Genomic DNA, 144179 nt, shown 5'->3' with positions numbered 1-144179 from the left:
CCCATCCGTATGAAACATACATGGTTACTTTTGAGGAACAGTTTATACTTAAAAAAAATAAATAAATAAAAAATAAACACTCATTTAGTATCAAATCCAATTCCATAAAAACAAAAAGTACATTTTTTTTTCTTTTTTTCTTTTTACTGTACTGTCATTTGAACTTTAGTGTTTGTGGCATGACTGTAAGCCTGCTGAATACTATCCCCCATTGAACGATGCCGTCTATTTATTTCGCAAAGCAATTTAAGCTCAATAGCATTCTTTTTTAAGCAGTTCAAAAAATATATACAGGCAAACCCTTTTTAAAAACAAAAATAAAAAAAAAACTATTCTGCTGTTTACAAAACTGATGCCTTAGTTTAAGTCAGCCTTCATTTGTTCAAAACCTGCACACAAATAAACAAACCTCTTACTGTACTTTTTTTTTTTTTATTGTGGTTTATAAAAATCACTTATTTTAGACTGCGTCAAGCCCTTTTCAGTAAACAAATCGAACCGTTCCATCAAGCTCAGCCATTTGTTTTTATCCATTACAATGTCTCCAGTTGTCCTTCGATTAACAGTATGCCTCACTTAAGTGAGAAAACATTTGCAATGTCTTGCTTTGTTATTTTCAGATGCATACATGCAGATATTTATCTTTTGCTCTGGTGTTAAATGTAGGGTTGACTCGCCATTTTGTACTTTCTGATGACATTGGTATGAACGTTCAGTTAACAACGAATTAGGAAAGCGAGTCAAAGGTTAACTGTATAACTTTGTTGTTTTAATTGGCCATGATTATTTCGCTGGCGCTACAATGAGGGAAACTACAATGCTTATATTTGCGTTTGCTTGGCTGGGGAAGCTGGCGGATGGCGGACAGCAGGGTGGCAATATAACTGGTAAAAATAGCACTGTTTTTATATTGGTGACATTTGTTCAGAGAGAATAGCTGGCGGTATGCGAGGGTGGCATTATAAAGGGGGCGGTATAACACGGGACAACTGTATATACTTGTAGAATCTGAGAACAAAAAAATCACAGGCTGAAAAAAGGATCCTTGTCCTAACCCACCTGCAGGTAACAGCATTATTGATTTTAGCATTATAATAACACTTCCTTAATGGATTCTAATGAAGTCAATACCTGGTGAGGCATGGGCAAGAGGAAGAGAGACAAATGATACCTGCACTAAGAGTAATGAACTCCGAAACACTGTTTCGAATGAAAACCAGTAACCATGTCCCTAGACCCTGCAGTACATTTAGAGAAAGAGTCTGATAAACACTCTTAAACAATACCTGGTGTGTATTTAAAAGCACTTCGGTTATTAAAGGCATAATTTAGGACAGCTCAATGTGTTGTCCATGAGAACCGGTATTGAGCTATTTTTGCAGTGAATAGATGTCTTTGTGGTATGATACAGTAAGTGGCAAGGCATAATTGGACCCTGTTCTTGTAAGAGTGTTTTATGAAGTTTATTACAGAAAGTATTGAAGTATTATATTCCCTCCCCACTGCAGATTTCCTGAATAAGAACATGTAGAAAATCTATGAATGTGTTAATAGGGCAGTGTAAACTGGCAAATATGGTTGACAGGACAATTTTGAGATGGATCAGTCAAATTTTGCACAAGTAAAAGGATTCAATACTTAACTCCTGCTCATTTATATTCATAAAAAAAAAAAAACAGTCGGAACCCGTTGTTTGTTTTACGACCATGTTTTTTAAACAAATAAAGAGATTTTTTGATGAATATAAATGAGCAGGAGTTAAGTATTGAATCCTTCTGAAGAAGAAAAATGAAGAGAGTGCAACTATGAATGTCCCTACGGAAACTTTTTTTGGTAAGCCATTAAAACTGAATGTTTGGCTCAAAGATTTTTGAACTTTTGTATTACCGTAGAGACTCTACCTTCACTACATACAATTACCTTATACTGGTCAGCACCGCTTTAATATTAAGCATTGTAGTGCACAAATGACTCTCTTGTTACATATAATGTCTCTCTCTCTCTCTCTCTCTCTCTCTCTCTCTCTCTCTCTCTCTCTCTCTCTCTCTCTCTCTCTCTATATATATATATATATATATATATATATATATATATACTTAGTAAAGGGCACATAGAGTTACAATTGTATACAGTTTAACATTGTAAATACATTGTTCCCTCATATACTATAGTGCTCCCTCATGGTTAGGCCATATTATTATAAAGGGCTTTCGATAATGTACTGGCTTTTAATTATTTTGTTGATGTTTCTTGCTGTTTTTTCACTTTTACTTTGTTCTATAAGTCAGGACGATTCGCTTGTTATCAGCCTATTGAATGAAACATCCCGTTCGTATAAGCCAGTAGGTACTGTAAATACATGCATATGCTGTAGGTCGTTATGAATTGTGTGGATGGTCAGTACTGTAGAAAAGCTAATCACAGCTGTAATCTTTATACCTCCCATTTTATTTTACTTCATGATTCTCAACTCCCACTTCAGCTTCTCAATAAAAACGGCCACATCTAGAGTAACAATTTATTATATGGTGATAGATGCATCTTTCTTTGCCCTGTTACACATTCTCATACAATGTCTATGATTACTTGAAATATTTTTCAATTATATTATAAAATAGCTATAACACCGATTCTTGAGATATACTTTAATATAAAATGATTTTACTTTAGATATATTTCTTACATTTTGATGACACATACATTGTAATTTAATCAATCATCAACAACCTGGTTCAGACAACTGCCTGTTGCTGATGATCGCCAGGCTCTTATTCTCTCATAGTTGTCAGTTAGCCATCAGCAATTATTGTGTGGTTCGATTGCTTCTGATTGAGCAGAAAAACATTATATGAGAGAAGCGTTGCCCCCTTGTTTATGACTGTGTGAATTTATTATGCCAGTGTCATACTGATGTCAGATTTGTATCATTACATACATATTAATCAAACAGAAAGACATGCACATCGGTGCCAAATCAATACGTGCCAACCAGAGTGACACAGCAGCACTCCCTGCTCACAATTTGTGCAGTTGCTTAACTTTTACAATATTTGTTGGTGTTTTATTGTTACAAAATGTTCAAGTCATTAGTGGTTTAACTTTGTGGAAATATAAGTAAAACAAAGAGTTTTCCTTATTGAAAAGACTCAATTTGGCGTTACGCCTAACAGGAGAAGCGTTGCTTGGCAACCAGTTGAGCAGGTAGGCTCGCCCGGTGCTGAGCTGATCAGGAGGTCCGGATTGGCTGGGGACGTGCCCGGGAGTCTGTGCACAGCTCAAGAAGCGTCTGCACCACAGCTCAAGGTGACTGCACCGCCATGCTACACAAATGGCCTGGATAACTACTACGGAACCCTTCAACTGCAAGACGGTGCCTGTGAAGGCTCTGCCCAGCCAGGACTGTTGGAAAGACCCGGACTTTGAGAGCAACAGCAGCAGGTTAGTTTAGGGGATGTTGATCCCAACCAGTATAGAGAGGGTTTCGTAGTGTAGTAGTTTCCTAGAGTGGGACGTCTCATTTAGAGAGCCAAGCATTTGCCCTGTGTAGCAAACTTTTATTTTTAGCTTTGTTTTGTTTTCTTTAGGGCTACCCAAATTGCCTCCCAAATTTTAAAAAACTTACGAAAAGTTGCCTGCCCATCATTGCCGCCAGTGTCCCTCCACACCAGCACATCTGATCTACAACCCATTCACAAACTTGCTAAGTGTCAGCTGGCCCGTTCTGTCACAATTCAATTTAATTATGTCTAATCTCGTCCTGCGAAAAAATGGGTCGTTATCATAATGTATTATTGTTGCCATTCTTTTTACTGTGCACCTCGCAACACTAAAAGACGTACTGTATCATTGGTTAATGACAGGCAAACAGAGGGAGGGATGCTGTTAGACTGAGCTCAATATGATCGTGCTTCCAGAACTTTCAATCACACGTGTTCACTGGCAGTATCACTGTGATTTTCGAGTCTGTGAGCCCCGGGTAAGCAATAAGTGTGAATAGGGTTGTGAATTGCACACAAATTCAATGCTGAACAGCCTGCCAAACCAACTGGGCCAGTCGTACAATAAGTACAAATATTTATAGATGCTGCATTCCAATATGATATTGTAATGTCATGTTATACAACATTTTGTTACGCATGCTGTAAAATTGAGGGACAGCGCTTAAAGAAAGGGCCTTTATACCAGGAGCCCAGTTCAAATCTCGGTTTAGCCACTAACTCACTGTGTGTGACCCGGAGCAAGTCATTTAACCTCCTTGTGCTGCGTCCTTCGGATGAGACGTAAAACAAACAAAGTCCTATTGGAAGTGACTGCAGCAGCAGTTGTTGATGCATAGTTCACACACCCTATAATTCGATTTGGATAACAACGTCTGGAAAATTAGTCATTATTATTCTATTGAAACAAACCACAGCTCCTAAAGCTTTTTCAATTATATATTTTTTCTTCTTCTTCTTCTTCTTCTTCTTCTTCTTCTTCTTCTTCTTCTTCTTCTTCTTCTTCTTCTTTATTTGCTTAGCAGACACCCTTATCCAGGGCGACTTACAGAGGTGACAAGTTATTACAGTATATTTACAATGTCATTAAAAGCTAGTACAATTTAAGGCAGGTATATTAACAGTAAGATGAATAAAGCAACACATTGCTGTTGGATTTAAGAGCAAGTACAATTCAATACAAGTCAATTTACAGCCAGGCGCTGACAGTGATAACTTACTGTTGGATATAACACAATCTGAAACAAAAACACATTTTCAATGTGAAAAAATGCCAAGTTATCAAAAGGGACAAGTCATTTAAAGTGGAGATACCAAAAACACAAGCCAAGTTTCAAGAAACCATTGGGGCAACTTTGCCCAGCACAAAGCAAACAAGCCCCAATTGTTTCTACTAACTTGTCTTGTGTTTTCATGCATTTAATCCACTTTTATTGTGCCTGAAAAACACAAGACAAGTTAGTAGAAACAATTGGGGCAACCTTGTCCCCCACTACTTTGACAGTTGTGCCTATTTGCTTGGTGCTGGCCAAGGTTGCCCCAATTGTTTCTTCTAACTTGGTTTGTGTTTTTGATATCTCCACTTTAAATGGCTTGCCCCTTTTTGTAACTTTTTTTAAATTGAAAATGTGTTTTTGTTTCAGATACAATTACACCTTTTCACCTCCCATGTTTCTAGTTCCTCTATGAGTCATTGCCTAATTTCTACAATGATAATTTCATAATCCTAATAATAGCAGAAATAATTCACTCTCCTTAAATAGTAGACATTTGCATAATTAAATGCAATTATATGGCAATTCATAAATACCTTATAATTACTGGTAACTGTTTTCTGATGAGATGTGCAGTACTGTATAACAATGAACTACATGTATTTTATATACTGATCCTCTGGAAAAGAAAGAGGGGATTAAAAATTATTACTATTATTAACTATTAACACTATTATATTGATGGAGAAATGGGAGCGGTCACAACTGATTTAATAAATACCCTATCACTACTGCTCACTTAGACTTGTAAAATTAGAAAGTAAATGCTCCTAACTTTATCACCAATGCATTGACCCAACTAGTACCACAGTATATATTTCTTCAAAGCCTTAACAGGTCACTTGTGAACGTGTTGTAAAGTAAAAGCCTGGTAAAGTAAAACTCAAATGATGGCTATTGAGACATTAAAAAATTGACATGACCTTGAGGCTAAAGTAGTTAAGCATCTGAGTGATCTGAGCCCAGACAAGCTCATCATGAATACAGCTACATTAAAATTCTCCACAAAAAAAGGAATATCTGCATATACTGCAGATGGCTGTATTCTAATATGAAGATGTCCATATTCTCCAGTGTTCTTCTTGAAGCCCTGGTATAAATATTTTATACATTAATTATACATTTCAATTATTAACAGAGCTTAGATAGCAAATCTTTCAGTGAAAACCATCAGTGACTAATTGTTAATATTTGTTTATTCTGATTGATAGAAGAAACCCAATCAAGTTATGTAAAAAGGGATTAGTTTAGTTATAAAACACCAGTCCAATGTTTTTACCATCTGATGTTTTCTCAGTTTTGTGGCTAATCCTTGCACCTCGGCTATGCTGCTCAGAATGCTAAATTATTCAGTCATGAAAAAAATCAAATACTGTCTTCTCTTGTAGGTGTGAATATATTATATCACCTCTACTTAATTTATATAACTTTTTATATTGCTTTTATTTTCTATCTAGAAATATATATATATATATTTTTCTAAAAATGACATTCATGAATGTTTTGGTATTTTGTGTCAGTTCAATCTTTCAATGTACAGTTCCACCGCTTACTGTAAGGGTAGTTTAGCCAGAGAGATGTTGGGGTAACGAAGGCAAGAAGATATCAGCAGACAATGTTGTTTGAATAAAGAACAGTTCTTTTTATTTTTATTTTCTTTTTCTTATTTTTATTTTCTTGGCGCCACAGTTGCAAAAGTTAATCCTTTAGCATTAAACACATCCAAAACAGAGAACAGGTAGACTAGACTGGAATAAAACAACAAAATGAGAAACTATCAGAGCCTAACGCTGCACCCAGCTAGACTATAAATTAGCTGTACTATGAAGTAACCAATAGCTAGCACTTCAAACATTGGTCAGCTGAATTCCACTGGTTACCTGGAGTATAGATTACCTTCCAATCCTCTCCCCTGAATGAGCCCCTGAGGGGTATATGTAGCTGATCCAGTAGGAAGCCCCTCTGCCTGGAACAACCTAATATCATAAATAAATCTAAGTCAAATAAAAGGTCATTTTAATCACAATTACTATGCTTACACAAATCAACATTAAAATTCAACTAACCTTTTATTTTTCCCCATTTAATACTACCTGTAAAACCATAGAGCTCCTTTATTTACATATGGGTATAACCTCCCTATAGACTAACATTATAGGGTGGCCGTGAAGAGCTTTGGGGAAATTGTATCTCCTTGACAAACTCCTTTTTCAATCTTGATTTTGTTGCTGTTTTTTTCTTACTGTGGATGTTGCACTCTTGTATGTGGTGCTGATAAAGTCTCTGTACGTTTTCTCAATTCCTTGTTTTTTTCAGACAGCTTAATACAGATTTTGTGTAAACAGAGTCAAAGGCTTTTTCATAGTCGATGAATCCCAAGCAAAGTGGTAGTTTGTACTTGTTGCTGGTTTGAATCACTTGCCGTACAACTTGAAGATGCTCCATTGTGCTAAATCCACTCCTGAATCCTGCTTGCTCATTTGATTGTGCCAAGTCTGGGTGCCTTTCCTGTCATCATATGTTTGATAGCATGTTTCACTTTTTCCAGTAGAACATCTAGAACTTCTTCCTCGGGTTGTGTTTCTGTCTTCGTCATCTGCTACATTGGTCTTTTCATCTTGATATAATTTTCTGTAAAAGTCTTCGACTCTCTTCAAAATCAATTTGCGGTTCTTGATGACAGTCCCATCCTCTTGTTTGATTGCTAAAATCTGTTTTTTCCCTACGATTAGTCTTTGTTTTGCTTTCTTCATGCTTCGGTTGTTTTCAATAGTTTTCTTTACCAACCTACGGTTGAACGACCGTATATCCTCAGTAATGCGCTTTTTTACTGTCTTGCAGAGCTCAATGTATTCAATCTTTGACTTCAGAGTTGCTGTTTGTTTCATTTCCCTTCTTTTCTTCATGAGGTCTTTTGTCTCTTGTGTGATCTTCTGGTCGTATTTTATACTCTGTGTTCCAGCGATGTTTTTTGCTGTTTCTGCAATTACTTGCATCACTTCCTCATAGATGTTGTTTACCTCGATTACTTCATCTTTTTTGCAGATCTTGAAGAGCACTAAATCTATTCACTTTGTCCTGTTTACTTTTTATTTTCTGCTGCTTTCTGCTGAATGAATGCAATTACATGGTCATACAGATGCAATCACATGGTCATAAAAATATGGATAGAGCTCAGAATTTTCTCAAAGTACAATGGAAGCTTGCTTGGTGAAAATGAGGGGAACAAAAAGAATCTGGTGCTAGTTTAAAAAGCAAAAAAACAAAAAACAAACAAACAAAAAAAAAGTTTTTCATGAAAATGACATCCCATCAAGTAAAAAATAAATCATGATTATCAATTCAATCAACGCTATTTAGAACACATCTGTTGCAGTATTAATTATTATTATTATTATTATTATTATTATTATTATTATTATTATTATTATTATGTGGCAGTGATCCAATACGTTGGCAGTTTAGCATCATTATTACTTATCTCCTTTGAAAACTGGTCAAATCTGATTACATGCCATGCATTTTAATGAAGATTCTGCTGTCAGTACATTGAATCAGTCGCAGATGGCACTGGCATTCAGCAAGCAATGTATTTTGTTTATGACTCCTGGCCGAATTAAAAAACTGTATATTATGAGGCTGTGGTTTGTGTTTCCTACTAAATTGTTTAGGTCCCTCAACAAACATTATGAATTTCAGCACTGAACTTTTGGTGGGGGGGGGGGGGGGGGGGCGGGGGTGGAGTTGTTAAATGCAAACCCTCCAGATGAGAGCTATAACAGGATGTGAAATGTCTTTAAGGGCGAGATCTGTTCAAATGGTTCTTCCTTATCTTCAGAAATGATGCTGGAGGCTGAGGAACTGTCTCTGCCAAGGAATGGGCAACCAGAGATGTTCTTATGTTTATGCATGGGCTGGGAGTGCCTGCACTAATTTAATACCAGTCAATCCAGAATGAAAACAGAAATGTTTGAGATGAGAAGACACTTGCATCATTAGGCTGTGTAATTTCTTGTACTGTACACCTTCCTATATTGCCATAATTACATTGATAGAGAGAACTCTAGTCTGGTATTAATTTGTTTTCATATTAGTGAAGACATTTGATTTATCACTTAAAGGTTCTATAGGAGTTTGTCAGTATGGAGTGGGGGAAAAAAGTCTGATTTATTAGACACAAATGTACCATAACCACACTTCCAGTCTTTAGTATTTTCCTTCTTTTTTTGTTCCTGATTATTAATACTTTGGCTAAACATCTCTCATTGTTAATGGTTTGATTGGTAAAGTCAACTGTCAATTTGAAAGTGAACCGGTTACTACTTGAACCAATGAAAACAGTGTATAATGAAAGAGGCATAATCAACAGTTGAATAGGAATTCACTTTTTTTGCAAAATAAAATATTAATAATAAATACATTTAGTTTTATTTACGATGCTAGGTGGTAACATTGTGTCATGAATGTATTTAATTTTGTATTTTGCATTGCTCCAGCAGAACATTCCTGGTACAGTCAGTGGAACATTTAAAAATGTGTGATGACATGCTGATTACAAACTCTTACCAGTACTAAATATCAAAAAAGAAAATTACATTAGGATCAGATGATCATTCTAGTTATCAAACTTAAAACTATGATTACAAAGTAAAATGATAAATAGAAACACATGGGCATATATATAATAGGCCAAGATGCCCCACAGAAGAGGCTGGATTGCAATGTATTGTCTTGGGAATATTGTTTTTTTGGTTTGCAAGCTTGCTGGAGTGTTAATGCAAGTGAACGTGTTAAATAACATATGTTTGACAGCTCAAGTATCTATTGTGATTTCCATGTCTGGCTGGTGGGACCTAATTAAGCAAAGCCAAATGTATAGGCACCACCATCTCAACTAAAAATCACACAAACAGATGGGAGAGGTGCTTGAGAAGGTCTTGATAAAGGAAATGGGTTATGGAGTTCATTTTTTACATGTTCTTAAAATAAATTGAAAGCCAAGACCACCGGTTTGCTACTTGAATATAGTAAAAAACAAATATAGGCCATTAACTGTGATGACTTTGAAATTAAGCTGCTGTTACAATAAGACATATAGGACCACATTTAAGGGAAACAAAACTGGTAATATTACAAGATAAACAAGTTTGTCAGTAACATACTGTATATTTTAGATTAGAGCTATCAGTATTATGATACAGTTGATGACCATGACATATATCAACAGTAACCACAATTTGATAAGTGATTCCCAAGATATATGCAAAACTAAGTGGCACAAAGATGGATGTTCAGACAGACAGACTGATATTATACAGAAACTGATATTATACATAATTTAAGGTAAACAATGTCATAGCAATTGGACAAGCAGTTCTCCAGAAATATGCATAAATGCAAGTGTAACATACAGCACATACATACCCTTCCACGTTATCCACTTCACAGGGATTTTATCCCCTGCAGAACATAATCAGGGGAGAAGAATTTGGGTAAAATCAAATAATCCTCTTTAAAATGATATCAGCTGACATGTCTATTCCAATTTCAATTGCCTCAGAGCAGTTGTAAATTAATCTGAGTTCCTGCAATTTGTAGCATCAGGTTCTAGTCTTTCACTGCCTCGAATCAATTTCATTTCAGATAGTCGTCTCCATGTAACCTTTTTACCACATGGTTTCAGCTTCCACTGATGTTGTGATTTAAGTTCATCAGCTCAGTTGTCTTTAATTGATTTAAAATGCAATTTCCTTTGTCAAAATAAAATGGATTGTGATTGAGGCGTAGTTTCATCAATAGCATCAGGTTCAATTGATTAGCTGCATTTACTTCATGGAACTGCTCCCATTTGTTCCAAGGTGCCCCTAATTGATTGGCTTATCTTAGGCCATTAGCTAGGTTGCTTATGTACCACATCTAATATCTACTGTTAGAAGCTGTCTGAGAACTTGAACAAGGAGTCACTTAAGCATGATTTAAAATACACTTTGTCTGACAAGTTACAGTTTTACCGGTTATACTGCAAAGGTTCTGATGGAAACTCTCTGAACCGTATGGTTTAAAAATCAGTAGAAAAATGGAGGTTGGGTATAAATAGGTTAACCACAATCAGTTTATCAGATTGAAGCTTGTGTGGTTTCCTTACAAGTGTCAGGATTATTAATTTGGATGTGACATTGTTTTAATAAGATGTAGAGAAAAGCTAGGACTCTTTATGATCCCCAGATTCCCCTTCTATGTTTTCCATATGATCTGCTATATAAAATATTAGGTCTGAACCATTCTGTAGTGCAATAGCAAGGTGTATCATTTGTTTTTAAAAAATAAATAATATTGCTTTTCTTTTTAATGCCGGTGACCCCAATACACTTCCAATACTTCTATACCTTCCAGGAACATATTTCTATAACAAAATGATTCACAATTAAAAGAGCAGCAAGTGGATACTGTAGTTATTGTAGTTAATGTTAGTAATACAGCTGGACCATATTGCTTACATGATTTCCCTTTATTCTCTATTTTCAGATAAGGAATGACTACAAATCCTGCACAGTACATGTGGGCACCAGACAATATTTTTACATTTAAACAAGGCAGGACCCAAACAAGAGAATACAAAATGCATTAAATATAAGTACTAAAGTGTCACCATTTACCCCAGTACTAATGAAAATGGTAACAGGAACCACTGTATCTGAAAGTTCTTTGAAAACTTGGTTGTAATTCTGGAAGGAGAATCTGCCCACTAATCAACACATCATATCCAAGTGCCATAAAAACTGTGTGGCTTGCATTTATGTTGCTTTTTTTTGTTTGGCCTCTCAGTCACGTGCGGCAATGCCAAACAGGGAGACAGACATCTTTAGAGCCTGGAGGAAGGGCTACTCTCAGCCATGGATTCCCTTAGGTTTCCTCCTACCAGCGAGTAGGGTTTTTTTTCTTACCTGAGTGCCGAGCGGTTCTTATTTAGTTTCTGCAGGGTGCGTGGCAGGCTGGTTTTTCAGTTACTTTTTGTTCATCCTTTTCATATTTTTGGGGGTAGGTGGCATTGCGCCACTGCAGTTGTTGCGTTAACCATTTATCATCTTCTTTTTTCCAGTCATGGTTTGGCGGCTTTGTGTTTTGGGGAGGTGGCCCTACGAGCCAATTCCTATCCGTGACACTAGACTACACAATGCCATCGTGTTTTCGCTAGTTGGGCAACATTGTGGATAGCTGTCAGAACTCACGGAAAAGGTCTCCAGCCAAATTCATTATTCATCATTAATTAATTTGTTCAATTGCAATTGAAATCATCCACATTGTGGATTATCCATACTGAAAGAAAGGCAGATGAATTGCACTAGAAGATTAAAGAAGGAAAATTGAATTTGATTCACAAAATTTGATGGAACATAAAATTAGAGTACATTTTAGTTTCTGTACTTCAAACAATTGTTACAGTGATGTAGCTTTACCTTGGATTAAGCTGGGACATATGAATGCACCAAATGTGCATTTACTATGTCTTACATTTACTTAATTATGTGTAATATATGTATTTTTTAGACGTGTAGTTCAACTTTGTGTTTTGATAGACATGATACATGAGGTGCTCATTAGGTTTACACTCAGTAAAAATGAATATTTCAACAGGAACTTACTGCTTACCATGCAGAATGTATTAGGTTTCCACATATTAACAAAAAAAGCTGACAAAAAGGTATACATAATCCCTTTATTTTACAATAAATATTCTGTTACATTTGCATATTTGTAAAGGTTTTGAAAAAAGATGACACTTATATAAATATTTCATCATATCTATGTTTCAAGTTTTACCCACTTATTCGGATGTCCTTTTAGGAGTATATTGTACAATTAAACACCTTAAAAATGGTATTAACTGGTTGTTGGTAATTAATAAAATGTAACTTTAAAATCTACATTTTAAATTCCAACGTAAATGTAAGCAAGCACTGATGAAGGACAAATTCCTATTGACTTAACTTACTCAATACACTGTATATCTTTAAAATATTTCACTGACAAAATTAATTACATTACTGTTTTTTTTTTAAATGCATAAAATACACATTAGGAATGATACAATATGTAATGGTAATATAATTGTAGCATTTCTTGTTTTTTGACATTTTAAAGGAAGACTGCATTTTTTACAGAGCTATTCTGATGCTTGAGTATTTTGTTCTGTTTTATGGTTTCAGGTCTGGTTGACTATAAATATCCTATTAATAGAATACATTTTGAGATCCCCCAAATCCATCTTTAACTGGGATAAAGTGCCTAAAGTGATGAAGATTAAGTAACATGGACAGTTCTTATCTGACCTGTCTCTACTCACTGCTCACAGTCTGTGACACATTCCTGTGACTCGCTGGCATCTGGTTATACCACTTTAGCTCTCTTAGGTAGACAGAAAAGTCTACCTACAGAAAAGTCAAGCTTCCCAACAGAATGCCCGTCATAATGCTCAATAATGATTATTAAATATCTCGAACCATAAACTGTTTAATTGTAGTGTTTTAACACATTGGTGTGCAAAATTATATTAAATAAGTGAATGTCCTTCTGTTGGGAAGCTTGACTTTTCCAGTCTACCTAAGAGAGCTAAAGTGGTATAACCAGATGCCAGCGAATCACAGGAATGTGTCAGACTGTGAGCAGTGACTAGAGACAGGTCAGATAAGAACTGTCTGTGATACTTAATCTTCATCACTAGGCACTTTATCCCAGTAAAGGATTGAGTTGATATACCAGGAACACTGCGCAAGTGTCCTTTAAAACACACTAACTTCTACTGAACACCATCTGCTACATCAGCATTCTGTTTTCATTTTTCATGGTCTATCTGTTTGGCATCTCCAAGATGTAACTGCTAAATTAAGTGCCAATAGTCATGGATTATGGGAGTAGCTTTATGATGAGGTTTTCTGGCCTAAGCCCTGCACAGCTGTCAGATAAAGCTGATTTTGCTTGCTTTAGCTGAGACAGGTTCAAATCCAAACACCTTAGACTAGTAAAAAATCTTTTCAAAACACCCGTATAAATGAATTACCAACAGTCTGATGAAACTAAAACAAAAGTAAAACATCCTTATAAAAATACAAAACAAAATAGTTCTTGCAATCAGTAGTCTTCATAGAGGTAGAGGTAGAGTTCTTTCTCAAACTGGTTCCCTTTTCCTGGATCCTGCTATTATAAACTGGCTTTACTATGTAAAACATCTCATTCCTGGGATTTACCCTAAATTTAAACTGTCACATGTAGTGACATGTGTTAAAGCTTGCATCAGAATTTGACCAAATAAGGTGAAAGCTTACATACATTCCAATGCCGACAATTAGACAATAATAATAGGGTTATTATGTAGCTCCATTACATATGAATTCCAGAACTCACAAGAGAATTACATTCAGTTGATATCAAGTGTATTATTTTAAACTTGACTTCTTAAAGAAAAATTAAAATACAATTTAGATGACCTCTAGATTTATACATGCATTGTCGTTATATGTTGAATGTTACCACAAGTGAATTTTAATAAGACAGAAATTAAATATGCTGGGTTCACTGAGAGCATTCAATACACAGCAGGCTCTGTCTGTCATTAGTCTCTAGTGGTTACTGAGTTGAAGCTCTTGCCTCAAAGCAGGGCTTTAAAAGTATTTATCTCCTACTGGATAGGGTAAGCATCTGGGGTTATCATAACACTAGTTATTCCAGGTACAGTAGCTCAGGAAACACATGGGGGAAATAAAATAGAAAGCATAGGAAGGAACACATATAGTAAAATAAGGAAGGTGGGAAGGAGGTGATTGGTTGACAGAAGGGAAAGCATAGCCAGCTAAAGATGAACACACTGGGTGGACCTGGATATTCTTTGCTTCATTGTAGAACTGGTGTTGAACTTTAATGCTGTGGTATGGTTGGCACAGAGCTCATTAGTCATAATCAATCAAATTGTACCATGGGTGGGGTGTCTGGACTGAGAGTATTATGTGCCAATATAAAGGACATCTTTTATTTTCAATTTAAGTTAACAAACTGGCCCTCTCATAGCAGAAAAATGTGTAGTTTGTATTCAATTTACCACCACTTCAGGATAACAAGAAATTAGGCTTGTACTGTGTGGCACTTTCTGACACGCATCAGAGTTTAACCATTTGTTAAAAATAGGGTCTAAACAGACTTAAAGGGTCATGATAGCACTTACAGGTACAAGATCATATTAGCAGTCCGCATCTGTGAGAGGAAATCATTGCCATGTCCACACTATGCGCATTAGAAAATATAAACTGTGAGGACATCACATCAGTATTTGTGTTTTGTGTGCTTATCAATATACTGTAGACAAAGCCAATTTTATTAATGTAATTTGCTGTTAGATTCCTCCGCAAGGGAGCTTTATTTATAGATAGGAATATGACATTTGTAAATAAAAAAGGACTCCATATGTTGACTTTCCTTAATATTATTTTCAGAGAAGCATGCTGTAATTATTTATGTCATCTAAGAAATTGGAAACTAAATCAAAAACAGGCTGTAATATTATACCGCTTGAGATGTAGAATGTGGATTAACATTATACTTTGGTAATGATTTTAGTGTCAGAATTAGAGAAACATCAAAACTGATTAATATGGGATATACATGACTAGTTCGATGTGATTGTTTAACATTTTAAAAACAATGTTGTATAAATTCAATTAAAAGGCACATAACAACTTAATTACAGTAGACCCCAACAAGACCATTTAAGCTCCTCTGCACGTACATAAGTACATAAAAATATACTCAAATTCCTTGCCATAATTATGTCGTGATGGGGACCATATGACTGAGAAAAGTTCAGGTGGTCTAAATGTTTTATAGAGTGAAAGAAAAACAGCAAAACAAATGTAAGAAAAAAAAATGATGTCCAAACTAAGAAAACTGAGTGTTCTTTGCTTTTATAATACCTTAAATTATACAATATAACACACATACTTACATTACATATTTTGCATAATGTGCACTTTTTGTATAACACGGACCTATTGCATACTACCCTGTATAAAACCGCTATTATGTACTATATATATATATATATATATATATATATATATATATATATATATATATATATATATATATATATATATATATAATACCATTACCTGATTATACTGAGGCCCTTGTATATGATGCACAACCTATACGTTACACACAACAGTTCTTCTACAATTCGAGAAAGGGTGCTTGTTATAGATAGAAAATTAGGGTAATTTACATATTCTTCCTTTGAGGGATTCGACTCTGTTACAAATCAAACTTAAATTTTAACTTGTTTAAAAAATCATTAATTATTTACTTATTTACACAAGGACTTTCAAAAAATTCTGTAAGCAAAGAAAAATAACATGGATGAAATTAAATTTATCAACGAGTGTAGCTTTATTAGTTCGTTAGAAACACTCTTTAGGCAAATTTCACACAGAGTCCCGTGTAAGAACCATGTTAAGGATGATAGCTTTTTCTTTGCCCTCTGTGCAGCGTTGACAGCTTCTTAGGGGAGGCCTTAGCGTGAGGCAGCTCTAAAATAATGTTTGCTATGCAAGCTGTCAGCAGTGTTCGAAGCTGCCTGGAGTGCAGTGTGTTGGGGTACATTTATATACGCTGGAGCTCAACAGGCATTGGAATTGAAAGCTTTTCAGCTACAGTTGGAGTGTTTAATAGAGACTTGGGAAATATGAATTACCATTTTGGGAACTGCTGTCCTAGGTGAGCTATGTTACAAATGCCTTTTAAACTGACCTTGCCCTACTCATTCCAAGAAGCTGCAGGCTGTCTTCAAGAGAGACTTAATGATGGATTCAAGCAGTGGCTTTAAAGCTGATGCTTTACCCTAGCAATACTTTGACATACCTGTGTTGGGGCTATGCCCCCCAATGACTGTTTAGTTTAAGCGAATGTCACCACAGAACAGGCACATCTAACATAAGTCATAAACCCTTACAATTGGTGGGTTACTGATAACAAAATACTTTTCAAATTACTTTAGACATGAGTAAGAGTTCAAGCTCAGTGTGTTGTTTGTCTGCTGTCTTGTGTGTAAGTTGCTTCAACCACGTTAGATGTCTTGAATGGTTCAGTGGCTACAAAGTTAATAAAATGGTGAGATTCAAATGAAAACTGCAATGAACTCAGTTCCCTCTGCTGTGAGTCATTTTAAGTAGAACAGTCAAGCAAATGGGCACAACTGTAAAAGCGGTGGGGGTCAAGGTTGCCCCAATTGTTTCTACTAACTTGGCTTGTGTTTTCAGGCAAAATAAAAGTGGATTGAACTTGCATCAAAAACATTAGCCAAGTTAGTAGAAACAATTGGGGCACCTTGGCCCGCATCGGTTTTACAGTTGTGCATATTTGCTTTTTGCTGGGCAAGGTTGCCCCAATGGTTTCTTGAAAGTTGGCTTGTGTTTTTGATATGTCCACTTTAAATGGCTGAGCACTTTTGATAACTTGCCGTTTTTTCACATTTCCAATGTGTTTTTGTTTCAGATCTGAACTACAGATCAACATGTCAATCAAAAATAAATTATAGGCTCTGCTGCGTTTTAACCCAGCAGGTGGAGACAAAATACACAATATTACACTGCCTACTTTTGATACACATAGACATCATAAATAATGATAGCATAAAATAGCAACCTGTCACCAAATGACTGATTCAATTGAAGTCAAACTCACAGTGGAAAATTTTCCTTTCCTTTCCTTGTAAATTATTCTGATTGCTAGGTTGAAAGTTCAGGAACCAGATTATATGGAGCACAATTGTACCAGGGTTCAAAACCAGTACACTAATCTTTATTAAATATAATATGCTCTATAGTCTATAGTATTTATTGTGGAGTATTTATCCAGCTCCATACTAGTCACACAAAAGATGGAAAAACACAAACTTTCTTGTGGCTCCCTATTCCTTTTACTACTTCTTTTACCACATTTGCACTCTTAATGTGGTCATTTTCCAGTGATTGCTGTTGATTTCAGATACAATTCACCCATTTAGACCCTTTGGAGCCTTGTGGTAGAGAATAACATTTTGGATCTCTTTTGGTGATGTTCTTGTCCAGTTCATTAACTAAATTCCAACTAGACAGTGATCTATCACTGCCAGACTACTTTAGGTATGCAGATTTCTTTCTCAACCCTTAACAGCATGTCTTCAACACTACCAGAATCTTTTATACTGTACTTTAGCATCTGAGACTTTCTGATGGACTGCATCCACCACATTGTGCACTGTAAATCACTGTGACAGGTGTATCAATGTTTTGAATGCATGTCTGTTGAGCCAGTTATGAATAAACAATAAACATGAATTATTGTATTTATTTATTTATTCATATACATACACCAGATTCACAGATAAAAATTGCACTGTGGTCATCTCAATAGTGAGAGTTATGGAAGATAAGAGCTTAAAAGCACAGCAGTTTATTGGATTGGTCTGCATGAGGCTGTATAACATTTCTCAAAAAGTAATTCTGGTGATTTTAGAAGACTCCAACAGGTTTTAAACAAAGTGATCTGATGTGTTTAGGGCTGTATATATCAATCAATAGATCAATCAATCCGTTCCTTTTTTTAACTAGTCTAAAGGCTATAGAGAACATTCAGTTTTCTACAGCCAAATTGTTTGCTGTTACTAAGTAGAGAATAGAACATTTGCTTAAGTGAGATTTTATAAAAACATGCAAATACATCTTTATCTTTTTTTGTGTAGTTCTACTTGCTGAGCCTGTAGCATTTGTCAGTTCTGCATAGATCCCCTGTCCTCCTCCTTATTGAAATGATAATGTATCGTTGTGTGAGAGATACTTTATAGTGTCTGCCCATTCATTAACAGACTCTTATTAATTCAGAATTTGCTGGATAGGCATCCATTACTCTTTACAACAGGACCGTGCATCTGTATTTCCAACATCGAATTACACTGACATGCTCCAAAACCTGCTCTAGGATAGCTAATAGGTGATGTGACATTACAAGCTTAAATGTGTAATTAGATGGAGCGCCCATAGCAGAATGTCACTGAGCTTAGTCTGTCATGTCAATCTGAATGCCATTATCAATGTTCTTGAAAGTGTGCTGGAATTTTCCTGTGAAAGTTTTTGAAAGACGGTGCAAGGCCCTTCATCCTTCAAACTTTTGATTGTTCTTTATAAAGATATGTGCTATTAGGTCACAATCTTCAGATATTCTAGTCAAAATCTCCAATATTCAAAAAAAAAAATAAATAAATAAATAAATAAATAAAAATACATATTTTCCATAAAAAAATACTTATTTTTAATATAATTATTATTATGTATTGTATACCCATTGAAAACCATTTAATGCCACACTCTCCTTAATAGGGTCTTTGTGCTGGAGCTACTAAACTAATAATGAATACCTTCAAATCTGTAGTGACTGTGAGCCCTCAGTATTCAGTCTCTGCAATGGATAATCTGGTGCTTGCTAAATGAATAGATAGGGGTCAATAAAGTCAACTTTTCAGACAAGATTTCCATCGAATATAAACTTAATGAGAAGAGAGATGTCGTGACAGAGAGGCAACTAACCATCATAGAGTGCCTGTAATTGCTATGCCATAAGCAATGTGGTTTACTGAGTGCTTTAAAGGTGGGTAAAAGCCTCATATAAATGGTGCTGAAGCAAAAATGGCAGTGAAATACAAATATAATATGGATGGTGTTTAATCATTCAGCAACATTACTGGTCTGAATGGATGCTAAAATTCAGCAACACCGTTTTCACTTGCACTTGGGACATTCAGGCCTTACCAAGCTGGAGTAAAATTTCTTACATCAAGTTTTTTTAAGGGATTTTGGAAGGTGATAGGATGAGGTCTTCTCATAGAAAGAACATGACCCCAACCTTAGAGCAGAAAGAGCTGTGCAACTGGTAAGGAACACAATGATGTTGTGCTCATTCTATTTTGGTCACAAGTTCCTTTTTGTTACACATGGGTCCAATCTATCAGTCAGTCAATCAATCTTTATTTGATATAGCGCCCTTCTCAATAAATTGTCACAAGGCACTTCACAGGTACAACATAACAGAAATTATTAATACTATACAAGCAAATAGCAAACATTAAAACATTAAATACAAAAATCAATTAAAATGCAATACAATACAAGGTAAAAACATGACTTAATAGTATGATGTGAACAATAGATTATAAAAGTATGTCTTCAGTCGTGTTTTAAAAACTGCAGCAGTTGGTGCCTCTCCCTTACGGAAACAGGCAGCCAAGTCCATAATTTAGGGGCCCAAAAGCCAAATGCTCTACAACATGTGTTCTTCTTTTTTGAAACCTTAGGGACAATAAGCAATCCTGCATCCTGGGATTGCAGTGGTCATTTAGGTATATATGGTATTAAAATATCATTTAAATATGAAGGAGCCAAACCGTTTAATGCTTTGTAAGTAATAAGCATGACCTTAAAATCGACCCTAAACCTTACAGGAAGCCAATGTAGGGCTGCCAATACCGGCATAATGTGGTAATGTCTTCTACTTCTGGTTAAAACCCTGGCAGCAGCATTTTGCACAAGCTGCAGTCGGGATAACACATACAGTATCTAGGAATACCAGAAAACAGAGCACTGCAATAATCCAGCCTGGGTGTTATAAAAGCATGCATCAGTTTCTCTGCATCTTCCATGGAAAGGAATTGTCTTAGTTTAGCGATATTTCTTAAATGAAAAAAAGACACTTTGGTTATTTTTCTAATACGAGGTTTGAATGAGAGATCTGGGTCACAAATGACACCCAGATTTCTCATTTCCGACCTCAACTTAAATGGGAAGCTGTCAACTGCCAGAACATCTGAATTTGTATTGTTTAATTGATTTTTTTATCCCAATAGCATTAGCTGTTTTTACCTGAGTTTAACAATAAATAGTTTATTTGACATCCATTGCTTAATGTCGGCCAGACAGATAGTAAGGATATTTGCGATTGAGATGTCACCTGGTTTAAGGGATAAATATAATTGGGTATCATCTGCATAGCAATGAAAATTAACATGTCTACTGATAACATCACCCAAAGGCAGCATGTAGAGGGAGAACAAAATTGGCCCAAGAACAGAACCTTTTGGGACACGACATTTAACTTCTGATAAAGCAGAGGAATCTTCATCAGTCCTAACATACTGAAACCTATTTGAAAGATAGGATTCAAACCATGACAAAACACTACCTGACAGTCCAACAAGATTCTCAAGCCATCCAGTCAGAATTGAATGTATACTATGGGAAGAGCTCACAACTACTGAACTTTCAGAAGCTACCACACTGCACAGACACATTCTTCTGCATTACCTTCCATTACCAGTTTTTATTATGGGCCAACAATTGACTTTTGGTTACCCCCATCCTTAGTATTTATGAGTTCTTTGTTATACCAGGTTCTATTGTGTCGTAAAAGCAATGCATTGAGATGCAACAGATGTTGTCTGTCTTAATATTACTGATAGGGTCTGATTATAGGATGTGTTGTTCCCATAGGAATGACATTTTCAATATAAATTATTTTAAAATGACAATTGTTGTGTATTTATAGCACAATACTGTCTACAAAAAGAAACATACAATGTCTATATCCATATCACAGATGGGTAATACTGTCTATGCATCATAATATTTTGTATTTTGATGGATTCTTGTGCAGATAACTTTACCTTGTTTTAGAAGCAAAGGATGCTTTAACAAGGGGACTTTCGTGGTAATCTGCATCAGCATTCTCATCACGCTTCTGTGAGTAATCGACATATCAATGAAACTAATGATGCAACCAGCAAACTGAATCAGACAACTGTCAGGTCCCGGTCAAATGGCTAAACGCAACATGATAAACTGCTTAAAAAACATTTTGAAAAGGTGCAAGTGCATAAACACGCATAATAGGAATACTTTCAATTATATAACAAAAAATACAATTACCTGATAGGAATCTGTGTTACTATAGGGACTATATACTTCAGACATTTTAGTATTACTTCTTCATTTTAGTATTACATGGTAACTATCCAGTAATTAACAACCCTTTATTACCACTTTAAAGGGACTGAGCAAAAATAGTGATAACCGTTGACTTCAAAAGTTCATAACGTAGCAAAATAAGCTATTTTTCTTTCTACAAAAATAGGCCTGTTTTGCTGTACAGTGTTGCATTGTGTTAGTTAATTAATAGGTTCTACCTGAGATTGTTTAAACAATATCCTAATTGTATAATAATCTTGTCAGTCTCTTGTAGAATTTTAAAATGTGAAATATCAATAAAAAACTACATTTCATGTGGTACTTTTTAAAAGGTTTGCAAGAGTGTGAGGTAGGATATTGCAGTATATGATGTGGAATGCAGTTGCACATTTTTCACTAAAGTCCTATACTAATTACCTGCTGAGTTTTTCTGTTCTATTTTCAATTCTACACTGCAATAAACTAAACGACTTTGATAAAGCTTTCCCTTTGTGACTGGAATAACAAGTTAGTTATGAAATGCATGCTGACAGACAACCCGAAACTTAAACAGGCTCTTAACCTAGGGTTCTGCAAACATATTAGCTGTGGAGTCCAGATAAATGACAAATACTCCCATGGGTAAGATAATGACATACTTTCTTCAAACTCGCAAATAACCAGACATGTAGTCAGACCCTTCTATAGCCTGTTACTATCAAGGTTCAAATAGATTGCATCCAAATTAAATTGTAGTTATACCTGTAGTTACCAGTCAAAAAAATAGGTAGACACAAATATAGGTAACCCCTCATATAAAGTAAGTAGCCCTTCTTTGAACACAGTATTGGCATTTTATTTCAATCTAGCCCCTGAAAGGAAAGAGACATCTTTCTTTTAACTCCCTTGAAGTTCAGCTGCTGATTTGATATGCGAGGAATTAATCTAAGAAGAAAAACAAGCTGGACAAGATTATTTATCTTGTTTTGAGTCAAAAGCGCAACTATATAAACTATTTAAAATATATTTATTGAGAGTTCAGAAAAGGAGTTGCTCTCAAAGCTGTTTCAAACTATCACATTTGTTTTAATTGATAATAAACAGGTTTTACTGCATCTGACACTGGCTAGCATGATCAAACTTAACAACACTGGCTTAGAAATGATGTATCCCTACAGTGTAAGAGAGGAAGAATACAACACTTTGTAGACAGATTATTGAAAGAAAGAAAAAACCCAATAAAAACATTTGCTGACCAATAATATAAATGATGACTTCACAAATTAGATGACTCTGGACTGGCACATGGGGGTTAAAGCAACCAAGCTGTGTGACAGCATAACCAGCGACATCTCAAGTTCCTATGATCATATCCCACATTTTTTAAAGAACATTTAGTTTCAATACAAACATTTTCAAAAACGGCTATAGGGTAACTATACTATATATTTAAGAACAGTTAACTGAGCATTCACAGTTTTAACAGTAGTAAATAGATATTACAATCTAGTAAGTGTCAGTCCACATATAGCCAAAATTATTAAAGCCCAAAAATGTATTTAGAATAACATTTTGAAAACTACTGCTAGAGATTATTGCTAAACAACAGAAAACAAACTAATGTCAAGAAAACAAACATTGGCCTTTATCAGTGTTATCAGGCTGCAGTGAATATATGCTGTACTACCAGGCAAGGTGTTCTATTCTAAATACAGAAATACAGTACTTCATGGTACAACAATTTTATTATATTGTAAATAGTATGCGGTCATTTCATCATGTGTAGGAGTAAATGCATGTTAGATTTACAGCTGGGAAGTAACATGCCTTTTCTTTCCCTATGCTGCCATAGCAACCTTGCTCACCGGTAAACTTTCTCCCTGTATTACAGTAAATATGAATTGTCCTGCTTGCGTTTTATATTTTGTATTTGCTGCAGGGAAACTGAAATGGTTAAACATTTTTATGTTTTTGCTAAAAATTAGAAATAGAATGCTCCAAAATCTGTAAACCATTTAAAGCAATGGTTTCCAAGCAAATCTTATTGCACTGATATGTTATAGTTTAGATTAGTTTTATTAGTTTAGTCAGCATTGTTGGTATTAATTTAATTACGTGTGTTATCCTTAGTTAAATACAATGTAATAACTATTTAATATAAATATCAATCAATTACATTTTTACTGAATTGTTTTATTGATCTTCACTACATAACATTTTATTTTGGAAGAAAATATTTTATACCAATATTTAAACAACCAGTAAAAGGTTTGTACCATGTTTTCTTCTTCAAAAGTCCAACATAATAAATAAAAGATGAGCTGGCTAAAAAAGCTGTTTACCTGAAAGAATACAGTTTGGCACCTCCACTTGATTAGAGAATTGAATATGTGCCGAAATTATCCTTTTCTGAGGTCACAAAGGGAACTGCATGCAAACTAAGACTAAAACAGAAAAATAATTAAAGTCTGGAAAGGAAAGAATTTAATAACAGAGTGGATTAAAGCTAATACGACAACAGACAAATAATTCCAAGCCAAGGTCATAGAAGACACCCACTATCTAATAACGCTGCATGACAGCGACATAAAAATGGTTGACAATAGATAGTATTTGCATTAATTCAGCAAAGACGCTGAAATGGAGTTTGAATGCATATGGATTGAAGTGCTCCATATTAACTCGCTTTCTTCACTCAGGGGCTGTTCTTTTAATATTTCTACACTGTTATGACAGTTTGGACAAAGGCAAAGTCAAAGGCACTTGAAAACACTACGATATGACTAGCTACAGGGCTACGGTGGGAAATGTGCTTCAACTGTGAAAAACTAATATCATATAATTAACCCTTGGATACCACTGAAGTAGTAGCTGGTGTTATCCGAGATATGAGATATGTTTATACTTCATATTTTGTAACAAAACAATTTTGTTTTAGTGCTATCAAAGGCCATCAGTATAGACCTTCAAAAAGGAATGGCAGTGCTGTCCTAGCAATATAATAAGGACGATAAGGACAGAGGCTCTATCAGTATTCGAAAGGGAGTCTTTTTTTTTCACGAACCACAAAACGATCAATATTCGGTACAGTGTGCAATACGGCGTGAAACTTTCACTGATTCATAAACATAAACATAAAACTAAGTGTTTTTTGCAATACCAAGCAAGCCCAAATTTCCCACCAACCTGCATCAGCAGCACTGTTATACTGTATAGTGTAAAGCTCCATGAAAATAAACAGGTTCACACAGGCAGTATTCGTCCAAACTGTTTATTGTGAACACAGGTAAAAGAAATAAAAAGAATATAAAGCTACAGATTTGTTTTTTTTTTTCAAAAGAGGCAGTGTTAATCATGGGTATGTCAAACTGTATAACAGAGCAAGTGTAGTAATAAAATATGCCTTTAATAGTCATCCAAGGCTGTTGTTAGTTTAGACTTAGAAAGAGATTGCTAACTCCTAGTTATCGACAGCATTTTGCCGTCGTTCACTCCTCTGAATAGCAGGTTGATGCTCAGGACTGATGAAAAATGATGCTAATAAGGTAATCTTTAACCTTTTTCTCGGTTTGTTAAAAACATGTCTTCATAGACGAAAATCGTTGGGGCTCAACGATGCATCTGAATGTTCTCTTATGAATAGCAACTGCCGTTAAATAGGCGGCTATGGACGAAATCCGATCATGTACTCTTGTTTTCTCATTTCGACGCATTAACCTTTTATGAATAGACCCCCTAGTTTAGAGAGGAGCTGTATTTCATTGTAGTATTCCAGTTCTACACAGAACATTTTGTTAGTAATCAAAAAACCACACTGCACCATTTTGAACTGTATGCTACTTTCTGGTACAAAGTTATTTTGTGTTAATTTAATAAAATACTGTTATGTTCAGATAGCCTCCAATATATGATTTTACATGGTATTGCAATGACACAACAATGGTTTTTATATTTTGTTATATCAATGGTATCGCAATGTTATGAACCAATACACACTGACAATCTATTGGGTATGAGTTACCAGGACCAAACCCACTGTGTTGATATTGCCTGTTTGCTAATGGTTCTTCTGGGATTTCCTCGACGTAGTGCACTGGTATTATATATATATATAATTTTTTTTTCTGAATATCGTTAATTATACATTAATTATTAATTCATTAACTAACATGTTTTCTTGTATTTAATAGCAATTTATTTGATGTGTTTTCATTGTTTGTAGTTGATGTGTTAAACTACATTCTTTCTGATACTGTAATTATAACCTTTCTATGTCTTTTTTTAGGTATACAGTATGTGTGTGTGGAAGGTACTGATCGATAGGAGCAGAAAACAGTTTGGAAACATCCTTTTGTTTGTTTGTTTCAACAAAAAGGCTTTTACACAATTGCAGTAATCACTTTGTTGGTGTCAATATTTAGTGAGCTTCTAGAAGCATCAAGAGATGGGCACCAGGGATTACTGTTGAATAATAATGGATTCTAGTCTTTGTACTAGCTCTTTGGTTTACAGTGTGCGTTGAAAATGCACATATCTGAATGATTCAAAGAATCTTAAATTGAGGAAATTATGACCCTTAAATAACATCAAAGAATGTTCAGAATTTCACTAAGACAGTTATAGCATCTCCATTCTTTATAACTAAAAGATTGTATAGGCAGTGGGAGTGGGTGGCAATGACAAATACGGTCAGGGATTTTCCATTTATCTTTGTAGTTGCAGATCAAATTGACTATCACAGACTCTTAAAATGAGAAAAAGGAGGATTAGTCAATTGCGACTTAATGAATAGTCACGTGGCACTTGTTTTTGTAACTGTCTTGGATGGTAAGTCTTAAAATGAGACTTCTGTGCGTAGACTAGTGAAACACTTTGGTATCTCTTAACCAGGATTGTCCAAACCAAGACCCAGTTAGGAATCCAGATGCACATGGAAGAATTAGTCACCAGTTCACAAGATTGGTCTTTCTTGGAAAAAGCTACTAAACTTAACTGGTAGCACTTTACATTAAGTGTCTCTAATAACTGTGTATTTATATAGTAGTTACTTAGTAAATACATGTGCATTTACACATAATTACAATGTTATTATGCATAGGTACAATGTACTTAATGTGTAAATTGTTGTGAACCATATAACCCTATCCCTAACTCTTTTCTGATACAATTGTGTACCTACATATATCTACAAAAAAATCTGCTAAGTAACTACTATGTAAATACACAGATATTAGAGACACTTAATGTAAAATGTTACCAATTAACAATACATTCTGTATATTTAACACATATTAGAGTTTTACCAAAATGTTCAGGCATTTAGAATGTTGTTAGCCACTGGTTAAAATGTGCATCTTTTTAAGAGAAACTGGTCTAGAGGTGTAAGGACAAACCTGTTTATTACACTATGCATTTTTTTTATTAATGGTTTTTTAATTTATAAGCTTCAACACAACAGTCAATTACAATGGCTATGGCATGAATAGCATGTAAACAGTAATTCTAGTGTTATATTGTATATTAAATAATGGTTTCTATTTTATTTTGAGTATTTTCTTTTTGCATTTGCCTCTAAAATACTCCCTGTAGAACACAGAGCTTGTGTTTTGAAATATAGTTCAGTTCTCAGTGATGTGACATTCCATTCTAGGCATCCTGAATGCTCTGTTTCCCTTATTGGGTGACTTGAGGTCATTTTAATTCAACACACGTTCCATCGGGGAAAAATCGGTTAACTGGTAAAGTGAAGCCATGTTTTTCAATACACTCTTCAGTTCTACATTATTCGCTTTGGACATGTTTTTTCTAAAGTTATCTAGAGCGATGACCAAAATTTATCCCTGTATAGTACTGTCATTAATGTATTGTTTTATTTTTTTAATACTGGGCGCTTTAAATGTAAATCTCCATAAATCAATGTTTATATAGTACGTATGCGCAATTTGGAATTTTAAACAATAAAATACTTTAAACAAAGTTTATTTTTTAAGCATTAATAACTGAAATGGATGTCCATAAGTGTTAAACAATTGCCTGTGAGGGCAGTAGGGACAACGTTTTTGTTTCTGCACTTTAAAAAAGGCCAAATATGTTAATTTCCTATGTTACAGGAAATACCCTGTAGAACCTCACTTGAATCCTACTCTTGCATTCTATGCTGCACATAGGATGCAAAAGTGGTATCAGGTGGGGTCTTATTAATTGAAGCAAAGGAAGGAAATGTATAGTGTTATTTCAGGATACATTGGATACATATGAGTCAGGATAGAAACAAAAAGATCAACAGCAAATCAGTGAGAGGTTGGTGAGAATGTTGCGATTGAGGGGTAAGAAAATGTTTTTAAGAGCCTTGGACTCTTCACCTCTATGAATGTTTTACAACTATATGTGCTTCTTCTTTACTGTTCTATGTTTCGTATAACCTTGCATTCTGCCTGGTGGTTCTAATGAGAGAGTGCCTGGTGTTAGCTTTGTAACCTTCCTGCTCTGCTATTCCCCACAGAACAAATCCCATTGATCTTCTGAACATCTCGGGTCATGTCAGCTGTGACCTTAAACTAAGAGCATTTAAAATATCCCCCTCATCCACCTTTTATAAAAATGGATTTGAATTTAATTGAATTGAGTCCATGACTTGTGTACAAGAATAAAACATAAAAAAACAGCATTTATGCAACTAAGAGCCAGAGAGACTTTGATCATCAATTACTGGCATGACAACTCTTTTTTTCATAGAATTTGTAATAGATTAGAACAATTGTTAAAAGCACACTAGTCTTGGCCCTTAACCACTGGTGTACCGATGCAATACATAACTGACCTGTCTCCTAACTTTCTTTCTTTCTATAGTTTTATGGACGGTACAAAACAATTGATCTTTTAATTATGTATGTATTTATTTGTAAATGTGGTGTCTTCCCTCCTGTACAAAAATTGGGGTTTGGGCAGGGTTCTACATTTTTTTTCTATGTCCAAATTACCGCCAGATATCTGGGAAATACAGATGTCAGCAGAAAATTGTGTGGATAGAAATCTGTGAGCAACTGCCTAAGAAACTCTGGAGTCCTTGTTTTACCCCTAGTTATTAGTCAAAATCCCATTGAATTTGCTCATCCGATGTGCTTTTGTCACATTTACAAAGGATCCAAATAGTCCCTATGAACTAAAAATAATATTCAAATAAAACATTTTCATTTGTTTTAGTAAAGACTTTAAATATGTGTTTCAGTTCATTTTTCTGATTTTAAATAACTATAAAAAAAAACCTTGCTCAGTTGTATATCTGTGAGGTGCCTGCCTTCCTGCATATTCTACGTAACATTGTTGCTAGGTAATTCACTCCCATTGGCTCTAGCATATACCAAACAGTGCAACATTTTCAGATGCTTTGTTGGGATAAAGATTATTTGTTATTAAGTAATTAATTTAAAGTCAAATTGTATTTTTTTTTTCAGAAAGCCAGTCATTTAAGCATTTAACAGTGTAGTTGTATTAATTTTATTTCAAGTTTTTTTTTTTTTACCTGTAAATAGTGAGTGTGGCGAGAGTTGGATGGTTAAGTCATCATGGTCAGGATTTTCAAAAAACAGTGTTATTGTATCATACTCATGGTATAGTAATGAGAGCTTTAGCAGCAAGTGATTTTCAAACGAAATGTGTTAATTAAATCAATCTGTTAATTCTTTGAAATTGAGTCGATGAGGTCGTTAATGAACACATTTCTCGTTAAAAATTGTTGCAGGTTACATTACTACCTGTCTCAACAACTAAATAAGGGGAACTCATGTTAACAAGATCAAAAAAAATGAATGGAAGCATAATTCACTGTTATGGAAACTACTAGCGTACATCGAGACGGCTCTCTCACCTATGAGCAGCAACCAAATGGAAATGAAATCAGAAATAATGGGAATATCTATTTTGTGTATAATTTGTAAACATAATTTAAAATTGTGCATGGTTGCAAGCATTAAGATATTTTGATTAGAATGAAAGAGCTAGGCTGAGAAATTACCCATATTATATTTCTAAATGGTGATTGGTTAGGACTATCTTAACACCATGAGTACAGTGTAGACATGATAGTTCAATCAATGACCAGGCTAATTCTGAATGGATTTGATTGACATCCAATACATTTAAAAAAAAAAACTATAGTAAAGATTTAGAATGGTTTGACTGATTTAAAAGGTGCATAAAAAGGACAGGTTTTTTTATGTTGAGATCACTGTGCTATGTTTTGAAGATAAATTCTCAATTATCTCATGTTCAATTTTTCATTTTATCACTATCACGATTACTATTTTGAAGCTAATAGTTACATTGTTAGTTGTGAAGTATAATGAAAAATTAAACTCCAATATTTGCTGGCCACACAAGATGAAAATAAACAGTGTTAAAGTACAGAAAAATTAAACATAAACTAAATCCTGTTATGGTTTTAGCAACTATAAGTCAACCAAATTGATATGGGTCTTTGATGTCAGCAGTTTTGAGCATTTAGAGAATTCCCACAATATCTGTGGCAGTGAAAACAAACTGACAAGTAAGGAGATTTTGTCCTTGTCGGGTTTGACTCAATCAAGTGCCATAGGAGTGCAGTGTTTTATGAAACAAACATATGCTCCCTGTCACTGCTGACCACACATCCTGCATGTAATAATATCTGACATTAAATACATAACCTCATCAAATCACTTATCTCCCCTGTGCTTATAAAATATTGCAGCAATCAAAGTGAATCACATCCCTGATACTACAGCTGGTCTCCAAAAAGCAGAACTAATGAATCGCCATGACTGCGAGGGCGATGTCTTGCATGTATAATAGAATCAGAAGAAAAGGGGCCATATCTACAGCAACTGTAAAGCTAATTATCAAAAAACTTGATTTTTACAAAGCAATATATAAATGTAGTTTAGTGTTGTTATATTTGCAGAAGCATAGGGAAGGGAAGGGAACATTTCTCATTGAACAAAATATTGACACTTATGTAGCACAGTACCATAAAGTACCTGGTATATGATAATAAAACAAATAGCATGTGGTAGGCTGCTGAAAATTGTATCAAAAAATTGCATCAAATAATTCCTTTCAAGGAACTGGACTTGGACTTGGAATTGGGAAATTGAATTGGGAATTGGGAAATGGAATTGGGACTTAGAAAATGGAATTGGGAACTGATTTTTTGAATTGGAATTGAAAAAGAATGTAATTGACCCCAACCCTGGTGTAAACAATGCAATGTAATGGCATACGGTCATTCTCCTGAGTGAAAAACCTCAACATTCTATGAAAGTTCATGGGAGTATTCTGTTTATTTAAATACAGTTAATAGAAAATAAAGTATGTTTAGTGGGTTAAATTAAAAAAAGATAATGCATAATTCAAAACAGTATGGTTTGTCTGGCAAAATTATGTTCATTTTAAAAGCATGTGGCCAGATATGTGTGACTTTCTTTTTTTTTTGGGGGGGGGGGGGGTCAATGTTAAGTATGTATAATCAAAATCGTGTTTTTGTTATTATTACTGTTTAAATGTACAGGCACTGATTATGTGTAAACTACTATGCAGTGCATAGATGGCCACACAAAGAAAAAAAAAACCTTCATGTTTTATGATTACTAATAGGCAGCAGGTGTCGATATAAAACGCATTAGTTAATTTAATACACCTAGATAACCTCCTCCTGATGCAGGGCTATGGTGAGCAATTCAGTAATGCAGAGATTATACACACACACACACACACGTCTGCTGATACTCAATGTCTGTGTGATCTGGATGGCTGCAAGGCTGGCCTCCCCAGGCGACACAGAACAGGCCCCCCCAGGCAACAGCGAGCTGATTTACACAGTACTGTCATTTATGCTTCTTATATAAAATAAAAAAATGTAGTTGTCCCCATGATTCGTAATTCAAAATCTCTTGCAAATACTTTGTTTGGAATTTGTTATTTGGTTCTAGTTTTGTATCGCCTGTCAAAACTTCAACCTGGAGTAAATATGCAATTTACTACTTTTTTGAGTAACTGTATGCAATATTTCTATTTTCAAAAGAGAGTAAGTTGTAAGGTTACATGATGGTTACTTCAGTTTATAACATTCTCTATATTTATTACATATTTTACTGGGTGGCAGTGTTATGATGGGTGGGTTTAGAAAGAGGTAAAGAATCTAAAGATGGCCCACAGCCATCAGTATGAATCCTCACATTGAGGACCCCTGCAGTCACAAAATTCCCCTTTGCTTTGCTGTAACTGCACTATGGTTGATGAGAAACTCACATATTTGGCAGCTTTTACTGCTAATGCAGCATTTACCAATACACAATTTAAAATGGACTTCTGCCCAGCTAAAGTATTATACTGAAACACGCAAAAAAGGCAACAGTTTTTTTTTAACCTTATTTAATTCGGAGAAGGTTTAAGGGTTAAATAAACTCTAAGTAGCCCTTTAGAAAGTAAAATACAATTCCCAATTTTTCATTTATATTTTCATCTATAACAAAAATTAATACTCTTTTTGAGGTTTGGTGTGATAATTCAATACAATATAACGGTATATAGTATTTAAGTATCAATCATCATAGTGTAGTAAGCTACTGTTAACTTTAGTGATACCTTGGTCATACTGTTGTTCACTCCTATTTTTTTTTTTATCTGCGACCTGTGTGCAAATTAGGCCATTTTAACAGTTTAAAGCACTTTAGATCATTAAAGTTACGTTGAACTTTATCTACTGTGTGCTTTTCTGCATCCAGGGCATTAACCATTTCAGTTATATTTTTTGTTTTGTGGAATATCCAGCTGTTCTTTCTAAATAGTACTTATTTGTTTTTTTGCTAGCTTGTCCAACAAAACATTCAGCTTCAGCTTTCTTGATGCTTTCTTTCTTTGTTAGTCTTGCCTTCCTCCTCTGCAAAAGCCATTTTTTTCCAGCTTCAGCTTTCTTCCATTTTACATTTGTAGAATGCCTGTGCCACAATTCACCTATATTAAGTTTATCTTATCAAGTAAATGCTTTCTCCACCTAAAATAAATATTAACTAGGTGAGTTGAGACTGACTTCTTAAAGGTAATATTACTGTGCTATGTTTTGAAAATAAGTATGTAACTAGGCAACGGATTCTTTAGTGTATGGTAAGTCCTACTTACACAATGATAATCACACTTTTTGAAAAGAACCCCCTAAGTATATAAATTACCCACACAGGGGAAGTCAAAGTGACGTGTTACTCAGTGACCATGGATACAGAGAAACTAGGAACAAAATAAGACCTTGAACACAATTCATGGGTAACATGACTCTACTGATGAGTCAGAAAAATCATTATTTATATTATTTTATTTTATGACATGATTGGAATTTTATTTTATGACATGATTGGAGTTTTTTCTAAATAATGCCTTGCCATATAATGATCAGTAAAAACTCCTGTTTTAAACTGAGAAACAGTTCATAGAAACTAATTCTGAAAATCAAAGGCCATTCAGAAATTAACACATCATAGCACCACTAGTGCTGGAAGGCTTTTAAGCATAGCAGCTGCTTGGTTTAAAGCAGTGCATTTACATTTGTTAGAACAAGCTCAGTGATCATGTAGTCGGACAGTCTAAAGACTTTCTTTCACAAGGGATTTAAAAAAGAAAACAAACTCTTTTATACAGATGTATAATTTCCTTTTAGACAGAGAGCGGTGAAATGGAAAACATACTGCAGTACATTTTTATTTATTGGGTCTCCTCATTGCCCTAGCACAAGCCACATTTCCATTAGAAAATTTGTAGGTTTATTTATTTATTTGGTGCCTACATCTTGTAACTGCATCACTGCTCTCCACAGTGAAAGATCTCTGCCAAATGCAGAGGTGTGTGGTTTTGTGTGTAACACAATAGGAAAGTGATACTGTGCTGTTTTGTTGATTTTTTTTCCACACAGTGTCTTTAAAAGGTTGCACACAGTTGAACCCTCCGTCAAAATGTTATACAATGAGAGTGGTAAGGGATGCAAATTCATCCTAAAGATATAACAGTTCTCATTAGAGCTATGGTAGGGCCTTGAGCAGTGATGACAGCTGGCTTTTCATGGTCACTGGTTAACAATCCCTTTTTCTCTTCTGCAACAGGATGTCCAGGCAGTCAGCAAATAAGAAGATGCATCCAGTTGTTTTAATGTGAATCACTCACATCCCTTACTCCAAAGTTCAGTTATGATGACCCTTCATACAGACACATGCACCCTGACTCACACTCAACTGGTGGCTCTGAGACCCAGATTTTCTTTTGCACACAAGTCTTGATGTGTTTGTTCAACTGTTAAATCTCTATTCTGAGTCTGTTCTTGCCTGGGGTAAACAAATAACCATTGAAGTGCATTAACTTGGAATATTGTACTGGAATGTAATTATATATTCTAATAACCTGATTCATCTGAAGAAATGAGGTTAAAGACTGCCTAAAGAAATTATTTAATTGCTTTTAGGTTGAGATGTATAAGATTGATTATTCTTTTGTTTGTTCTTCAACAAGATAGCTCTGTAAATGTATCACACAATGTGGCATAGTGGTTTGCAGTGCGCAGGTGTAGAGGTGTGTGGCAATGTGCCCCGCCCCTGTGTGCATTTGTGTGTTATATGTTGTATGTTGCGTGCGTGTGTTAAATGTTGGTGTATAGATTGGTACACTGGATATAAACGGGTCTGTGTTTCACGTGTATTTAAAAAGGTAGATTTGTATTTAGGCACGAGGAGAGCACAAATCACTTCACGTGCTGGTTAAATGTAATATGTGAGCACGGGGTTGCACAGAATTAATTCATGTGCTGGGATTCAAGTGAATAATTAATTAGTAATTGAATCCCAGCACAACAGTATATATAGAGACACGTAGCATTCACTCAGGGTTGGGTGTTCGGTGAGTGGAGAACGGGAGAGAAAGAAGGAGTAAAGTAAATATAAAAGAACATAAATATTGTTATCTGCTCACCGTGTTTTGTTCGTCTGTCTGTGCACTGTCTAGTCCGTTTTGTTCGTCTATTTATTTTGGCCTCAAGTGCCGTGTGCTGTGTTTTGTTGTTTCAAACCTTTTATTTTCTGTTCTGTTTATTAAATGCTGAGCGAAAGCATTCGCTCAGCTTCACTAAACCCCAAATCTCTGTCTGTTTATTTCCTGGCTCTGGTCTGACGCCACCCACTCCGGCTGTCTTTATGACAAGGTGATACAGTGCTCAAACAACGACAACAAACAGTTTCTTTCATTTGTTTTCATGGTTTGGCACCATTCAATAATAACATAATAGGAAATCAAACATAATAGGAAATCACAACCACCAGAAATCAAAACATCCAACAAATCTGAGCAACTTCAAAATTTAGATGATCAAAACCAACATCAAGAGAACGAAAGGAACAGCATCCAGGACCCCATAAACAGTGCTGGCCAGGCAGCAAAAAGAAGGGAGGTCATGATTGTTGGGGACTCCATATTGAGAAACACAGCAAGTTCAGTTCGCAATCTGGACCCCCTTACTGCAACAGTTTTCTGCCTTCCAGGAGCCTTTGTCACACACATCACTGAAAACGTGGACAGGCTCCTAGAACGAACAGGAGACGACCCGGTAGGAGTTGTCCACATCGGTACAAACAACATTGGAAGAGACAGGCCAAAATCCCTGCAAAACAAGTTCAGAGAGCTAGGAAGGAAATTGAAAGACAAGATCAAAAGATGTGGTATTTTCCTGGGATACTGCCAGCACCTTGCAAAGGAGCATACGGACAGCTGGAAATAATTAATCTAAATGCATGGCTGAAAACGTGGTGCACACAGGAAGGCTTCATCTTCCTTGAACATTGAACCACATTCTACAACAAGGACTACCTATCTAGGTGGGACGGACTGCACTTAAATAAAAAGGGAACCAATCTACTCGGAGAAAGGATCCTCGAGGAAGTTCAGAAGCATTTAAACTAAAAAAATAGCAAATGTATTAAATTATTACTTTTAGTTTTTACAAAGGAGGATACCGGCAACATGCCCCACATGTCGACCTGTTCCTATCCAGTTTTAAATAACTTTAGCATAACAGAGGCAGAAGTGTTAAAGGGCCTAGGAGCTGTTAAAATAAACAAATCCCCTGGGCCAGATGAGATCCTCCCAATAGTACTCAATTTGCAGACAACATAAAAATAGGAAGAGTGGCATACACTGTTGCAGCAGCAAAGGTCATTCAAAATGATCTAGACAGCATTCAGAACTGAACAGACACATGGCAAATGACATGTAATAGAGAAAAGTGTAAAGTACTGCACGCAGGCAATACAAATGTGCATTATAAATATCATATGGGAAATACTGAAATTGAAGAAGGAATCTATGAAAAAGACCTAGGAGTTTATGTTGACTCAGAAATGTCTTCATCTAGACAATGTGGGGAAGTTGTAAAATAAGATGCTCGGATATTTAGTGAAAAGTGTTGAATTTAAATCAAGGGAAGTAATGTTAAAACTTTACAATGCACTAGTAAGACCTCATTTAGAATATTGTGTTCAGTTCTGGTCACTTCGCTACAAAAAGGATATTGCTGCTCTAGAAAGAGTGCAAAGAAGAGCAACCAGAATTATTCCAGGTTTAACACTAGAACCGGCATGCGGGTCAATTTGGCCCATTTTGCTTTTAAAATGTTAATTACTCTTCCGTTGTAAATCGTATGTGTATGTCCGTTTTTGACTTTTCCTAAATATATGAATTAAATATCGAGATGGTGTTTGATCAGAATCGCAAAAATTATAAAGTTATAAACAGTTCTACCTAGAACCGCCATGTGGGTCAATGTGACCCATGTATTAAAATGCATGTCTTTTTTTAATATTACGTAAGATATTCTATTTTTTTTGTAAATGCAGCAAACAAGACACGCCCCCTCTTCCTAGCACACGTGTTTTTTTTTCAAGCCTCTCTTTGTTTGTAGACTGACTACGACAGAGATTGGTTTGATTGTGGATTTGTCAAGATGCAAACTCAGTGAAAGCCTAGTTGCTTATTTTTCAATGTACCTTGTTCCACAAATGCAACTGGGAATATATCAGAAGGAAATATTTAATCTTGAAAGTAGTCATTTGGATTGGAATATGGCAAGCTGCACTCAGATGCATACATCAAACTGAAATGACAGGTAGGATAACAACTTATGTGCCCAATATGTAGGGTTACCATATGGCTCCAGATTAACCGGACGCTGTGAGACAGAACGGGATTTCAAACTTGCCCCTAAATTGAAATAAATGAAGGTGTAAATGAACCATCCTTAGCTACAATTAATAATGGTGCTTAAATACCTGCATGCGTGTCAAATAATTGTATTATACTAAGAATGAATTGCAACCAGTCGCTATTTTTTTCTGTTTGTTAAAATTCAATCGTCCATATTATTCTGCAAATACAATCGCATCATCTCGTTGCTCTATCGATAAATTAGCTATTCGCTCATTAAGATCTGATCAGAAGCAGCTGATCAGTGTGAATTGTTTGCTGCGCCCAAGCAATTCCACCACAGCAGGATTAATCTCAGCAAAGGTGGAGCTCATTTATACGTGAATTACTTTCAATTTAGGGGGAATTTTGAAATCCCGGTCTGTCTCAAAGCGTCCGGTTAATCTGGAGCCATATGGTAACCCTACCAATATGAAACGTATATTATATATTATTTTTTTATATTACTATTAGAAAAAAAAACATTTTGGTTTTACAGGTTTGTATGTACCAGTTTACATGTGTTTACACAATAGTGTTCAATGGAACTGCGTCTGTGTTTACAACACAGCTCCTGGATGTAGGCACAGTCAGCTGGCAGACGCGTACGCTCCTCCATAGAGTACAATGCAGCCATCATAGCGGAAGTAGTGTTATATTTTCTTTTTATGTAGTATTAGAAACAATGATTTCGGTTTTATAGTTTTGTGTGTACATGTACCCGTTTACACCTGTACACAGGTATATGTACTGTAACAAACCAGTAGAGTACCCCCGCGTGATACTCTACCCTTGCTTCCACCGACTGGCACAGACACGAGGAACGTTCAGGCAAGTAATTTTTATTTACAATATTTACACAAGTTATCACTTTCTTTATGTTGAGTATAGCCCTGTACGGGTCATTAACTGGCTCACTTCTTCGTCCCTCTCTAACTATTCCAGAATGCCTAGTCCGGCAGGCCGAGGCCTGTGCAAGTCCTTTCCCCGTGGAGTATTTCTACAACACAGGTAAGTATGGAACCGGCGCCCTCTGCTGGAGTCTCTCGGCAACACAGGTAAGAATCACGCAGCCTCCCTCTGCTGGAATCTGGCTGCAACACAGGTAAGAACAAAGAGACACCCTCTGCTGGAATATCTCTGTAACACAGGTGAGTGTACGGAAGACTCCCTCTGCTGGAGTCTCTCTGCAACACAGGTCAGGATAACGCAGACTCCCTCTGCTGGAATCTTGCTGTAACACAGGTAAGAACAAAGACACCCTCTGCTGGAGTATCTCTGTAACACAGGTGAATGTAAGGATAGCGTGGACACCCTCTGTTAGAGTATCGCTGCAACACCGGCAAGGATCCACAAGTATGGAATGGGCCCTCCTAGAAGACGGGCCCCGTTGATAGAAATTGTATCCAGGCTGTGGGGATGAACCCCTGCAACCAATGTCCCAGTTGTTCACAGAAACACGGGGGTGTCTCAGAGTTCAAGCACAATATCCTTATTGTCCACGCCACCTGAGGATACTGTTGTTCATCTCTGTTACAATAAAACCACGTCCAAAACCCCAGACTGTTGCCTTAGTTCTTGCTGTTACAGCTCGCTATTTTTGCTGCGCATGAACGCGCGCTTTCCCTCCCGAAATAAATACACATCCACACACAAACGGCAGTTGTGACGGTTCCCAATCGTCACGGAAACTGCGGGACTATTTTAAATTAGTTACCGATAGACAGCGTCTCTCTAAAAATAAATTAAACCTTAACAAAACAAAAGACTACCTCCAAAAGTCCCGCTCCACTTCCCTTTATACCCAGAAGCCTATTAATGCTAGGGTTCCTGGGTTGTATAGTCTTTCAAATGGCGTCGCCATTTCTTAAAGGCGACGCCGCTCTTTCTTACAGTACATACCCGTTTCTTTTGAGATGTATATTTTATTATATTTTTTCACTGTTTGTAGTTGTACTGTATATGCGCTCATTTTTAAAATAAAGCCTTTATGTTTAATTTTCCATTTAAATACAGTGTTTCTGCGATGCAAATGTTAGATATGATGTTCATGAATAAACCTTTTCAGTTGTATCCAATAGTATGTCTTTAATTTTCATAACAAAGCACATGGCGGTTCTAAGTAGTTCGACAATCCGGCGGTTCTAGTGTTAAAAGGCATGTCATATGCAGACAGCTTAAATAATTGAATCTATTCAGTCTTGAACAAAGAAGACTACGCGACGATCTGATTCAAGCATTCAAAATTCTAAAAGGTACTGACAACGTCGATTCAAGGGACTTTTTCGACCTGAAAAAAGAAAGAAGGACCAGGGGTCGCAAATGGAGATTAGATAAAGGGGCATTCAGAACAGAAAATAGGAGGCACTTTCAGTTTCGCCCGTCCTTTACAGGTGTTTCCATAACCAAAACAAAGGAAAAGATTGCATTGTCACATCCCCTGAAATACCCTTAGTCACGCCCCCTCCGATAGCTAGTTCAATCACGTATCCTCCAATCCATGACTGACACATCGTTTACCGTACTATGGCGTTGACTTCTGGTATTGTGACTCCGCCCACTTCCTGGATGGCCGGCTTCCGACTGACCCTAGAATGAACTGCCGAACCATCCAGCACAAGGCACACTGTACCTGTTATAATGCACCCTCACAGGTCGGGAGGGAGATTGTTGACTAGGATTAATTCGCTCTCTGTCACACACAAGTACACATGTAAGGATGGTATTACAAGGCTTGGTAAATCTTCCACAGGAGCAATATTGCCAGCTGAGCCAACCCATGTATTAAATGATTGCTGCAGTTAGAGAAGGGCTTGAGTTTTATCAGCTGCTCACAAAAAATAGGAAAGAAAGAAAGCTAAACAAGCTGTCGTGGGCTACTTTTCTAATTGTATTAGATTGTGGCACTGATACTGAGTCCTCTGTCCTAGTAAGCCCTATTGTATCACCTTAAAATTACTCAAATTAGATATCAGATTTAGGAATTGTGACAGATTTAGTAAGACTAGCATCTCACTGAGACTTGTGAGAAAAAAGGATAAAAATTGACTTTGCGCCATCTTGGTGAGGGGCAACCGAAAGCTAATCCTCTGGGCTCTATAATGGGGAAAATGGACCTTGGGGAATTAAAGGGGAGTGGCTTCAGGTAAGGTGACATGAGGCAATGAGGGAGTAGCACAGCCTAACAGCACCCAAAACAACCTGTCTTTGAGAATTAACTCGATTGCTTAGTATTTTGCAATAGGAAATGTTGATCCTACCATTTGAGGTGAAGAATAGTACTCTTCCTGTGCTCAGCATATAAAGAGACAACACTAACGTTTGTGTTTGAAGTGATTTTTTTCCCTATTTTGTTTATTATTTTTTAAAAGTTGGAACTCTCTTCCTGGGAACACAAGGTGTTGAAGTTTGCTGTCCAAAAACTATTGTGAAACTTCTACTCCCTCCAAACATTTTGTATGATCAGCATTCTAAATAAAGGAAATGCCTGGTCAACCTAAAAAGCCTGTGTCTTGGATGTTGTTTTATTTCCTCTATGACAGAAATCCATTCATATTTCAGTTGGAAAAGTGCAAGTCCAAGTTCACATTTTATTCATTTTATTGTAGTACTATTTGTGTGGCATATTCAAGAGAGATCTGGGTTCATGCACATGACCATGTCACTACTTGTTAAATTTGGCATGCGGGGTCTGGCTGGACCTATGATGTGCTATTACTACGTTTAGATGTAGTTCATGTATAAAGAATGTCTTTATTTTTTAGTTGGCAGTGTAGAGCTTGTTAGTCTGCAAAGCACTCCAGGATACTTAAAGTGAGCTATGTAAATGAAATTGGTATGGTATAATATGGTATGGTATTTATAGTATAAAATTAATTAGAGTTGATTCTCATTGCGAATGAAATAGGGACACTCGTTAACATTTTACTCATTTTAATAATGTTGCTAAAATCCTGCCAAGTAAGATTAGTTTTGTTCCTAGTTCATGTGCCACACCTCAATATAATGCCCCAAGACAAAACATTGTGTTGTACAAAGGCCTGGAGATTCTTTATCTGCTGTTCCTGCTAATCGTAACTACTGATAACCAGCCTGATACACACAGACAGGTTTGAAAGACCTAATTAGGCCAACCAGCCGAAATTAATTATTCAGGCTTTGTGCAACTGAAGGCTGAGAAGGTGACCACCTGCAACGCCCGATGTAATTATAATACAAAGAAGACTCCATCTCTCTGGGTGAGCCCTGAACCCAATCTGACTCATTATGTTATGCTTAGAGTATAAATACACACCCTTAGGCTGCAAAATGTTTAAAAAAAATAGCAGGAAAAAACTATTCATGCATACCACAGTAAAACACATACATGTGTTGAACAACACCGCTGTCCACCTAATTTAAAGTTAACGAAACATCTGCACGATCAATAGTGTGCACATCATGAATTATAACTTATGCTAGCTGTAAACTTTTTTAAAGTCCTTTTTAATAGCTAAATATAAAGTTTTTTTCTGATCTGGTAGAAGGAAATAAAAAATAAAATACAATCAGATAAATCTGCAGATAAAACAAAGGTCTAGTACGATGCTCTCTGGATAGAATCACCACCACAATTAAACAAGTGTGCCTGCACCAAAAAAAATATGGACAACTTTTATTATAGCTTATCCTAATTTATTAGAATGCTTAATACAGTTTTATGCATTTTGTTCTGTGTAACAGTATGCAAACTCCATGTGACAAGACAGCTATGCAACCGGAATTCTTATTTTTACAAAATAAGTTTCATTGACTGCTCTGCCTTGCCCACATATTACCATTATTGCAAGAGGGAAAGAAAAAAAGCATGCTTTTTGAATGTCATTTATTATTGATCATTTAGTTAGCTTAATGTGCCCCATATCCAATGGCTTCAAAGATCGTTGATGCCTAACTGGAGCACAAATCTTACAACCACAAAATAGCATTCATAAAATAGAGTATAATAGCTAGTTACCAACATAATGGTATATACATGCTGTGGGACATATTCACTGAATATGATATTAATACCTGAATATGTATTAATGATATAATTGAACTAATTAATGACCCTGCTGTGTCTTAGGAAAAGAGCAAACTGCTGTGTCTTAAGAAAAGGGCCCCTTGGTTCCTGGTAGGAATACTGAACTGAAGATGACCAGGGCTAGGAGTGGGGCATTTGGACTGGGTGAGGCTGAACGGACAGTGAAAAGACAGTTGAACTGCAAACACAAGCAGTTTGGTGCAAGGAAGACATAAAATATAGATGTCAATATTATTGAATTGTGGTTTGTCACACTTGAGAATTATTGTATTTCCTGTTCTTATTGTATGACTTATATTGTAACACCTGAATGTATTTGTATTTGCTTGCGATTGTAAGTCGCCCTGGATAAGGGCGTCTGCTAAGAAATAAATAATAATAAATAATAACAAGTCCCAACTGCAACAACAAGCCGTTGGACGAAAGGAAGCAGACCAAAGGCAAATCTCAAAGATTCGTGAGTTAAAAAGGCAAGACACACAAATGATCTAATGAAAGCGGCTATTTAGCAGAGTGAAAAGATTATAAATATCCAAGCAAAACTATTTTGCGCTCCACATTGAATGCTAAACAAAGTGTTGTCACTCTGCTAAGCGAAGCTTCAAGTCCGGGACTCTGCCTGAAAACAGACCCAAGAAGAAGAAGCAAGCTGCAAGTGAGTCACTACCACAAGCAACGAGACTGAGGCCCGGCTGGAGGACTGCCGTAAAACTTACAGAGACTGTTATCAGACAAACCAGTCTAGGTCTGCTGTACACCTACAACCACAGTATCCAAAAGAAACTGTGCCCTGCTACCTGCGTAGCTAAAAGATTCAGCGAAGAGGACAGAGTGGATGGACCCTGTTGTGGATCCTATACCGAGGACTGAAGACTTTGTTGCAGCTGTTGATCCAATGTAGAATTGAAGACTTTGTTGCTAAGAGGAGAGCTTTTTGTACTGGACACTTCAATAGATTGAGTTTCCAAAACAGCGGACCAAAAGTCTAAGCTTCAAGGAACTGTTTAGCATAATTCCAGTTGCATTTTCCTTTCATGGAAATAAATTAATTAATTGTAACACATTCACTTAGAATTTAAGTGTTAATTATTTAGTTTGCACACTTTGCGTGTGAATTAACTTTTAGTGAAACTTGATCAAGTAACTATAAGTAATTTACCTCATATTGTTGTATGAAGAATTTCTTTATTATTATTATTATTATTATTATTATTATTATTATTATTATTATTATTTATTTCTTAGCAGACGCCCTTATCCAGGGCGACTTACAGTCATAAACAATACCATTAATAAGCTTAATGTGATTGTGACAGGAATGACGAGTGGTGACGTCAGGCCAGAGTGCAGGAACTAAAAACACACAGGTATTTGCAGTTCAAAACGCGCTTTCAGCGCCGTTTTTATTAAACAAAAATAAATAGACACTTTCCTCACAGAACACAAAATAAAACAGATAAACAAAACAAAATCTCGAACACAAAAATAATACAATCTTTTAATTTTGTTTTGCTTTCGTTTCTTCTCGCCGCTCTCACTCCTAAACACCCACCCAGTACCGAGAGCGCTGCAGGTTTATATGCAGACGGCTTTTTAAAAAATAGTTACAAACACTTAAACAATAATTCAATAAACGGCACCAGTCACATTCTCACGAGATGTCTGGCAGACACAAGCTGCTACCATCGCATCTGCCAGACCACATCCAAAACAATAACAAACAAAACATTGTATTTTCAAATAACACAACACGCATTCAAAACCACAACACACTTGGCAATTCGCCCTCCTTTATAAATAAATCATAACGATAATAATAAAATACAAAATAACAAGTGCCGGAGGGGGAAATCCCATTCTAAAATAAAATAAACAAATCAACACTGTACAGGGCTCCTCGCCCTGTTACAGTGATATATTCTAAGATTGTCTGCATCATTTCAGTTAGGCGTGTGTGTGTGTGAGCAAGGTACTAGCTACGTCACAGCCAGCTTGCTGTTGAAGTTGGTGCTTGGTGTGTGAGGAGATAGGTGGTGTCATATTTCAATTGCCTTGCTAGCCAGCATGAGTGCAGTGAGAGCTTTGAGCTTTCTGACTTTTCTGATTTCTGTTTACTATTTGTGTACTTATTTGTGTAAAATACTACTATTGATTAAACATTCCTTGAGTCTGCGTGTGTATGTGTGTTCATAGTAAATCCTCAATCTTTGTAACACGTCAATTAAATATTTTAATAAGAGAACTAATCAACCCAGAAAAAAACATTAAATGATCATTTATTGAATTGTTCTTACAATGCCATTAAAAAAAACCCATAACATATACAAACAAAAAACATGTTGACTATATTTCAGCTAAATTCAGCTTTGGAGTCCTGTGACTTCAACACTAGTTTTCACATATACCTAATGTCAAGTAGTCGCAGTAATTGATTTTTGTATAGTTAAAAATAATTACTTTTATCTAACTAATCCTGGTCATTACCGTCTTTCTACATGACAGCAGAAGAGACCCCTGAGGAGGAAAGTGTTTGGCCTTTTCCATAACTAATTAAACTCAAATAAATCCCAAAGCTGCTGATGGTAATCTAGTTCTTTCTGGAGAAATGACAGCACCAGGCCTCCGGCTTGGGAAATGTTTAAGTAACGCTAAGACTAATATAAACTTTTTCCTTAATTGAACTAACCATTTCACTTCAATAATTAATGTTAACCTTAAACTATTATTAGGCTATTTGTCACAGTCTTGTGGGGTAGGACAATAAAAGGCAGCATTATTGATCACTATTCCTTTAGAACTAAACTGGCAACACGGAATTAATGTATTAATGTCTGCACATTAAAACCATATGATGATGGTAAGAGTAAAGTGTATTGACATTTTCTCCATTTACAGTCACAGATTTTGTTTTTCCTATATTTGGAAAACCTAATATGAAACCTTGAATATGATGTGGGTCATACCAATCATTGATCTTATTTACCACCTGCCAAGAATAATTTTCTAAGAACAAATAAAACTGACATTACATATTGCACCATAGCTTTTATCTTTATTGAGGTGTTTTACATCCCAGGGAGCTTCAAAATCTGTTTCTTTCCTGATGAGTTGTCGAATGTTGCAAAACAGTACATTTGCATTACATGTAATAATAATGACTTCCAAAGAATCATATGAAACCAATGCAGATTTTGATACAGAAAGTGTAAAAAGCAAAGCAATTGTGACAGAACAGATCTCTAAGGAAGAGTGTGTTTTGTAAGAAAGAATAATGAAACTAAAAAACTATTTCTATCAAAGTTTGATGAATAGAGCATAACGTCTTGTCAATAATTGTGAATATCTACTACCAAGCTTTGTAATTATTTGCACAACTTTAGGTTCTGCAGTGCACCCTGAGCTGAGCCAGGTTTTTAATTTGAACATAGCAAGCTAACAGTTTGGGTGCTGTCAGCATAGGCTTAGTTATGTTAATGGTTTCTTTTGAAAGGAGGTATATTTTATTTGTAAAATGAAAGTGAACAAGAGAGCATAAACGTATTCTTTATTGTTTTTTTGTGTAATTCTTGCCTCCTGGCTGACTGCTTAATCACATATGCATTAGCTTCAGCACAAGTCTTGGGATCTACAGCAAATTCAAATCATATTGTCTAATACACTTTCCTGTTACATCGGCCATCAGTTTTAGTGGTCACACAAGCAGAAGAAAAGCCTGTTTAATAATGTCTATTACAAATGGTTTGAATGTTCTAAATGGGCTGTTTAATAATTGATCACATTGAGATCCCTTATTATACTTGAAGACAGTGGTAGAGTCACCAGTATGGAGAAATGTCCCTTTCACAGTTGTGGGGCTCAAAGGTTAATAGAATAATGAATTCCTTTAAAACCAATTGTAGATTCATAGTATCATTCAAACAGCAAGTTGTAATTGAATAGGCAATAAAAAGCATACATTTGCAATCATCTAACAGAGTTGTCAGTGGGACTGTATTTCAGTTGCTGTGTGTGATAAATTGTATCCTAATTCTCAATCTATTATAGCTTTTTGAAATGACAATGGTTTAGGAACAGTTATATCTATATTTTAAAAGATTGTGAAGAATAGTATTTCTTGATTATGCTTTTCAGGGGAAGCATACTTTGGGAAATGTTTTTCAGATCAGCTATTTCATTACCTTTCACATCTTGGCTCCAGAGTTGCTGAAATCACATATCTGTTTCATTTTACTACTCCCTCAATCTCTAGTGACTGCACATTCATAGAAAGTATTTCTTTTTTTATTTTTCTGCTGAACGCGATCACTGGTGCATTTCAAAATCTCTTCATTCGAATATTCTTGCTGCCCAAGTATTACTAGACGTGACAATATTAACATTACAATAAGAACAATAAGGTGGATAGAATTACTCTTTTATTATGTTACAGTGTATCTCTATTTATTTGAAAAATACTAGACATCATCACAAATTGTTAGCACTTGTAAATACCAGTACTACTTAAAACAAGTACTGGTATTGTTTTTAAGTAGTACTTTGTGAGTGAATATGCGTCTATTGGTAAAGTAAATGCCATAATCAAACTTGATAAACCAACATATTGGATTTAAAATCACATTGAGGTTGTAGTCAGAGATGCTTTGTTGATAATTATTATTTAAGCAATTATAAAACTGCTTGACCTTTAAAGTGGTGCAATATGTAACAAAAGAGAGACAATTTGCACAGGAACAAGTGGGGTAATACTGCATATTGGAATATGGAAATATGCCATGACTGTTAGTGGCACCGTTGTACACTTAGATGTGCAGGATGTGGAGGGTGTGAATGGCCTGGACAATGGGGATGAAGTTGACTCACATTATGTACTGTTAAGTCATTCAAATGCATTTCTTTGAGAATTGTTAGAAGGTGTATAGAACTAGCATAAAGAACACAATAATGAAATACAAATGTCAAAGGGGTTGCTGTTGGATCACATATCCAATGGCTATTTAACTATGAGTGTTAACATCCCAGTTATATAATGTTGAATGAATGAGCTGAGGCTTTAAAAGCACAGCGTTACAGTTGACCATAGTTAAATAACCATGTGATATGCACATAATGTATGGGCTTCAACAGTACTCCCTAAGGGAAATCAACCCATTACCGGATTCCATCCAAATGCAATCCAAAAGGTTTAAAACAGGTTAGGAGTCTATAGTGAACATCTGAAGAACATTTTGAGACCAGTAAATCTGGTAGTATAATAAAAGTTTGGGTTACCTTAGCAGTAAAAAAAAGTATATCCTCTTTAAATGCCTTTCAAATGGTTGTTTATTAGAAAAGCATAAGATTCCAGGTCCTGTATCTTGGCACGATTCCTTCAGAAGCTCACAGGAGCTCTAGATATCTGACCAGGTATAAATTCTGCATGATCCAAAGGAATTTAGTGTGGAGCATTTACAATTAAACAAAACACTCTGTGTTTATTTTATTGGCTTAGCTGTATGTTGTTAATGAAGTCTTGGTATAGTTTTTAAAGTCTATCTGCAAACATATTTTTAAAGTATGCATTTAATAAGAAACTTTATTTAATCATGCTTCCATACTGGTTATAATATGACACGTTATTTCAAGTAACACTAATTAGTTACAAATTAGAGCAGAACTTTATGTTTCCCACAAAAATGCATTTGTCTAACAATATTTGTAAATGAAATATTTTTAAACCTTGAGAAATATAAAATTATTGAAATATTGAATTTTTAAATGTAGCTGAAAAATCAAGTCATAAAGACAATTTAGTTTTTTACTGATTATAGAAGCAAGTAAAATCCTGTAGGATCCTAATCATTATTTGGTCAGTTTCTGACACAGGCCATTGTTTCGTTATGGGTTTTAAAACCCCAGTTCCTGCTGTCATTATTAATTCTCTACACCTAGCATTGATGTGGTGGAACAAAGCTGCATTAATTAGCTTCACGATGTTACCAAATTAATTCTGTTTGATCATTGGAACATTGAAACAGCTGTTAAAGAAAGCCGCACTGAACACTGTACTTGTAAACAATTTGCTTAAATCAGCATAGACTGAGTAAAGTTACAGTACAATGTAATATTAATGTAGCGTATGTATATTGTCAATAATAGTACAGTCAATCTGTACTTCATAAATCTTAAATAAATCTTGACGAGTCACTTTAAAACAATGAATGTAGAATTCTTCTTTTGACAAAATGGGTGTATGTATATACCATATATATATATATACATATATATGCATATATAATATATAACCGTTACCATTAAGTGTATTATTAAATGTTTTTTAAGTAAATGCTTACTGCTATTGTACTGTGCTGCCGATAGAGCTCTGACATAAAATGCTCAGTAAATACCTGACCCGTGGCATGCATATCCCAAAAGTATTGTTGGTCGTCTTCTCTTTCAGGGAACCGGGGTTAGATCCGTAACCTAACATTAGCTCATTTGTTAATAGGTTATTTGACCCAGATTTCTCTCACCAGGCCACATGACCAAACAGAGGTGTTTATAAATCAAACCCTTTTAGGTCAATCAGGAGGACATTACAAGACAGACATGTCTTGGTGCATGTTTCCTCTTTTATTCAACAAAATCAAAGTTATTTTTCAGCACTATAAAATTGGTTACAATATATACACTGTAATGACATGGTAAAGGGCTTGTGAACACCATTTTGTTACCTGATATAATTGTATAGTTACACTAAGGCACATAGTACAAATAAATATGTGCAAAATGTTCCACACCATGAGAAACTGAATTAAGTTTATGGTGCAGCCATAGTTTGACTTTATAATGGCTAGATGTCTCCAGTACTGTGGAAATATAATTCTTATTTGACATGGAATATTATAAGTAAGCATTTTATAGTTTTAATATGGTGAGAAACCGTGTTTTGCCTTCTAGCACTTCCAGCCTCAGCTAAACTATTATTACACCTCAGTAGTATGAAAACCGTAGAAAAATTATAATCATGACATATTACACATATGCTTGAAAGTACTTCACATAACTCTAAAGCTTTTTCTTTTTTTTTGGACTCCATCTCCAATAATTCACACCCTTTGTTCAAGGAGATGTGTAATTCAATGCCATGACTCCTTGACCTAAAGCTGTAGCTTTTAGGCCCATGGACATAATATATTCCCAAAGAACACTAGAAACAATTTTTAATCAAACCTAGCCTCCACTTTTGCTTGATATTATGGAATTGGCTTGTCAGGTCTTTCTGTGAGGATTTAAACCCTTTTAAATGGCTTTAATACAGCTTTAGGCTGGGTGGATTAGGTATAATAAATCTGATAGGTCCAAATGAGTCAGGATAAAGGCGTCCCAATTGAAAAGGTTAAATAGGGATATAATTGAAGTATTCTGACACTGGAATTCAGTACATAAGACGATTAAATAGGCAATTGTCCTCTAGCATTGAAAGAGTACAAAAGTTAGATTAGTTAAAACTGTTTAATCTGAATAACTTGAAATCTGCTACTGTCTTTGCTACTTTCTGGTATTTAAAAAAAAAATTAAGGACCATTAAAGCTATTGAAATAATTCCAGCAAATGTTACCTGTTGTATATTACCATTAAATTGTATAGGTATTGTGTTTTCCTATAAGAAATATGCACATATTATGGTCAACGTGTATTTGATGTTTTAACAGTATTTTTTGTAGCAGTTAGTGAAGAAAATTATATTGCACCTCTTTGGACATATTGCAATAAGTTCAGTTCATATTCCAGTCTTCCTGTTTGAGCTAGTCATGGGAAGGAAGTTGAGTGTTTTTTATAGTATTTTATTATTTTTTTAATATTTTATTAATCGTGGCATATGAAGTGGAATACCTCACTGATGTTTTTACTAGAATAGCAGGGGCTAAACTGAGCATTCTAGCCTCTGAGAGGGCTATAGAATATTTAATTTAAAAAATAAAAATATAACTAGGAAGTAATTTAAGAGAGGGATAATTTGGGAGGAGTTATAATCCTAAACCATAAAGTAACAGCCACAGGTGGTGCATCCTGTTGTATATACATTTGATATTGGCGCATCCAGATTCTATATCAATACTCTACCAGAAACACTTGTGCATTTGTTTTACTTGTTTAGTGTGAAATGTATTGCATACAGCACACTACTACATATTAAGTACTGTTCAGTTTACAGTAGGTGGTTTATATGTAAATAAATGTGGAAGACTTTGTAAACCTTTATTTTACATAAACCATTTCTTTTGCATTGAGAGGGATCAATTGTATCGACCTGACTAAAGCTTTTGACTTGATCAGTCAACACTAATTAGTACATCCATGCCTCTGTGTTATGAATCTGTCTTGTACAGTATGTTTTGTAAATCCAAGCCAAGTGTCTGTCAGCATAGATTCCCTTATATCAGTGATAAAAGCAGTCCCCCCCAGGGTCCATCTTTGAACAAATACTTTGTATTCATCAATGATGTTCTTTAATGCTTGGGTATCTCTTTTGTCAACGATACAGTTCTGCATTGCAGTGGGAAAATGCTATGATCTTTCATCTCAAAGCTGCAGGCAGATACAAGCCCTTAGCTTTGTAAAAGAGAGTACATGGAAAGTCTCCAAAATGAACACAATAATATCAACTTCACTTTGAGGAAGCCAGAAATTAAGAGTCTGGTTAATATCCAAAGAAGTTTGGACTATTTTAAATATCCTAGACTCTGGCTGTCTCTTTACTTTTACAGTATTTTTAATGCTAAACGCTAGGGCGATTGCAAAGTAAGCTTTTTATCCAGTATTTATGTATGTATCTGTTAATTATGTAAAATCAACTCTGAGGATTTTTCTTTGAGGCCTATTATACCAAATTGTAAGAAACTATTTACAGTATATGTAGCATACACAGGCTACGGATGGCAAGCCTTACAAGACAGCACTCACAAGTCATTACATATTTTATAAAACATCTTGATCAACAGCCAAGTCTAGAAACTCAGGTTCAAATCAGTTCTGCAGAGCTGTCAGGTATAAACAGCGGAGTTCATTATGTTTCCTGTCTAACAGATTTTATTCAGTAATGAGGTATCTCATCCTTTCTGCTGCTAACTTACTAGAGAGCACTTTTGTAATATTTTCATGTTTCATGCACCTGCACTCAAGAAATATTGGAAACCTCTCAACAATGACAATTGATCGGGGGGGGGGGATTTCATCTCTGTAGTTCCACCTGGCAAATCCTTTTAACTTTTTGTGTTTCTCATACACTCATAAAGATCTGAACTTTTCAAATACAGTATTTAAAATGATTAGTAAAATGTATGTATTTACTGTTATTAGTAAAATCTTTTAACATAATATAATATGCACAGTATTTTCCTGGGCATGAGAAACTGAACGTTTGAAGTGTGAGCTTTATAAAAAAACAAAACAAAAAAACAGTTCATGTAATCTAATCAGGGGTGCACATCGTTTTTGAAAATTAGTGCTAAACTTTTTTGATAGTTTAGCACCAGAGATCCTACTGGTGCTAAATTATCAGCCCCCCCCCCCCCCCCCCCCCCATGCTCTTCAGTGAATGCATTGGGTAAAAGTGCGGCCTGAGACATGTTTGTGACCAGTTAAACTTCCCACACGACACAAACCTTCGCTCCTGTGTATGTGGATGAGTGTGGATGGGTCATGTGAGCAGTCCAGACCCAGTTGAGTAGTCCAGAAACTATCGTCTATGGTTGCTAAGGAATATATATGTATATTTATTTAAAGAATTTAAGATTGCTGGTGATGTATGAGGTACCATAGCGCCAAATTTCCAGTTACAAGATGGCCAATGTTGGATAAAGGTATGTAAAAACTACAAACATAATCTAAACAGAGAAAAAAAAACAGAGAGGATATCCTTTTTGCTATTTAGTAAAGTATTATTTTCAATTTGCTTACCTAGCTATTTAACAAAGATGATACCTTTTTTTGGTCTTCCAATTGATGAAAAAAGATATATATTTTTTTTAATTATTGGTTTTCTCTACATTGTCTCCTTAATTGTATCCCTCACACACTGCTTATTTGTTGTGTGTTCAGGGGCTTCCTGTGATAGCGTTAGCTCATTGAAAAGACCTGCTTTGAGGATACTTGTTGGATTGCAAAGGCAAACCTTTGCCCCCTCTTCAAAATCGCTTAGGTGAAAATGATAATGAGATCATGCCCTAATTCTTTGACAGACACTGGGCAGGTATAAAAAGTTGGCAGAAAACATGGTACCAAAATCACTTCACAGGCAAAGTCTAATTGCACGGATTTGCACCCAACTATCACTCCCTAATCAGGTACTAATTACATCTGCATTGGGGTCAGTGCCTTGCCTTATGATTAAAATGGGGTCCTAGGAGTTTTAGAGTAGATACAGCACTATAAAAAAAGTTTTTTCTAGAAAATGATTACAAGAAAATGAAACATTCTGACTCCTACATAAAAATGTGTTCATTTAAATCTAACCAATTGTCATAAAGAAGTAAATATGCCACTGCTGGAATAGCATTTCTGTCAAACATTCTGATCTCCAGTATTGACTCACTGCGACCCTCAAGACACATTTAAAGTTTCTGTCAATTTTCTTTAAAAAGTAGTTTGGTTTTATTTGACTTGTGCCTGGAAACGCTTTAGGCCCACAACACAGGAGTCATCAAAAGACCGGTGGTACAGCCTGCAATTCAATGACAGGCAAATCAATAAGAGAATCAGAAGGGACTATGAGCACAACTCGAAACTATAAATGTAAAAGCAACCTTTGGAACAGATGTGGCTTGGCAATTCAACTATATTGCAAGTTATTAAGAGGAATAAAAGAATGTTAAGAGTCTCTGACCCTTTCTTTTATGATGGAGTAAGCGAGAGCCATCTGGAAAGCAGTCAATATTTTATAAGTAATAAAGGCTTGTGTACCTTTTAGGTAAGACAATTACATATTATCCTCATGTATGTTTATAATTATAATTTGACATGCAGTTGTTACAACTGTTTGAAGTAAAAAAAAAAAAAAGTACTGTATAGTTTCCGCAGTAATTCAGTGCAAAAAAGTGCTAAAGATGAACAGAGACTTTTCATAAGCAAAAACTTATATTATGTATGTTGACCAGAAGGTAACAGAAATAATTAATCACAAAAACCTATCACTATAACATGGCATTAAAATACATATATTTCATTACAATAATATTTACCTCCACCATCCTGCATAGACTAACCCTGGGCCCAGGGTACATGACTGTAGACATAATATTATTTATTTATAAATGACTATAAAGTGTACAATGTCAAAAAGTTTAAAATAATTCAATTTGTTTGCCTATATGCTGTATAGGCAGGGATATGAAATTCACACATTGACAAACCAGCTGCCAGTGGCAGTGAAATTGCTTTTAAGTGCAATTGCAAACTGAAAACTTGAACCTACTATGGTACCAGAAATCCAAAAGAAAATACATGCTTCCTTCAAAACTGAAAATAATATCATTAGCTATAACCTCTTTAATTTGATGTGCTTGCGGTAAAAAATCCACTGAATCTAGATACTGTAAAGTGTAGGTCAAATCCAATAGTAAAAATACACCAGAGCATGCAGCAGGAACTACAAACCCCTTTACCTTCTGGGCAATATCCAACACGAATGTACAGCTTCTTGTGTGAGTCTTTAATGCATTGTAGTCTGAAAGATGTCATCACAGACTTATAGTAGAGTAAATGTGCCGTCTCCCCCCGACACTAAATACATAAATTGTTTGATGGTAGATTATACCTGTTGTTTGTAAGACCCTTCCTGATGGGCCTTAGAATATTCTATTGATGATGTGGAATTCAAGACCACTCATTATTCTTCATTTGTTTCATGTCTTACTTCACTTGCTGTAGAATTATTTTAATGTTATTGAAATCGTCTTTTCCCCCTAGAAATCATCCTGTCACTCAAACTGAAGTGGTTCGAAACAACAATGATGGGTCTAAGAAAAGATGTCAGTTAATGGATCATTTTGTTTTCCCACAATTCCTTTCAGGTTATTGTACTGTTGTACCTTTTAGCAGAACTTGCTTGTTATGTGAGAATAGATTTATATTTTTCAAATGCATGCCAAGCCAAAAAAAAAAAAGTTTCTGAGACAAGATACTTTCAAAATGAGGTCCTTCCTGTACCCTGTTCAACAGCCCTGCTCAGGAACAGTGAGCAAAACATATCAATGGAAAAAATAAGATGCAAAGGTCTTCTGTCTCTTGGCCCTCATGTTAAAAAAGCAGATTATCTTTAAGATTTGCATGATTTATAAGACTTTTTCAAGGTAACTTCTTTTATGCAAAAACTATTAACATTACACAATTTAACCACAATACAGGGGACTGAGTCACACATAAGGAGTACTGCATTTAATTAAAACTTTTTTTTTTACAAAGCTTTCCCAGTTATTTAAATGGTTTATTATTTTTATTTATATACCTTTTTTTTTTTTTTTTTACGGTTAACCAGCATTACTCCAGGATGATTTAACAACTCTACAGTATGAAAAATAATATGATTGTTTCACCTCCCTATCTGTTTTAGGTTTAAAAGTATTCAGAATGAGGGGTATTTTAGCCCCTGTTGTGCATTGTTTGACTTATACCTTTTTGTATCATATTTTCATAGCACAGTTTTTTTAATTTCTTTTTTTTTAGGATATCTTGAAACAAAACTCCCTCTCTACAGCAGTTACTGCATAATGTAATATTTCTTAATGCTTGTCATTTAAGGTTTAACTTAAGTGTTATATTACAGTACATGACTGAGTGATACAAGCAGAGGATATAAAGCTTTCAGTATTTTCATCTTCTTTGTTTATGGTGAATTGGTTATAATTGATCAGTTATTATATATATATATATATATATATATATATATATATATATATATATATATATATATATATATATATATATATTCATTGGCACTCAAAGTTTGTGTCTTCTTATGCCTAACCTTTAACATTGTCTAATTTTAATACTAATGGCTAGATTCTCATATATATTTATTCCAAATCATCATTAGCACAATTTTTTTTCTGAAAGGAAAAACATGAATTACAATTCTAAAACAACAACAAAACAAAACAAAAAAAAAAACCTTAAGAAAAACAACAACAACCTGAGAGTGGTAGCAAACCTAGAATTGAAATGTCTGTGTTGTTTTTTTGTCTTTCTGAAAACAAATTACGAATTATAATTTGTATTATGTTGTACAGACTCTTCTTAAACCTGTATCATTCCAGAATTCTGCGCAGTTTCACACAATTCCTGTGGATAGTTTGTCATTTTCAAGGAAAATTTTAAGTCATTTAAGTATTCCGTTCAAAAAAATATATCTTTCCTGTTATTTTATCCGAGAGCTAATCAATCTTATTAAAGTAAAATACCACAACAGCCAGAGTTTTGCCCATAACCAAATAATGATTTTCTCTCATAAATAAATGCAGAAATACAGTGAGCAGCACAATTTCCATTTTCTCTTTTTGTATGTTTATGTTTTTTTGTTTTTTTTATTGCAGGAGACAAAAGGTACTTACAATATTGTTTTTTTATTATTCATGTATATATATATATATAAAAAAAACAAAAACATAATGTACTAGTTTTATCTAAATATTCCATACATACAAGGTACCATACATAATAAAAACAAAGGAACATATTTTACAGTAAATATTACAGGTAGTATAGAAACACATTAAATGTACAACATGTACACGTCTTCATATTACAGCAATCATTGTATAGAACATTACATCCATCTGCCTCGTTTTAACATCCAAAGAACCCACACAGAACACATCTTTACTTAAGGTTTAGATGTATAACAAACCAAAACCTTCCAAATACACTAGTTTATATAACACAGTTCATTAATATTTTATTAAATGTATCATTTTATGTGCAATAAAAAGTAACATATTGTAATCAGAAATAGAAATGGGTTTAAATGGCTCTGAGTAACAACCATGTCAAACAAAGAAAAAGTATAGTACCAAGTTTTGGGTTTTAGGTATGGTCCTATTTACAAAGATTTAACTTTTCAAAATCAGTTTTGAATACTTGCATTTGATATTTATAAACCTAGTTAAAATTTTGTAAATAGCGCTCACTGCTGAATTTAAAAGGTTTACCAAGTCCGTCTAATAGTAGAACAGAAGTGTGAAAAGCCTTTGAAGGAAAGTTTGCAGAACATATACATCTCTGATGAAATTGTTTCTCACTATAACTGCTTGAAAAGTTATGGATTCAAATAATGGATTCAAATCAAGTTTCAGACATTTTAAAATTGATGTTTTAAGTATCACATACAAAATACAGTTGGATTTTGTTTAAAGAAACTCCAAAAATATACATTTAGACAGAAAAGATTAAACGAAACAACAAATAAACAAATCAAATAAATAAATACATAAATAAATACATGTTTACATTGAATCAATGGTCTGTTAAAATCATATAAAGCAATATTTAAAACAAAGATTGCATTGGAAAGACAGTTGGATGTGATGGAAACAATGGTGAAAACATTGTTGTATGTGGTAATGGATGAAAGGTCAATGGTCCTGGATGAAGAGTCGTGGGTGCTACCATTGGTAGTTGAGAAGTGGGAATAAAGCTGGGGTAGTTTTCTGGACACATTCCTGGAGCTAGAGTCATTTGAGGCAGGGGTGGTCGAGAAAATGGGAAGGCCTGTGGATAGAGCTGAGGGTGTGGCTGAAGGAAGGAACATGTAGCCGCAAGTGCAGCAGCATGGTGTTGAAGGATGGTGGGCTGGATTGTGATGGAGGTTGATGACATCAGCTGTTGCATGTGTAGAGGATGCAGAGTGGCAGGGGATGGCACAGAAAGAGGTGGTGCAGACAAGGTCGGTTTAAGCTTGCTTGAAAATGCCTGCTGATGCAACATGTGCGTGTGTGTTTTATATTTATCAATCTCATCGGGGGCTAACAATAAGGCTCCTTGAGGTGCAGAGAAAGACCCAATTAAGTGCCCTGACCTCAAACCTTCTTGGCTTCTTAAGTGCCCTGACCTCAAACCTTCTTGGCTTCTTACTTTTGCGTCTTGAACCGTGAAGTGATCTAGATTTCTGTGATACTCGGCACTTGGATTGTACTGAAATAAATTGCTGGGTCCTATGTTTACAGCCTCATGTTCTTTTGTTTGTTTGACTTCACATCGACAACAATGAGTTGTAATTTGGGATGTTGCAGTGTCTTTCCCGGTTTGTAAGTTTGCAGTCTGATGCACATGAGTTGTTTTATTAACTTCAGCAATATTCCAGCTCTCAGTTTGATGAATCTCTCTCTCAGGCACATCTTCAGTTGAAACCGTGGCACTTTCATTCAGACTAAACCTTCGATGTAAAAACCCCTTATCTGGGTTTGTGTTACTTGTCCAGTCTAAAAATCTTGCAATTGGATGCTCCTGTGTTCTTAACAGAAAACTGTGAGTGGGTGCTTGATGAACCAAATGATTTGCATTTTCTAGACTATTCATTATGTCAACGACTTCACCAGGATGTTTGGACCCCCCTTTTAGAATTTGGTTCGGAAAAGCATTTGCTAATCTGTTGTCATGTTTGGAAGTCTCTGCAGATAAATCTATACAGAGATTGGGCTTAAATGCATCTTTATTATTCATTTTCCAGTTGATAACAAAACCCTGATTTCCTATGTAAGCCTTTCTCCTTCTTTTCCTCTTTTTACTTGGCTTACAGCCTGAACGTGTAGAGCTCTCACGTTTCCACCACTTTATTGATCTTTTGAGCCTACAGGAATCATTTCCTGATGAAGGACAGTTTGCACTGCGTTTAGGAAAGGATACCTCTTGTTCATTTTGAGATCCATGCCTTCTTTTTAATAACTGGCTTTGGTACAAGTATTTCTCATCACTAAAATGTTCTGATATCTTATGATCTGAGACTGACCTTCTATCTGTAATACATGTGTTCTGAGAATAAGGTATGTCACAGTACAGGGAGCAGTGTCCTGTTGTGTTCATTTGTTCTGTTGATGGATTATATAGATTTTTTACACTGTTCCTGAGTACCACTTCATAATCAGAGCCATTTTCATCAGGAAGTGTTGCAGCCTCTGCTGTGCTGTTTAAGATACCTGCTGTTCTTGGCTGCCTTCTTGCTATGTTCTTTGCTTTGCTGCTGTTGCTGTCATTTTGTTCTTGATTTTGATTTGATTGCTTTGACTCTTCTAATGATTGAGTTTGTTCAGCTGTGTCCCCTCCAAATTTGTCAACACACCCTTCCGTACATTTTGTCTGTTTCAGAAAGTCCTTAGAATCGTTCCCATTTTCATTGGCTTCCTTCTGAGTTTCATCATCATGGGATGCCTTTCTTTTCCTTCTTTGTTTTCTGCTTCTGCAGTCATATCTGTCACCACAGCCTCTGTTTTTCTCCTGCTCTTTTCTACCCACACTATTCCAATCTCTTGAACGTTTTCTCGATTTTTTGTGCTTTTTTAGTTTTGCAGACCTGTCAGCTGCGTTTATGAGTCTGTCATTTGCCTCATCGTTATTTTGGAATGTAAGCAATGACTGCTCACTTAGCTCCTGAAGGTTCAGATTGTCTCTGGTAAAATCAGTATTTTTTTGTATAGGACTGTGACTGAGCCCATGTGTGGACTCACTATCACAGTAGGGTGCTTCTCCATGAACAACATATGTGCTGACATAAGCATTATCATTTCTCTGAGCTTCTTCAGCTGCAGCCTGAAGAACATGAGCTTCATTTGCATTACATTTGCTTTTTTCTGACTCAGTTTTATTCCTTGATGATTTAAAGTCAAAGTAGAGGGGATTACAGCTGTAGGATAAAGATTTCTCTGTTTTTGTAAACATCAGCAGCTCTGAAGGCCACTGAAGTACTGTTGATCCATCTTTGCCCAAGACTGGAACAAAAGGTTTACTTGGCTTTGTGAATATGCATAGATTCTTATTTGTTGCATCAGTGTCTTTTTCAATGATTTGGGAGGAATCTACCTCCAAAAAAATCCTTCCATCATCACCAGGTTGTGGACTGTTTCCTGCAGGATATCTATTTTCTGTAATGGTTACATCCATTTTGGACTCTTCTCTAACATGGACATTGTTTTTAGTTTGGATTTCTCTTGCTTCACTGTCTTGAAATTCAGAACAGTTTTCTATATCTCTTACAGTCTCTTTTGTTGTTGTAGGCAAGTCAGAGAAAGACTGGCTTGGATCCTCAGAGTAAGCCAGCATTGAGCATAAACTTGTATCTGCACCCGTGTTATTTTCTTTTATAGGCACATAACATAATCCTTGGAGCTGCGCATTTGGAGCTGTACATTTGTTGATAACACTTTCCTGCTGGGCGCCAGTGTTGCAATGTCTCTCTTCAGAATTTAGTTCTCTTTCTGTTAGAGGAGTACCTGGATGATTACAGTCACCTGGGATGGCTCTGTTTTTCTGTCTAAATCTCTGCGCCGTTGATCCTTCCTCTGTGTTCTCACAGAACACAGCAGCTGAAGACTCTAGTTTGACAGATGCTTTCTTTTGAAATGAAAAGGAAAATCCAATTTTTTGTCCATAGATTTGTTTTTTTACTTTGCTGTCAAAAGGCCTATCAGTCTGTCCATGTTGGCCAGGGAGCACCACCTGCAAGTCCTTTACCGTGTGTGTCATATATGCCGCAGCAGGTTCGATTCCTTCTGTTTTATTATCGACATGTGTTGGTGCTTCCTTGGAGGCATCTTCAATGGCAACAGTTGTTGACCTAAACATTGGACCACTTCCAGAAGCACTGCAGAAAAAGCAAACAAACGAAAAATGAAGACAGGCAGAAAGCATTATCCGAAACTTACTGCATATCACATCATGTCATTTTACTTATTTTTTAAAAGCAGTAAAGAACAGTTTCATAAATATTAAACAATATTGTATTCCTAAAAATACTTCTTTACATTCTTTAAACAACTCATGAGTCAAATCTTTTTGAGGCTGAAACCAATACACATAGTGTGAGTTTGACACACAAATTCATCTTCTCAGAATGAGGGTCCAGCCATTCTTCAAATAAATAATATATAATGTAAAACAAAAAAAGTTAAGCACGTCAATCATTTGAGGAATACAAAGAACAAAAAGGTTTTACTCACCATCGGACTTCTCTGCGTTGTTCTGCCAGTTCATGTAAACGTTTTAAAGCTTTTTCCTGCTTCTTTTCATCTTTTCTTGATTTTGAGGCTACATTCCGAGCAAACTCTCTCTGCTTCAGCTCCTTTAATCTCTGTAAAAGGAGAAGATTCACTTTAAAAGACTGGCTGTAGTACTGTTTGAAGAACTCTCAGTAGTTACTTTAAGGTGTAGTGTAGCCCCTTGTGTTTTTAAATATTTTTTCTTACATTTTATAAGCTTTAGTACCATTGTCATTGCTACACTAAATGTGCTATGCAACCTTTAACTTTTTACCCTGTAATGACCATTTCTATATCACATATGATACAATGCTTAGCCACCCCTCTATAGTATTATTTTTTTTAATTTCAGCCTCACAAGCCAGAATTTCATGTGTGGAGGGAGCGTTGTGGAGTAGTGGTTAGGGCTCTGGACTCTTGACCGGAGAGTCGTGGGTTCAATCCCAGGTGGGGGTCACTGCTGCTGTACCCTTGAGCAAGGTACTTTACCTAGATTGCACCAGTAAAAACCCAACTGTATAAAGGGGTAATTGTATGTAAAAAATAATGTGTAAAAAGCAATGTAATTGTATGTAAAAATAATGTGATATCTTGTAACAATTGTAAGTCACCCTGGATAAGGGTGTCTGCTAAATAAATAAACAATAGTAATAATAATTATGTGTTGCCGGACAGGAAAAAAAAAAAAGGCAAGAAACGGAATCTAGTTACATACATAAAGTAGCTTTTCTCATTTAAAAAATGTTTGGGCATTACAGAGCTAATCACCTTTTTGTACTTAGAAAAGTCTCTGATGATACAGCGCTATACAATGTAGCTCTATGTTGGTGTATAACACCTATGAGAGTCCCAGTATTTCATTGTTGAATGACACACATGTTAAACACTGTGCAGCTCAGAGAGCAATATCTGTATTATTAATGTCTGCACACTAACATGAAGAAGTTACGCAAAGGTGGAGGTTTAGTGAAGTTTACTGTTTAGCTAAAATATTATTAAAAATGTGCTTTTTTCTGAATAAGCTTGCTTTATTAAGATTAAGGATGGGAAAAAAGCCTCTTCATTTTTTCAGGTTTTAATAAAGGTGTTTACATGCTAATGTTATGCTTCATTTTCCACTTAACTGAAAAGTAGTTTCAAATGAGATTGTTCAATTGCATGTAATTGTCCAATTTATTTAAAATAATACCGCTAGACAGGCATTTATACTTGGTTACACAGTTCTACTTACGTTTGGAGGTAACTATTGAATCTGTTTTAAATCTAAAGTAGGTAGACATTATAACAGTATCAGTCAGCAATCATTGCATTACTAATTAATGTTCCCTTTTTACTGTTCATGTGCATTTTACATTACTATTGTAAATGTGCTTGGGTAATGCACAAGGCAGACTTGGAAAGTATTATTTTCTTATTCTTGGGGAAGGGATCATTTTCACAGAAGTCGCATACAACCTGATCGTCCCTTATATTGAAGCTATGGTTGGAGTTCCTATTTTCTTTAAACCATTGAGCCCACACATAAACGGTCTCCTTCCCAGTGTTTTTACTTTCAGCCACTTTCTCATGATTCTAACCTTCTGCTCTGTCTGGTATTGCATTACTCTTTAACACTGCTTTAAGGCAGATGCTCCATTGTCTATACTCACTGAGACACATATGGCTACTTAAAGCTTTATTAATATATGATACCCCCAACAGCACTGTGCCACCCTAGAGTCCTACAGACTAATTAAAGTACCTCCTGCCTATGGATTACATTTTTAAAAAAGTCTACATTTATATACAGTCAAGAGAGGTTTCATAAGCATTACATATTCTGCTCAACCAATATGACATAGTATACAGAGTGTGGTGCTGTAACCTTTTTTTATTTGAAGTAGCTCCAGTGATTGCATTTTTTGTCATTTGCTTTCATAGCCAAGGGAGACACATCAGATATCGTTTTGTCATGTCAAATGACTTCCCTTTCAGTATAGGCTCATAGGGGTTAAAACGATCTGATCATGCAAATGTTTCACAGTGCTGAGTTTGTGTGGGATTAATAGATGACAGCCTAATGTGCTTTCCTCTTTTAGCATCCCTGGCAAAGAACTTGAGGCTTCAGGCTTCTGTTCAATGCCTTTGTTGATGAGGCTTAAATATGGATGATCGTATCTTTTTTTCACAAGTGAACATTTGTAACACGGGGGAAAAAACAGGTCTAAGATAGTACATGGGTTTTTAAGAAAACTTCTTCAAGTTGATATATTTTATGATGTTAATTTCTAAATTAGCAAAAGCTTATTTAAGTCCTGTTTGGTTGTGGTTTTCTCATGCATACAGTATTGAAAGGGTAGGAAAGTTACCTGTTTTTAAAAAAAGTAAAGTATTACTAATGTATTTACACAGTATGAATCTGTTAGTTATAACTTTCATCAGCAATATACATTGCAGGTAGATACAATGTTGATAATCTTTACAATTAAGGGGGAAAAAATCAAGCATATCAGATTTATACGTTTTAGAGAGGTGGTATTAGGATCTGCTAATATTTAAGTCTTTAAAATAGACTCCAGAGTATTCATCATGCATGCTAGCTGTAATGTAACAGTTTATAAAGCAGTGAATCAATACATTGGCTTTCATCTTCTGGCTGAAGGTATTTTTTTAGAAAACTCTGCACCTATGTAAATGATTGACTGTAATAAATAATAGTAATAACATTTAATGATTTACAGTTATAATACATTTTATTAAACAGACATGTCCTGCCCTTCAGATTTATAATAATCAGCATATTTAAAATCTAATTATGAAACTAAATGTGTTCCACATTGTAAAGGACATTCAGTTCATTAAATTATAATACAGAGTTAATATTTAATAATGTATAACCCAAGTTTTGGGTATAACTTTTATGTTAGACTAACAGAATATCCATAAAAAGTGACACATTTATTACTGACACTCACATTGTGGGCAACTTATTAATGCATTTCTGAAAATGAAAGAAATGTAGTAGTCTTCAAATGCAATGGTTGGAAACCCCAGTGTTTTACCTGCTTGTGTGCATGATCGTATGAGTTGATGTGGTTATCAAACTCCTGGTGCTTGTAATATTGCTTGTCACAGAGTTCACAGTAGAAGTTGGCTCTCAGGTCTTCAAGAGCTTTTGCGATTGTCTTTTCCTTGTCTGCATAATCCTGCAGAAATCAAGAACATGTTTACCCCATAAATTAAAACAAATCAATCAATCATTGTCAATCAAATGTTTCTTGTTTTTAAATTGTGTCAAATAAGAAATTGCAATAAAGGTTTTTACTGGTGATCTATTAAAAGGTATCACCAAAAAAAGAATTGGTTGTAATTCTCTTATATGGACGAGCATGTAATTGGTGAAAGAATACATTTTTAGTGTTTTTGATGTTTTTGTAGCTTCAACTTTTTTTTTTCAATCCTGTCTGATATTAATCCCCACTGCTTAACCAGCGTTATTTATAATTACAATGTGTAAATAAAAAAAGAAAGGTAGCCATAAGAGTATTATGTTGAATGGTTTGACCCTCCCTATCATCAAGTCAAACTTATATGTTTAGTGAGGTGTAAAGAAATGACAAACAATAGCTTTCTGTAATAGATAAGCAAGCAGCATCAAATTGAAAAGACCTAGTTGCTGATCTCTACTGTGATGTATGTCTATGTGTGGGAGGGGCTGTTATAAGCTAACAGATAACTGATATTTCATAAAACGTACCACAAATAATAATAATAATAATAATAATAATAATAATAATAATAATAATAATAATAATAATAATAATTGCTTTACTATGATTTGACATTATTTCAGATTTAATAAGAGACACATGTTATTAGTGTCAATTTGATTTATGTTTATAATCTGTAGAGGGAAAACTCTTTTAAGATCTTCTAGTGGCGAATGTGAATCTAGACAGGATGCACCCTTCAGCTCTTTCATTGGGACTCTCATTCTCTCTTTTATTAAATATTGATTTACAGAAATGGGTATGAGAGTTGCTCTGCCAGGGGCAGATCATAGATCAAGTATAATTTCTTTCTTGCTTTGGAAGCACGCCACTTTACTTCTCATATATATATATATATATATATATATATATATATATATATATATATATATATATATTCAAGACATTAGAATTACATACAAATAATAATTAAAAAATCACTATATAGTACCAGTCACCATTGGTTTAATCTCTTATTTTGTTTATACTGTAGTTTTAAAAGAGTTTTGGTTTGCTCATAAGTTTATATGTTTCAGTTCAGTTTCACAATTGGTTGTAACACACACACAAGATAGCAGATTTGTGGTCTCCCCTGTTGTGGTTATGTGATAGAATCTTGTTTCGTGAATAGGTTTGTCGTGGGTGTCATAAACAACGCTGACATTGCGCTATTATGTAACAGCAATCTAAGTTGATAAAATTGTTACCTTGTTAAAGATAAGTGTTAATGGTGCATTACTTGAATAGATAATTTATAAAAAGGGCCCTTTTTGTTACACCAAAAAAACAAAATGAGAACTAAATATTAGGTGCTATAACACCCTGTGTACAGTATAAATATTGGAAGCCTCACTAAAGTGATTAAGTATATGCATCAGAGCCCTGGTTAAAGAGCGTTGCTGTCTGGTACCAAATAGAAACTGGTAAACAAGACCTTTATTGCATCCAATGTATCCAAACCCTAAAACTTATACTAGAATTAAATTAATAGGCTTTTAAAAATACCAAATAAATATTATACATGTGTGAATTTAATTAATCTCTAACACAGTTGTTTGTTTGGTTATTTAACGCTGTAAGGATTCAGATTCATTGGAAGGGTAAGAAGATGCTGTTGTAAGAAATTAGAAAGAGAGAATAGAAAATAATAGTGCATGACAGTTTTAAGGTTACAAGTGAAACCAGGCCATTGTGGGTTATAGTATGCCTGTGTAGCTGAACAGTTTGGGAGGCAGCTGTATATCCTGCAGGCTTTCTCTGTACAACGCGTCAATTTTTCAAAGTTATAATAACTGTTAGTATTTTAACCACTTGACTACCTTGTTGTTGGCAGCATCATCAGAATATTAGGTGTTCTGGTATATTTGCTATGTAAGATAATTATTTTAGCTTTGAATGAAAATATCGCAAAATAGTCTTGTGTTAAATAATACAGTAAGGAAAGCAAATACATTTGATTGTACAGTGCAGTGCAGTTATAACTTGTCTACTGAAGAAACAAGTAATTGCCGGTAGCACTTTACATAGTCTCTAATTACTGTGTATTTACATAGTAGTTGTATAGTAAATACATGTGTTCCTACACATAATTACAATGTTATTATGCATAGCTACAATGTACTGTAAGTACACAATTGTAGCCAGAAAAGGGTTAGGTTTAGAGGCTTAGTATTAGGTTAAGAATTACGTTTAGAGGTAGGGTTAGGGTTATGGTTATATCGTGCAAAAAAATGTAACACTTTAGTTTAGGTATATGTTATAAGTGATTATAAGACATATACAAACATGTTCTTAATTAAGCTATTAACAATTATATAATATAATTAGAAATAATACAACTATTATTATACAATTTAGCCTTTTTTTGCTGTTGTTCATAATCTGTCTTGCTATGCCTGTATGTCTGTCTGTCTGTCTGTCTTTACATGTCTGTCTCACCAATTGTATGGGGCTGCTTTGCTTTTGCAATACAGTTATTATACACTTTTGCCATTTTTTTATTTTGCTATTATAATCACTTATAACCTACATTATAACTATAAATACTAACATTGTAATTATGAATACATACACATATATTTACTAAGTAACTACTATGTAAATACACAGTAATTAGAGACACTTAATGTAAAGTGTTACTTAATTGGCAATCAAGGGTCACATGATGTTGGAAAGGTCAATGCATTTTAATGCTGCCAATCACAACATCAGTGCTCACTGGTTTTGTATAATCACTATGTTTTGTTTTTCCTTCCATAAGGGAATGGCATTCCAAGACTGTATATACAGTATATTTTATTTTCAGGGTCTGCCATTTGCAATCTGCATGTATGAGCAGTCAACAGGACAAACCCATAAGCTATAACTGAGATGTACGTCACATCTGCCCAGACTCCATTAGCAATGGAACGAAAGCACCCTCTCTGTTCAAGCAGCACTAGAGTGACAGTACGGGTTGCAGCAGGGCACGTTTTACAGATATATTTATGTGGTTGAAATGTGAGCGTGCAAGTAAGTGGTCGTTTCCCAGGCTGGCACTTGATCCAAAATGACGCCCACAGAAGCTCAGCCATGCTCGTAACCCCTCTTTCTATAACCAATAGAGTGGGGGTGGTGCCAGACCCTTAGAAGTACTAATAAAAAAAATACATTTTGAGCATTACATTTTGAGCATTTCATTTTATATTAGCCTATTTCCTAATGTATGTTTGGTTAATGGTCAACTGATTGTATGTCATGCTGGAGCTATCACTTTTATTTTTACTTCTTATTGTTTATTGTTAATATAGAGGGAAATTATGCACCAGTGCATTAATTTACTGACCCAAGTAGCATATAGTTGTGTGTGCCTATTGATACTGTATATGATAATTACTATGAAAAGTGTTTTATTGTTGGACACATGGTTATATGGATAAGGGCACACACAATGATAAGTAACTAAAGCGATTGATTAATTGAGAGTTTCTAAATCAGTGACCCCTGTCTCCATGTTAAACCTTTGTGACTCTGCTGCATACTTTCAGCTATTCAGCCATTTCAAGTCAATATGAAATGAACTCTAGCCATAAAATTCATCCAACCTGTATTATTTATTTATAAACATCTCTCTAATAGAGCTATACTTAATATAGTATAAAAGGCAACTGATATACAGTAAATAACTACTTTATTTGACCAACACTACTGCCTGTAACACTATTATAGATAGATAGAATTAATGTTAAATTGTTGTATATTTTAAAAACACAAAGAGCTTTGAAATAATAGAATACCCTTTGAAAACCAATAGCTAATAATTTCCAGTATTAACGGTATATATCTTGAACCACACAGGGATCCTGCAAATAAGTGTTCAAAGAATTTGATTTAATGAATAACTCAAAATCCCATTGTATTTTGTATAAATGCAGTTTTCCAACCTTGCATCGGTCTTATGAAGAATGTCTGTTAATGGACTAATATATTTCATAATATACTGTACAAGATATATGTTTATCTTGTTAGTGTAATCCAGTAAACTTGAAGTTAACAGTCTCTTACTTATTATGATGCTGTGCAATAAGGTTGTGGAAGCTTTAAAGTTAATTGCCCATTTAGATACTTTTCAGGTTTCTGACAGATGTATATAACTCTTTTCATCTCAAACACTATTCAGAAGGGTTTCTCCAGGGAAAAACTAACATGAAGAGCGCAGAATGTATTTTTTTTTCGGCTTGACACATGAGGTGAATTGCTTACATGCTTTTAGGCAATGCACAGTATACAAGTCGGTTACATATGGGTTATTTGAGATGAACTGAAGGCATTGGAAACAAGTTACTTCCCCTCTGGCCTGACAAGCTGAACAAAATAGTTTTGCAGTCTATATCATTCATCATTTCTCAATGCATTGTGCTCTAAGAGGACAAAGTAAAACCCCAGAACAAATCAGAGACTATTGCCCACAATTAAAAACAATACTAAAATGGATACAGATTCAATATATAGTAGTTCAAAGGTCCAATGTGAAGTTTGCTGATAGATTACTTCACTCTAGGTCATTTTGGCTTTAACCATCTCCAAAAAGAACAAGGTGAAGAAAATGAAATTGGCCAATGAGGAAGACTGAGTTGTTTATGTAACACAGACAGAGTGTATTGTGAGGACAAGAGGTGCAGTCAATTGCCTTCAACCACCTACCTGATCCTAGCAGTCCATCAGAGTTCGCTGTGGTGTGCAAATTTGCCAAATACCACGCGCATAGATTAGTGCCTTTTTTATTAGTAAAATCGGGCAGCAAATTTAGATCTCTCTCCTTTAGTCTAGCGTTCTCTATTGGCGCACATCACAATGTCCCCTGCACATATCAGGCTAGACACATTATTAACCTTGCCCAGAATGTTCTTCTTTTACTAACTTTCCAGTTGACACTTCACTTAATATAGCGCTTGCCTTTTTTAATTCAATGTATTACGTAAACAAATTACTTTCACTGACACGTGACTCACTGTACTGCTGCGACTTACTCTTTCTAGTCAGAGAAACTCTGTCTTCTCTTCAAATAGGATGGGCACACCGTTTTTTTAGATTTCAACCAATTATTATTATTTTTTAAAGTTTTAAAACGTTTAAAAATGCTTTTTTACGCATGAAATTCGACTACAGTTTTTAAGTTTTGCACTCTACTGACTTTAGCTTTTAGAATTTAAAAAAATTGAAGATTTGTCACTAAAATATTAAAACTTTTCATTGGAAAAATTAATTCCAAACTAGATTGTGATTTTAAATTGAATTTTTTTTTTTTTATTATTATTATTATTATTACGCCAGAGCCTACCCCTAAAAACACATCTGTCACTCTGCCAAGACTGTCAGGAGGGCGTGGCACTGAGACAGACTCTGTACTGCAAAAAAGTGCATCTTTGTCATTTTTAAATGCATGGGTTTTGTTTATAATATACAGAAACGTAATGTATTATAGCACATTTTAAAGGGCATTTATTTGTCTGTTACAAAATGATAATTATACCCATTATGCAATATTTTTTTGTAGTATTTCTTAGATGTTTTACATTAATAATTTGTAAAGAATGTTATACAACATTGGATTAATGCATTTCCAAAAAGCAGGTAATGTGAATATATATACTGTGTGTGTATATATATATATATATATATATATATATATATATATATATATATATATATATATATATATATATAAAAATAACTAATATGAGGCATTTTTTTTTAAATGTTATAAATGTAATCCAATTTAAACTAAATCTGTGCATTGCAAAGTCATGTCTTCCACATGTTTGAACTTACTTTCTATATTACAAATCCATGTATTTAAATGGTCTAGCATATTTGCAGAATCAGATCCACTGTGAATTGTTTCGATGCTACTACTATTAGCCCTGTTAGTGTGCACTATTAGAGCTGCCCTGTGACGTTTGACCAGTCATATCATCTATGTCACTGCTGTCAATCATGCGTCTGCTTGCAAGTAGAAATGTGCCTTTTAAATGTATCCTGCATATTCTTAGTGGAGTTTCTACACACACTAATTATGTTATTTATATATTTGCATATCACACATTTGAAATACTGTTCATGCTGCACATTTCTAATATCGAGATTGAAGTTAAGATTTAAGATGTTGTAGACTGCAAGAGTTACATATCGTTCTGTCTCATTACTTCTTCTACTAAATGTATAGATCTCATTTGTTAATAATGACACGTCTAATTCTGCCCAAAAAGGAATGCTGCTTCCCTTATCACTGTTTGGCGCCTTCTAACACTCACAGCAGCTGCCATTGTCTCAGCAGGAGAGAATTTTGACTAGATGCCTGTAAAAACCTGATGCCACTTACTCCAACCCATATGTTTTATAGAACCACACCTGATAGGATAATAAAGAGGTATGTCTTCCTGACACATAGCACTAACCAATAATGTACTTGTTTGTCGATTTGGTAGGTGGTCATGGCTTCGAAATCCTGCCTCGAAATATTTAAATGACTTTTTAAAAATGTTTTACTTGTCAGAATTACTGTCAATCAGGTCTACAGCCAGGTATTATGTTGATTGAACAACCTTTTGTATGTGTATTATGAAGTGGGCCATGTGTCCAGGTCAAAACAGGAAGACCAAAAATGAAAATGGCAGTGCTGCAGACAAGGCGCCGCAGCTAAGTCCCAAAATTGACTGTGACACTTGTCTGAAAAACAAACCGTTATATCATAAAAATCACTTGGAAAAATGTGATCTTCTTGAGCTGAATGCAATTTAGGTTAACAGTACAATTAAAATAATTAGATTTTGTGAGACTGATATTATATTTTGATAATTATGCTATTAATACAACAAGTTTCGTTGTATTTTACGGTTTGTAGCAACTTTAGAGCTCTGTTAAACATAAAACCACACTATGACAGAGAGCGAATGAATCCTAGTCAACAATCGCTCTTCCGAACTGTGAGGGCACGGTATAACCGGAGCAGAGTGCCCCGTAAAGGGAGTTAATTCTAGGGTCAGTTGGAAGCCGGCCATCCAGGAAGGGGACAGGGCCACGATACCAAAAGTCATAGCCTTAATGTGGTAGGCGATGTGTCTGTCATGGATTGGTGGATACGTGATTGGCCGCGCCACCGAAAGAGTGTGTGACTGAGAGTATTTAGGGGAAGTGGCCCAGTGACCTGTTCTTTTGGTTGGTTACTGAAAGGACCCATGGGAAAACGGATGTAATTAATAATCGTGAGTGTTATCGTGTTTTGTTTGTTTGTCAGTCTAACTGTTTCTGTTTGTTCTTGATAGACAGCTAACACAATCCGGGAGCTGTTGCTTAAGGCCAGCACCCAACTCGGACTTCACTGCACTCGTGTTCACTAATAAATTGTGTTGCACCACTTCAGCACTCACTGTGGACTTGTGATCGTGTTTGTGTTCTGTGTGCGTTTATACTGTGTTTATTATTTCGGGACTGAACCCTGTGGTTATTTAACTGAGCAATACACATTGTTGTGTATTGCCAGTCCTACTTTATTGTTGCTGTTGTCAAGTGACATTTGGATTATAAATAAACATCATTTCACCAGCACTTTGTTGTTTGGCGTTGTATTGAGCACTGCATCACCTGTACACTTGTGCACTACTTACCACTTTGCCACACACACAGACATACTTAAATATACTATGACAGAAGTGCAGCAAACAAAAATCGAAAAACATATACATATATTAATATATGTATATGTTTTTCGATTGCTTACTGAGATAATTTTATATCTATTTAAAAACTGCTGCAGGACACACAGTCCTTCCCATATGGGATGAACACCCATGCCTACTTAAAAAGCATATCTGCAGTCAATTATAAACAAACCCCAACTCCGACTACTAGCAGGGCCGTCGGCAGGTTCGCTTTATCTTCTGATCCCGGGTCACTCTCATGGTAATCAGGATTACACAGCCAGGTATCCATGTCCGGGTAGCGTGGACTATATTTAGCCTGTTGTTCTTGGTGTTGCAGCAGCCCTGAGGTGAATAAACGGGACCTCTTTATACCCAACATCCTGCTGGAACACACCTACCTGCTGATTATCCACAGCTGTCAATCACACACAGCAGGCAGACTGTCCCAGAAGCGTCAGGTACTTCATTAATTATTTCCACCAAACACACACTATTTACAAATATACATCCACACAAAAACTCCTCTTCATGTGCAGGGCTCCTGCCCTGCTACGTAGTCATATGACATTCTGATTGGCTAGAGCAGGACGTTGATCCCAAACTCATTTTTAGTAGACCGCAGAAAATTAAAAAAACTTATGTGGTTAAAACTTATTTTGCCAATTCACAGTGTGGACATATTATAACCCCTTCCCGGGATTCCGGTCTCCCGTGGTTACTGTTCAATAATCACACAAGGTGGCGCTGCTTAACTCTTAACTTTATTAACTGGCGTTGTATGTCACTCAGGTTGTATGTATAGTAGCTAATGCTATCAGTTACTGCTGCTATATTTCTCAGTTTCACTTTTAAATTACACAATTTAAAGACAATTACAGTGATCACACACCTTACAATACAGCTCCAACCCACAATGTAATTTCCCATTCAGTTCTTGAAGCTGTATAAATCGAGCTGGCAATCCCCTGATACGGAGTATTCAACAGGCTGGCTGCGCAGTGCAGTGTCAGCCTAATCAGGAAGCCCTGCTCCCGAACTCGTGTGGAAGTTATTTGAAGAAGGGTAAATCACCACCCAGCAATAACACAGTCTTGAAGCACCGTATGCTTTGCTATCACTCCCAGTTCTATGTTGGGCGTAATATTTACTGTTTATTCTAATTTCTAGTCACTTTGTAGCTCAGTTCGAATTCGGCAGTCTTCTCCACACACTCAGTCCACACGCACCACCCCCCTTTCGCTTCTTGTACCACTATTATTGCACAGCCATAAGATACAAACAGCTTGACTGACATACAATTTGACCAACCCACCGTTATATCTTTCTCTCATCATTGCCCCGTTGCTAGGATTTCACATATTTTCGCTTACCGGTTGATACAATACCTGTGAGTGGCGATAAGCGGGAGACCTGTAACAATTTTTAAAATACGTTTTTTTTTTTTTACTACATTTACATTTAATACAATTTGCTGTGAAGGCCTAAATATGAATGCTGGACCAAGCAGCAAGAAACCAAAAATGTATCACTTTCACAGTGAGTAGTCCACTTCAGTAGTCCACTGGCGGTGCTTCATGGCCCAGGCAAGCCTCTTTTTCTTATTTTGCCATCTGTGAGCCGCCTATCACGCAAGCTGTTGACTCTCAGAAACTTGTCTCCTGATTCTGTTGTGGCTTTGGGTCTGCCAGACTTCTTCCTGTCAGAGTTTCCTCCAGTTTCCAAGTGCCTTGTGATGGTGTAGGAAACTGTACTCACTGACACCTTGGCTTTCTTTCCAATTTCTCTAAAGGAAAGACCTACACTTGTAAGGGTCTGTCTGTCTTCCTTTGTTAATTGCCTTTTTCTCGCCATTATGAGAGCAATATACTACTCCCTGCAGTACAATACTGTCCAAATAATGCATAAGAGGGTGTAGTAACACAGTCTGTTCCAACACTGCTTTTATATTATCTGCTGTATTATTGAATTGTGGTTTGTCACACTTGAGAATTATTGTATTTCTTGTTCTTATTGCATGACTTATATTGTAACACTTGAATGTATTTGCTTGCGATTGTAAGTCGCCCTGGATAAGGGCGTCTGCTAAGAAATAAATAATAATAATAATAATACAGACAGAGGGTTTGTAAGTAATCAACAAAAGTTGGGACAAGTGTAGGAATTGTTAGCATCAACTTTCAAGGCTTCATTTACTTCCATTGCTGCAGAACAGCTGTAAGTTGTTAACCCATTACTTGTTCCCTGAAAAAGGCCTTTTTGTATAACTCTGAAATGTACATTATTTTTCAGTTTTTGGTAACCTAAACTTTTTTTTTAACCTCTGGCAGATTACCGCTTACCTTTGTACCATTTTAGGTTATTCACTGGACTTGAACTGCTTAAATTTCAATAAAAACTGGAAAAATGGGGGTGTTCCAAAACTTTTGACCGGTAGTGTGTATATATATATATATATATATATATATATATATATATTACATTTTAATCTGACCTTTCTTTTTATGTATTTATTTTTTGGATGGGGTGGGGGGTAAGCCACCTATGTAGGCTTGCTTTATTTTCTCATGTTGACATCTACTTTTGTATGTATTGTAGTATGTATGATTATAGGTTATAAATAAATAGGTTTCAAGTGCCATTTGTGTTTGTAGTTGTTAGTTATTATACATGTATATCATGTATGTAACACGTCATTATATATTTATTAAGCTTTTAAAAATTGTCACATTTTCTTCTAGTATTGCCACCTGTTCATTCCATAACTTATTTTAAAACTCAGTCTTATTCTAACAGAATGCACAAGCAAAAGAAACAGTGTTTGAAAGACTTGCAAATTACATTTCACATTATACAACAGTCTTCACAAAACTGAGTTGAGGCAAAATGGCAACTGGATGCTATGTACAGTATTACACATATTCAATTTAGGTGTGTTTTGCTCACGCTGTGATGTGAGTAACTTACAGATGTTTCAGAGAAATGAAGATCTACTGAAGGACAGAGGAGGTCTATTAAAATGATATAAGATATTGTAAGACGGAAATATTTACGCTTATGTATCGTTTCCGATTTGCAGGACTGCACTTTTAAGTTTCGTTTTGGACAATTGTGTTTGCCATAGAGAAACCGGATTTGATAAAAAGGAGAGAGAAAAATGAGAGAAAGAGGAAAAATATACTCCTGACCTATACATTTGTGGTGAGTAAACTACGCTGTGTTCCGATTATAAGAAAATAAATAAAACCTTCATTATTGGAACACTTGCATCGCTCATTACAAATACTATGTTAGAATATCTTGAGATATCTCGAAAGTGATGGCTTTGTATCTTATTACTATTTAACTAAACATTACTTACAGTAAACTGTAAATTATGAGTTTACAAATCGTGACCCATAAAACCAAGGAATTATTTAACTAAGCAGAGCATGTCACTTGTTTATATTCTCCGCATAGCTCCAAATCACAAGTGAATCTGCAGACCTTTCACTAAATCCCAGTAAGGGACTTTAAATACAGTTCCACAAAAAAAAAATGTTCTAGGTTGTGTCTAATTGGCTTCCCTGTGGCTGCCTTTGACCAGAGGGGATAGAAGCAATTGGCTCAGTACAACTGCTTCAGTGTCACTGTATAATAGAGAAAAGGATAAATGACAAGGAAGAGTGGTAGGTAAGGCTCGGGAGACATTCCACAGTGTTACTGACTTGAAATACATTGAAGTTCTTCATTTACACTTTGTGCTAATTCTTAATGATAAGGATATACAACTATGGCCAAAAGTTTTGCATCACCTAGAATTTTAGGACTGAAACATAATAAAATATATAATATATGAACATAATTTAGATATTTTATTAAACATCATGTAATCAAAGAAACTACAAAATGATATTGCTAAAATCTTACAGAAGCCATAATAGTAGTACAGTATTTCATGTTAGATTTTGAAATGTCACATTTTTCAATTTTTCATTTTTTCATTAAGCATATGGAAAACTACAAAATGGTAGGTAATTCAATACGTTAACTTAACATTATTCAGCAGGTTTCATTCGACTTTATGAAGCCAAATTAGTTCATTCTACAGGGTGATGCAAAACCTTTGGCCATAGCTGTACATGCACATTTTCAGATTGTCTAGTCTGCTCCAAAAAGACAGGGCAGGAGTATCAATGAACCACTAAAATATGTAAACATGAAAAAAAATCACATGCAATGGACAAGAAGAATCTGTGTGATGGTTTCTGTCAAATGAAGTTATAGTCTCTATTGCAGGGGACCACAGGAAGGGTTAGGGGAGTCATGAAACAACTGGTTTACAAGCAGACCAAAACATCACTGTTTTTATACCCATGATTTGTTTCTAACTTGCATTTCTATCAATACGAAGCGAGAAGGAAATTACATTGCTTTATAATGGGCTCTTTTACAATGTCCTTATGTACAATGGGCTCTATTTTTGCCTTATAGTTTTTTTTTTAAACACTTTGCTAATTTACAGTACTGCTTTAGGCAATACACATTGTCAGCACTGATCCTTAGCTGCAGCTTTAATGAACAGATTGCATCACCTTACCCCACTCCTTTAATATTCTCATCTCTGTTGGTAAAAGCAAAGGCAAAACTAAAAAGAAACAAAATAACTTAGAAAGGAGGAATTTTTTAGGTTTTATTAATGTATTTAAAATTAAATCATTTTTAAAAATATCTCATTAAATGAAGGAGTCCCCAGGGACTCGCCCAGAAAAAACCCTACCGTTTGCAATGCTGGGTGATTAATATGAACAAAGTTCAAATCCCGTTCATGCTGCTAATGTTGGCATGATTGAAGGTTGCAGTAGTGTTAATGAGGAAAATCCGATAGTTCGCCCTTGCCTCCAGAGTTCAATATGCAGTAGCTTGGTAACAAATTAACAAATAGAGCTGCTATTAATTACTTTAGGTTATAATTTACATTTCAGAATTGTATTAATTACCATGTGAATTCATCATAAACCACAAATAAAAAATGACAAATGGCAAGATCTAGGAATGAAACTATTAATTATTGGTCATGGTATTTACCCCCACAGGTAGTAATACACTTTAAAAGGCTGTGCTTCTAACACACCCACCTACCTTACACTGCTAAAACAGAAGCAGAGAAACACGCCCTGTGTGTGGTACAGGACTCGTTTCACCTTGGTCTTCTGATGTGTCACTTGCTACAGTATGTCTAGTACCAAAATACCACAACGCTTATTAATAATAAAGCTAACTAAGTTTTCCAGTATGACTACAGCAATATGGTTTTAAGCAAACGGGTGGTGAAACAGGTAAACTTCTCATTATCATGCTTGAACAGCTGAGTTCCCCTTAAAGCAGGGGGTTCTCAAACCTAGGCTGGGACCAAATCAAAACTTTGACAACCTGCTAATCGCACTTAACAAAACTGTATTTAATAGCATTTTTTTTTTTTTTTTTGTAAGTATCTTATTTCTTCTACTCAAAAAGAAAACGCTATTAAATACAGTTTTGTTAAGTGTGATTAGCAGGTTGTCAAAGTTTTGATTTGATCCCAGCCCTGGTCCTGGGATCCCTGTGTCTTCTGGTTTTCAACAGTTGCAGAGTTCCAGTCACTTATAACATGTTATAGCTAACTTGAAATCTGCAACTGTTTAAGAGCTGAAAACAAGTAAAAAAGGTCTAATTAAATAAATTCAGTTCAATTAAGGGTCTAGTTAAGTAATTGAGAGCTCAGTTGGAATGAAAACCAGCAGACACAGGGGGTCCCCAGGACCAAGTTTGAGAAACCCTGCCTTAAAAGGCTCTTAATCCAATTATTGTATTCCCTTGGTCCCTGAGGAAATTGTGTAATTTTTATTGAACAACATTCAATCCCCTCTGTCAAATGTATAAACAAAATTATTCAAATAAACAGAAAACAACAAACAGATTTAACTGCCATAAAACCATACCAGTGTAACTGAATCTTTCAGTTTCTATCACAGGGTGAGTAATTTGTCCAATACTACAAATCCTTTTTTTGGTTTTACGAACTATATATATATATATATATATATATATATATATATATATATATATATATATATATATATAGTAACAGCAGCGGGAATGTGAGACAGCAGGGAGGGGGTTAAAGCCTCCCTGAAGAGAAAAAAAAATGCACCTTTTGTTTTGTTTAATTGTTTTATTGTTTAATTATCCCCTGCACCTGGGTGGTAATTGGGAAGTGGGACCAGGTGCAGGGTATAAGAGGCGCAGTCAGAGTGCTCACGGCTGCTGAGTAGAAGGAGGCAGAAGTGAGGTGCTCTGCTTCCGAGAGCAGGTAGGGGTAGGGGTAGGGGTAGGGGTAGGGGTAGGGGTAGGGGTAGGGGTAGGGGTAGGGGTAGGGGTAGGGGTAGGGGTGAGAGTGAGAGTGAGGTAAACGGCTTAGCCATCCTGCGAGTTAGTCAGGGAATAACCTGTTTAGTAAGCGCTCCAGAACGGAGTTAGGTTTTGTTTTGTGTTTGTTTATTTTTGTGTTTATTAAAAAAAATAGTGCGTAAGTGCGGAAAAATCCATCTCTGTTGTGCTGGCAACGAACCTGAGTGGGTCCAATTGTTCACTAATATATATATATATATATATATATATATATATATAAATTTAGCTCTGTGTGTTGTTTTTAATTATGTTGTCATACATATGCATTTAAAATGCTAGAACAGTTTATTCTACATAATGCTTAATCATTGTGATGATCATAATTGCTTAGAGGGTCTTTGTTTTTGATTCATAAATACAGTATACTATTCTTTCCCTATTGTAATAATGTAATTTACATACAAATCTGTTGTACCTGACGGAACTGTGGTATTTCTGGATGAACTCCAAAACATGCCAATATGTAAACGACAACAGGGGAAATCAAGCATGTTTTGAAATGTTCCATTGAACAAATTAAGATAGAAATTCAGGTTAATTGTTACATTTTACCTACTGGGATGGAACTGAAATAGTTAAACCCTGCACTAAATTGAATCAATCAAAAAAAAAAAAAAAAAATTTAAACCTGTCAAGACAAATTCATCTTTCATCGCAGACAAATGACAGTTTTTATACATCACAACCATCATATACTTTAAATTATGTACATAAAGGACAAAGGTACAATACAAAGTTAACCCTGGTTCTGATGGCTATTTATAGATAATGCTTTGTTTTCTCTATCATCGACACATATGCATTTTTTTTTTTTTTTTTAAGATGGCCAATTTATTTCTTTGCTATTGACAATGCAAAAGCTCAGCGTTGTTTAACAATTTAGAAGAATTATTTGACCATTTCGATAGCATCAGGAATGAGACTCAGTCTGGAAACAAGCAAAAAAAACAAAGGAACAAAGTAAGCAAGGTACAGGAACCAACATTAAGATTTAAACAAAGTCGTACACCAAACAAGCTGTACCTTCCGGCTGTGTCATGGCTTTCCCTAAGGGTTCTCCAAAACCCTTTTCCCAAACTGCTTGACTAAACAAACCATTCAGCTCCTTTTTATACCATGTTGCTGGGAATTGATTGATGATCAATTATTCAATCAAGACTCAGCCGCATTCCACATGTGGATTTGGCAGGGATGGAATTAACCCCTCCCTGCCAAACTTAAATAATACAAAATAATACATCTTTATTTACACAGAAAACAAACAGTACATTATTTACATGTGCAGGGCTCTGGACCTGCTACAACCATATATTACTGCAGCTGATTAATTATCGTGTTTGAATCTTCAGTGTGCAGGGAACTTCCATGTATGGGTGATATTTTTTATTCATCCTTTGGTAAATGCATGTTTAACACCATGCTGAAGTCAGCAACAATGGCAACTGTGGCCTTTATTATATGCATTTGGAAGGTTAAAAAAGCAACTTCCAACCAGACCTAATTATAGCATTTCAATTCACTGGGCACAGACCCAATGAATTGGGTTTGAGGCTAAGGTCGGTCTAATTAAAATGACCTAGAATGAGTAATATGTCTTCTGTAGGATCAAAATTGGTTTATTCAGCAAAGCAGTTGGTTTTTGGTAAAATGGAGGCAAATATATTCATTAATGAGTTTTACAAAAAGCTAAAAATGAGATCATACATTGGCACTGTGCTACACAGGGCACTGGTTCAGTAATAAAGAGTACAATGAGAAAACAAAAAAGCTTTAGCATACTATACACTAATCTATGGAACAAGAAGTAATTGCACTTATGATGAAGCACACATACTGTATTATTTAATCAATGCAATATCATGTATCATCACTTTAATTACTGTAGAATAAAGTTTGGGTTAATTCATTTTAATTTCCTGGCTGTATATCTACTCAGGCAATTAACAGAAGTACAGGTTGCTGCACAATAGATTCAGCGGATTGCATCAGGAATTAAAAATGGGTGTTTCCACATTTGCAAATATCTGTACACATGTTTATTAACCTCCTCAAACGAAACAGTGCCATTTACCATTATAGCTTATTTATTATATCTATATAATAAATAATAAGCACATGTTGAAAACATGATAAAAAAAAAAAAAACATGCTGATCATACATTATTTAGGTTGCATGCTTGATTGTTGTCTTATTGAATGATTTTCTCAGGCAACGAAAAAGTTTCACTGGACAGAAGCAAGAACTTTGGGGATTAGAAGGAGAGGAAAGTGCTTGTGACTTCGACAAGAGGACAGGATAACATGCTAATATAGTAGCAGATATCTCAGAGTTGAGTTCAATGCTTAGTAGAAGTAAACTGAACTAATACTTGCACGTGTTTAATTCTGACACATTATAGGTGCAAGCCAGACCAAATAGTACATTTTAAGGTTATGAAGGACAAAAAGAGTCTGAACATGTTTTAATGAGTTTTAGTCAATCAAAATAATTACTGGGTTGCTGTACTTTAATCAACAAAACATATTTGTGCTAAAAATGTAATCTTGACAAATAATAATAATAATAAAAAAGCTTCTCATAAAAATTTTGAAACTGGTAAGTGACCACAGTCAAACATTGTATTATCATGCTGTTATAAAGCAGAACTGAACACATACTGTATATATTGTATGTAATTAACTCAACCTAAAAAGGCTCAGAGAAAAGTATCTCAAATGAAAATATATTTTAATCATGTAATCAAACTAGAAGAGTTATGGACTCTACTGTAATATATAGTACAATTTACAATGCACATGCATGGCTGAAAAATCAAAAAAACACAAAAAAATTGACTTGGTTTATCAGAAATTCATGTTACTTGATAATTTAACAAATATTATTATTATTATTATTATTATTATTATTATTATTATTATTATTATTATTATTATTATTATTATTTATTTCTTAGCAGATGCCCTTATCCAGAGCGACTTACAATTGTTACAAGATATCACATTATTTTTTACATACAAATACCCATTTAAACAGTTGGGTTTTTACTGGAGCAATCTGGGTAAAGTACCTTGCTCAAGGGTACAGCAGCAGTGTCCCCCCACCTGGGATTGAACCCACGACCCACCGGTCAAGAGTCCAGAGACCACTACTCCACACTGCTGCCCCGAAAAGGAGAACAGAAACACATCTACAGTAGTAATAAAGACCACATACATACATGGAAGCAAGTGTTGCCTTAATGTATTCCTCTATGGTTTAAAAACTAAAAATAACATAAGTCCCCACGAAACAGAGCAGATTGTAATTAATGAAGAAAAAAGCTGAGGATGTCTACTTGAAATTCATGGCTGAAATTCTACCTATTTCCCTTTTCCCTTTAGCTGACAATTAACACATGTATCATTCCTTGGCAGATATAAAGGGTCAGGAAACACAGATGACTGTAGTACTGGCAAACTGCCTTGTCTAATATTAGTTGCTTTCTCTAGGATAGGATGATCAGAGGGCTTGAGGGAAAAATGTCTGCCATTGTGGGTTAAATTCAATTTCACTTTAGCAGATATCACAGGGAGTGAATGCCAGGCCTTTGAACCACTAGTTGTATAGATAAACATAGCAGATAAGTGCTAAAACAACTATAGGTTATGATTATAATAATGTACTGATGAATCATACCCAACCCATTCTGTTGATTGGAGAAAATGGCTGCTCCCAAATAGACAAAAATACTGTAAGACCAGAAAAGGCTTGAGCTTCAGTTTAAACAGAGGTCATCTGTTCTATTTTCCAAGATTCCTGTACAAGTATACTCTTAACATTGATGTTCATTGACATTTAAAGTTACACCTGTTCTTTTATATTCCAACAGAGGTATAAAGCTCAACTTATATTTTATTTAAATGCACTTTTATTTAATTTAAATGCACTTTTAGACTACATCTAGTTTTCTTTGATGGAATAGGTGTGACACTGTCTTGTCAGTTATGCCTTGATTTGTGTCTGCTGGAACGCAGCCCATTTATAAATCAGGAACCCTTCCAACAATAAATTGCAATGGCTTACTTCTGCTCTCCTTCTGGTAGAATGTGTATTAAGTGTGAGAAAGAAACGTTTTATATGATAGGTATGGCTAGTTTTTTTTTTTTTTAAATGTTATTTGCAACTTAGCTAGTGAGCTTGGATAATCAAAAACTGATGCAGGACTTGGAAACGTACTTCCTTAAAAAAGAATGACAGCTCACAATATGATAACATTTTCATTATTGTAAATAGTAGAAAAACATACAAATCCAGTGCAGATCAGTTCTAAGATATCTTAGCGCTGTTTTTTACTTTGTCTCAAAATACTTTCCACTTAATGCAACATATCTCAATGAAGCAAATAGATTGGTGGTGTTCCTTTATCGTGAAACAAACACTTCAAGAATTTGAAGTTTACACTTTACAGAAAGTATAGTCTAGAGGTATATGTGAATGTGCAAAGTTAATGATAAAGCTTGCATGATACATGCTAGTAGAACTACATCCATCTTAAATTGTCAAAGACCTACTGATGTAATCATTTTGACATGGTTATGTTACAGTATAAAAATGATTAAAGAATATTACAAACTGCAAAACAAATAGTCTTCCTAGTGGATAAAATCTAAGACCAGAGGTTGAGATTTTACTACTACTAAAGGAAGAGGCTTGTCTCCAAGTAATGTGCCCTCTGGTTAAGTTATAGCACTTAACCTTTTTAAGGTCCTTGTTTGAATTCATAATGAGTCATGTGTTTCTTCCATACCAAATTTGACTTGAATTTAATCAGTCGTTCAGTGACTGCTGTGAATGGAACTTTTGAGACATTTGTTTATCCAAACTGTAGAGTGTCCTGCGATCACAGAATAACAGGATTTGGAAGCGTATAGCATAGAGATTCTTGGCCAATAATTTAAAATTGAGATCTTGTAATTATCTGCAATTTAGACACCATACCGCACTTTCCTTGGCAGACAATTATCAGGTGAAAGAATAAACGGGCTTACAAGAAAATGCATTTTGAAAGCACCAGCTTTCAAAATGCCTCACAATCTTCCATAGGAAATTAAGTTTCAGATGTGCTGATACAGGAAGAAGACTAGCTTACCTTGTGATCCAGAGAGAAAATAATTAACTTTTTGAATAATCTTGTATTATATGTTATTATATAATTGTGACATTCATTTAGCTGTGTCAGCTCATAAACTGTAATGGTGTTTACAAACTGTTTAATTAATACATCTAAAATTGCTTCTGAAGGAAACTATAGAATACATTTAGTTCAAAGTTACATGTCAATTATAGGTAATAATCGTCTGAAATGTTGCCTGAGAATACCCTGCAAACACTATGCAGTTGCACTATGCATGTGTTTATCATTTTCACTGACACCCCCTCCCCCTCATTTTACATCTTCAGATAGACCATTTTAGCTTTTTAGCTATTTCTTAAAGATTGATGTTGGATGTGGAATGCAAAACAGCATATACTGTATTTTTATGCTATAAGAGATTGCAATTTGTATAGCTTAAGTGCACTTTTAGATTACATCCAGTGGCATAACTTTGGTTTTAAAAGTGTGTGTGGGGGGGGTCAGTTTCTCTAGTTGGGGCATACATGAAGATTATTCTATCTGAAATAAAAAAAAAAATACAAACATGTATAACAACATAGCATCTCTTGTAAGCTAATTAAAAGATCCAAAGACATTCCTGCAGCAATCATTCATAACAATAAATAGTTGTCATGAATTGTGATTTGAAAATGCGATTAGTCTTCGAGAGCACTGAAGCTCCTCTCAGATCGGAGCCTGGATCCAGGATCGATCCCTTTAGTACAACCCCTGAAGCAGTGTTGAACACTAGAGCTAATGTGACATAATGCAGATTTAATGGGAGAGTGACAGGATAACTGAGTGATGATGTCCCCAGACCAGACAGCTGACAGAAAGACACACAGGCAGGTACCATGGGTGAAAGTGCTAATAAAACAAAAAGTGTAGACAAAAAAAACACTGTAGAGCCAAAATAAAGGTTTGCACAAAACCAGATCACAAACACTGACGCCAAATAAACAATTACCGTGCTGGTGCTTCCAGCACACGTAGCAAGTGATATCTTTTTACTTTCTGTTTTGTTTTTCTCACTCTCTCTGCCTCTCACACACGTTTCTCTTCTCGAACACCCACCTCGAACACAGAAACAGGCATGCTTATATATATGTGGTCATCTCCAAATTAACAACCAATTAATTAATTAATTCGGAGACAGACACGCTGCCAAACAAAAACAAAACATAATCAGTTGTATTTTACATAAACACAAAATACATTTTAAATAATAACACATTAACAGCACCGCATAAATAACCACCAGACAATACATTTCTTTTAATTAATAATGCCATACACCAGAACCCTTAATTAAATACACCTATAAATTCACTGATTCTAAAATAAACAAATAATACATTTTATCAGCAGGGCTTTGTGTTGCCCCCTCTAATTACGTACAGGGCTTTTCTTCTGCCATGCCACAGAGAGGTATCAGAATTGCCCTTGAAATATATTTCTAGAAACGTTGAGATTTCCCCACAATTTTAAATAGTTAATATAAATACAGTTTTGCTATTAAAATTATACTAGAAGTGTATCAGTATAAGAAAAGTGTGTTTTTAAAAAGTATTTTCAGCACTTAAAAGATTTAGATGTAGCTTGAACCTCAAACCGCAGTGTATCGACGATAATGTAAATAACACCAAGCTCCAGACAATGAGTTTCAAACTTTAAACGTGTTCCCGTTTACAGGTAAGAACTCAATTACTATGATGAATACGACAATGTTCGTTATGGTAATTGTTTATTTATTATTTTAAAAGTGTTTAGTAAAATGTGACCTAGAGTGAGTTTTTGGAACATGGATAAATAGAGATGTGATCGTCTGTGCAATGTATTTTTTAAATACGCAAAATTATTTAGAATAAGTAATAGATTATGATTAGTTTGGTATAATAATTGTGTAAAAAGTTCTTGGTAATGTATTTAGTTTTTATTGATGTCTATATTTATTTGCAAAAGGCACAAAGGTCATTTTGCTTTTTTAAGTTTACTGTTTCAATTTAAAATGAAAAGTTAAACTGTAAGTAGACAGAACCCTCAGTGTGATCACATAAGTAAATAACACAGAGCTGTGGTGAATTACAAACCAAATTTTCCTGTGTTTTGGATACAGCAACGTTGTACATCCTCCTCTATCTTTGTCCACCCGTTTGCCATTTTTCCCAATCATTACTGTGATCTCAGGCTGCATAAAAATTTGTCAGTTGGTGTCTTTAAACTATGCGCCACATATTTTTGCTTCTCATTGGTCAGGTTTTACCTAGTTAAGGTGTGTGCAGCTCCAGGATCAGATCAACATTACGGATCAGTGGAGCCTGATCCAGATCCTCATAGTAAAACACCATCTCATGATCCGGCTCCAGTGATCCTAGATCCAATCCCAGGTTTCTTTCCATTGACTTCTATACTGACTAGTGGTTATATCAATACATTGAAATAAAAGTTTTAGTACTCCTGAATGTGAGGGGCACATGTCCCCTGTGTCCCTCATGTAAATTATGCCTATGACTACATATACATATCGTCTTCTTCAATGGATTAGATGTGATTGTTACTTTTTTTTATATGCATTGTTTTTTAAGTATGTGTTCATGCTGTTATGCAGTAGAATACATGGGCTTACAGGTATAGTAGTAAAAAAAAAGATGTTATCCATGAATCAATATCTTTATCCTCAGGGTTATGGTAAACTACACTGCATGATATTTCACAAGATGTATTTACTAAAACCTTGATTTACAACTTCGGCTGTACAGTAATTGGTTGCACTTAAAACACCATTGTATGATCTGTACTGTAATTATGGGAAGACAGCAATACATCCTCCAGCAGTCCATAGTTTGCCAGCATCAGCCTGTCAGCATCCTCGCCTCACTGCCCTGACAAACTCCAGACCATTCCCTTAGATGATCAATACAACTATGCATAAACACCACCAATGCAGCTATTAAATCATCAGTTTCAACTTCAACCGACAAAACTGACATGAAAAATGTAAAATGTATTTATAAATGATATAAATGATTATTAATACTATGATGTAAATAAACAAAACATATGAATACAAGGATTTTTTCAAGGGATGGGGGCGGGGCGGGGCGTGGGGGGGGGGATCAGTTTAGACTTCATTATTCCACAGACTCTTCATAACTGCTCCAGCACTAATCCTCCGGACATTCTGTTGCTGTTGATAACAGTCAACCTTGGTGATGTGGCATCTAGACTTAGACAGTTTTACATGTACCACTGGCTCCTTGTGGTCATTTTTATACTGGCCTTATTACAAAACTTATACCTTGCTCAGAGACAGTCCCAAAGATAAAATATGCTGGTGGCTTTATTAAAACATGACAAATATAGATGATTAAAAATACATGCCATAGGATAATACATACAAAATGTAATATTATGCCAGTACAAGGGGTAAAATGTATACAAGTGCGAAGTACTGAGCACACCCAGTCAGTCAGTCCATGTATACAGTATATCATTTCCTACCAGAGAATACATGTACTGTTAAAAGAGGGTCATCTCTAGAACACATCTGTATCCTCCTCCTCTTTTTTCATTAATGGCATGTACTAGATCTATTTTTGCCAGTTTTAAACACTTCCATAGTGCCTACATGATTTTCCTATGGCACAGGCAATTATATCAGTTCTCCCCATGTCTCTTTTTATAAAAGCTGCTTTTGTTCAAGGGCAACAGTAATTATACAAGTGACTGCCTTTCAGAATGCACAGTTTGATTTAAATTGCTAAAGATTGGATGATTTTGTGTTGTAATTGATGCCACTCTATAGACTGTATCTTTCATTACAGTTAATCATAATCAAGGCTCTAATTGTCTCTTTTTAAACATTTCTATCATTTATCAATAACGTTAGGTTACAGATGTAACCCTGGTTCCCTGAAAGAGAAGACGACCACCAACAATACTTTTGGGATATGCCTGCCACAGGTCAGGTATTCAGCATTTTATATCAGAGCTGCCGATAGGCCCCTCCGAGGAGTGACGTCCTTGGTCCCGCCTTCCTAGAACTGTTGCTTCTCTCTCCGGACCTTCTCTAGGAAGCCCGGGAGCAACCCTATTGGTGGGAATGCGTACAAGAGTGTCCTGGGCCACTTGTGGGTTAGGGTGTCGATGCCTAGTGGACCACCGAAGCAGTGGAGGGAGAACCACAGGGGGCAGTGATTCGTTTCCACTGTGGCGAAGAGATCGCCAAGCCCAACGTCCCTCCGCCTTTTAAAGAAGCGGGGTTGCCCGTTTCACCACACTCAGCACCAAGGCTGGGTGGTTCCAGGAAATCAGGGAATGCCGGGAAGGGCTGAAGGCCAAGCAATGAAGCCTGTGTCCTGAAGACAGACCAGCGTGGTTCGAGTCCAATGTACTTGTTAGGAATTTGGAGGCTCGCTCTATAAGCGCCAGGATCAAGCTTGGAAGAGGGGAAAGCCCAGTGTCCGAGGTTGTCTCAAAGGTTAGCTCTTGGGTATGTCCTCCCTCATCCTGAGGGAAGGAGCTACCGTCCCAAGAGGCCGCGATTGAGATCACGTCCTGGTCTTCTTCAGCCACAGCCAGGTCTGGTTCTGAAACGACCTGGGCAACCACCGGTAAAGGAGGTGTCAGTTCCGGGGCAGGTGCTAGCAGCGGAGCCAGGGCCTGAGCAGGGGGTTGGGCCTGCTGCCTGGCCAAATACTCCAGGACTTGAGCCATTTGGTCCTTCAAATCGGAGATGTAGTATGCCTGCTTTGACTGTCTTGCCCACTTAGCACTCTGAGGAGGAGATCTAGAGTGGCTGCAATCATGAGGCGCCGGAGCCTGAGTGCAGAGAATGCTCTGCAAGTTGCTCTGGGATAAATGGAGGATGAGGGAGACCGGGGCTCCCAGCGCCACGGAAGTTTCAGTCAAGCTAGCTGGAGAAATGGAACCGGTAAACCTGGCGAGGAGGTGTGCTGCATGCCCATACACCGGACGTAGAGGAGATGCCTGTCCTCTCGAGGAAGCTTGCCACATGCTTGCCATCAAGGTCACACCAAGTGCAAGAGTGAGAATATCGGTTGCCCAAGCACTAAGGGCGTCCAGAAATGGAGGCGCTGGGGCTCTGAGGCCCAGAGAGCGCTGAAAGCACCGAGGGCAACAATTACCATGTGCGTCTAACTCAAGAGCATCGAGGCACCTAGGCTCTGTCCAGAGGGTGTCGAAGCACCGAGTATGCTTAACTAGAGCACCAAGGCACTGAAGCACCAAGGGTTCCGAAGGTATCGGGGGTCTGAGTCCTTGAGGCCCAAGGGTGTGAAGAACCGGAAGGTGTTAATCAGTGGAGCGTCAGTGGAGCGCTCAGGTGCCGAGGGTGTCGATGAGCACCGAGGGGGCGGTGAGCACCGAGGGCGTCTGACTCTGGAGCGCCGAGGCACTGAAGACTCCGAAGCACTGAGGGCACTGTGTGCACCAAGGTTCTGAGACCCTAGGGTGCAGAAGCACCGAGGGGCGAACTTTCGGGAGCCAAAGCACTGAAGGCACCGTGTGCACCGAGGCTCTGAGGCCCCTAAGTGCTGAAGCACCAAGGACGCGCAACACCAGGGCACCAGGGGCGCCTAAGCACCAAGGTCCCGCGGGCGCTGAAGCACCAGGGGCACCTAAGTCCTGAGTACTAAAATGCCGGACACCGAAGCACTGAGGCATGGAGCGTCTAAGCACTGTGGGCGGCGAAGCACCGAGGCACTGAGGACGCCAAGCACCAAGGGTGCTGGGGACAGGCGCCTAGCCTTAACTGTGTGCAGTCACACAACCTGGGGTAGTGTGTAGCATACACCATGGTGGATACACAGGCTCGAGTGGCTGCAGTTAGGCAATGGGAGAGCAGCATGCAGAAGCGCACAGTGCTGCACCGGGGTACAGTGTGGGCGATAGCAGTCACACGACCGGGGCAGTGCACAGCGTACGCCGGAGTGGAGCACAGGTTCAAAGAGCTGCGGTAGGTGCGGGCTGAATTTTTTTTTTCTAGGCCAAATGCACAGAGCGGGCGGGCTGAGACAACCAGCGGAGTCAACTCAGCAGCGGGACGCGGCAGAGCCGGGCCCCGGTGGAGGAAATCATGCAGCCTTTTTTTTTTTTAGCTGCAAATAGCAGGAGAAATACAAATACAACAGTAGATGCTGTGGGTTAGAAAGCAACACTGGCAACATAACTGGAATCATTCCTTGAATAATGGAACATGATACCTTATTGTTGATTAATGGGTACATGAAAGTTTACTTCAAATTCTGCTGGCATAGCAGAAACAGAAGAAATTGTATTGACTTCCAAGCAGAAGAATATATTTCCATTTTTTGATAATAATTGTTCAACACATTGATTCAACTGGATGAATTGTCTCTGTACAGCTACACTATTAAATTAAATGTGCTTGCCAAAGCACTATGAAGATATGACTACATAATTCTCCTTTTAGAGTCAGATTTTATTTCTATTGCACCTCATTGGAATATGAGTTAAAATAATCAGTTACACTCAAAATAATGAAAATACATACTATATATACTATATATCAAATAAAGAAACTTGGATCCCTATTGAGTATTCATTGGATATGTATGCATACCATGCTCTGGGATTAAATTCAAAACTTGTGAGCACATATTAAAAAGTTAACTTGGTTATTTTTATATCATAACAAATCTTTTATATGGCTAATCTCTTTTTTTAAACTTGCCTGTTTTTGTACATGTGTATTGGTCAGATTACCCTATACCTAGACATTCCAGAATTGGAATCCCTTTCGTCTAGCTATTGAGTTAAATTGGATCCTTACACATTCCGGTACCGGAAATTATTTTATTACCAGTATCCCATGTGATTTGTGTCCATGATTTACTGCAATGACCCTCACAACCTACCAAAAGAAAGCTCTAATTAGGCAGCATATTTTAATTGCTTGCAACATAGCATCCCCTCCTAATAATTTCTCTATTGGATTTTAAGTAATCCAAGCAGACCATGTCAGACATTTTAACTGAGTAATGAGGCATTAAAGTACTCTTCAAGGGGCTGTGGGGTCTTTTTTGGCCTCTAAAAGCTAGTTAACCTCTCCGTTTTTCTAATCCAGTCAACTAATGTGGGTAATTAATTGGAGTTATTAGATTTGTAGGTATTGGTGGAAATTTGCTTTTTCACCTCTATATCTTCTGTATCAGTGTTCTTCTCATAAAAGATGCAAACAACAAGTTACCGCTAGGCAGATAAGCAAGTAAACAAGTTTTGTAATTGCTGTGGCTCTTGGCAACGGCATGTTCTCTCCATTATGACCCTTGGCCCAGGGTTGCTTAGCTAATCCAGTTGTTAATTGGATAATCAGCAACTTTGTTTGAGCCATTTATCTGTAATTTGTGCCACCGATTTCAACAACATTATTTGAAACAATTGATGCTATAGCTTTAGAAGTCCCCCCAAAAACGGTTCAGTTTATTACTCCGGGCTGGGAGTTGAATCTGGACCACAAATATTTTGTCTGTAAAAATAACTATAGCATAAAGTACCATTAGTGAAACCTGAAAAGTTCCTCAAATAACTACTGAATGCTAGCAATTGAGGGGTGTCCTGAAAAAAAAGGTTTAGTTAACATATCCTTGCTTCTAATTAAAAAAGCAAATTCAACTTCTTGAACTATGGGATATCATATTTTGTGAGGTGAATCGGAAATTGTGGATTATCTATTTCTTTCCACAATACCCCTCAATTTATCGATTACCACAGTGATAACAGTTTTCATTTCAATTTTTCACCTCAGAAACCCACAACCATGATGTCTACCAGTGTGCTACTGTTTTAGGAAGTGTAAGCTTTTAAACAATGTATACCTATTAATAGCGAACTACTATACAGATCACTGTTTTATTTACTGTTGGTTTACAAAAGAATATCAGCTTCAAAACAGATATAAACAAGCAGATTATTTGAGAAGTTCCTGTTTTTGTTTTTTTTCCTCTGGCAGAAAGCACTAAGACAATCTGGAATAGTTTCCAAAGGCTCTGTAAAATCTATTACAATCAAAATTATGTTCTTTAGTATTTACAACAGTCATTTGACTACAGTAAAACAGGTTGTTTAATTGTGATTAAATACTATTATGGAAAATTGAATTAAGATGACAGACTTTTATACAGTACAGTAACATCAAAGAATATATTTGGGATATATTACATTCTCCATGGAAGCAGTGGAACACAATACAAATAAGCATTTGCTGATAAGTCCCAAGGACAACAAGAGTCAGGTGTCAAAAGCTATACACATCTAACAGTTGCAACTCAAAGAATAAAGTGTGTTGTTTGGGATGCTGTCATGAATTATTAACAGCAACGTGGACTCTATTCTATTGAAGCACATTCTGCACAGCAGTTTGTTCAAGGTATATAAAGAGTGCGCATCTGGGAAAGAAGTCTCCTGGTAGATTTGCAAGTCTAAAATAATGTAAAACACATGGTGCTGATGCTGTGGGGCAAAACACTGCAATGGGCTGAAGCAAGCTTGCACACATTAAAAAAAAAACAAGCAACAACAGCTCATCAGCTTTTCTGTCAAATTCCTGAAAATGTCATCAGTGCTCAACCGGTCTAAAGCTAGATACTGCATAGGATAATGTATGGATGAAACGAATACATGTAATAATACACTCTATATAATGCTACATAACACAAGAAAATTAAAATAATTAAGCATGTTATTTCTTTATTATACAGATATTATGCAATTGGTTTTATTGTTTGCGTTTGCTAAAGACATGCCTAGAAATTATATTTTTATATTTTATTTGCACTATTTATGTCCTTTTTATATAAAGTAATGTATACTGTATGTATATAAGCAACAATATTGTGAAATTAATGCTATTTGCACTTATTCTGTCAATGCATTTCCTTACCTCTTATTGGCTTTATTAATATATGGGATACCATTAAAATAAATCTTGTTGTACAATAAACTCTAAAATTCAAATACAAGGCAGTGGATGAACGGTTACATCCTGGTACCTGTGCTATGGGTCATGGTCTGATTGGAGCTTGACCATTGGAGTTTGACCACTTATGGAGTAATTAGCTACCATGAAGCAGCAGGAGTTTTTAATGTCATTAGTGCTAATAAAAATTAAAAACCCTATTCAAGTATACCAGGTTCATTGTGGTGCATCCAGTAGTGCTCATGCATATCACACAATGATGCGGCTTCCACAATGATGCCATCTTTCACACTGTCATATGGTGACAGGGTTACCCCAGCCCTCTATATATATATATATATATATATATATATATATATATATATATATATATATATATATGTCATGCATTGATTAAACATTATTTGTGTTTATTTGCCACATGTTTTATTACAAGAGATTTACCTTGATTTTGAGATCCACGTTCTTTTCTGTTTGCAGCCTCAAGAAAAAATGTCTGACATAAAACGATGCATTTGACATTCAGACAAATTTTATATTGGCATAGGATGATCCCCTAATCTCTGATTACTTAAATGACTGTGTATCCAACAACTACATCATTTATACAGAACCTTCCATGAAAATATTGTATGCTCCAAAGTGCTTTTCATATGGTGAAATTGCACGCTGGATATTCTAGCTAGGATTATTTGTTTTTGTTTTTATGTTTTGCACTTTCTTTGAACTTAAGCTTCAAGTATGTAGTAAACTAGTTCTCAATAGAGATGTTATGAAAGAGTTCTGCTAATGTTCATTGCTTGTGCTTTAATTCAGCAAGGGATTCAGAGATAAAAGGGAAACATAACATTCAGTTACTATTACAGCTTAGCTTGGGATTTTCTTAGGTAAGTTTTCTGTGTTGAAAACAATTCACAGTAATCTTAATGGAAGATGAAAGCAACCCAATTGATTTTTGTTATATTCTTTAAGCTTGAGTTGAATTACATCACTGTTTAACTTAAATTCCTTCAAAGTGCCTAACATGGAACGATTTCAAAGTGCTAGAGCTACTTTAAGTGTTTAAAAACCAGTGAACAACTCAATAAATGCCAGTAGAATTGAATGAGTTGCTGACTGTATTTAAGTTGGAAAAAACCTTAAGTGCTGGATATAATTTGGAATGTCCAATATTTTTTTCCCCCTCACCGCAGCAATTCCCCACACATCTCAGCTTCCTCTTTCACACCCAGGAACTTGAAAACGGATGTCAGCAACTCGAACCTGCACTCCCCTTACTGTATGACTCACCCTGCACACCACGAGGCTGTGCTTTTAATAGGTGAGCCACTCGGGCACCACTGGGGCTGGATATATTGAGAGCATGTGTTATAAACTGAAATGTGCATTTTTAATACCAAAATAAAATAGATATTTAAAAATGTTCAATACTATATATTTCTAAAATAAGACATTTTCTTTGTTTTAGTTTTATAAATATATAGATGTAGCTTTCAGATTCAAAGTACCGGTGAGTAGAATTATAATACTGTACATATTTCACTGAGTCACTTTTTGAAGAATATAGCTTTAACAGAAATTCAATTTAGCCTTTTTTAAACAAGCTTGGAGATTTTACTGTTCAGAACATATCCTATGTTAAAAGAAGGCTTTGTTTACTCTGTTCTGTCACAACTCCCGAGACACACAATCTCTTCCAATCAACTCGCCTGTAGCAAATTCAATTTGATACTGCTTTGTAACTTTAAACTGACTTTGAGTGGCATGGTGTGTTTACTATTTAATTAAATTTTCCTACCTAAACAATGCACAACAGAAATATCACATGTTAATTGTGAATTATTTAGGTAGTTTAAAAAGGGTTTATGTTGCATCCTACACATATTTCATCAATAATTATAAAGCACTCAAGCTTAAAATATGCAGAAATCAGGGCTGATCCCAAGGATAGGTAGCCCGCCCACCTTTGCTCTGGATCGCTTGGCGTAATAGTGTTTCTGGTTTTAGGCTTGTGAGATCGGAGGATGCACACACACCCTCAGAACATCTCTGCTGTATGGGCACTCACTGCGGTGAGGAGAAAAAACATAATTGGTCATTCAAATTGGGGGAAAATAAATACAAATAATAATTGGTCACTCTAAAAAAAGAAAGTCTTTAGCTATGTCTAATTTATTTTAGTATTACTATAATCTACATGAAATACAGTGCTTTGCATGCTGTATATGCAGTTAATTACTGGTTAGCTAATTAAGGTAAGTATACAGGCAAGTTAAGGAGCACATAATTAAATCAGTTAAGCATCAACATCAGCAAACAGGTACTTAAAGTTGCTTAAAGGAGTTTTGGAGGAGAGCAAAGCAGTTTGGATGAATCTAATTTGTTTTAGACAGCATTCACACCATATTTTAAGACAGTTTAAGACAATACTGCTAAAGATAATGATAGCTGGGGTGACGGTTTCCCTAAATGAAAATGTTCCCAGCTAGCAGTATTGAGTGAAGTGTCAGATTTCACATACTTCTTATATATATATATATATATATATATATATATATATATATATATATATATATATATATATACAGACGTGCTCAAATTTGTTGGTACCCTTACAGCTCCTGAAAAGTGATGAAATTAAAAGCTATTTTATCATGTATACTTGCATGCCTTTGGTATGTCATAGAATAAAGCAAAGAAGCTGTGAAAAGAGATGAATTATTGCTTATTCTACAAAAATATTCTAAAATGGCCTGGACACATTTGTTGGTACCCCTTAGAAAAGATAATAAATAATTGGATTATAGTGATATTTCAAACTAATTAGTTTCTTTAATTAGTATCACACATGTCTCCAATCTTGTAATCAGTCATTCAGCCTATTTAAATGGAGAAAAGTAGTCACTGTGCTGTTTGGTATCATTGTGTGCACCACACTGAACTTGGACCAGAGAAAGCAAAGGAGAGAGTTGTCTGAGGAGATCAGAAAGAAAATAATAGACAAGCATGGTAAAGGTAAAGGCTACAAGACCATCTCCAAGCAGCTTGATGTTCCTGTGACAACAGCTGCAAATATTATTAAGAAGTTTAAGGTCCATGGAACTGTAGCCAACCTCGCTGGGCGCGGCCGCAAGAGGAAAATCGACCCCAGATTGAACAGAAGGATAGTGCAAATGGTAGAAAAAGAACCAAGGATAACTGCCAAAGAGATACAAGCTGAACTCCAAGGTGAAGGTACATCAGTTTCTGATCGCACCATCCGTCGCTTTTTGAGCGAAAGTGGGCTCCATGGAAGAAGACCCAGGAGGACTCCACTTTTGAAAGAAAAACATAAAAAAGCCAGACTGGAATTTGCTAAAATGCATACTGACAAGCCACAATCCTTCTGGGAGAATGTCCTTTGGACAGATGAGTCAAAACTGGAGCTTTTTGGCAAGTCACATCAGCTCTATGTTCACAGACGAAAAAATGAAGCTTTCAAAGAAAAGAACACCATACCTACAGTGAAACATGGAGGAGGCTCGGTTATGTTTTGGGGCTGCTTTGCTGCGCCTGGCACAGGGTGCCTTGAATCTGTGCAGGGCACAATGAAATCTCAAGACTATCAAGGCATTCTGGAGCGAAACGTACTGCCCAGTGTCAGAAAGCTCTGTCTCAGTCGCAGGTCATGGGTCCTCCAACAGGATAATGACCCAAAACACACAGCTAAAAGCACCCAAGAATGGATAATAACAAAACATTGGACTATTCTGAAGTGGCCTTCTATGAGTCCTGATCTGAATCCTATCGAACATCTATGGAAAGAGCTGAAACTTGCAGTCTGGAGAAGGCACCCATCAAACCTGAGACAGCTGGAGCAGTTTGCTCAAGAAGAGTGGGCCAAACTACCTGTTAACAGGTGCAGAAGTCTCATTGAGAGCTACAGAAAACGTTTGATTGCAGTGATTGCCTCTAAAGGTTGTGCAAAAAAATATTAGGTTAGCGGTCCCATCATTTTTGTCCATGCCATTTTCATTTGTTTTATTATTTACAATATTATGTTGAATAAAAAAATCAAAATCAAAGTCTGATTTCTATTAAATATGGAATAAACAATGGTGGATGTCAATTACTTTTGTCAGTTTCAAGTTATTTCAGAGAAAATTGTGCATTCTTCGTTTTTTGTGGAGGGGTACCAACAAATTTGAGCACGTCTGTATATATATATATATACAGAGTTATCACATGCTTCGCCCTTAGGCCAGACATGCAAAACGCTAAAGCACCCAATATGCCACTCTCTAAAGCTAAAATATAATATAATGGAAGTGTAGTGTAGAATATATGTAAAGACAAGAGCTGTCTTTGAAGGCAGAGACTTCTAAATACGACCAAACAGCAACAATCTTTTTCAGAGACCTTCAGAAAATGGACCAAACAGCTTGAACTAGCAAGTTGAATGATACTTGATTGGGGTCTTGCTTTGACTTTTATAGAACTTTTCATCTGGTTTGTGTGTCAAAAGACTTAATTAAATCTAAACATTTAGTCTATTTTGGCAGCTCTTATCTTTAAGTGAATGTATATTCTTAGAAAGTCTCGGCAAATCCTTTAAAATTAATTGGATATGACCTCATGTCCGCTACCTTGTGTCCACTAATCTCTAAAATATATAAGGTAATCCTCAGACTGATAACTATTTCCGGTACCACCTTATTACTTGTACAATACAAGTATAGAGAGAGAGAGAGAGAGAGAGAGAGAGAGAGAGAGAGAGAGAGAGAGAGAGAGATGCTTTTAATACAGAACACCAGCTCTGTTTAATTACTCCAACCTGGGTCTAAAATAGATTTCCCTCTTAACAGCAAAGACATGCTTTTCGGTGTGTATTTAATAAACTTGTTTATTTTCATTTACAAGCGTGTGTTCAATAGTCTTATCTTCTCTCTAGCTACAAATCCCCTGCTTTAATAGACCTTGGACAATTTATAAATAAAGACTCGAAGAGACCCACTTTCTAACCGGAATTTACTTTTAATCTACTCTAAGAGAAAAGGCTGACATCCCAACTTTTACTGCCAAGTAAATGTTAATTTTAAAATATAATGAGGTAATGAGAGTAAGATAATTTTCTCTATTTCCTAGTCCTATGAGGCCATTGGGTTATTCACAAAGGATAAATCCTGAACGGTTTTTTAAAGATCTGTTTTTATGTATATTATAAAGTGTAATATTCATGACACTATTTGAGGCTGCTATTAAAAAAGGCACATGTGACAGAAATACAATGAGTTCTGGTGATAAATCTTCCTCCCGACCTGTGAGGGCGCTAAAGAACAGGAGGAGAAGTATCTGGAAGGGCTGGCCTGACAGTTCGTTTCTGGGACCGGGAAGTGGGTCAGCCTGGAAGGAAGCGAGACTCTGTTGTAAGACTGTATTGATTTGACAGGTAAACGAGGGGCAGCTGCAAGTAATAAGGCAGCTGCAACCGTTTACCTAGATATCATGCGGGATTACATATAGGGGCCAGGGTAACGCTGTTCTTTTCCTTCGTTTGGGTTAAGCGTTTGGAGAGAGAAGGATCGAGAGAGGAGCTCTCGTTGTTAAAAAGATAATAAGAGAAATAATTACGTGTTGTGTTTTGTTGTGTTTGTCTGTGTAATTGTCTGTGTTTTTCACCACCAGACAGTTAAAGCACTACTCCGGAGCTGTCGCCAAGGGTCAGCACTGTCCGGAGCACCACTGCACACCGCACTATCTGTGTTTAAACAAAAGCACCATCACGACTGCACTCACCCAGGACTGGTGACCGTCTGTTTGTTTTGTTTGGGACTGTGCCCTGTTTATTGTTATCCCCGTGCGTTACACATTGTTGTGTATCGCCGGGGATTTGTTTATTTTTCGGTCACCAGACCTGGAAAAGAAATAAAGCACCTTTTTCACTGGAATACCGTTGTCTGCCTGTCACTCCTGCACCGCATCACCGCTACACCTGTTCCCCTTACCAGCCACTTTGCCACAGCACACAACAGTTCAGAAAATGTAAACATTTCAAATGGCCTTTTGAAAAGCATTCTTTAAATAACGTGTGAGTTAAAGCTTTGTGATTAAGGTCCTGTTTCTTCTCAGGGTGAACGTAGATTTCTACAGAACACTGCCAGTTTTAGACATTTGTTTAAGTTAAAGTCCAATATACAGGATAATTACAGCAATGGAAGTGAAATGGATTGGGCATCATAATGTAATGTAAATATTGCATGGGTCAATGTACCCAGCCAATATGGTCCTCTATATTGACTAGGTGGTTGGTTGGCTATGTTTTATCAAAGTAAACCAACTGTATTAGGATTTTACCTAAGATAACTGTACATAAACACCTGGAATGTATTTATGTATTTTATTGTTTTACCAAGATATGAATAATTAGACTAAAACCCTAATTTCGAAAGAAGTCCCAGAATAGGTCGCTAGTTACAACAAATAGCCTATTGCAGTGAGTATCTGATCCTGCAGTGTTGTGGATTATGTTTATTTATCTGTGATTGTCAACACTGACTGTTGGGAACTGTGATTTTTAATATAATTCATGGATTCAAGTAAGTGTTCAATAGTGTGTAAAATACTGTGCACAGTTAAAGCACAGTGTCAGGATAGTATTTTTGGAAACAGAATGGATTGATTCTTTAACCACCATGCACAATTGTATGTGTTTTAGATGCATATATTTTACCATTTTAAAATAGAAACACATGCCCACAGCAAGGATTCTACAGATTAATATCAACAGATGTAAATGCTCTCCACGAGCAGAATATAGCCAAACAACATTGTCCAGCTGCACAACTATACAGAATCTAGGGGTTTGAAATAGAAATGCAAAATGTATTTATCTGGAGAAGAAAAAAAATGGAATGCCGGTATGTTACATACACCGTCCTCAATCACTTGATCCATTAACATGGATGTTATAATTTTCATTCATTAAGAATACATTTTTTAGTGTGATGCAACTGTCTTCTTCCAGGTCTCATTATTAAAATATACTGTGTATGAGGTAAAATGAAAACCCCTGCATCTATTAAGTTGGATACAGACGGGAATAAAAACAGCAAACTGGTTGTCAGGTATCATTTTGTGATTTTAACCCTAGTTGCCTCTTTGAGCCTACATAATTCCGCTTTTCACAAAAATCCAATGCAGTCTCCTAGTAATATCTATCCACTGTGTTTTCATGCTCTCCAGAAACCTGACAGGTTTTCTCTGCCACACTGCATTTACTTCAGTCTATTTAAGGAGTTCTCTTGTGTGTGATTACTGTTCTGCCATGCATCCTTGCATTCCTCTCTGTCGATCACTTTGTGACATAGATCTGCACTTCAATTTCCCAAGTCCTTTTAGATCTCCTTTGTTTCCACAAAGCTCTAATGATCCAGATCAGCTGTCACCATTGCCAGCACTATACCATACACTCTTGTTGCCTCCCCTATTTTCAACTTATCCATCGCTCCCTACATGCTAACCAATGTTTTAACAATCCATTAGCTTTATCGCCATTAGTACTTGTGGAAAGGTGGTGGGTAATTCACTGACACACACGGGAGACAGAAGTTTTATTTGAAACACAACACTGGTGCCCAGTTTTATTATTTCAGATGTTTTTCTTATTGCCCGCAGAGGACGCTGTTGTCCATGGCCTGAGAACCGACAACGGTACACAGGATCACAGGAATACCAATACTGGTAAACAATGAAACGCTGGCGCACTCACAGGTGCTCAAAATAATAATGAAAACAAAAGGCGAAATTAAAAGGGAAAATAAAACACAATAATAAAACTACAAAATAAAGGTGCTGCTTACGCAGTGCCCCCACTGCCGCTAAGCCGGTCAGCTCGGGATCTCCGTCCTAGACTGTTATGCACTATACACTGGGGTGGCCAAAGTTCCCCTCCACATTACACACGTCCCCTTGGGTACATAACAATAGATTTTAACAAATTGTTTATTTATTGCTGGCTGTCTTCCTCAGCCGTGCTTGTCTGTTTTGGTCGCTCGCTCCAACCACTGGCCTTTTCAGCCAGCGTCTCTGTGTGTTTCCAATCATGGCCACCCGAATGCACAACCAATCGCAGTTCTTGTGGGCCGAGCAATCCCTCAAGGCCCGCCTCTCAGCCACTCAGAGAGAGGGAAAGCCAACACACCCTCTTCCCCACCTCTCCGTGTCATCGCCATGACTGACAGGCGGACCTTACGAGACTGCTGCCCTCTTCCTGCAGAACCACGGATACGCCAGATAGTCAGCACAGATCTCCCCTGTTACAGTACTGCTCTGCCTTTTCTTTAGCTGAGATTCTTTTGGCTCTTCACTTGTTTGGTAACTCAGAATAAGTGGATAAACTGCTGCTGTACCTTTGGCGTAGTGCATATGGTCTGATTGCAGCGAGACTATTGGAGTGTGTTTCAACTGCAGCCTATGATGTACCAAAAAGTTATAACAAATTCATGTAGAGATTGTGTCTTCATATTTCAAATTGAAGTACATAATACAAGGAAAGAACCAATAGATATTCAATGAAAGAGAAGGACGGCCAGTAAGGAAATGGATTTTAAAACCTTGGTTAGAACTGCATTAACTGCTCTTTCCTGATACTACCAATTAAATGGGCCACTAGATACATTAGTGCGGCCTGCTTAGCTATTCAGCACTTGCAGTACCATAATACAAATGACAACAGATCACAAAGCCATTCTTAAATTTAATAAATAATCCCCTACAACATTAATCGAAAACTACATTCGTTCGACAGATTTAATTTCTAACTTCTCTGGATGCTGACATCTGTATCTTGTTACACTTTCCATAATGTAGTTAATAGAAAGTAACACAGCTTAAAGTGTTTGATAAGCTCTGAGAAGAATCTGCATAAGGATTAGATCAGCCTTCTCATTCCACATTTTATAGCTCATCCAAAGACAGCACAATAGCCTCTTTAAGAGCTTAAACATGTAGGAGCGTCTTTTCTATTTCTAAATCTATCACAGACCGATGTGAAGAACATAACTGTATATTTGTGTAATTCATATGTGATATATTGCAGCATAATAATAGAAAGTAACTTAGTTTTCCTTTTTAATTTGTATAGATTTTCAAGTGTGGGCTAGTGCTAGCAATCTATAAGCAACTAAAAGGATAAACAACGAACCAAAGGGCATGCAAGGTTTGTTGAAAGTCAACTCATGGAGACAATCCCCAATCTGTTACCAGTGTAACAAAATGAATCCCCTTCACAAAAGAAATCAATACTCATTGTAGCCTCCTTCCTGTTACACAGCAATTTGTCTTTTAAACAGAATATTGTCACTTCTTGTCCGGTTCAGAAAACACTTTGTTCTTAACTCCAGTGGTTACTGTTCAAGTGTAATAAGTATATTTAAAAAATGAAGTTAAAACTGTCGACAGAGTAAAATATAATATAATCTCGAAGTAAAAGAGAATTGTTTGTAAGCCTCCATTCTGATGGAAAATTGAAAATGCATTCCTATGATATACTGTACAAACCCAGAATAGCAATAAGTGACTACAATAAGTAGCCAATGTAACAAACCCATCATTCAGTACGGACTGAGAGTGGATCTGAGCCTCAGGCCTGTAATTAGATAGAAGACAGGGAATTCAAGTTGTTATGTTAAATAATTCAATATTACTTTATGGCTATTCAGACCTTGGAAATGTACCAAAATAGGCATTTAAATCAAATTGCTTCCCTTAAAGTTATATTACTGCCTCACCCAAATTGGTAACACTTTAGTTTAAGTATTGGCTTAAATTATTAATAATCCATTTGAAAATGTGTTAAACGGTGTTCAAAAACAATATCATCTTCTTCTTCTTCTTCTTCTTCTTCTTCTTCTTCTTCTTCTTCTTCTAACATTCTATAGAAACGTACTGCTATAAAACATAGCAAGGCTTTAAGACACACTATAAACTAAAATGTGACCATAATATATTGATTTATTATAATGTAATAACTATATACATTTATCAGAAAGAGAATAATGGATATTACCATTTGCAACAACATTCATCCAGTGTATTATGAAAACCAGTTTTTTTTCAATTGATTGTATAACATATTTAATAAATTCCATCACTTAATCTGTAATTAAACATGTTACCCAAAAGATATGCCACTGTAGCTCAGAACTTCCAAAATTGTATTTAAGTTATGCGAGTTTAGCTTACAGATGATGGAATGTGTACAGCATTTATCATATTTAAGGAATAGTTTCTTTCTTTTTTTAAGCCGTTGTTCCATAATTTTTAATAACAGACAGACTAGTGGAACATAGCCTATTAATCTGCAATCTGTTAAGTGTTGTTCTTTCTAAACCGAGAACCAGTCACCGATTTCAGTGGAAAAAAAGAACTGCAGTTGTAAATGTCACAAGTCACAGAATCAGCAGTAATAACTGCTTTGATCAATAATGCATCATGCTGGCAGGTACAACACACAACATTAACCCTTTCAGGACCAAGCATGTTTTAGTGGGATGCTCCCACAGGACCAGGCATTTTTTGGCTGTATTTGACTATCTTCCTATAAAAAGTCACTAAAAATCTATTTTTTACAGTATATATATATATATATATATATATATATATATATATATATATATATATATATGGGAAAGTGGTCAAAGTAGCTGATTTGTGTCAAAAGTTACATCGTTTACAGTAAATAGCATGTTGGAAGTCTGGGAGTTTTTAAACAATGGGGAGCTTTAGAATGTTGAAAAAAGTCCCATTAAAGTGAATGAAGATGGACAAAAAAGGACAAAAAAGGACAAAAAGCTTAATAGTTTAAAAAGTATAAAAGATATAACAAAAAGTTGTATACAAGCAGACCGGTCTACACGTTTTAAAGTCTGAACAGCGTTTCAAGCTTAAACGGTGTAAGAGGAGAGGCGTGCCAAAGAAGAAGAAGAAGAAGAAGAAGAAGAAGTAGTATGCTGAAGATTTAAAGTGGGGACTCTTGCTTCGCAAACCCCACTAATAATAATAATAATAATAATAATACTTTAACAGTGCAGCTGGGCAATGTCCCTCCTTCCTGACTTATATCTCACATTAATTTGTTCTGAATACTTTAAACCTACCCCAAATACTGAGAGGCAGCACATTCCTACATTTGTGTTGGAGGAGTGTACACACGTGTGAGATTTAAAACGAGATTACAATTTAATAGGAGCATTGTTCTTGTTTGCGAGACTTAAAGCTATATTACAGTTTGATAGGGTTGATTTACACTCTCGTGGAATTTAAAACAGAAATGTTAAATAATGCCTTAACACACAAAACCCCAGAAGAATATGCCCGTGACCATAAGGATTTCATTGTGGAAGACAGCAAAGGAAAGAAGATAAAAACATATATAATAATAATACTGCCTATTACAAAACTGTATCCTATTATAAGATGTTCAAGCTATAATTTTTTCTTTGTTGATAAATTGCCAAGATACAGTTGAATGCATCCCTGGCTCAACTTTTTCAATTTGATCTTCACAGGGAGTTGAACTCTATATAGATGAAAGTAAAAGGGTAAACCACTTTTGTGTACTAAACATAGAAATGTGACATGTGGAAAGATTCTGTTTCCGAATATATTTTCAGGCTAGTAAGCTGCTTAACAAAGTGTATTTGAAAAAAATAATTATAAAAATAAAAGCTGAAGGAAAAATTAATGATATCATTTCAAATCACTCAGGTATGTGTTTCAATGGCAATGGCTTTATCGAACAGTGGGGTGTTACATTTCATCAAGGCAGTTTTTATGTAATTAAAATCATGAACAAACTATCATGCAATAAACTAGTCCACTGCCTTTAGAGAGTGGATTGTGCTAACACATGTTTACTTTATTGCTGCACAAGCTTAATAGGTCTCATTTGTGATTAACATAGCAGTCAAGTCCAGCACAATGTATCATCACATGAATAGAGTTTGAACTTTATATTTAAATAATAATAACAATAGTAATAACAATAACAATCACATATTGTCACATATTGCATTAGTATTGATGCATTCTACAAAATCTCTTTTCAGAAACTTAACATATGTGTATTCTAGAAAGAATTTACAATATAGTAATGACATGATATCAGGTTATACAAAAATGAAAGTTGTGCCATGATATTGTACTAAAAATAAAAGTATGGTCCTAAACTGTACTGATACTGTAATTTCCAAAACACAAATATATAATTATACAAATATAAAAAATAAAACAATGGTTTTCAAATTAAGTCCCCATATAAAACTATTATTGCAAATATGTGAAAACGTCGGATTTGCGAACATCTACAGAAAATGACATTTACACATCCATAAATAGGTTAGTGAACAAAAACAACACACAAACTGCTTTAAACATGGGGAAATTCTTTGCTTTAAAAGTAAGCAAACGTAAACAAGATTAATTAGGCTACAATACACAGTGTTGCTATGTGATTTACTATAAGCATTCTCCACGCAAAGCTTTAAAAAAAAAATACAAAACAAACAGTAAATGTACAGTAACCTGCAACTAATGGCTTCTTTCTTAACTCTAGAAGTCCCTTCCTCTGTGGTTCTGCTTTCTTAATATCTCTGTCACGGTACTTTGCTCTCTTTCTTGATATTGCCAACAGCCGATAAGGAGCTCGGTTTAAATATTGCTTCAGCTATTTTAAACAAATGGCAGGTAAGCATTGCGTATATGAAGCTTGCTTTGTTTAATTCAAATGAATTTAAAAGCTACAACAACATGCTGCCAATATATGCAACCGTGCGCTCCATCATAAACACATTGCACAAAAAAAAGAGTAAAACACAAAGCTTTCTCAACTGGTGTATTGAAACGTCACTGCTATTTCGGGGATATCAGTTCCACACTTTACATGTGGAATATGATGCGTAGTAGTTCTGGTTTCTCATTGGGTTTAATGTCCCTGCCATGTTTGATAAAGCAGAATCTGTGCAAGTCGAAGCCACATTTTCCCAAGTTAACTGATACTTTGCGAACGTTTGGGCAATCGCTGTGCTGACGGAAACAGTATCTGCAGAATGTATGAACATGACATCAGCACAAAACAAGCCAGGTTTATTCACCATGAAATCATAGAAAGAAAATACAATTGACAGAACTGGGTGGTGCAAGCCATCAAAAGATGTGTCAAAATCACACTGGACATTCTGTCAAATATTTACGATTAAGATTGTCAGTTAGGCACTGTTTTAGCTGATGGACAGACAGTACTGTCGCACAAAGTCACCAATACATACCTCTGCAATAAACGGTAGCTGTCCAGCAAAGCACAGAGCTCTGACAAACTCATTAACACAGTCATTCTGCGCTCTCTTTTTATTAAAGCGTGTGTAAAAGCTGCATAAATGGATTGCTTGTCTCTCAGTTCACTTTCTTGATTTATAATGTGTCGCTTATTTTTCAGTATGTTCTTTTATTGTCAGCGTGAACATGTACCTCAATGCAGCAGTATCTGCAGTGCTATGCATCCTCTGCCTCATCTGACCCACTTCTGCTATTTTTGCGTTTTGTATACGTTGAAACATTCGTTTTCTTTTGAATATTCATGAACTGATTTACATTTTCTCCCCATTCCTCATCCACTAAAAATATTGTATTTTCATGTAAGTATTTCAATTTAGTTTTTGATCAAGCTATTAGTTACCACGCCCAGCAATTGACACAATAATCAGACTTTGATTGGCCAACATAATCAGGTGATAGTGTGTTTGTGAAGTGACAGAGAACCACAGCTGAACGTTATTTGATCCTCTGATGTCTAAACATCTGCTGTATCTTAGGATACAGTGTAGGGCTGCTTATTACAATGTCGGAGTCAAAATAAAACAGCATTTTAATCAAATTATTGTGTATTTCCTAGAAAATAGTACTGAGATAATATTGAATAATAGACAAAAATTGTGTATAAGTCAATAAAAACCGACGTCCAGTTAAAAAAAAAAAAAATCCTGTAATTTTTCTGTAAAACCGGAAACGCGGAACACTATGTATGTGTGTCACAAAGACGGCCGGAGTGGGTGGCGTCAGACCAGAAACAGGAACACAAACGACAGAGAGATGGGGTTTTGGTGAGGCTGAACGCGTGATCGCGTTCAGCATTTAATAAACAGAACAGAAAATAAAAGGTTGGAACAGACAAAAACACTGGACACGGCACTACACGCCAAAATAAAAAGACAAACAAAACGGACTAACATTAAACAAACGGTGCACGGAGAGACAAACAAACACGGTGAGTACAAACACTTCTAGATATTATTTTTACTACTTTTACGTTCTCCTTCTCTCTCACCCGTTCTCCACTCTCGAACACCCAACCCCCGACTGAGTGCTACGTGTCTCTATATACACTGTTGTGCTGGGATTCAATTACTAAATTAATTATTCACTTGAATCCCAGCACGTGAATTAATTCTGTGCAACCCCGTGCTCACATATTACATTTAACCAGCACGTGAAGTGATTTGTGCTCTCCTCGTGCCTAAATACAAATCTACACTTTAAACACACGTGAAACACAGACCCGTTTATATCCCGTGTACCAATCTATACACCAACATTAACATACGCACGCATATACACAACACAGAACACACACATGCACACAGGGGCGGGGCACTTTGCCACATATACCCCCCCTTGTGCGCAGCACACATGGCCTCAACGGCCACCTCCCCCCTTAAATACCCAGCAGTCCCGGCCAAAGTCTCGGGCTGGGAAGGGAGGCTTTAGTGGGCCCATGGCTGGCCATGCTGTCAGCACCCCTGCCGGTAGTGGCACGGCTGACAGCCTGTTGGTCCCGTCCTGCAGCGAAAAAGCTGCGGGGGCAGGTGGTCCCCCGACCTCCCCCTTCTTCGTAGCCGGCAGCTCCCTCCTGTGGGGCTCCGGCCACAAGAACTCCTGCAGCGAAAAAGCTGCAATGGGAGCAGGTCTCCGGACCTCCCCCACGATCTCCGGCAGCGAAACTGCTGCTGGGGTTGGTGGTCTCCAGACCTCCTCCCCCTTCGTGGCCGGCAGCTCCCCTTTCTGGGGCTCCGGCCACCGTACTCCCTGCGGAGGTACGGGCAGCAGAGGCAGCTCCTGCTCCTCTGCTCCGGGCGGTGGCGGAGGCAGAGGCAGCTCCAGCTCCTCTGCTCCTGGCGGTGGTGGTGGCGGAGGCAGAGGCAGCTCCTGCTCCTCTGCTCCTGGTGGTGGCGGAGGCAGAGGCAGCTCCTGCTCCTCTGCTCCTGGCGGTGGTGGAGGCAGAGGCAGCTCCTGCTCCTCTGCTCCTTGCGGTGGTGGTGGCGGAGGCAGAGGCAGCTCCTGCTCCTCTGCTCCTGGTGGTGGCGGAGGCAGAGGCAGCTCCTGCTCCTCTGCTCCTGGCGGTGGTGGAGGCAGAGGCAGCTCCTGCTCCTCTGCTCCTTGCGGTGGTGGTGGCGGAGGCAGAGGCAGCTCCTGCTCCTCTGCTCCTTGCGGTGGTGGTGGCGGAGGCAGAGGCAGCTCCTGCTCCTCTGCTCCTTGCGGTGGTGGTGGCGGAGGCAGAGGCAGCTCCTGCTCCTCTGCTCCTGGCGGTGCTGGCTCCCTCTGCTGTGGCGGCTGGGCATGTGCGCGCCGTGCTGCCTTCAGCAGCATAGCGAGAGGCTGCTGGGGGACACCAGCATCCTGCCCTTCTCCCCCCCAAAAATTTTCAGGGGGTTGAGCCTGTAACCCCTCCCCTTCCGGCTCTTGGGGCTGAACCAGCAGGCATTTTCCCTCTGCTGGTGGCTTGGGTCCCAGGGCTGTGGAAACCCCGACTTGCCTCCCTTTGGGCTGTGGACGCACCGACTCCTCCCTTTTGGGCTGTGGACGCACCGACTCCTCCCTTTTGGGCTGTGGACGCACCAACTCCTCCCTTTTGGGCTGTGGACGCACCGACTCCCCCCTCTTGGGCTGTGGACGTTCGGGCTCCCCCCACTCAGGCGTAGGACGTTCGGGCTCCTCCCACTCAGGCGTAGGACGTTCGGGCTCCTCCCACTCAGGCGTAGGACGTTCGGGCTCCTCCCACTCAGGCGTAGGACGTTCGGGCTCCTCCCACTCAGGCGTAGGACGTTCAGGCTCCTCCCGCTTGGGCTGTGGACGCTCAGGCTCCTCCCGCTTGGGCTGTGGACGCTCAGGCTCCTCCCATTTGGGCTGTGGACGCTCAGGCTCCTCCCATTTGGGCTGTGGAGGCAAAACCAGCAGGCATTCACCCTCTGCTGGTGGAGATGGGGACAGCAGGTACTCACCCTCTGCTGGTGGAGATGGGGACAGCAGGCATTCACCCTCTGCTGGTGGGCCTGCTACCTGGGCTGCTGTTCCTTTTATCGTTGCCTCCAGGTAGCTGAGGAGAAACTCCACACCTTCCTCCAAGGTGTTTGGGGTGTGTTCCTCCTGATAGGCCTCCCATCTCTCACTGTCCATCATCCACAGGGCCCGGACGATTATGGGCAGAGACTGGGCCTCCAGCCCAGCATTTTCTAGGAACCAGCCCCGCAGTTTGATGGCGTCTTCTGCCATTGACCTTTTTTTTTTTTTTTTTTTTTTTTTTTTCCCAGACCCCTCCTGGTCTGACGCTTGGAGGCGCGGCTATCCCACTTCTGACACCACGTGTCACAAAGACGGCCGGAGTGGGTGGCGTCAGACCAGAAACAGGAACACAAACGACAGAGAGATGGGGTTTTGGTGAGGCTGAACGCGTGATCGCGTTCAGCATTTAATAAACAGAACAGAAAATAAAAGGTTGGAACAGACAAAAACACTGGACACGGCACTACACGCCAAAATAAAAAGACAAACAAAACGGACTAACATTAAACAAACGGTGCACGGAGAGACAAACAAACACGGTGAGTACAAACACTTCTAGATATTATTTTTACTACTTTTACGTTCTCCTTCTCTCTCACCCGTTCTCCACTCTCGAACACCCAACCCCCGACTGAGTGCTACGTGTCTCTATATACACTGTTGTGCTGGGATTCAATTACTAAATTAATTATTCACTTGAATCCCAGCACGTGAATTAATTCTGTGCAACCCCGTGCTCACATATTACATTTAACCAGCACGTGAAGTGATTTGTGCTCTCCTCGTGCCTAAATACAAATCTACACTTTAAACACACGTGAAACACAGACCCGTTTATATCCCGTGTACCAATCTATACACCAACATTAACATACGCACGCATATACACAACACAGAACACACACATGCACACAGGGGCGGGGCACTTTGCCACAATGTGGTTATCCTTTGTTCAATGTGAAAATGTCCCTCTAGTGGCTGCTACAGAAGTTGTATGAAATGTTATCTACCGCTAGTACAGAAGCTGTATGAAGTACTATTTTGTTGAGCGCAACTGTCAGCACTTTTGACAGCAAGGCCCCCAGTTCAATCCTAGTCACTGCTACTTAAATATGATTTATAATTCTAGCGACCCTTATACATAATTGCTTCCCACCATAAAACCATTCTAGAACCATACATCAGACAGCAGGCTGCCTAGACAATGGCTGTATCAGAATTACTTTCATATCATACTGTCTTATTAATCTAATGTGTATCTTATCCTAGGGTGATTAATGGTATTCAGCACTGTACTGAATAAAATGCTACTAGCACTTTTTAAATTACTTCTTTATTATCATGCCTCTCTTGATCTGTTTGTTAAAGTTAGATACAAGTTCATAACCTCACTCTTGCTCCTCATTGTGCCTCTACTGCAAAGATAAATTGTATTATTTCAAGTCTATACTGTGTTCATTTAATTCAATATCAAAACATATCTGGCAGCATTCCAGTTTTACAGTGAAACATTTTGACATTTGGTAGTTTCCATCTGTCTGAGTTATTTTATGATTGCCTGGCCACTCTAATACTGATTGTGGTAATTCCAAAAATGCTAATCAAATCATGCTTCACTCTCTCCTCCGAATGCAACAGGTACAGGGACAACACATACATTATTAAAACCAAGACAACACCGAATCATAAATTAAATTACAAATAAACTTGGAGAATTGCTATCCAACTGAGCCATATTTCCCCCATTCCACCAAAGCTTAAACTTCAGGTTAGTTTAAATAACTGTGTCTGAAAATTATTTACCTTCAAAGTCTATTAATATTGCGGTAGCACAAGAGAGTTTTTGCAATTCTCTTTGTCCAGTTGGTTTGCATCCATTTGGACAACAGTGCATCGACATACAAGGCAATGCCTGACCTTATCAGGAAAGGCTTGAACATACTTAATTTGAGAAGCACTTTAAAAAGCGTAATTCATTTTCCAGCACTTAGAAGTAGTCGCTGATTATTTTGATTAAGTAGTTCAGCATCCTAATATGCCAGTATTTACATTAGGCAGAGCAATTGTGAAAAAGGAAATAATCTGAATCTAATTAGCATTTTAAACATCTGTACGAAAAAGACTGACTGTAACAAGTCACTGATTCCACAGTTTCAGTTGCAGTGACTGAAAGAACATTCCAGACCCCCAAACAATAGTATTGCAAACAATATGGCAAATAATAACGATAACTCAGTAAAATAACTTTAACACAACAAAATAAAAATACAACTGCACTATCTTAATAGCAAAATATATTTTCTTTACGAAAAATAAAGTTTTGCAAACACTTGTGAAACTGTCCAGAATAACTTGAATAAAATGCATTCATTTAAAACAGAGGAAACTGAACCCAGTTGTGACATTTTGTCAACGTGGCATATCTTATAGATAAAGATCCCGACCTGACAGTCAGTAAGAGAGTATAATCTAGAGGATAGGAGGGAAAGCAGTGGTGGTCATATAAAAAAGCATTAGAGTAGCAGGAGGTACAGTATTTATAGTAGCAAAAAGGCAAAAAAATCTACATGGATGTCAATTATACATTCTGATAGATGGGGGGATTGGTCCTGGGGTACATTCAGAAATGAGAATCCATGATTGATGTAAAATGTTAGATAAGTACCCCACAGGAGGGAGGGGCACTGGTAGCATTGCTGGGACCAGGGGGGGTACTTGAATACGGAATTGCTGTAGACTGGAAAGCACTGCCAGAGCCAAGACTGTGAGTGGGCTGAGATGATTTATGGTGGGTCTCAACAGTAGAAAGGCGCTTATCTAAACCAAAAATAGTGGATTGTAGTGATTGGAGAGCTTGAAAAATGACGTTGGAAATGTTGCCGGTGGAGTCAGTATGAATTGGACAATTTGGGACAGGTGCAGGAGAATCCGAACTTGATTGGGGGATTGAATTGAAGGACCATGATCATCTGGAATCTGCAACAGTGATGAAGCAGCTGGATGAATAGCTTTTGGAAGCATCAGAACGAAGCAGCAAAGCAATCAGACCGCTTCGGGAAGCGCCAGCATGGTAGGATACTTTCCTTTTGAACAATGTATTCAGAATACAAGGAATTGACCAAGATTTGTATCTTTTATCGGAATTCTGATATCATGCAAGGTAAGTCAACAGACTCCAAACAATAAAAAAAAAAAAAAAATGAAAAGAGAGTGTAGACAAACTAGGCTTTTATAAGAATGATTACATCATTGTTTAGTGGGTGGATTCTCCTGTGCAGAAAGACAACAAGTTTAACAGAACTTAAAAGTTGTGAAAATCAGGGGTAAATAAATGCATGAGACTAAATGAAAAATTCAAATTAGACTTGAGAAGAAAGCTGGATTTTTTTTTTTTTTTTAAGTGTCAATAAACCTGTCTGCTCCATCCTCTGCAGTTAAAGTCAGACACAATGGAATTGATATTACCAGGAACTGTGATCTCTTATTCTCTTTACCTGGGCTAATAGATGAGTGATTGAGATGTTGTTAGCTTTGTCAATGATGCTTTTGAGTGGCACCATCTTTAAGTTAAATTGACACAGTCCTGTCTTACCATAACAGGATTAATCACACAGTTTTTACAGAACAAAAACAAATTGTTTATAAATGTTTTTATTACAATATACTGATAAAAATAAATGTATAGTAAAAAAAAAAAAAAAAAACCCTGTATGTTTTTGTTGTGTTTGTATTTGGGTGTGGGAGAGTGAGAGTGAATTGTGGGCCCCACAATTATTAGTTATTTAAAGAATGTATTTTCAGAGTCTGTTTTTTGGAATAAAACATAATTTTACATTTAACAGTGTTGGTTTCTTTAACAATAGCCTGGAAATGTTTTATTAAATAATAAAGCATTTTATTCATAAAATGAAGAAAACATTATGTTAATAACTCATGAGTGAAATCTTTGGGAACATGGCCCAGTATGTGTCTGAGAGACAGGTAGAGAAAGTGTGTTTTGAAGGAATATTTTAACTAGCATTTTTACATACTTATTAAGACAAAAATAAACCACAGAGACTAAAACGATCTATTAGGTTGGCTGGTCATGACTGTTGTTTCATTAGAGCAGGGATGCGCAACTAGAAGCCCCAAGGATCAACTTGCGGCCTCTACATATAAACCCACCCTACAGGGATGTTAAGTCAGAGAAAAATGGGTCAAATCAGTCAGAGCAACTTGTTATAAACAGCACTGAGATGATTAAATATATTTTTTTTAATTTATTTTTTATTTATGTATGTATTTATTTATTTTATAAAAGTCTATTGTCTAAAACAGCAAATGAATTATGACGATTCCAAGAATGTATAACCAAGCCCTGTTGTCTTGTAGCCTTGTGGTTTGTTTGAGGGCCTCACATTTGGCTTTTAGGTTAGCTCAGGTTGCTCAGTATTGCATTACAGCCCTGTTTTAATGGTATAACCACACTTATATCTTGAATTTTTTTTTTTTCAGTGAAGAAACTTAACATTGCTTGGTAACAGTATTAAAAATAAATCTTAATACTCTATGTTGAACCAAATTTACAAAAATGTATCTTTTTTTTTTTAACAGTTTATCTTAGCTGTCATTGCAATGTGTCCATTTCAAGTCAAAATGGCAGCAAAAAAATATAAAAAAAGTCGCCAGCTAATTTAATAATGGACAGCAGAATTAAAGAATTAATAAAGCACGCAGATGTGTGCAAGCAACTCCAATCTACATTTAGAGGGAGATTATGCAGGGCCTTGTAGATGTAGAAAAACCTTTTGACTTCTTCTGCAAAGCTTTTTTTACTCAATCCCATCTATAGATCAGTGAAGCACGCTTAAGCTTTAGACAGTAATCGCCCCAAGCAACTTTGAGAGTGTGGTCTGCTGTATTGAGATATAATTCAATATGCAGTAGTGCTGCATGCATGCATGCATAAAAAAAAAAAAAAAATTAGGAAAGTAACCCTTATAAAAGTTTACCATAGTAAAAGCATAACAAAGCGTAATGAAGCATAGTGAAAGCATGGTAAAGCATAGAAAAGCAATGTAAAGAACAGTGAGGTGTGGTAAAGCATATTAATAAACATGGTAAACCAGGATAAAGTATGGTTAATACATGGTATTACCATGGAAAATGCATGGCAAAAGTGCAAAAATACCATGCAAAAATACCATGGTAAACTTGTATAAGGGCAAATATAGCATTTTATAATATACCATAACATAGTTTTATAAAGTCAGATATACAATTATAGCCTTATAAAACTGTCTAGACCGAATCAACTAAAGTAGACATTATCCCTCGCTGCTGTTGACTTACATTGGTCCCCATGGCATTTGATTTCTAATCACAAGATTCTCCAAACTTCACCAGTTGTTAAGATTGCCCTAGAGCACTCATTTTAGATGCAAGGGTCTGAGCCTCTGTCGGGGTCAGACCCTTGACCTTTCAATCTATAGGCAGAAAGAGAAATTGTACGAGCTGAAATGAGTGAATCTATGTGAAAATGCAAAGAACTTTACGATATATCAGGCTTTTGAAGACTAATGAGCCATTATACTGTACGCTGGGATACCTTCCAACATATTGTAGATTTCATGTGCATATGAAAATAAAGGTCTTTGTAATAGAAACTTTTGCTGAAATATTAAAGGGATATTTTACACCACCTACATTTCTAAGGTGTTTAAATTTCTATTACTCCTGTTGTTGCCCTGCTTAGATATATAGACACACACACACACATATATATTATCAGTATTATGAAATATAGAAATATAGATAATATCTCTACAAGGCTTGATCATTACCCAATTAATATGGTTCAGAGCAAGAACTTTCAGCAGTTGATATGTCCACGTTTTTAAATTATGCTAATATGAATGTGGTATTATCACAGCGTAATCAATGACAATATAATAAGCCCAATGAGGTATGTTATACACAGCAAGCATAAGGCTGGCTTGATCACATTTCCCTGTGATTAGTCTTTTTTCACACATTGCAAGGTGCTCTGTACTATCACCCCATCACTCCTTCATAGCACAGCTAGCAATTAGTTGAAAATAAATTTAGCGCAAGCAGCAGCCATTTAAACAGAAAAAAAGCTGGTGATGTAAATGTGGGTTATTTTACTAACCCTGACAGGCAGGCCAACGTAGAACAGAGCAAGTGGTAAATTATGCAAAGGTTTTTTAGCCATGACAAAGGACCCTGTCTGACTGTAAGCAAAATAACTTTAGCGTGAAGTCAGGAATTTACACTTCAATGTGCCTGTATGTGTATAAGTAGTTACTGTAAACAGTTCTGAGGGGTCTAAATCAAAGAATATGGGTGAAAAAAAAACTTTTCTACAGTAAAATAAACAGGTATGTTTACAGCAGTGTGTACATGGAGTAATGAAATGGCGCTGTGTGGCTCAGTATTTAATATGTGTATGTGCGTGTGTGTTTGGTAATGGAATTGCTAGAAAACTGCAGAGAACGGGTTGTGTGGGGCATGTTAAATGTATTTGCACAATATAAATGATAATACCACAAAAAACAGAATCTGGCTATAAGCTCATTAAAGATCAAATAACAAATACCATGTGTCATCATTCAGAAGAGTTCAAAACTCCTGATAAGTGTTTGCTCAGTACAATGAATACAACTTAAATCAACAACCATATTTTATAAAACTGCGATAAGAACATTTCTTTGAATACAGTATAAACCGGTATACTATGAAAGCAAACGATTTCAATAGCTCATATTCTAAAAGCATATTCTAATCTTTGTATTATTTAAATAATGAGTTTACGAGAAAAAAAAAAAAGTATGACAGACATGAAACTCATTAGTTACATTTATGCAAAGGCAAAGCATCTCACAAGTTATTTATTCTTTAATACATCAATATTTGTTTCAGCCTGAACCTATATCATGGCACAGATCAGTTTCCTTACATAAACAGATGTGTCAAATATAGTATTTAATTGAATGGAATGACTGGAATACTTGTTAAGGGGATTCTTTTGTTTTCAAATAAATTACATTAAATAGATTTTGTTTTTTGATTGACAAATTGGAAGCATCATCAGCTGTTTAATACAAATGCTCCCTGGTTGTTTGGGGGTCTGCTTGGAGTCTTGCAAGCTCAGTAGCCGCACTGCAGGAAATTAAATCTTTTGTTAATGATAACAGTTTGAGACCTTTCATGTGATGCTGTGTTGTTGAGCTGTGAATGCTTTGTTCCCCTTTAATGTGCCTGTAGTTTCCTTTTGTCCTTCTGATATGATACATAAAAAACAGTGCTAAAAAAAATACTCTAAATACTGTGGATAATAGTAACTGCAGCATTTAATACAACTATACTGCATTATCGATAATACTAACCAAGACAAACTAGCATACTGTTAAAAGAATAGAAACCAATGCCATTTGACCCTTTTTTTTTAAGGATTATTTGTATTCAAGCTCAGATTTCAGGTGGAACCTGCGCTCCCCTGACTGTATAACCCAACCTATACCCGGTGAGCCACTCTGGGACCTCAGGAGGACATTCTTAGTTTTTAAAAATATTTTTGCAGTGCAAGTTAACATTAAAACAGCATTCCTTTATATTTACAATACTGTTCCATAATTTAGCCTTGTGCTATCTACTTGATCAGAAACAGTCCAGATAGTTTTTGATGTAGGGACACATGCTTCCTCCCTTGAAACTTGTTTGATGCTTACTCGGTGATCCAGATACACTGTAGATATCATTCTGAAGCTACCTGCAGCAGTTGGAGGTTATACATGTCAACGTTAAGCTTTGCAAATGATCAGAAAGCAAAACAATTGATCCTGTATCACACTATTGTGTGTTTTTGAAACACCTCAAGGGCAATGGATTATAACAACTTTAAATATGTCAAAACTGTTCTTTAGTTTTGTATGAGAGCTACATCTCTAAATAGCAGTAAGTTGAATGATCTGTATAGGTTTTGCCAATCTTATATTGAATCAGATTTACCAATAATTGGAATTACAATAACTTACAGTATAATGGCTTTCCCTGTTAGAATACATACCTAAACTGCAATAGTTTCCTCAGAATCATTTTGAGTAGCTTCCTAAAAAGTTTTCACTATCCAATAATATGGACACAATATTATGTTCTTTGCTCCTTGTGTTACATAATACAGCAATAAAGACACAGTTGAGGACTTGAAGAACTGTTGCTAAAACCTTCACATATTTCTAAAATTAATGACATTTGGTCCCCAATACGAGCAACAAAAAAAAAACCTCTTGGAGTGATTTCTATATATTGTACAATCCAGATTGATCTGGATAACTGCCCAGTTGCTGTGTTGGATTTTAAGTAAATTCAGTCCTGTTCACCAGTAACACTCTGTTGCTGTTTTACTTATTTGACATCTAAATCTTGCATCATGTTAATCCTTAACCACAGATTGCATGTTTATAAATTGCAATTTGTGTCTCCTCTACCCTGTGGAGCATTAATATTGTATATACATGATACCTTATTCTTTGAAAATATCTAGCAAGTCAGCTCTCAAGAGATTCTTCTACTCAGAAAGAATGTACAGTAAGCGCTACAATTAGGGAAGGAAAGTAGCACATTTATGGAACACAAGAGATGAGCAAAAATTATTAAATTATGTTTGTCTCTCTTTTATATATATTTATCTGTGCCTTCAGGAACATGAACTTGTAAATTATATATGGGGTAGTGTAACATTTTTGGTATGCATCAAGCCAACATTTATCTTACTCATCAGTCCCAAGAGAAAAAAAATGTGTATAATCCCTGAGCCAACCCCCCTAAAGGAGCTATTTAAATTGACTTGAGAAAAATCAGTGCCAGACTAAACAAAATTGATTTTATTATGTATAGAAAAAAACTTCCTTTTCCATCTGTTTTGTGTTTAACCAGCATCGCGGGGCTAAACATTTCTCATGCATTCCATCTCTTGTATATTTCCAAGTAGCATCATATTTAAACCACATTACAAATATGTACCTACATTTGAAGCATTCTATATTCTACTTTAAAAGCATCTGCACTATCAACATGTGCAGTGAAGGTTATAAAAAGCAGTGATATATATAATATATATATATATATATATAATATAAGTAATATATAATGAAAATTACTAAATACCAGGTTTTTGTTTCCATTCTTGCTGAGAGGGCCTCTGAAAACTCCCTTGATGTTTCGAAAGTGACCATTGCTGAGGTGCGTGGAGCTGATGACAATATAGTAACAAGCCATATGGGACCGGCAGCTTCCATGCACAGAGTGCACACAGTTCAACCAGACAAAAAAGAGAAAAAAAACAAGCTAATGTCCCAAGCGAGGTAAAGTTACAACCAGTTAGAAAAAGAAGTGCATCTTTCCCCTTCTTCCAGTGGAATATTTACTCATACAATCATGAATAAAGTAAGTATTTCTTCATTATTAGATATAAAACTCTGCTTACTTCCTTCAACACGGGGCATCAATAGGCAGGATTTGCTTAGCCATACATAGCTTTTGTAGATTTTCTTTTTCAGTACACTGCTAAAATCAGCAACCTAACACCCAGTCTCCCTGATTCAGCTCAGGCTAGAGCTGCCTCATTCAAGTCCTGTAGTTCCGTTGCAAGCATCTCCTGCTAAAGGAATTCTGATGCTCTCTGTGGCTCAGGCAGGCATAGTATTATAGAGTACACTGTTGCCGGTCCATTGCACTGAACCAATGGCAGAGAGCCACTAGTCTGATAGTGAGGGCTAGAGGAGAAGTACATCTGTCACACGCTGCCTCTCCAGATCTACTGAGTCAGCCCAACTCACGAGCCAACCAGGATGCAGCAGCCTACTGCAAGCTGCAGCAGCATCCCCATGAACCGCTAGAAGACAGCAGATCAGGTAAGGAGCCAGACACTGTCTGATAGATGCAAAAGAGTCCAGGTTTACAGGATTATTCAAAGAAGTGTTCAACAACCCATGTAATACAGTGCATATATAAATGTCTTAAAAATTGTGTTATTGTATACAAAAAAAAAATGTATACTGGTATACACACACTTTTAATAATAATAATAATAATAATAATAATAATAATAATAATAATAATAAATCACTGTACATAAACCATTGGTTATGATATATGAGCTATGCAATCACATATAGTAAAACTTAGAAAATCAATCCATATTAAAATTGCTATAGTTCTCAGACAAAACGCAGTTGCTTTCCTACTTACAGACAGATTTTGTTGATACGATGGTATTTTATTGAAATTCAATGCATGTTAAAGTATAGGTATTAGATTTAATTTGAGCAATTAATATTCTACATTCCAGTGCACTGTGAGATTCTCACTTCTCAGTTAATGACACAGAAGGAGGCAGGAATGATTCATAAATAATGTATGGTTTCTTGTCATCTTCATAAATGAGTCTCACACTACATGAATAACATGTTTTGTGATAAATAGAACTTCTGTGTTAAAGAGCAAATGTTACCAATGGGTCTATCCATATCTACCAGAGATTGTTCTTTATAAAAACAAAACAAACAAAGAAAAAAATTGCTTCAAATGTACTATTAATTATATAAACTAAATGTATTAACTGTTAACAGAGATTAGAAAACTCAAGAACAGTTATGTGCACTGTATAATGTCCAAGAACATCTATACTAGAGTCATGCCTATGGTTTGCTAGTATGGGATAAAATTCAGGAAAAGTTTTATTGAGTGTCGTTGTTGTTCAAACATAATTAAACCTGGGAGTGATGGTTGTTACTAATAGTTAAAGCCCTGCGCGGATACCAAAAATTGTATCCGCATCCGCGAGACTTTAACTCCTGATACATCCACCTGCATCTGTAAAAATGCACAAAAATATGTCTGAAGATGCTGGGAGCATGTTAAGTGGGTGTGTTGTCACTTTGTTCGTTCTCTCGTTCTCTCGTTCTCTCTCGTTCTCTCTCTCTCTCTCTCTCTCTCTCTCTCTCTCTCTCTCGGCGAGTTTGCCTGCGCGTGTATGAACAAAAAAAAAGACACTTTTGGATAGCCTAGCTGTAATTCTGTAAATGTTTTATTGCTGTTATTTCACTATATTAGTAACTATAGATTGTTAATAATTTTAACATAATTTCCGAACACAATTAACTTCCATTTATATCACGAAGACATCTGAGGTTAAATTTTTTTAACCCAAAAATTTAAAAACAATAATCTTACAAGAACAGCAGCTCAATAAAGAACAGTGACATGCATCTGAACCAGCAATATAACAATGGCATAACTCATTCCACTCCCTCCCCCACTACCTATTTTGACTTGATAGATTTTGGTGTTTGTCCTCACCTTTAGACAATATTATTGGTTGCTGCCATTGATTAAATGGTGACATGAATTGCCTAGCCTAATCTCCTTGAGAGAAAATGACTATGACATGGTCAAATTTGCAGGTTTATTTCTAGTTTCCTGCCTGAAACTTTGCATATTTTTACAATGATCAACATCCCTTAAATGCTCTTAAATAATATGAGTAAATTGGAGATTATGCAAATTAGGTAGAAAAGCAATTTTCAACAATGGTTATGTTTATGACGACTTTTGGCACCCTGAATAGAACTTTATTTTTTCAATTTATATCATCAACATTGCCAACCCTCATTTGTACAGTATATTGGCTTGGGAACAACAACCAGCATTCTCTCTAATTTCCCATCTTCGTCACAATATGTTTTTGATAAAGATCAGTTCACAATCTGTTGAAAAAAATAAAATTGAAAAAGCAATGCTGTAGCAAGTGGAATAGAACATACACCTCCAGGGGAGACTGCAGCCAAAACACTGCACACTGCTACCTCTGCACAGTTCTTGTAAATGTCTGTTGGTTTCTTAAGACTAATTTAATCATAACAATTTAATTATACTTTTCAATAAAAATATATTTCTACTTTGCCCCAAAATATTTTAGTGGAATTGTAGCAAGAAAGAAAGACATTCAGTTTAAAGAGCAAATGCACACTTTAATAAACAAAATAACACAAAAACAGGAACAAAGAACAGGCACGAGGGCCAAAATAAACAGTTACACAAACCACTATCAGGCTGGCTGGGCATTCACCTCACAGATCAAACCACAGATACCAACAGCACAGTGTAACTCACCAACTCCCAGACACACGATTTCTGCCTGCTTTTATGCAGGTGGCCACTCCCCAATTAGCACTGATCTGCACTAACTGGAGACTGACCACACCTGTGGTTGCTGGCAGAGACATTGCTTAAATGCAGTGGTAGTCCTGACAGTAAAATACTGTACTATAATGTTATTTTAATTCAAAGGCTAATACACGTAACCCCGCACAGCAGTTAAACTAGGCACCCTCACGAGACAATCACTTCTCAAGTATACTGTAGTAAAACTGGATTCTGCAACCTTGAGTAAACATAATCGTGATCATATAACAAGTTCCTTACCCACGGGGACTTGTTTTGATTGTTTTGATGTATTATCCTCAGTGATTGAGCACCATTGATATTTGAATACTGTATTTAAACTGCTGATGCACCGAGGCACGCTTTTGCTAATCGTAATCATATCGATCCACTTTTAAGAATCAACCGGTTATAAGAATCAAATCATCCAGGACGGATGTGATTCTTATAAACGGAGTGCACTCTATGTATATGTAACAGAGTTAAAATGTTTTTTTTTAATTTTTGCTGAAATAACATTATAATAAACTATTATTTGCGGTTCGGCATGTAAAGGGTTAAATTTCTCAACGGCATCCATTTTAGATATTGCATTCTGTTTTACATCATTCGACAACAGTGTAATGGAGACTAGCTGCAGCGACCTGAGTTGCCAGTTGAGAAGTGTATCCCTGAATTTTTTTAAATTTTATTATTTGTTTTTTTTATTTTTTTATTGTATTATAGTGTTGAGCTCTCTCTTCCAACAATAAAAGGGACAGAAATCGAGTGGTGTGGTGTGTGTATATATATATACATATACATCGCATATGTTCGGTATAGCGCCAAGTCTGGGTTGTATATGTAACCCAGGTGAAGCTGCGTCGATGATTTCACAGTGGCCAGTTAGCACCTACTCTCTAAAAGACGCTCTTTTTTTAATTTTTGTAGTTGCCAGTTATTTTTATCATTTTCTCCCAATTTGGAATATCCAATTATTTCTAGGCTCAGCTCACCGCTACCACCCCCGGCAAAGACAAACACGCGCTGTCCTCCAAAGCGTGTGCTGTCACCCGACCGCTTCTTTTTCACACTGCAGACCCACTATGCAGCCACCTCAGAGCTACAGTGTCGGAGGACAACGCAGCTCTGGCCAGATTACAGGCAAGCTTTCAGGCGCCCAGCCAGACCACTGGGGTCGCTGGTGCGCAGTGAGCCAAGGACACCCTGGCCAACCTAAGCCCCCCTGGGCAGTGCTCGGCCAATTGTGTGCCGCCCCTTGGGAGCTCATGTCCACGGTCTACAGTGGAATAGCCTGGACTCGAACCAGCGACGTCTAGGCTATAGGGTGCATCATGCACTCCACGTGGAGTGCATTTATCTGATGCGCCACTCGGGAGCCCCCTAAAAGACACTCTTATCGAAATAACTGCCCAGGTAAAGAGCATTTTGAGAAAATCAGCGCCCGGGTGCTATTTTGAGAAAATACGATATATAATATTTTTTTTTTTTTTTTTTTTTACTGGTTATGTTGATTTGCCAAAATTAAAAAAAAAAAGTATTATTAATGATTCCCCTTGTTATTTAATCATCGGCATTACCTTCGGGGACCTATAATTGAGCTTTTATTGTATAGCAATTTATTATCACTAATCATGTTCTGTATTTGAAATCCTTTAGTAGTTCTTATTTATTTATTATTTTTAATTCTGTGCTTTGCTGCAGAAATAAATGCCCCAGTTTTGAGGTTGATTTAGCTGGAGTAATGTTTCCCACAATGGGTAGAGTGCAGCTTTAACCTGCAGACTGCTCAAAGCAAATTTCCCTTGTGACAGCTTCTTAATGGCTCATTGTTTCTGCTAACTCGTTCAGTCTCTGCAGTTTTTTTCTATCCCTCATTCTTCATCTTCTTTTTTTCCCCTCTAGAAATGATATAAAAAAACAACAATTAAACTTTAAATGCAATCTATAAACAGGAAAGGGCTTCCTTGAAATACATATTGCAAATCCCTTCCATGTTATTAACATGATTTGACAGTAACAATTGTATTTACTCTGAAATTGTACTTTTTATGCAGCATATATGACTAATATTAGAAAGCATGCAAGGTTTCAAGTATTTTAGGTCTGGAGGGGAGGTGGCTGAAGGTCGAGATTTTGCATTATGTGATATAAATAATTGTATCTATTTTTATATTTTATATTTGCAGGTGGTGCAGGTGGTCATAATTATATACATATTTACATATATTATTTTTCATTTTTGGTTTTTGGTTTGGTTTTGGTTTTTGTTCACTGGGATGAACACAGTGCACCAATTATGAGCGAATAGGGATTCCCTGCAAATCTCTCAGCCTCTCTGTTCCTTTGGGGGGTAGTATATGATGCTCCTCTGTCTAATCATTTTTGTTCACCGGGATGAACACGTCACATAGATTTAATATTGTATTGTTTGTTTTTTAGCAGGCGGCACCAGGATGCTCCAAGTATTTTTATTTTTATTCACCCATTGTTTGGGTTCAGTGTTTTTGGAAATCTGTAAGATTTTGTATTATAATAAAGGTGGTTATTTAACACAAGATTGTCCTGACTGAAAATCATTTAATATTTGCAGGCCCAATCCATTTAACTATTTCAGCAGTAAAAAGAAGAAAAAAGCTAAAGAAAATTGCAATAATGTAATATGCAAACTGTGTCAACTTCAATTGAAGTGACATATAAATCACTTATTGTTGCATTATCACCTATGCTAACATTGTTTGTTTTATATCTTCAAACTGAACTGCATGACTTTTTTTCTTCATGATTTTAACAATATGTTTTCTTAATACGTGCTATGCCCTTAAAGAAAATCCTACAGAAAGAAATGCTCAGAAATAGACATTAATCCACTCTACACATGGACTATAATTATGAGTAATTGCTGTCAGTCTATCCTGTGCACACGGTACCACAGATTTAACACAAATGTATGGTAAATATCAAGCATCACCAGATGCTAGAAAAAGAAAATCCACCTGTCAACACTGTTTGCATTTTAAATCTGTTTACTGTTGAGATGCAGAAGTAACACTATAAGAGGATTTGTCGTCTTTCAGTCTGAGCTGTGGTTGGAGGTTCATTACTAATTGAAACATTGGCCATATACTTATTGGATTTCTTCACACCACAAATGCACTTGTGCTAAAGTTTCTTTTCAATTTGTTAATAGTTGCACTCTGTAGAGGAAGTGGAAGTGAATGTATCCAATCTGGTCTTTCATGATTATTGACATGACACTGCCCAGGTCAAACAACAAAGCATCACAACAAGTTTAACAGGCAACTGTCAGTCATAATGAGTGTATACTTCTCAAGCGAGCAAATGTTTTCCTTTACATATGTTGTAGATCTTCTTCACTGTACTACATTTCTCCAATAGTAGAAATTAATATTGCTACAGGAATGAATATGGCCTTGAAGGTTCCAGAAATTCTTATTACGTCATTTTTTTTAGCATCACTATTGGGGAAGCTCATTTGCATTCATCTGTTTGAGACCTCTTTATTTTTCTATAGAAGCAATGTTTTCTGGATTCAACTTTAACTCATATGTCTGCTGTAGTAATTTTGTTTTCTTAAATTTGTTTTCACTTCAGTTTTTATTATTATTATTATTATTATTATTATTATTATTATTATTATTATTATTATTATTATATATTTGCAGACATTATTATCGGGATAATTTAGTATCATTGCCACTGTTTTTGCATGCAAATGTGGCTTTATTTTCCTTCTACTTTCCTCTATTCTTAAAATTGCTCTCTTGTGGTTTATACATTTAGCTTTTGTCTGACCCCCAGTTTCCATGACTAGGACTTTAAGAAGGAAAGAAGTAATCACAGCCTTTTTTGTCCTGCTGTGTACAGTAAATAGGCCATTTACAAAATGTGTTGTATTAGTTTGCAGGCCATTCATATTCCAAGGTGACCCAGCTGAAATACAACATTTCCCTTTATACTCCAACTTGTATTGAAAACTACAAGCACAAATAAGCTCAAACCAGCAACCTAAGGTAACTCAGTGACTTAGTCTTGAGACCATAGCCACTTGACTAGTATAGTTTCTTTCAGGCATTAGACCAGGGGTGGGCAATATTGGCCCTTTCAGACCAAGTGGTTTTTTATGTGTTCTACATAATTTCTTTGAACTCTTAATTATTAATTTACTTATTAAACCTGGAGTTTGGAATTGAGCATGCCTACATTGGACCATACTGCCTCCGATATTAACCAATTTACAGTGAGAGTAATAGCATATACAGTTCAGGCAGATACTGATATTAGTATATCCTTGTTTAAAATTAACAAAGCTAATAGTTGTGGTTTCATAATATTGTTGTAAGGCTTAAGGCAGCTTATTATAATGTTTTGTTTTTTAATATGAAGGTATTGTATAATCGAATGTACAAGGGTGCTTCAGTAATTTCATTTCTCATTATAGAATCACATGTTGCCATTCCAATCACTTTTTAAAGCCTAATTTAGAACTTGAAAATTGCATTTTTAATATAGATATAGTTAAAACAAATTTGCATCTGCTAATAGTCATACAAAATGTTATTTGAACCATTTGAAAATTCATACTTAATTAATAATGGCATGTATCAAATCATCATATTAAAAGGATCTAGAGAGATGTGGACACATACGGAATAGGAAATCAGGCTAATAAAATAGTAAAAGTCTTTGGGTCTTTTGCAATCTTGTCCAGAGAGAGAACAGAACATGTTACACTTGCTTCTATGGCACACTCCATTTTGATATACAGTAGAGAGGAGAGATCCTTTGTAATAATGAATCATTACCACAAAGGGTTTACCAACAAACAAGTTATTTTATTTTGATTGAGGAGCTCCAAGACCACTATGTCACATCAGTATGAAAAGATGCCTGTTCTAATTTACTGCATTAGTTTTTATTGGGAGGTCCTTGGTCCCCTAGGTGTAATGCCCTGGCCATTAGCGCCCTGTGATTCAACTGCATGTGGAGGCCTGGGAGTTCACCCTGTAATGTTGAGAGTATGATGTTTTTGAGAACTTCAAGATCAACTTTCTTAAGACAAGGTATATTTTTTTTGTATGCGATTCAGACTACATCTTGTTTAGCCATAGTAGATTGGCCATTTATGTACATCCAAAGAGGTTTACACTAATCTTGATAATGCACACATTTTAGTTGCAGTATAAGGGAGCTTGGGTGTAGAAGGGTTTATATGGAAAGTACTTAAATGATGAATCATTTTCCAGGGATGGAGAATGGAGAAATTTAAGGCAAGGTACTGTGCACATGAAAATTGAGAAAATATACAGTAGGAGCGTAATTGAACTGGAATTGAGGCAAAATTGTTGTAACCCTTTTTCAGACAAGCTATAAACTGTCCCTTTTTTTGAATGACCAGATCCAAACCTCTGTTTGGTCCCTAATAGCATAAGGTTAAACAGCATATACATATTCTACATATTGCATTTTTTATCTGTTGTAATGTCAATTAAATGCATGTGTGTAAAGTCTTATTTGTGGAAAGTTGTTTAATTTGTGCATTAATTTGTGACAGACCTAAGGAAAGAAAAAGAGTATCTTGCATCCTGACATTGCTTAATCCATCTTATTAGAGTAGTATATATGTATTACTGCATCCTAGATCACTATATATAACAGTAGCATACTGTAGTGGTGAGATGTGGTTATTTAGTACACATCATAAACAGGAGATGTGTTGCTCAGTCCTTTCTTGCACGGCACCTGAGTCTACAGAAATAAAAAACTGTGAAATCAGAAAGGTATGTAATCAAGGACAGTAGGTGAAACATTTTCCATTGCGTACTAATGGATATGAGAGAATCAATCAAGTCCTTGGATAAAATAAACTCCATAAAACTTCAAAAGGCAAGGACTTCTTTAAAGATTATTTAAATACACATGCATCCATACTGAAAGACATCAAATCTCAGAAAATAATTCGTTTTGACACTGGGACAAAGCAACAGCCTTTTTTTTTACCTAACCAAGTGACATACAAGTACCCAGTTAATCATGTTTTAGGGTTAAACTGAGTTTAAGCAAAGCTCATTATTATATATGATAGATTAAATTATTATTTTCTTTGACGTATAATCAGGAGGCTGTTTGGTCCAGTGTTTAAAGAAACAGGCTTGTAACTAGGAGATCCCCGGTTCAAATCCCACCTCAGCCACTGACTCATTGTGTGACCCTGAGCAAGTCACTTAACCTCCTTGTGCTCCGTCTTTCGGGTGAGACGTAGTTGTAAGTGACTGCAGCTGATGCATAGTTCACACACCCTAGTCTCTGTAAGTCACCTTGGATAAAGGTGTCTGCTAAATAAACAAATAATAATAATACATTTGAGTCTTTGGCTTTCTTAGGCTTTGCTTTGTGAGTCATGCACAAAAACAGAGCTGGTTAACATTCCAATTAGAATATGCACATTACTGACTAATAATAGATTAATGAAAAAAGTACAGAAATAATGTTTATTATATCTTCTAACAAGAAAATAACTAATCAGCTCTAAAATTCAGCTTTAAAATAATTGGTTTGACTGTTGTTTTTTCCATTATTTTATTTCTCTAAACTCTCCTTCTGAAACAAGAAAAAATGTTTACTCTCCAACAACTGACGGAATAATAACTAGAGCCTGTGGACCACCCGCTTGAGAATCTTTTAAAATCAAGTCATGTAGTCTCAACATAAACCTTAGAATAAATAACACACCACCTGTTCATAGTATTTGTTCCACTAGAGCTAGCTACCTTGATTTTACAGAAATTCAAACCTGGTTCTCATGATTGCACCTTCTAATCTGACTGATGTATATGAGATTCTAGGGATGTAAATCTGAAAATCCCCTCCAGACTTGACATATGGTCTTTATACAGTCAACCTCCCAAGCTCAGTCAACAGCTAAAGGAATAAATGCTTTGGTAAAACATTTTGGAAATGAATCCTGGTTGTGTTTTATTTGCCATCCTTGTGGAATAAATACTTTTCTTTTTGTCAGCCAGCACTAACATAATTATACGTCAAAGAAAATAATAATGTCTGCATTGGTACTAAACTGACCAAGAGGCTGATTATTACACCACAAATAAGGCTAATCAGCAGATCCAATGTAATGAAAAACATTCATCAAATAAGATGAGCTATTGGTGTTTAAACCCTAAAGTATGATCCACAGGGGATGCAAAAGAAAGAGTGCTTAAAAGTGTGAAGTCATGCAGAAGATTAATATGAAGTGCCCAGCTGTTCAACAAAAAAAGGTGGCTCATAAAATACAATCTGCATTTTTTTATAGTGCAAACATGACTTTAAAAATGTCTGCCTTTTCTTTTACTTTTTACAATGGCCACATTGTTTTACACAGCTGTATCAAATTGAATAAATCAGGTGCAGTCCACTTATTAAACATTAATCATCCTCTATGTTTGGGTCCTATAAAACCAGAACAAATTAGAGGGCATAAATGGATTGTGCATCTATAAATTAACATTTCATAGGCCCAGAACAAACATTTAGATGACAACATCTTTACCCATGATTTTCATTCTGTGTATAGGATTAATGTCCTTTGACACATCAAATAAAACATGTGTTTGAAATGTATTTTTGAGAATGTTGTATGTTCTGACTAGGATATCTTTTGAGGCAGAGGTATATTTAATTAAACCATCATAAACATATATTTTATTACTAGCTAGCATGAGGAATGTTTCGTATTAGGGTAGTGTTGGTTTGTTTCAAACCTGAAAAAGGTATTATGTAACATCGTCCATTAAAATAATGGGTAGTAGATTAACCAATTAGTTCAATCGATTGATACATTTTAAGAATTAAAGTATATTGGAAACTTGTCATTAAAAAAACATTTTACAGTCAAACTGTAAATGTACTCTGATGTTATATTCACTACTATAATTTAATAAAGTAACAGTAATCATTTTACCCTCTGAAAATTATTGATTTCGCTACACTGCTTTTAAAGAAAGGTTTTAAGGCATCATATACACCACACAAAGGAAATTTGTTTTTCAATCCTGTAGTAACTTTAGAAAGAAGGGAAACTATATTATAGTTATACTTATATTTTAAATAAAGTAAGTGCTCTATTATGTTGCCAGTAATAAAATAATTGGTGCTAAAACAGAATTTACTGAAACTATTCCCTTGATACCTGTAAAGAATCAGCCAAATGGCATCCTACTTAGCACAGAAAGAGTCGTGGATTTATTACCTGACAAGAACTGATTGGGTGAAGACATTGGTCAAATAAACTGACTGCGTTCACGATACGCAGACTTTGCTAAGTCTGCGCAGAATCTACGCAGATTCTGCGGAAAACCTGTCCAAATTCATCGTCTGCGTGAACTCAGCCAGAAAAGACGTCACCAGGTCACGCATCTACAGGCTTAAAAGTCTGCACAGCCGCGCAGCTTCTCAAGAGGTCCTGCGCTGGACCAGCCGCGGCACAAAACAATAGACGAGCGTTGGCTGACAAAGAAGTGTGTAGGCAAGCAGATACAATCCTCACTCCATGTGCTACTGCCACCTAGTCAGGGGGTGTGAATCGCCTTCGAGTCATGTCATTCTTATGAATGATTTGTAATACAAATTAAAATGATTTGACTCTTTTTCCACACAGTTATTATACTTTTCAAATATTCAGATATTTATTCTAAAGGTTTAAACATGTAAAAAAAAAATAATAATGCTAAACGGTTGACATGAACCTAAAACCGCTCTGTTATTTTTAGCAGGTGTAATTGGGTATTGATGAAAGGCTATCAGGGACTGGGAATAACCTACTTTGAATTAAGGAAAATAAATCAGCTTTAATAACAGATAGTTGAAGTGAGATATGTAACCATATGTGCAAGTATTTGAACTATTTTTGTCCCAGATCAAAATACAGTTCTGTCTAACAATCCCTTTGTGAGAGGGCGGGGGGAATCCTGCCCGTTATAATACTCATTAATTTGTCTCACATTACAAAACATACGTTTATATTATCGCTTTATAGCAGGGACTGTTTCTACTATACATTTTCTGATCATGCTGTAAACTATGAATCTCGTGGAGCACAAAGGGAACTTTGATTGCATCCACTTCTTCTGCGATTAGAATTTCTCTCAACACCACCTCCATTTTAGTTCTGCTCAGAACTGTTGTTCATCTACCAAAGCTGTCCACGCTGCGTCTGCACAGACTGTGACGTCAGACACAGACTCTCGTCTGCAATCTAGCCGTCAAAAACTGTCGTGAACGCACCCACTACCTTGACTCCTCGTTAAGGACATCTGACCAATTTGAGCTTGTTTAGCTGGTACACGTTTCAGATGCCTGGGGCCTGGATTAGATTAAATTCTAGTCAATACCATAGCCAAAAAAAGGCTAGCTATGGTTCTGCCCTGAATTTTGATTTAATCTAGGGGTGAAATACTAGATTTCTTTTGTAAAATAACATGAGAAGACTACCTCCAGATGAAGTAAACATTTGTTAAGAATACAGTTTACATCATGATATACTACAGTCTCTGTATATTAGATTATACTGCACAAGGGTGTTCTCGGGAGTTCTGCTTGGTATTTTATAAACAGAAAGACAAATTAAAGCATGATTGTATTTTTACAGTTTTATTACAGTACACACATCACACATACAGTATATTTGTAAAATAGCATCAACATTTGAAAGTGGGATGTTTGGAGAGATAGCAATGGCAGCTTTTGTATATTTTCTGAGTTTGATAAATAAGACAAACACACTGTGCAATTGTGCTTGGCTATGGAAATATGCCAAATCAGATTATTTAAGAACACTATAACTACCTGGTTACTGTGTGTTCTAAATCTGACATTTGGTAAACAGATTCAGGTGAGACTAGGAACAATTGACAGTTTTTATATTTCACCTGCTGAAAAAGTGAAAGAACAGCAATCAATGTAGAGCTAAAAGGTTCTTGCAATGGGTTTCCAGCAGGGAAGCAGCTGTGTCAGGATTTATATAATGTTTCCAAGCCTATTTTATCTTTCACTCATCCAAGAATAATCATTCACATCTGAAGATACATATTATATTAGCATATATATTGTGCTACACTGCGTGCCTCATAGGACACCTAACACAGATATATTTGTCAAATAGATAATTTAGTCTTTTACTGCAGTGTGGGTAGTGACCTTCAATGGAGTGAATGCACAGAAAAATCTGTTAATTATCTAAAGAACAATAACAGTTATACTTGAAATTTTTATTATTGTTACATACTGTACATATCTTCAAAACAGCAATACAACTGATTTCTCATCACATTCCTTCTACTGTCAGTACCAGTATTTCTCAATTTCCCTTTATCTCTTCTACATTTAGAAAATAAAACTAGGTGACAGAATTGTTATAGTCCCCTCCCTGTCAAGCAATATCCAGCAAATTGGACGTTTTCAAATGGCCAGGGCTGGCATTAGGGAGCTTCAAGCAATCATGCTGGTTTAAGTAAAACAGTACATTTAAAGTCACTATCAACTATACATGCAATGATTGCTGCCAATTAGTGGTGTTGTACCGCAAAAGGACAGTAGATGTCACTATGTAATGTAAACCCAGCTGCACTCACTCGGGTTCGTTGCCCCTTTAAAAATACGACCCAGCACACAGAAATGGTGTTTTCAAGTGCTGACGCGCTATATTTTAATAAACACAAAAATAAAACAAATACAAAATAAACACCTAACTCCTCTTGGAGCACTAACTCAACTTTCAGGAACACACTGTCTAACACGGGACAGCTAAGCTGTTTTCCCGTCCTTACAAAAACCCAGGTTTGATACAGCACTTACTTTTTTAACTCTGGCTACCCGGAGACAGAGCACCTCTTCTGCTTCCTTCTACTCAGCAGCCCTGAGCATTCTGACTGCTCCTCTTTTATACCCTGCACCTGGTTCTACTTTAATAATGATCTCCAGGTGCAGGGTATAATTAAGCAATAAAACAATTAAAACTAAACAAAACAATTAAACAAATCAATTAGCAAATTAAATGAAACAATAAAGCAATACAAATCAAACAAAAAGGTGCATTCCACACAGGTTTCTCTCGCAGGGAGGTTTTAACCCCCTCCCTGCTGTCTCTCACAACCCGCTATCTCACAGTATATATACTACACAGGAAGTAAAAGAGAGAAAGAAACGTGTGTTACTGACCTCACCGTTCATGCTGCTTGCTGCTATGTTACTGAATAACACCTGTTGGATTAAATTACGTTTCCTCTGTTCTCACAACACAACATATTGGCGACGAGGACGTCTCTTCTTGCCCTGAATCCGCCTGCTGCCTTTCTTCAGGTGAGCCTACGATTACTTTTACTGGTTGGATTAAAATATTAGAAAATTACATCCTTGCCATTGATGATAAGGACCTTTCGGAGGCCAGAAAACGTGCTCTGCTGATACACTGCCTCGGTGCAGAAGGCCAGCGTATATTCTACCTTTCGTTTGGCTGGCGATAAATATGATACTGCTCTTACGGCATTAAAGGACCTTTTCATTCCTAAAATAAACGTGGTAGCGGAACGATATCAATTTTGCCAGCACGGACGGAAACAGGGCGAATCTACAGAACAGTACATTGCTTCTTTAAGGGAGTTAATTGTGAGATGTGAGAACATGGCGGATGAAATAATCCGAGACCAGCTCGTAGAGAAAACTACTTCTCATCGCATTAGGGAATGCTTGTTGCTGGAACCAGACCTGACACTACAGAAGGCAATAACGTTAGCCTGCCAGATCGAGACAGCAGAGAAAACGATGGGCCAAGGTACTGCAACTACCGTGCAAGCTGTACAACTTGTGCAGACGCGGGAAAAACCAAGACATCGCAAGAAACACTACAAAAGCAATGCAAATGAGAAGTCATACACTCAGCGAACTCAAAACAATCACAGACAATCATGCTACTGATGTGGATCTCCACAACACACTGCAAATTACACCGGATGCCCTGCAAAAGACGCTCAATGCAACAGCTGCAAAAAGAAAGGACATTTTGCTAAGGTATGTCGGAGTGCTCAGCACAAACAAGTACACGATGTGCCTGATGTTACTGTTTTGAGTGTGGAAAATAATAATTACCAATGCATTGCTGATAAAATCATGTGCACTGTTAATGTTTATGTTACATAATGTTGGACACTGGCTCAGCAATCTCCATACTGCCCGAATCTACCTACTTGCAGTACTTCAGAAATGCACCACTTGAGGAACCAAATACCTGTGATTGGTTGCCTACAGGCAAATGTGACTTTTGAGAAATGCTGCATAGTTGCTGCTTTTTACATTGTGCATAGCGGCAAGCCTATCCTAAGCAGAGACTTGTTTGCAGCATTAAAAATGCAAGTGATCGATGGTCGCATAACTACACAGTGCATTCCTGACACGCAGATGCCAGTCTCAGCAATTGCAAATGCCAAAAAAGAGGACACATTGGGCTGTGCTAAGGGATTTGTACCCTAATGTGACAACAATACAGCAGAAATTGCGCCGCCTACCATTCTCAGTGAGAGATGCAATCTCGCAGGAACTTAAAAAGCTAGTACAGAATGATGTGATTGAACACATTGAATCCTCTGAATGGGTTTCACCGATTGTGGTAATGATGAAGAAGACCGGAGGTATTCGTCTATGCATGGATTTAAGAGAGCCCAATAAAGCAGTGGTGATTGACAGCCATCCACTTCCATACATGGAAGAAGTGTTTGCAGAACTTCGTGGAGTGAAGATGTTTTCTACGCTGGATTTACTGAGTGCGTACCACCAAATAATGCTACCCGAGGACAGCAGGGACCTCACGGCATTTATTACACACGATGGACTGTTTCTGTTTTAAACGTGTGCCAGACGGATGCCCAGCTGTGATGTCAACCATTCTAAATAACCAGCCCGGAGTACAGTGTTATCTGGATGACGTCATTGTGTTTGGAGAGACCCCTGAAGCACATGAAAAACACCTACAGGCCGTACTGCATCGCATCAACAAGGCGGGGCTGAAACTGAACTTTGCTGAATGTCACTTTATACAAACAGAATTGTCTTTCTTGGGACATGTCATTTCACTGGCCAGACTGAAACCTGACCCACAGCATGTCATTGTTATACAGGCACCCCTGCCTAAAGACATGCACACTCTATGTTCGTTCTTGGGACTCACATCCGTGGACAACAGCAGTGTGGAGTAGTGGTTAGGGCTCTGGACTCTTGACCAGAGGGTTGTGGGTTCAATCCCCAGTGGGGGACACTGCTGCTGTACCCTTGAGCAAGGTACTTTACCTAGATTGCTCCAGTAAAAACCCAACTGTATAAATGGGTAATTGTATGTAAAAATAATGTGATATCTGTATAATGTGAAATAATGTATAATGTGATATCTTGTAACAATTGTAAGTCGCCCTGGATAAGGGCGTCTGCTAAGAAATAAATAATAATAATAATAATAATAATAATCCTGGTATGCAAAGTTTATACCAAACTATGCTTCAGTAGTGGAGCCCCTGAGATCACTGCTTCATGGAACCTCAAGTCTGTCCTGGTCAGCTGCTGCACAACACTGTTTCGTCAAAAACCTGATCGTAAATAGCCAAGCACTTACTTTGTTTGACCCTGAACTACCTACTATTTTAACTACTGATGCCTCAGACTATGGACTGGGAGCTGTACTTACCCAATACCACACTGACTACATTGAAAAGACTGTTGCATTTGCTTCACAAACACTTACTGAAAACGAACGCAAGTATTCTACTGTCGAAAAAGAAACACTTGCGTGTGGGCTACTGAGAAATGGAGAACTTACTTTTGGGGACGAAAGTTCACATCATGTACCGACCACAGTCCTTTGCCAACACTGCTCACAATGAAAGGACTGGGAAAAGTGGGTATGCGCATTGCCAGATGGTCAGCGAGATTGCTGTCATTCACATATGATATCGAGTACAAATCAGGAGCTGAAAACGTGACAGCTGATTGCTTGTCTCGCCTGCCCTTACTTGCAACAGAATGAGGATGGCGTGGAAGTCGTTGCGCTTACTACAGGTTCACCTGCTGCTGTTACAGAGGAGCAGTTTAAAGCTGCTTGTCTTGTTTGTCCGATACAAACACAACTGCATGAGTAGCTAACTACCAGATGGCCAAAAAATGCCAAATGCCTGGATTCTGCTCTACAGCCATACTTCAGAATGCAAACTGAATTGTCATTGTAAGGTGGATGTGTGATTTGAGGTACTTATCGTCTTATCGTTCCAGCAGAACTACAAGCTAAACTTATTCAACTTGCACACGATACTGGGATTGTTAGAACAAAACAACGACTGCGTGACCTACTGTAAACTGGTGGCCCGGGATAGATGCTCAGGTTGAAGCAGCTATCAAATCTTGTGTTACGTGCCAGTCGCATGACAAGACAGTTGTGACACAAGTGCCGCAGTTACAACCTGTGCCTTTCCCTAACTCAGCATGGGAAAAGCTTGCCATCGACATCGTGGGACCATTTGAAAAGGCTCCACTGGACTGTTGCTTTGCCATCACCCTTATTGACTACTACAGCAAATGGCCAGAAGTTGCTTTCACTTCACAAGTCACTTCAGTGATTACATTCCTGTCTACAGTCTTTAGCAGAGAAGGAAACCCGAAGGAACTGGTATCCGACAATGAATCTCAATTCACTTCAGTCGAATTCTAAACTTTTCTGAAAGAGAGAAATATCATACACAGGAAGTCTTCAGTATACTATCTTCAAGAGAAAGGAGAAATCGAACGCTTCAACAGAAGTCTTAAAGAGAGTCTTCACACAGCTAACTTAGAAGGTACAGCTGGGAAAACATTCACTGCAGCGTTCTGCAAAACGACAGAGCTACTCGCCATGCCATGACACAGAGATCGCCTGTTGAACTACTACATGGGAGAGAAATGCATACAAAGCTACATATTGCCAGTTTACAGATCACACTGAACAGCAGTTTTAAACCTGGAGAGGCTTGTTAATAAAACAATGGAATCCGGAAGGATTTATAAAGCTTCATACTACTTGACTGACAAACACTTTATTAAGTATAACATAAACAACTAATTCTTTCAAAATGAGTCAATAAAATAAATTGACTAAACAATAAAATCATCAATCATTTTTTAACACAATGTATTGGTCTATTGATCCTAGAATTAATCAACCAATATTGAACAAACTAGCATACTACCTATTTAGTTAAATCCCAGTCCCTCAATAGTCATCAGAATTAAATTGCATGCCCAATAGTGCATTTTATTAACTTTATTACTACCCATGTTAATTACCCTACATTATTATGTGAAAAAAATTATATTATAATTACCCATTTGAAATGTCCAATTTGAAAGTTTCAACTGAAATACCGTCCAAAGGAATGAAGATCAACTGTTCCCACTGATAAGCCAATCGTCCTGAGTAAATCAATTGAAATATGTGTTGATCATATTTTTGACTTCGGTAATTCAATTTATTTTAATATATCTTCATTGAGTTTGTATGCTTAAGTACCTTAACTGTATTTATCTTTTCAGGTAAAATAACAAGTTGTAAATTGGCTGGTTTTAACAAGTACACAGATGAATGTCATATTGCTTTAAATAATTATACATCATATTCTACATATGTGTAAAAAAGTGGAAATATATTATTATTATTAATAATAATAATAATAATAATAATAATAATAATAATATCTCTAGTACTGTCTTGATCTTCAGTCAGTACCTGCCTTAAGTTGATACAAATGTTTCAAAGAGCACTCAATTTATTATTGTTTATATTCCAGTATCTCTTCTACTAATTTACAGCACATCATAACAGGATTGTATAGATTCAGAAGTTATTAAAAACAGAAAGAACATAATTCCCTTTGAAGACAAGGAGTATCCAGGGATATTTTTTTTCATTAGCCACTGCCAGGGTAAGTTAATTTATTGTAATAAATGCCACCTGTGAAACGTTTCTGTTTGAGCTGAATGTGAAAATGCAAATTCACTTAGCTGAGAAATGAACTATTGTAAATGTTACTATGAGTATAAAAATATGTATAAAAACACTAATGTATTTTTAAATCACTGTTCAGTTGATGATTGTCATGGTGTTCTATAAGGGTGTTATTTGCGACCACCATAGTCATTGCAATGAGTGCCAGCTGAGTCAGAGAAAAAGGAACAACAAAATCGATGAATACAAATCCATAGAAGAGGCAGGTAATTCATTTTAGCTTTTGCAACTGATATCTTAAGTGATAGCAAATACCTCAGCTGAAATCCCAGAACATGATATGAACAATCAATAAATCTGAGCTTTAACTGAAAGGCATTGTTTCCAACACTTTGAATCTAGCAGAAGACTTGCATAAAAATGTTGCATATTGCCCTGCTTTTTTGTTTTCCCTTTTCTTTGCATGGTATTTTTCTTTTAAAGTAAAGCTTGCATGGTCTGACTAGCTGAATCTAACAATTCTGGCCCGTTCAAGTCTATCCTTTCATTGTTGAAAAAGTGTTTTAATATCCATGCACAAAGTTCGGTCATCCATGCAGGCATTGATTTTACATCCCAGCACCTTGGTGCAAACATGATTTTGCACAAGACATTGCACAGGAAATCCATTGGGGTCATCTAGTTCCCGTCAAGACTGGTTCACCCAGTTGAGACATTATCAGATAATCTTGACCTTTATTATTTGACATTGGCCTATGATCCAATTTTAATTGTAATTAGTTTCCATAATAGAGATGAGGTTTTTTTTCTTTTCATACTGTATGCTCTGTTTTAAAGGTTACTACTGAACCATGACTTAAGTGGTTCCACCATTTGCAACATCAACTAGCAAGATCAAAAACTTCTATTCATTGTGAAGTAACCAGTAACATGCTGCAATGCTGCATACACCGCATGTAGCAAAATACTTTAAATAACATTTCAGATAAGCAAAAAGTTTATTTAAGACATTAAACAATATCAACTGCATCAAGCTATTAAGAGATTGCAAACTCCCCTAAGCCTCTGTGAAAAACAATTGTGTTAAAATGTGTTTGTGTTTCTATTTCCAGCAGCCAAAGTGATCTCAGCTATTGACAATTGGAAAAAAAATAAAGCATAATATAATTGGTTTGTGCAGTCAACATGAGTCAGCTTCAGTATTAGTCGGGTCACGCTCTGGACCAACTGAGTGCTTATTGGATTATTATTATTATTCAGGAAATCAACAAGAATATGAACAGATTTGTACATACAATGGCAGTATATTGATTCAGTATTTGGCCCCCAGCCTGCTTAATGAGACATTTATACTGTAGATATTGTATGGCAATTAGAGACCCCACATATGCCCTGAGGCAGCTGTAAAGGAGAAGGGGTAGTTTAGGGATGTTGATAATAGCACAAGCACTGTTGGCTGACTGGAACACTGGGTATGTATACCCTAAGGGAAGTGACATAGCTCTTGTAAAGTGATGCAGTGTTGGGTCTGTCCCTTCTCCCCAACTATGCTTAACAAGCATCATTTAGAAAGTGATTCAGTACTATCACCAATCAGCTCTAGCAAGCTTCTATCAGGCAGCACCTGATGTCACATAAGTACATTAACCATTCGAATCAAACTGTGCAAATATCAGCATTTCCAGGTTGATAAACATAATTATAGCTAGATTTGCAGCTCTTACACTGAAAATATGTTGTTTTCCTCACTTGGATGCTCTAATTAATCATTTGCCTTAAAAAAAGTGCTCAGAATATGCTCTGCATTGCAACATATCTTTCATGTTCCAACTATCAGTAACAACAATCAAATCAGACTCCAATCTTGGTCAACTACCAGACCGCAGAGCTTTAATCTTTGGGCGTTATCGCTTAAATGTTTAATCAAGTTTTTGTACCATGTTTCACAAACTGCAATTAAAACACTGCTGTGCCAGATAAGTGTTACAGTACATTACTTTGTGTGTGAAGCTGTTGTGCTATTTTATTTTTAGCATGTCTGCTGTTGGCTAATTAATTCACACAATGGCTTGGTTTACATGCACTTGAAAATCGACTCTAGAGTCATGACTGTGTGACGTTGTCACGCGAATACGTCGTGAAACAGCAAAAGGACGTCCTTTTGGCAGCGCGACTTTAAGGGCAGCGTCAATCGCTTTCTCATGATAAAAATAAGCTGTAAAAACCTACGTAAACTGGAGCAGGAATCGTGCTTGTGGCTCACAAGGTTTCAGCAGTCAAGATCCCATTTTTCTGACTTAATATCATGTAATCTCCAGGAGAAAGGCCGTAGAAAACATAGACACCCCCCAACACACACACAATATATATTTATGGACTACTTCAACACTAGAACCGCCTCGGTTATACTCATACCTACAACCGCTGGTACATTTTAAACACCATCAATATTAATCTGAAAGACAAACTATCGGATACAACTCAAAAGTTTTATTCAAGCACATCATATCAAACATCTGCACAGCCGAAACGCCATATTTAAATGAACAATTAAACATAAAAGGGTTTATTTTCTAACTTACCACATATAAAGCACTACTTCAAAAAATGAAAAACTATAATAAAATAAACATTTCCAAAGAAACTAGTGTGTAAACAGGTATATGCACATACAAAACTGTAAAAACAAAAGTAGTTTTTAATCTAAAACAAAAGTAACATATGATGTTGCATGTGTGTCACTCGCAGCACAGCATCCAGGTTGAGCTGCTGCAGCCTGCAGCTTTGCAGTTTTCTGATCGAAATGTTTCTGCTGAAGCGCTGTGGTTCGCTTCAAGATGAAATGTCTCCTACCTTGTAAAAAATGAAGGAATTGATGGCTGCCAGGTCCAGTAGAGATAACAACAGGCTTATATATATATATATATATATATATATATATATATATATATATATATATATATATATATATATATAATTAAAAAAATGTAATATTGTAGGTTATATTCAAAATAAAAACATGTATTGTAAAAGGCAGTTCTAGTGTTCCACAAACACACACACACAAATTTAAATTCTAAGTAGTTAAACTTGTAGAAATTATATTTTATATAATTGTGTGTGTGTGTGTGTGTGTGTATGTGTGTGTGTTGGAAAGGTAATCAGACAAACAAGTAGCTAATGTGCAGCGTAATTCAGAAGGTGCGCGACAACACGAGAATTAATTTCTCTTGTTAAATATTTTTATCTTCATGGCAACGCATTTAGCTCTCCTCATGATAATCGTTCTTTTCCTACGTAGTAAGCAGACACGGACATTTAAATATCCTGTCCCCTAAATTACTATGAATTGAGTAATCTGCATTGGTATGGCCGATTTTTTTTCCTATATCAAAACTGCATAGCAACGCATTTCCTGAAAAGTACTGCAAACAGGTTGTGAGAAAAACTGTTATGACTTGTGCATGTAAACGCTGCCAATGTTACACATAGTGTGTATTCGGCTGATAGTGCTTATGGATGGAACTGGCTTCTAATCACTAGCTGTCTCTTTGCGTTTGCTTGTTTTATAGGAAACAGTATGCAATGGCACAGCCCAGTGAGTTATCTGGTAGTGTGCAGTGTGTGAACAATTAGCTGCAAATAATGTCACCTAAAAAAATCTACTTTTTTTTTTTTTTTTGGCATATCCATGACAACTATTTCACTGGTGCTGGTAAAAGGATAAGGTCACACTACCAGGTCATTCACAATTTACATTGATCCACTTCTCAAGCTAATGCAGATTTAAGGCCAGCCACCATTAAGGTTTATAAGGTGCCATTGGACTAAAAATGGTTTCAAATTCAGTGTTTTAGGTGTTTTGGCTCAAGCCTTTTATCTAAATAAAGGTGAAAATGAAAAATAATTTCAAAAATACACGTTGAAGGGCATATCTTATATAGACATTTGCTGTATGTAACATACAAACAGTAGGTCTATTAGAAATATTAAATCCAGTGTGACACATTTAATTAGTTGCAGACATCCTATCTACAGTATCGATAGTAAGTGTCCACTTATGTAAATAGACGATTCTGGCATGTTTGTAGCAATTTAGTAATCCTCTTAATTGCACTTTGCAATAAGAAAGATATCCTGTTTATGGTAGCTGCTCCTATCATTTAACGGACATGCATTTAATACTGTGTGTTCTACATATCCTAATTAGATATTTTTTCTTTGCAAAAATAAATAAAAATAATGTTGTGGTTTAGACATCTGACTGATATTTTTCGAACAAAAGTAGCAAAGAGGAGCTTAATTAAAATATGTAATTTGAAATTGCTAACTATTGACAGTATGTTTGCTGTAGTCAATTGATCATCTATTATCTGTATACTATTGTCTCTGAACTGGCAAAACGTTAGGTTACTTACTGTAACCCTGGTTACCTGAAAAAGAAGACGACCACCAACCAATACTTTTGGGATATGCCTGCCTTAGGTGTGTATTCGCTGAGCATTTTATGTCAGAGCTGCCGATAGGCCCCTCCGTGGAGTGACGTCCTCGGTCTCGCCTGCCGAGGGAATACGTAGTCGCTGCGCAGAGCTCACTTCCTCTTTTGCATTGAACCCGCGAATGCAAGTGATGCGACCTTGCAAGGTTTGGTGGTTTCTCTTTCAGGGAACCAGGGTTACGGTAAGTAACCTAACGTTCCCTTTCAATTTGAAGACGACCATCAACCAATACTTTTGGGAAAGTATACCGGAGCCGTCGCGAGGGAGCGTGAGCAGACAGCATACGAGGTACCCTTGCTACCGCCAACTAGTGTTGGTGGTGCACGCGTGCACCCTCAAGGACCCTTGTGCCTAATGAAGGCGTAGAGGGATCTACCACATTGATTTGGTAGAACCTGGTGAATGTATATGGAGTAGCCGAGCTAGCCGCAGTACAAATGTTAGTCAATGATGCTCCTTGAAAGAGCGCCCATGACGTGGCCACCCCTCTGGTAGAATGCGCAGTCACCCTCCCAGGTGGTGGTAGGCTGGCCTCATTATACGTAGTCGATACTGTGTCCACAATCCAGTGGATCAGTCACTGCTTCGGGAGGGCTTGCCCCAGGATCCTTTCACCACAGTAAACAAAGAGCTGGTCAGACTGATGCAGCGCTTTTGTCCTATCCATATAACCTCTCAATGCCCTCACTGGGCAGAGAGAATTCAGTTTCCCATCCTCCTCCAAATCAAAGGGAGGGGGATGGAAGGCCTCTAGTTCCACTGATTGGTTCAAGTGGAAAGCCATAATCACCTTAAGTAGGAACGCAGGGTTTGTGTATAACAATAACCTGTTTCCTTTATCCCAGGCACGCATACAGGAACTGTGCACAGACAGAGCCTGCAGCTCACTGACCTGCTTAGAGGAGGTAATGGCCAATAAAACGGCTGTCTTCATAGAGAGATATTTCAGCTCTATGGAATGTATAGGCTCAAAGGGGGCCTTATTGAGAGCCTCCAGTACCACGTCTAGACTCCACTAGGGGAGGGCGTCCTTTTTAGGGGACTCCTCTGCCTGCCCAGGCCGCACCCCAACCCAGGATGCGTCTGTCGTCACCACTTGACGGCTATGTATTAATCCCATCACTACACCGTTTTAGGGGACTCCTCTGCCTGCCCAGACCGCACCCCAACCCAGGATGCGTCTGTCGTCACCACTTGACGGCTATGTACCAATCCCATCACTACACCTTCGTGCAGGTGGGAAGTTTGTCTCCACCAGCGCAGGGCTTCCCAACATAGTCGTCGCCAATGGTTTTTACACCGGTTTTCTCCCCAGTTTGGAATGCCCAATTATTGTTTTTATTCCGGTTCACCGCTGCAACCCCCCCGGCAGCTCTGGAAACAGAGGCTGAAACATGCGTCCTCCGAAACGTGTTCCTGCCAATCCGTCATTTTTCGCACTGCGGATCCACAGCGAAGCCGCCAGACCTATAGTGCCGGAGGACAACACAGATCTGAATGGCTCCACAGCAAAACCACAGGCGCCCTATCAGCCACAGGGGTCGCTGCTGCACGGTGAACTGTGGATTACCCTACCAACTTAATCCTTCCCTATCCGGGCGGTGCTCGACCAATTGTGCGCCTCCCCCTAGGAACCCCTGGTCACGGTCGGCAATGACATAGCCTGGATTCGAACCTGCGATCTCCAGGCTATAGGGTGCATCTTGCACTCCATGCGGAGAGCCTTTACTGGATGCGCCACTCAGGAGCCTGAGCCATGCTTGAATGGGGCACATATGCAGTAACCTCAGTTGGATAGCTGATGAGGCTGCTGCCAGTTTTTGACACAACACCATATGCACTGTGGACCCCTGTTGAAACAGGGCCTGTTGGAAAAGATGGAACAAATATTGAATAGCAGTTTGCTACGCATGAGGAATGACAGGGCTGTATTCATGTTATTTTTCTGAAAAATTATTTAACATTGGATAGAAAAAACTGTTAGTTCCAAAAATGCAAGCACTGCTGTAATAGATGAAGGCTGGCTATATACTCTGGGTATATAGATACTTGCACTGCATTGACTCCGAGCAAGCAAGAAATAATAGCAGCTTCATTGAGCAATGGATGGTAGCAGAGAGCTGAGAAAAACACCAAGTTAACGTATATTTAACTATATTTAAACAACCGCACATTAGAAGTAAATTGTAGGCAATATGGTAGAGAAGTTACCCTGAAGTTATGACAACTGAAAAGGATTCTTTTGTGTCAAAGCAAATGACTGGCCAGCAGCACAAGGTTGTACAAACAAGTCCTTTGACCTCCAGCCCTGACATGAAAGACGTTTGCCCTTCGGGGAGTCCACTGTGGGGTATAAAACTAATTAAACAGGTTTTTGCTTAGAATATACTGCTGGTTTATGAGGGGGTCATAAAGCTAGTCTTCAGGGGGATCTGGAAGGAGCCAGACACTTCAAAGGGGCTAATAAGAGATTTGTAGATTTGTATAAACTAATCAAGAGAAACTTGTTTTTTCCTGATTGGAGTGCACATGGTACATAGTGACCGGAATAATGCATTGTCCCTTTGCCATTGGTTGAGTGTTATAGGAAGAGGAGGAGAGAGACACCTATGCAGAAGGGTATTTAATGTCATGTAAAAGATGTAACAACTGGTAATCGGTTCTATACTTGGACTGGTTTCCCTGCATGTATGAAATAAACTTAACACTGATTAAGAAATGGTGTCTGTGCAGTTTCTTAAGAAACATCGATACTCACGTTTTAAGTTACATCAGGGCCAGACAGTTTTGAATAGCCTCTACTCTGTCGTCTGACAGATAGGCTCGCATGGTGAGGGAATCCAGCCAGAGACCCAAGAAGACTGTACTTTGCACTGGTTTTAACTGACTCTTGGCCTCTTTGATAGTGAGACCCAGTCTCGCTAGATGGTTGGTCACTGTCGCCGTGTGGGTCACTGCTCCTTCCTGCAACTGGGAACAGATCAACCACTTGTCCAGGTAGTTCAGCACCCTGACCCCTTCCAACCGCAAGTGAGCTAGGATTGCATCCATGCACTTCGAAAAGGTGCAGGGGGCTAAAGAGAGGCCGAAAGGCAGCACGGAGAACTCGAATATGCTCCCCTGAAAGGCGAAGCAGAGATATTTCCTGTGCGCTGGACGGTTAGGAACATGAAAAGCATGGGAAGGGAGTAGCGCAACCACTTGCCAAGACGCCTCGTGTTCTCAGTGGGAGTGCTGCATGATCTCCTCTACTTCTGGCCCAAAGGTATGCCTGGGG

General features: G+C 36.6%; 1 protein-coding gene across 1 annotated transcript; it reads right to left on the bottom strand.

Moving 5' to 3' along the window:
- Positions 1 to 55634: 55634 nt before the first annotated feature.
- Positions 55635 to 117896, bottom strand: LOC117426581 (G patch domain-containing protein 8-like). The gene is made up of 4 exons (XM_034044294.3): positions 117314 to 117896; positions 63363 to 63506; positions 60283 to 60413; positions 55635 to 59927 (listed from the first exon to the last, which is right to left on the bottom strand). The coding sequence occupies exons 1-4, from the start codon at positions 117422 to 117424 to the stop codon at positions 56621 to 56623; spliced, it is 3693 nt and encodes a 1230-aa protein (XP_033900185.1). The 5' UTR covers positions 117425 to 117896; the 3' UTR covers positions 55635 to 56620.
- Positions 117897 to 144179: the final 26283 nt, after the last annotated feature.

This window comes from Acipenser ruthenus, chromosome 11, assembly GCF_902713425.1.
Source record: "Acipenser ruthenus chromosome 11, fAciRut3.2 maternal haplotype, whole genome shotgun sequence".
NCBI classification, from domain to species: Eukaryota; Metazoa; Chordata; class Actinopteri; order Acipenseriformes; family Acipenseridae; genus Acipenser; species Acipenser ruthenus.
This window is presented reverse-complemented; position numbering and strand designations above follow the sequence as displayed.

Excerpts from the sequence above, each read along its gene's own strand:
- LOC117426581 (XM_034044294.3), bottom strand. The coding sequence starts at position 117,424 with ATGGCTTGTTACTATATTGTCATCAGCTCCACGCACCTCAGCAATGGT. Across the intron at positions 60,414-63,362 it reads ACGATCATGCACACAAGCAG|AGATTAAAGGAGCTGAAGCA; the intron begins GTAAAACACTGG and ends CTCCTTTTACAG. Across the intron at positions 59,928-60,282 it reads CAACGCAGAGAAGTCCGATG|TGCTTCTGGAAGTGGTCCAA; the intron begins GTGAGTAAAACC and ends CTTTTTCTGCAG.